General features: G+C 39.4%; 2 protein-coding genes, 1 long non-coding RNA gene and 1 pseudogene across 5 annotated transcripts in view; 1 reads left to right on the top strand and 3 right to left on the bottom strand.

Annotated features, from left to right (window-relative positions):
• Positions 1-41,974, top strand: part of KAT2B (lysine acetyltransferase 2B) — a 103,324-nt gene extending 61,350 nt beyond the window's left edge. Inside the window, exons 6-18 of one of the 2 annotated variants that reach the window (XM_082460747.1) lie at positions 2,252-2,443; positions 8,531-8,637; positions 13,529-13,654; positions 15,881-16,017; positions 18,466-18,674; positions 19,881-20,007; positions 26,044-26,154; positions 29,194-29,337; positions 34,027-34,141; positions 35,693-35,729; positions 35,971-36,034; positions 36,133-36,217; positions 39,909-41,974. In XM_082460747.1, coding sequence (XP_082316873.1) covers positions 2,252-2,443; positions 8,531-8,637; positions 13,529-13,654; positions 15,881-16,017; positions 18,466-18,674; positions 19,881-20,007; positions 26,044-26,154; positions 29,194-29,337; positions 34,027-34,141; positions 35,693-35,729; positions 35,971-36,034; positions 36,133-36,217; positions 39,909-40,102 — 1,648 coding nt within the window. In that variant the 3' untranslated portion in view covers positions 40,103-41,974. The remainder of the gene's footprint in view (positions 1-2,251; positions 2,444-8,530; positions 8,638-13,528; positions 13,655-15,880; positions 16,018-18,465; positions 18,675-19,880; positions 20,008-26,043; positions 26,155-29,193; positions 29,338-34,026; positions 34,142-35,692; positions 35,730-35,970; positions 36,035-36,132; positions 36,218-39,908) is intronic. The other variant, XM_082460748.1, reaches the window with a different exon arrangement.
• Positions 41,975-48,176: 6,202 nt separating this feature from the next.
• On the bottom strand, positions 48,177-87,239 carry LOC309660324. The gene is made up of 2 exons (XR_014263343.1): positions 67,022-87,239; positions 48,177-49,448 (listed from the first exon to the last, which is right to left on the bottom strand). It is a non-coding gene; the product is annotated as an uncharacterized lncRNA (long non-coding RNA).
• Positions 87,240-94,193: 6,954 nt separating this feature from the next.
• Positions 94,194-114,181, bottom strand: SGO1 (shugoshin 1). Its single transcript, XM_082460818.1, has 8 exons — positions 107,557-114,181; positions 104,169-104,322; positions 103,887-104,083; positions 100,220-100,296; positions 98,105-98,163; positions 96,781-97,593; positions 94,555-94,744; positions 94,194-94,348 (listed from the first exon to the last, which is right to left on the bottom strand). The coding sequence occupies exons 2-8, from the start codon at positions 104,308-104,310 to the stop codon at positions 94,243-94,245; spliced, it is 1,584 nt and encodes a 527-aa protein (XP_082316944.1). The 5' UTR covers positions 104,311-104,322; positions 107,557-114,181; the 3' UTR covers positions 94,194-94,242.
• Positions 114,182-122,504: 8,323 nt separating this feature from the next.
• Positions 122,505-124,431, bottom strand: LOC309659594 (nuclear receptor subfamily 2 group C member 2 pseudogene; annotated as a pseudogene). Its single transcript has 2 exons — positions 124,276-124,431; positions 122,505-124,171 (listed from the first exon to the last, which is right to left on the bottom strand). The product of its transcript is annotated as a nuclear receptor subfamily 2 group C member 2 pseudogene (transcript).
• Between the last annotated feature and the right edge of the window lie 19,748 nt (positions 124,432-144,179).

Here is a 144,179-nt window from a genome sequence, read left to right as displayed (position 1 = left end):
CCCGTGCGCCACAACTACTGAGCCTGCGCTCTAGAGCCCACGAGCCACAACTACTGAGCCCGTGCACCACAACTACTGAAGCCCGCGTGCCTAGAGCCTGTGCTCCACAACAAGAGAAGCCACCGCAGTGAGAAGCCCGCGCACCGCAACGAAGAGTAGCCCCCTCTCGCTGCAACTAGAGAAAGCCCGCGCGCAGCAGCGAAGACCCAACACAGCCAAAAATTAAATAAATAAATAAATTTATTTAAAAAAAAAATTAAGCTCTTCAAGAAAACAAACTTATGGTTACCAAAGGGGAAAGAGTGGGAGGGATAAATTAGGAGTTTGGGATTAACATATACATACTACAATATATAAAATAGATAAATAACAGAGTCCTACTGTATAGCACAGGGAACTATGTTCAATATTTTCTAATAACCTATAAGGGAAAAGAATCTGAAAAAGACTTATATATTCACATGTATGTATATACACATATATGTGTATATATAAAACTGAATCACTTTGCTGTGCATCTGAAACTAATATAACATTGTAACCCAACTGTACTTCAGTAAAAAAAAAAAAAAAAGAAGAAAAAAAAAAGCTCTTCATTTGTACAAGTGCTGAGTAGTTACACCTGGCTGGTGGCTATCGGCACAGGTATACAACAATCTTATCATCATAGAGGCTTTATTGGACAGTACTGGTCTAAATCCTTAAATCCTTATATATCTTCCATTGCAGCAGATTGGACATACTTTTAATATCATTAACATTTACAAACAATCTTATGATAGCCTAAGTCTCATGAAATTGAACTGATGATTATGGTTTGTGATTACATTTGTAGTTTCATAATTAGTTCCCTGGGAGCTGGCCTCCCTTCCACTGCAAGTATTTTAACTTCATTTAGTGGCCACAGGCTAACTTCCAGCAAAGATTGGCTTCGAAGGTGATGAATTTCTGTATGAAGTGCATTATGAATTACAAAATCAATGCACCTCCTAGCTTTTTCTGCTCCCAAGGTCACTGTTTCCGACTTGACAAGATACAGTGCAGCCCTTAAGATGCCCATCTGGGTATCGCGTCATAAAATGACATTTGGGTGTGAATTATTAGGACAGAAAAGTTGAGAGGAGAACAGAAATCGTAGCAGGGTTTTAAGGTTAATTTTGAATCTAGGTGGATGAACTAACACTGATGAAAGGTTTCTTCCCCAAAGATGAAACAGTCCCACCCCATACACAGAAGAACTAAGAAGTAACACAGAATAAGATAAAAAATAAGTCAAGAAGCGTAAGTGAATATTGTTCCACTCTTTATTGAGGGGCTGACAGTTCATTGGGGCGTCCTTCAGCAGTTTGGGTGCATTGGAGCACGGCCCCCCATCTTCAGCGAGATCAGGAAGGCACACAGGGAGGAGAGGGTTTTATTTGGGGAAAGCAGTCCTGTCCTGGAAGCGGATGTTTGGATCTGCTACCAAGGAGCGGGAGCTGGGCAATGAAGCCTCGACCCTTGACCCTGGTCTCTGCTGCCCTCTGGGCCCCACTGTGTGCCCATGTTGCTGGGAATTTCAGGTCTTGCATCTCCGGGAGACCCTGGAGAAGGTGGGTCCATTGTGGATGGACGCTCATTTTCTAGCTTCTCTTGGCTGAACGAGCTTTCTCAATCATATGCTCTACGTAGCCCGTGTGCCCCAGAACTGTGACCAGGTTTCAGGAAAGCCCTGGTTTCCCTCTGCGTCCCGGGAACTCCTCCAGCCGTGTGCAACGCTGAAATGCATTTTTGACTTTGAGTCTGAGTCATTGAAAACGTACCTAAGCCACAGATGGTGGAAGCTCATTACTTCCTGCGTTTTGGCTGAGTTTTGAACAGTCTTGAAGATCTTTATCTTCCCACCAAAGCTGTGGAGGTGTGTGAATGCTGCGTAGGCATTTTAAAGAAGCCTTAAATTTTACTTAGAGGATTAGATGGGGGAGTTCTTATTCTTCTGCAAAAGGGACTTCCTCGGTTTCTCCTTTAATTCCTCCTCCTATTTAAAGGATGCTGCAGAATGGACTGATTCTAGTAGAATTGGACCCAAGTGGCTATGGCAGGGTGAGCTAACCTAATTCCCACGTTTTACTAGCTGGTGGTGATACTTCTGCTGGTCACTGCAGACCTGGTTTCTCCTGCTGAGGTTGAGGATACAGAGTAGCCATCCTTGGGTGTTCCACATGGTCTGGGGCTTAAGGGATACTGATGGCGTGCTCTCCTCTGGTTGCAGGTGGCTGTGTTACTGCAACGTGCCCCAGTTCTGTGACAGTCTGCCTCGGTACGAGACCGCCCAGGTGTTCGGGAGAACCTTGCTCCGCTCTGTCTTCACCGTGATGAGACGACAGCTCCTGGAACAGGCGAGGCAGGAGAAAGACAAACTGCCACTCGAGAAACGGACTCTAATCCTCACCCATTTCCCAAAGTAAGGGAGTGCTCTTGTGGGTCTTTGTTTGATGCAAGGGCTTGAGACTGATGGATACACACAGCAAAGCCTGCCGCAGTGACACGATCAGGAGGGGTAGGAAAGCGGGACCCCATCCTTCTCAGCTCCCTCTGGGAGGCTCCGTGGGTACTTTCCAGCCCATCTGAGATGAGTTTGACTCTGTGCGACTGCTGCCTCAGCCTCGCTCATCCCACCTGAGTCTCATGAGGCAGGGGGGTGGGGGGATGCTTTGTTTTGTATATTCGGCTGCCAGGATGCTAGTGGGGGCTGGGAAAGGTAGTGCAGAAGCAATTTCCATCTTCCCAGAAGTGGTGCAGGAGAAGTCAGGTGGCTGTTTCTTCCGTCCCACGTCTCCAGCCATTTCCTTTTTTAAATTTTTTGGCCCACCATGCGGCACATGGGATGTTAGTTCCCCGACCAGGGATTGAACCCACGCCCCTTGCATTGGAAGCACGGAGTCTTAACCACTGGACCTCCAGGGAAGTCCCATCCAGCCCTTGCTAAGATTGGCGGATCAGTCCCGTCTCAGCTAGAGTGAACTAGACCCCAAGAGCGGGGCCGGCCGGGAACAGAGAGGCCTCCTGCAGAATGATCTTTGTGCCTCTGTACTCAGTTTCTTGTAGAATGTGCATGCTCTTGTGCACCTTGCTTCTCGCACCTGCCAGAACTCCAACATGTGAATAATCATTTAAATATTTTTCAAATACATGAAACGTGTCAAAGGGATAGGAAGTTGCAGTGCCACACCATTGGCCTTGGAAATGAATTTTCAGTGCGAAGAACCCAAAATTTAAGCTAAGAGGCTGGGTGCTGGTGAGAGCCTGGGGACGCAGGTGATGACTTGTCACGGAGCAGTGACAGGAAGGAGGGAGTTCATTCTGCCTGGAGTAGCACTGGTTTGCGGGGGTGGAAGGTATCATTTGAAAAGGCATTCTAGGTCTGATAGGGTTCTGCCAGGGAGAACTGCGAGATAGCAGAGTTTCAGAGAGGAGCCATTATATTATAGTCTTTGAGCAAAGACTGATGAAATCCTGTTTTATCTGAGAAACTGGATTTTTATTATTGTTACTATTTCTGGTTTACCCAATTTGTATCTCAGGAAAGATGATTTAATTTTTAAAAATAAGTGAGGCCCAAAACAACAACAAAAATGGTTTTCTGATGAAAATGGACTGAACAAATTTTTTTTTTTTTTTGCAGTTTTAACACGAATCTCAAACGTTAGGTAGAGGATAATTCTAATGAGCTTTAGCTGAACGTCCAATACTTGCACATAAGTCCTAGCCACCTGATTTTCAGTATTTCCTGAAGGCAACCAGCACACGAGACTGAGGCAGGACATGGACCCTTTGGTATCCTCCAGGGAGGAAGGTTCAGAAGCACTTAAACTGCAGTTTGAATGTTGCCCCTCAATGGGTAATGAACTCTGGGCAAGTTCATGTATTTCAGTGGCTGCCTTTTAACTGTTCTAAGCTTCTTTCCATAGAGAGTAAAGCAGTTTTCTTATTTCTCTGTTACATTTGCCACATAAGTAGCATTTCATGTGTTCAGATTATAGTTGTCATTCTGTCTCTAAGCCAAGGGGCAAAGAGAACCCCTCTCCCCTCCCCCCCCCACACCTTTTGTGGTGCTTAAAGAGAAATTTTAATTACCTTGCATAGTAGCAATTTTTTTTTTCCCATAGCAAACTCATTTTGCTTCATACAGATATTTGCTAATTATAGTGTTTTGTTCGTTCAGCCCATAGTTCTGGCATGCTTATGCTGTTCAGCTGAAAAATCAGTGTTGCTTTCTTTGTATCTCTGTTACTAATGGTAGGGTAAAACTACCACCCACTTCTCCTTTTAATCCCTTTTCATTGAATTTGACAACATTTGAGGCTGTTAGGGATTTATACGGGCAGATTTGGCGGCAGAATCTCATATTGAAGCCGGAGGTGCCATTTGGATCTTGGGCACCAGCTCAAGGCGAGGGCTGCAGACTGCTTCTCACACCTGGTGAGGTCGCCGTGATTCTCAGATGCATCTTCAGAGCTTACATCCTTATCTTCCTGCTCTTCATATGTTGCCCTTTCTTCTGCTTGGCTTTAACGTGTGCCTTTCCCCCACGCCACCCCCATCCACCTATTTACACGGTTGTTTTTAAAAACTTTAGTATGTACATTTCATTCTAAAAGTGATAAATGGACATGTTGATGAAAATTTGATTCACAGGGAACAAAGAAGCAAAAGACCACTATAACCCTACCACTGTGATATACTTTTTGTGCTTTTAGATATTTCAATATTTTCTCCATGTATAGAACCTATGATTCTATACTAAGAGAAAACACCTTTCTTCCCGTCCCCCCAAATAACTCAAAATACAAAAACAATCTTTTTAGTTTTCTGGAAATTAATTCAAAAAAGTTGAGAAGTATTTACTCATAAAAAGCTGATGAAATTTGGGCCAAAAACAGCAAAAATCTATGGCATTCTTGAATGGACATAATCCCTTCAAACACCCTAAAACCCAGGGCAGCAGGTGTGGTGGAGGTAGCAGGATTGGGAATGCCCATGAAAACCACGGTTTTAAGCTGAGGAAGCTGACTTGATTGGTAGCAACATGCTAAATACCAACACCCAGGGAAGATTTCAATGAAAAGAGCAAACTCTGTAAGAAATGAATGGGGAAATAGCAGAGTTCTGCTAGCCTAAAGCTACAGTCCAGGAGAGAGAAATTCCTCAGATTAAGTCCAAGTAAATTATTCAAAAACAAAATCCCCAACAATACAACAAACTTCAGGGGAAAAAAAAATCAGAATCCAAATTTGCTAAGATATATTTTGTAAAATGCACAGTTTTTAACAAAAGATTATATGATGTACAAAGAAAAAAGGAAGTAATACCTATACTTGGAAATTGAAACAGTCTAAAGAAACTGTCTCCGAGTGGGACCAGCTGTTAAATTCAGCAATGATTTTAAAGCAGATCCAATAAATATAATCAGATTATATTGAAAGATGCTATATTCAAAGAACTAGATGAGAACATGACAAGGCCTCAACCAATAGTGGACTGTGATAAAGAATCGATTTATTGTGTTCTTTTATTCTACATACAATTTTGTATCCTCTGTATATAAAACAAGTGTTTTCTCATAGCATTAGATGAGCCTGTTCTTTATTTTATTGAAATAACTAAATATATGTATATATATATTATATAACACATACATGATTATTTTCCTAAATTATTAATGGCATTCTTCTTTGGTGAGTCTCTTTAGGGCTTTGTGAAGTGTTCCCATTTTATAATTACTGATAAAGAAGGAGCCTGGAAAAGGAACGGAAATTTACTTCTGTGATAAAGGGCAGTTGGGGAAATCTTGAGGGCTGTGTGAGGTGAAGGCAGGGTCTGCTTAGCAAAAGGGGGAAATGCATCAAGAACCTTCCCTCTTGTCAGCAAGGTCAGAATGTGATCTTAGTAAGGATTTTACCTCCTGTTGCTGTCCGTCTTTCTGTGTCAGATAAGAAGCATACTGAAGTGTTTTAAAGCATAAGTTAACGGTGGCTTGCTTGGCAAAAGGCAACTCATGTCGTTTCTGTAAACCATGAATTACACAACTGAGTGCAGGTAGATGTTCACGCAAATGGTACCTTATTCTTAAATCTTCTGAGTATGAGCAGCAAGTCAGAAGATCCTCAGGACCTTTCCCCACCTGTCTTCACTTCCAAAAACCCAACCCCTCCCACCCAGAGACCTTCAAAAGTGTTGCCGGATTTGATTAATGAGAAGACTAGTGGCACTTTCAGTAATTGTGATGCTGATGATGATGTGAATGTATGTCCTTGATCAGTTATCCATACTTGGTATGTTTCTCAGTTCAAGTTTTAAGGTAACTTGACATCTTTATAAAGGTAACATAACACATGGACTGTACATTATCATAGCTTTAGGGGAGGGGGCAGGTCCCCCAAAGCAAATCCACTTATAATAATAAAGACTATAAGTAGTCTTACGTATGTTTTGTTGCCAAATGGATTAGGGAAAATACTTTTTTTAAGGGCTTTTGGATTTCAAAATTTGAGAGACAGGATAGTAGACGTATACAGTAGCTAACCTTTATTACATCATTGCAGTGTAAACTTCTTGAGGGCAAGACGAGGTTGTGTTCCCTCTGTCCTCCAGCACCTGGCACAGCACCTGGCATGTGGTGGGCATTCAGTGTTTGTTGAGTGAATGAATGAGCACTTCCTAAGGGGTCAGCACCATTTGAAGCATGACATTAGTGTACGTACTCCTCACTACCACCTTCTGCAGGAGTTACTGTTGATATTTCCATTTTATAAAAGTGGAACCAAGGAAGAGGAAAGTTAAGAACTTGTTCCAAGGTCACACAAATAATAAGTGGTGAGCTTGGTAATTGGATTTTAGAACCCAAGCTCTTAGCCATTATTCTATACCCCTCCATGAGAATTAATGTGCCTTAAAAAGAGGCTTTCAGGAAGACATTCCAGTAGCAGAAGTATAGATTTGTGTTGGTATTTTAATCATAGTTCTTCTATTTTGGGGCACATAAGAACTGTCCAAGGTACTTATCAAAAATCAGTTGCCCAGACCATTCTCCCAGACTCCGATTCAGTAAGCGTAGGTGGGCTTTGGGTATCTATACTCCTGCCAAGGTATTCGGGTGATTTCTGTGGGCCCCCAAAACTTGAGATCTGTTTGTTTATAACACGACAGGAAATATAACATAGTAATTAATCACACGTTCTGATCTTGGCCCTGCAATTTACTGGTTGTGGGACTTTGTACCAGTTATTGAGCCTCTCTGTGCCCTAAGTTTTTCCATCTGTAAAATGGGTACAATAATGGATCCTATCTCATAGGGTTGTTAGGAAGATCAAATGAGTTAATATACACCAACTACTTAAAGCAGTGTCTATCCTATAGTAAGAGCTATGTATGTGTGTGATAAATAAAAATAAAATACGTAACTCATTGGGTTGATGTGAAGATTCAATAAGAAGTTCTTACCCAGAGAAAACCATAATTCAAAAAGACATATGCACCCCAATGTTCATAGCAGCTCTATTTACAATAGCCAGGACATGGAAGCAACCTAAATGTCCATCAACAGAGGAATAGATAAAGAAGATGTGGTACATATATCCAATGGAATATTACTCAGCCATAAAAAGGAACGAAATTGGGTCATTTGTAGAGTCATGGATGGACCTACAGAGTGTCATACTGAGTGAAGTAAGTCAGAAAGAGAAAAACAAATACTGTATATTAACGCATATACGTGGAATCTAGAAAAATGGTATAGATGATCTTATTTGCAAAGCAGAAATAGAGACACAGAAGTAGAGGACAAATGTATGGATACCAAAGGGGAAAAGGGGGGCTGCTGGGAGGAATTGGGAGATTGGGATTGACACGTATACACTATTGATACTATGTCTAAAATAGGTAACTAATGAGAACATATACAGTATAGCACAGGGAACTCTACGTAATGCACTGTGGTGACCTAAATGGGAAGGAAATCCAAAAAAGAGGGGATATATGTATATGTATAGCTGATTCATTTTGCTGTACAGTAGAAACTAACATAACATCGTAAAGCAACTATACTCCGATAAAGGTTAATTTAAAAAAAAAAAAGAAGTTCTTAGGACAGTGCAGGCACATGGCAAGGATTCCATAAATACTATAGCGGCTTTTGTGATGGAAATGACGGTGACAGTGACCGATCCGTGGAGGGCTGGAATCTGGTTCCGAGATTCCCTGAGGGAGGCTGGGTGGACTGCATTTCCACTCATGTGATGCTCTGTGTAGTCCAGCTCGTATCCATCTGTGCAGAGCCCAAAGAGAATACATCTGTAGAAATGCATTCTGTTATTAGAATATACCAGGGCTGCCCAACTAAATCGTCACTTGAGTCATAACTGACTAGCATATTTCTAAATTGAAGATAGGATGCTGGTGTTCATGTGATTGCCGTGTGTGGTCGGGGCTTTCGTCCCTCTAGTGATGCATTAGTTTTGGATCTCATGCTTGCCTTTACTCTTGTGCCTAGGTTTCTGTCCATGTTAGAAGAAGAAGTTTATAGTCAAAACTCTCCCATCTGGGATCAGGATTTTCTCTCAGCTTCTTCCAGAACCAGCCAGCTAGGAATCCAAACAGGTAAAAAAAAAAATTTTTTTTTTTTTGCATAAATCAGAAAACAACCAGGAAGTGTTCGTTGCAGTTCACTCTGCATTTATTTGTGTTTTTCATCAAGAATTGAAGACTAGCACCAGCCAAAAAAAAAGTAAAAGCTCTGGCAAATCTTGCGTCTACATCTCTGTTGGTGAGGAGAGCAGGTGCAAACCAAACAGTTAAAATAACAACAGCTGCTGCTCCTGCTATGGGAGTTTGCTCAGCCCACGCCTCACAGCTGTACGGGAGGTTTAAACCCAGGCGGCTCAGGTCTGCAGTCAACGCTGGCTCTTTTTGAAGACACTCACAGTCTCGGTCAATGGCCACATATGCCCAGGAATCATGTCTGCGTCTGGTTTCTGAATCTGTGGGGTCTGGTTTGGGCATCAGGCTGCTCTCGTGGATAATGGTAGGATGGTGAGTCTCAGGACGTGAAGTGGGGTCAGGGCGTCAGCCGGCATTGCCTCGGGTCAGCCAGTGGCCTCAGCGAGCATTTTGTGAGAAAGGAAGATGTGTAACTTCTGGAGTCACACTGACCCTAGAAAGAGGGTCTGAATTCCTGCCTTGGATGCTCGGAAAATTTGGAGAAGTTTGGCAAGAGATGCCAAAGCAGTAATTTGTTTGTGGCCTTGGGGAAAGATAGAATGCAGAATTTTGATGTCGAGTTTTTAGTAGATCTAGTTCAATGTGTAACATGGGGGCTCTTAAGTATTGCCTCCAGCAAAGGGTAATTTTATTCTCACCGTTCCCCCACCCTGCAGTTTTTTAAATTGAATACGTACAATGAAAGGCAACCTTTTTAGTATGTGGTTCTGTGAATTTTGGCAAACACACATAGTTAGTTGTGTAACTACCACTACCATCAGAATATAGAAAAAAAAATATAGGACACCTGTATCACCCCAGAAAATTCCCTTGTACCCCTTTTGTAGTCCATTCGGTGCTCTAACCCCCAGCCTCGGCGACCACTGATTTGTTTTTTGTTCCTGTAGTTTTGCCTTTTCTAGAATGCCATATGAGTGGAATCGTAGCTTTCTGACTCTGGCTTCTTTCACTCAGCATACTGCATTTGAGAAGGTGATTAAAACTTTTTTTTTTCATCTAGAGCCCAAGTTTGGATGCATATAATTAAATCCTTCCAAGCAGTGTACTTAGGGAATGAGGTATTTTGGTTTGGATCAAACCATCTTTGTTTGGCTTCTTGTTACCAGAAACATCTTCTGTGCTGTTTTTTCCTTAGGTCATAGAATATAATTTCATGTTTCTCTGGTTCAAAGCCTGTAGCGCTCTGGGGCTCTTCTGTGCATGGACAGAACTCCAGACCAGAGTGTCAGCATTTCCTGGACGTGCTCTGTGTAGCACCTGGGCGTGTGTTCTGTATTTCTCTCTCTGTCCCCATGTTGTTCACTTTGTCTCTGTCTTTATCTTACCTAACTTTCAAATGGCACCTCTCCCACAAACCCTTTCCTAATTCTCCCCACGCCTTCTAGTAAGGGCTGGATCTCCTTTCTTCCAAACGTTCGTGGAACCTTGATAATATCCTATCGCCGGTTCTTTAACTTGGCTGCACCGTGGCATCACCCGTGTGATTTAAAATACTACTGATTTCGAATAGTGTTATTTATTTGTGGTATGATTAATTATAGAACTTTATTAATTTGGGATGCTCTCAAGGAAGGAAAGAAAATTTACATTAAAAATCTAGAAAAAATTTTTAAAAAGTTTAGAAACCACCTAAATTTATAGCCTGGCTCTTAGTGACTCAGTAAAATATGCCATATAGAGGTTCTTATTTCAATAAATAGTTAAGAATTGCTTCTATCAGTTTTTGCCAGTAGATGCCTCTGTATGTTTGAAAATAATTTCCTTCTTTCCCACAATTATCTCCTGATTTTCTACAGTATTTATGGCACTGGTTTAGATACTGAGAATAGCTATAAATAAAACAAAATGATTTATTTTAAGTAAAAAAAAAAAAATGCTACTGATTTCTGAGGCCCCTCCCAAGAGGGTGTGATGTAATTGGCCAAGGGCATGGCCTGGACGTGGCCAAGGACGTGTCCTGGACATCGAGACTTTAAAAGCTCCTCAGGTGACCTGATATACAGCATTCTGAGTCACAAAGCACTCACCTCATGCTACCCTCGCCCCCTTTTCTCTGTACGTCTCTGTCTCCTGTGAGTGTGACTCCCGCATGGTCAGAGACCCAGTTTTGCCACCAGAATAGCTGATACTTCCAGTAAGTGCTTGCCCTGAGGTTTGCTTCCTGTCTTTGAGCCTTAGCACAAACCATGAGAAGTTGGTGTGATTATCCCCTTTATGTGGATGAGAAATGAGAGCTCAGAGGGGAGCAACCAGTTGCCCAAAAGCAGAGCTCGTGAGTGATGGGACTGAGCTGCACACTGGGTCTAATTCCTGTCTCTTGCACTGCGTTAAGAGCCAGAGCTCTAACCGCTGCTCTGCACGGCCCCAGTGTGCTTTGCAAATGTGCAGGCAAGCACATGTGGAAGGAATGAGTGAAGAACATGGGCCGGGGACACCAGAGCTGTTTGGCAGGGTCAACTTAGTTCTTTTCTGGAGGGACTTCTGGAGAGGATTCCTCTCTGGGTGAAGACTTCCCTTGACCCTCACCTGCTCAAGACGCGTCCCAGTCTGTCCCACTTCCATTGTGTTGTCTGTCATCACACAAGGTGGAGAAGGCGGGTCGTCTCTGACCCTCTGGGAATTTCAGATTCATCTCTGTGTCTCAGGTTGTCACGCAGTTCAGCTGGACTGTCAGGATTACCTGCCGCCGTCGGAAGCAGGCTGTCTTCGCCTGTTCTGCAGTAATTGCAGTGTGTTCTCTGGGGGAAAAGACAAGTGTAATCGCCTACTTAATTGGCATGTCTGCACATCTATGCAACTGTGATAAATGACATTCATAATGACGGCTCTGAACTTTTGCAGGGTACTCAGATGTCTTCTGAATCACCCAGAGCTTCCTTCCCCTTTGTGTAGAATCGCTCCAGTGTACTTAGAAATTCAGAAGGCTTGTTTGCTGGGAGGAAAGCCATACAGCCTGGTGCTTTAGTATATTCTGCTCCCCCGTTTTTTTCTTTTTTTTTTCTGGGGGAGGTGTGGTTTCCTCACCTATGTTTTATTTCAAAAAATTTTTTATTGTAATGACCTATATGGGAAAAGGATCTAAAAAAGAGTGGGTATATGTAGACGTATAACTGATTCACTTTGCTGTACACCTGAAACTAACACAACGTTGTAAATCAGTGTATTCTGATTCTTTACATACCAATTGCTGTTCAGTTAGGAGTGCTGTGGGTCCGTGTCTCTCCGTGGCTCGGTTTACTTACTCCATCACTCTCTTGGCTGCGGGTCCCCCGTAGTAGACCACACTGTGGCTGCCTTGACACCAAGATGAATGTGCTCTCTGGGCATCTGTCTGCACTGGGAATGCCCGTGTCCCTCATCAGTCTCGCCTCATCAGCTACGGATCAGCAACACACTAGCAAACAACGTCCTGCTTCCTATGATGGCTTTCTTGAAAAAAGGCGAAACAAAAAGGTTTTGTTTGGAAATACTCTGGAACTTACAGAAAAGTTACGAGACTAGGACAAAGCAGTCCTGTGTGCTGCATGTTCTTTGTTAAATTGTTAACATTTGCCATACTTGCTTCATCATTTCTCCTGTTTCTCTGTCTCTGTCTCGCTCCATATATATGTGTGCATATGTGTATGTTTTTTGTCTTCTAAACTATTTGGAAGTTACAAACATCATGCCCCTTTACTGACTTCAGTGGGTATCTCCTAAGAGCAAGGACGTTTTCTTATTTAACCGCAATATAGTTATCAAAGTAAGGGATTTTAACCTTGATGCAATATTATCTAATCTATGTGCTATTTTCCATTTTGCCCCTCATCTCAGTGATGTGGTTTATAGCAATTTTTGTGTCACATCAGGAGTCACATAACATTGGCCTCTCTCATGGTTGCTGGTGTGCAGTTTGATCACTGGCTTAGGGTGGGGTTTATGAGGTTTCTCCACTGCAGTGTTATCATTTCTCCTTTTGTAATAAAAACAAAAAGTACTTTTGTGGGGAGATACTTTGAGACTACCCTGTCTTTATCAAAATTGTATTCATTGGGACTTCCCTGGTGGTGCCGTGGTTAAGAATCCACCTGCCAATGCAGGGGACATGGGTTCAAGCCCTGGTCTGGGAAGATCCCACATGCCGCGGAGCAACTAAGCCCGTGTGTCACAACTACTGAGCCTGCGCTCTGGAGCCCGTGAGCCACAACTGCTGAGCCCGTGTGCCACAACTACTGAAGCCCACGCACCTAGAGCCCGTGCTCCACAACAAGAGAAGCCACCGCAATGAGAAGCCCATGCACCTCAACGAAGAGTAGCCCCCACTTGCCACAACTAGAGAAAGCCCGCGCGCAGCAACGAAGACCCAGTGCGGCCAAAAATAAATAAAAATAAATATAAAAAAAAATTATATTCACAAGGTTTAGACTGTACAGATGATTCTTCCCTGAATCAATTATTATATACTGGCTGCTTCCCCCCGCCCCTGCCAACTTCCATCATTCCTTTCTTATTTGTTGGCATTCTCCTGTACGAAGAGTTTCACCTTCTCCCCACTTATTTATTTATGCATTTATTATTTTATCAATTTGGACTCGGATATCTTTATTCTATCCAGCGGGTTATAATCCATCCCTATCTTTCTTACCATGCCCACATTGGCCCCATAGTTTTTATTTTAAAGATGACTTCTTTGGGGTGATGGGCAGGAATGGGATGGTGTCATGTGCACTTGGTTCCTTATTGCCTAAGAAAGAAGTCATTTAATACCTTCTTTTCCTTTTCCTGGGGGCAGTTATCAATCCACCTCCTGTGGCCGGGACAGTTACCTTCAATTCAAACTCAGCTTCCCTTGAGCAACAGAATGGAGGGAGCAACAGTCCTTCCTGTAAAGGCGCTTCTGGGCTTGAGGCAAACCCAGGTAAGCTCTTCCAGGGCATCATAGAGGACTGCGATTTGCCCTAGAAGCTCTATTATCTGAGGCGTGCCAAAGGTAGACTTTAAACAGATCGTACATGTCCAGGATCTCAATGGTTGGAACTCACTTTGAGCTGTATTGGTTAGTTATTGATGTGTAACAAACCCACTCAAAGTGCAGAGTCTTAAAACTGTAATCTTTTATTATCATAGCTCACTCATCCTGTGTGTTGCCTGGGAGGTGTCTAATCCCGGCTAATCTCCTTCAGGCTGGGCTTGCGTATTTCTCATCCTCCTTCTAGGACCATTGGGTTTCTTCTCCTTCCCTTGGGGCAGAATATGTCCTTATTATGGTGGCAGAAGCACCAGAAAGCAAGAAGAAATACACTTACTTGAAGCCTAAACTCGGAACTGGTACCCCATCACACCTGCCTCATTTTGTCATCTAAAGCTAGTCACATGGTCAAACTCAGAGTAAAGGAGTGGGGAAATGTACCCTACTCCTTTTATAGGAAGAACTGCAAAATCACATGGCAGAGCGTGGATACAGGAGGGGAAAGAATTTGGCCTTGAATGTAATCTGCCATGTGGGCAAAAACATCTCTTAATCCTAAAGGCATTTCACAGTTACAGAATGTTTTGAAGGTTGCATTTCTGTCTGCAGGCTTGACCTCAGACAAATCTTGGGCATGACCAAAGTGTGACATTAAAGAAATGACATAAAAGGGGGAGAGAAGAGGATTTTGTATGAAGTACTAAGCATTTAGCTTTGGTGCCACCATTGTCTCTCCCACTTCCAAGGGAGACATCACTAATTAATCTGGAAACTCTTTGCCAGTGAGCTTGGATGCAGCCTAAGATGCTTTCTTATCACATCACTATTAGCAATCTGTCAAGCTTGGGGCATATTGGGTATAAGCCTCAGCTCCAAAATAAATAGTTCACAGTGCTAATCTTGGGAAATCTTGGAATTTGAAGGCTTCTTGGTCAAATGACTGAAAATATTCTCACTCACCTCCAGTCACAACAAGTAAAAAGTTATGAAAACAAGAACTCAACCAAAACTGTTTAGTAAGTAACATAATATTTGGAGAAGCATCTTGTATAGACGAGATACTTGACATTGCTCTGCTCCTTTTTAGCTAAAGTTGATGGGAATGCTATATGCAACATGCTTAGTGGGATTCGCACCTGAGGAATAAATTAGATTTGAACATCTAAAAATTAAAGAAGTTTTAATTGTAAAAATAAATGCATTGTGACAGAAAGAAAGAAAAGAAAGAAAGAAAAACCAAACATAATAGTAGAAGGGACAGAAAGCCACCATGTAATCTAAGGAGGAAGGTGGGAGAGAGTTCTCCTTGCCTTTGCCCGGCCTTTCCCAGCATGTGACATACTGAGAGTGTACCCACTTCAAAGGCCAGTGGCCCTGCTCACTTTCTGAGGCACCATTTTAAGGCAAAAAAGCATCGTGAGAGATAGTGAGGGTCATTTGGTGATGAAAAAATTAAATTCACCAGGAAAATAAAACAGTTCATGAGTATATTTCAAACATATAGACATATGTACATGACATGCATACGACCACATATATCTAGACATACGTACATGCAAACATATATGAAAGAGGGAGAATTAACAGAACTGCAAGGAGAAATAATCACTTCAAACCAACCAACAGTTGAAGTCTGGAAGAAACATCTCTGATTCATTGATAGATCAAGCAGACAAAACTGTCAGTAAGGACAGAAGCCCTGCAAACACGATCAACAAGATTAATCTAACGTGTGTAGAGAGCACTCAGAATCGGAAAAATACACATTCTTTCCAAGAAGACGCTTAATTTGCAAATAATTGGTCAAGTCTTAGTCCATAAAGCAAGTTTTGAAAAATTTTGACCTTTGGTATCATATGGACCATGTTCTCTGACCACTAAGTGATAACTAGACTCACCCCTTAATACGCAAGTGAAGAGACACGTGCCTTAATAACTCATGTCAAGTTAAAAAATTATCATGGAAAATAGAAACTATTTAGAATAGATCAACGGTTGGCAGTTACTGTGAGACCTCCTCCCTTCTCTCTCCCGCCTTCCACTGCGCCCCTCCCCCGGTACATGGAGGGTTGACGTCCACACCTGTCAGTGTTATTAGAAAATTAGCTGGATCAGTTGGCATGTGCTTTGTGGTTAAAATAACCCATCGTTTACCCTTTTATTTTGATCCTCAAGGAGAAAAGAGGAAAATGAATGACTCTCATGTTTTGGAGGAGGCCAAGAAAGCCCGAGTGATGGGCGATATTCCACTGGAATTAATCCACGAGGTCATGTCCACCATCACGGACCCTGCAGCGATGCTCGGGCCAGAGGTCAGCAGGGTGAACCTAGGCAGCCAGCTGGTGGGCCCCTTCTGCTCTCCGGGCCACTCCAGCTGCTGGGAATGGGGATGGTATTGCCGAGAGAGAGCATGTCATGCTACCCTGGTTTGCATTTTGCCTGGTGGTCAGGGTCGGAAAGGCAAGAAAAGCTGATGGAGAGCTGATTCCCCTTGATGACTGTCACATCACGGGGAAACATAATCTCACGCAGTTGAAGGCATTTCTCCTCCTTCAACTTTTTATCTTGAAAAATTTAAACCGTCATAAATGTTGCCAAAAACTCCATGATAAAGATCCAGAGACTCTTTATTTAGATTCACCAGTTGTTAACATGCCTCATTTACATTCCCTCTGTCTCGCTGTCTCTCCTGTGAAGCATTAGGAACCATTTCAGAATTCAATACAGATGTCATAACACTTCACCCCTAACTATATTTGCATGTGTCTCCTAAGACTGAGACTGTTCGTTCACATGACCTCGATGCACTTATCACCTCCAGCAAATTTAGCTAGGTTACAGTATAATCTAATGTCTGGGTTGGAAGTCTACAGCCTGCGGGCCAAATCCAGCCCACTTGCTGGTTTTGTAAATAAAGTTTAATTGAAGTGTATTGTCTGTGTCTGCCTTGCACTACAAGAGCAGATCTGAATTATTAAGATAGGGGAAATCTGACTGCAAAGCCTAAGATAGTTGTCCCCTGGCCCTTTATAGAAAAGTTTGCTTAGACAAAGCTATATTAGACCCTTGGCCTAATATACAGCCCATATCCAAATTTCCCGTATATCCAAATTCTGTCCATTATAACATTTGCTGCTGTTGTTGGAGGATCAGTCAGGGAGCATGCACTGCATTTAGTTCTTATCTCTTCACCTCTTTTTTTTTTTTTTTTTTGGTCACGCTGTGTGGCTTCCGGGATCTTAGTTCCCTGACCAGGGATTGAACCTGTGCCCCTGGCAGTGGAAGCATGGAGCTCTAACCACTGGACCACCAGGGACTTGCCCTCTTCACCTCTTTAGTCTCCTTTATTCTAGAACAGTTCCCCAGCCCTCTTTTGGTCTTTTGTGGCAGCACCGTTGTTGCAGAGTCTCGGTCACTGTTTTTGCATAATGTCCCTCTACCTGGATTTGTCTGTTTACCCATGATTAGATTCAAGTAAAGCAATTCTGGTAAAAGTACTGCCGTCAGTCTCATTGTGTCCTGTCCAGGGGCAAAGCAGTTTAAGACGTTCCTGACAGCTTCCAGAAAATGAAGAAATGGCTCGGAGATTATTTTGCAAAACATCTTTAAAAATTTTTTTAGTATGGCTCTGCTAGATCAAAGTACCCATTTTTAATTTGTCATGTTTCCTTAGAGGTTTATTTCATGGTAGTGAGGATAAGTCAGAGAACCAGAATGTTGTTAAGAGAGAGAGCTTCTTATAAAATTGTTCTTTCCATTTCCTTCTAGAGATCCAGTCCTGGGGACTTATGACTGTAGTACCTTTTGTGTACTTGTCTTTCGGGGATTTAGTAACGTCACGGATTAGTTTAGCTCAGTTTTTTTCAGCTATAAAATGTGGATGTAGTCACACATTTCAGGATGTGTTGGGTGGATTTAGTAGTGTCCTGGAGTTGACTTGTACTGGTGTGTGCAAGGCAACTGTTACATTTTCAGGAATTTTGTGTGTTGGTTGTTAAATACGTTGGTAGCTTGAAACTGACCACAGTGGCATCCGGGCACCTGGGCACCGGCCATAGACCAGTGAAATGAGCACGTGCCGCCAGTGGGCTTTTCTCCCTTGGGGAGCTGTTAGTTGAACACTGACCTGCACCCCACTGAGTGCTGGCACAAGGTTGTGCTGCGAGCTGTGGTTGAGAGTGGTCAACGGAGACTCCTGTGCAAAGAAAACCATCTTCCAAGAAGAGGTGCTGACAGCATAAATAAGACTGCCACTATTGGGCCTGTACTGGGATCTGTCATCCCGAGGGTGCTGTAATGCTCAGCCAGATGGAGTTCCTAAAAACCAGGGACTGGCAAACTATAGCCCTCAGGCCAGATCCAGTCTGCCTTCCCCCCTTTTAAGCAATGTTTTATTGGAATTCTGCTGCCCCAGTCATTTATGTGTTGTCTGTGGCAGCTTTCACCCTACAACAGTGTTGGCGAGTTGCCACAGAGACCTCATGACTTGCAGATCTAAAATATGAGCTCCCTGGCCCTTTACAGAAAGTCTGGTGGCTCCTGATCTACACCAAATCTCCGTGTACACGTAGAATACTCTGGTCCCTCAAAATGCTCTGCCTACCTATTTTGTTTTCATAACTTGTGTGTGTTGTTTGGGACCCTGAAAATCCACAAATGTGCATCTTATTAGAACACAGAAGAGAGGCATTGCTATGTCCTATCCCTCCTGTCTTAAGAGAAGAGCTCTGTGTAATGTTTTCCTGTCTCCTGCGTCCCAGACCAATTTTCTGTCAGCACACTCAGCCAGGGACGAAGCGGCAAGGATGGAGGAGCGCAGGGGTGTGATTGAATTTCACGTAGTGGGCAATTCCCTGAACCAGAAGCCCAACAAGAAGATACTGATTTGGCTGGTGGGGCTGCAGAATGTGTTTTCCCATCAGCTGCCCCGGATGCCAAAGGAGTACATCACACGGCTTGTCTTTGACCCGTAAGTTGTGCTCTGCTGTTCCTTCTCCCTTTTTCCCCTCTTCTTTCTTTCTTTCTTTTTTTTTTTTATTTTTTGGCCATGCCACATGGCACATGCGATCTTCGTTCCCCGACCAGGGATTGAACCTGTGCCCCTTGCAGTGGAAGCCCTGAGTCTGAACCGCTGGATCACCAGGGATCACCTGTCCCCTTTTTTCCCTTTTAAATGAAAGAGGAACTACTCAGACAGTGAAAGTCAGCCGTAGTCACCCACCGAGTCCTGCGGCCTCTCGTCACACTGTGGATGCAGAGTGGCATCACGATAATTGCCATGGCTAAAGGCATTAAGATTAATTTTTCAACAGTTCGTCAATTTTTTGTTAATGAGGCTTTATATTTTAAGTTGCGGGTGACCATCCTCTGCTTCATTCCTTATAGCAATGAAGGAATATATAAACGCTAAGCAGGCGTCCCACTTTTTCAATAGTCAAAATATTCTTGATTTTGGTATCTTAACTAGGTACCATTGTTGCCAGGGTCTGTAAGCCCTGAGAAGATTATTGGGGTATTAGGTTAACTTTGACAATCCATTACATTAAAAAAAAAAAAAAAAAGCAAGAAACAAGAAAGTAAACTTCCCTACTTGAATGTATTTTAACACCTGGAACCCAGTAGCCTACGTGCATTGTGATCCGTGCATGTGACTATTCAGAGTGACGTTTTAGACAGAAGGCCTGATAGGATTCTGGAATGCAGGTTTCAGCAAACTGTACCTGTGGATTTGGTTTTCTTTTCCATATTGTTTCCGTGCTATTTTTGAGTAAGACTAAACTCTTCAGAAACACATCCCATGTTTGTCCCTGCCTTTGTGTTCTCCCTCTGGACTCCCACTGTGGATCCGTGGGCATCAGGGGTGGCCCTGTTCCAGCACCAGTCAGCACCTCCCCACATGCTCTGTTCTTTATTTGTAACCTCAGAGCCTCCTTAGGTGGCCGGCCTTTGTCCTCACGGAAGCTCTGGTGCCATCTCAGGCAGGCAAGCTTGCTCTAAGAAGTCCACAGTAAAGAACGGTCTGGCGAGATGGTGGCCAGATAGAGGAGGTTTCCATGGAAAAATCAAGAAGAAACAACCCCCTGCTTTTCCTGGCTGGTTCATGAGGGGCACACCCCAAACAGTATATTTGTATAGCCAAGAGAAGTAAAACTTTGACATAATCTTATTCTTGCAGGAAACACAAAACCCTTGCTTTAATTAAAGACGGCCGCGTTATTGGTGGTATCTGTTTCCGAATGTTCCCATCCCAAGGATTCACAGAGATTGTCTTCTGTGCTGTAACCTCAAATGAGCAAGTCAAGGTAAGAGTGACCCAAGGTCTTAGAAGAAATGCAGAATGTGGTGCTTCTCATGAAAGCCGCAGAGCTGGGCAGGGTCTCCAGGTCCAGAGAAGGTTCCAAGTGGAGCCCAGGACTTTCCAAGGAGCACTCTCTCACTGCGGGTGGATGTGTGTGCGTGTGCGTGTGCGCGCGTGTGCGCGTGTGCGTGTGCGCGTGTGCGTGTGCGTGCGTGTGTGTGCGCGCGTGCGTGTGCGTGTGTGTGTGCGTGCGTGCGTGTGCGCGTGTGCGTGCGTGTGCGCGTGTGCGTGTGCGCGTGCGTGCGTGCGTGTGTGTGTGTGTGCGCGTGTGCGTGCGTGTGTGCGTGTGTGTGTGTGTGTGTGTGTGCGTGTGTGTGTGTGTAGCGTACACGCTGCCTTGTATCCACAGTCAGGCTCTACCGGGCTTTGTTGGACCTGGGCGCAGGGTCTGGGGACACCACACAGCCCCTGGTACAACTCAGGCAAAGTTTACAGCCAGTGAAGAGATGTTTGAAAAACACGTCTCAGTGTTACTGATCATTTCCACGTGCAGACATGTCTACACACCCCTGGGGACGCTGCACCACCAGAAGGCGTGTGGTGCGATGTGGATTAGGGAGATGATTTAGGTGGCTCACACCTCAGAAAGATTTCTTATGACCTTGTGCCTAATGGGGGACAAGGACTAAAGAAATTCTGTCGGGGAAGTCATGACATATTTGAATAAATTTATGACTGAGTTTCAGAAATATTCATGCACGTTTGGAATGTGAGTCTTTTTGGAGTGTGTGTGTGTGTGTGTGTGTGTATGCCTGTGTGTGGCTGATTTGCCTTCCCGATTGTCCTTGGCATGGGTCCCTTCCTCCCCAGGAACCAGACTGTCTTATTGATAGCGTGGTTGGCATTGCAGTCTGACTGGAATAAATCAGATTCTCAATTGTCAGAAAGATTTAGATTGTGCTGTGTCCTCCTCTGCTGCTTTTGTGAAAGTGGAACCAGAAATGTGTCTTCAGACTATAATTCATTTGGTACTTTGGGAGCCCTAAAATCATGCAAAAATATGGCAGTCGGTGGAAAGATAAGTAGCTCAGGATCTAATGGCTGCTGAGAAAAATTATTGGCAGGTCTAAGGCAACGTTGTCCAGTGATATATCATGCAACGTGCAAATGTGAGCCATGTATGTGATTTTGAATTTTCTAGTGCTACATTAAAAAAAAAAAAAGAAAATAGACAAAAATAATTCTAAAAAAATATACTTTATTTTACTCAGTATATCCAAAGTGTTGTCATTGCGACAGGTACTCAGCGTCCAAGAATTATTGAGACATTTTACATTCTTTGATCTGTACTAAGTCTCAGAAATCAAGAATGTATTCCGCACTCACACCTGTGTCAGTTTGGACTAGCCACATTTCAGGTGCTCGCTGGGCTTGGAGAGTGCGGGCCTAAGGACATTGTTGCCTTCTTCAGCTACAATGAGGCAATGCCAGTTACAGAAACCAAAAATGGATCTCTGGAAGGAGTCATGCGCTGCCTGCCGGCTGAAACCAGGGCCATGGGTGCTTTTGGCTTCATTAACGGCTCTCCTCTGTGTAATGGTCACGGTGCCAATTACAGCTGCTGTGGTTTCCTCTCACAAAGCACAAATGGGGCTTTTGTCTTTGACTCACAGCACTCAACACCCAAGGGCAGACAAAATTCATCAGTATCAAATTCATCATTCTGACTGGAGAAGGTGAGGGCCCACATTTACCTGAAACCGATCTCTGGCTCTTTTTCAAGGACCTTTGACTATATGCCTTTAGATGGTACTGTTGCTGTGCTTATCACAGGTTTATTTCCCCCTAGCCAAAGTGAGAAACAATAAGTGTCCAGAATTTAGGAACTTACTTAAAAGAAGAATTTAGTTTGGCTTTTCATAGGGAGAGGAGCTGGAAAATATGTCCTTGGTTTATAATTTCAGAAGAAGATTGCCTAATTTTTGTTTGCAAAGAAAGCTACACCAAGCAGCTTGTTTGGAAAGGTTGGTTAAGGTTGCCTTGGACACTTTTAGGATACCAGAGGGAAACTAAAGCTGTTTAATATGAATTGGATGCTTTGTCTTATTACTTCCCAGAAGGGCAGTGTATATTTTTTCCCCAAACCATATAATTTTCTAAAGACTTGAAGGAAGGTGGCCAAACATCACAAACTGAGTAGGAAAAACTAAAAGAAAAGCCACCTTTTGTAAGTGACTTAACTAGTTTTAGAAAATGAAGATTAATCTTTCAAAACTGGATAGAATGGCTGCATCTGATGGAAGTCAATTCTGGTAGCACTTATTTGTGAAAACAGAAAGTTCATAAGTGGAGGTTTAACAATTTTGATTTGAGATATTAAAAATCTTGGCTAAATGATACTTTCATTTTGGAGACTTAAGCTTATATACAAATTCCTGTGAATGCTTTAAATAAGATTTGTATATGAATTTATCTTGCTCAAAACACATGCAAGATAACATTTGAGAATTTACTTAAAGCTACTCACCTGGTTTTAGAATAGCGTATCTAAGAATTACTTGGGTTTGACATTATATGCAACTTTAAAGTTACATGGCTAATACTTATTTACCATAGGAAGTATTTAAATAAACACTGAAGTTACCAGGTGGATTTGGAAAGGAATCCTTTTGGTGATAGTTGAAAATAAAGGCATACAAAGGAGGGAAATAGTTCTGGGGTGAAAAATCTAAACATTTGCATATAATAGCTTAACACTGTCCCCCTGCCGTCCAGCCATTGTCAGCCTGGTGTGCATCCCTCTAGGTGCTTCTCTATATTATGTACATGAACATGTACCTGTGTGGTGTGTTGTTGTTTACATAACTAGAATTCATACTCTACATAATTGAAAAAAAACCTTTCCATTCTATCTTAGGGATCTTTCAACTTTAGTACATAAACGTGGTTATTTAAATTTATATTTAGATCAATTAAAATTAAATAAAATTTAAAATTCAGTTCCTTAGTCACTCAAGTCCTTGGTAGCTGCATGTGACTAATGGCTACCGTATTGGATAGCATAGATGAAGGTTATCTCCATCATTGCAGAAATCCCTGTTGTACAGTGCTAATATGGAACTACTTTATTCTTTTTATATAGATTTGCCTAATGTAGACGGACCATAATTTATGTAACTGTTCCCTATGGAAGACATTCATGTTTATTTTCTATCACTAACAGTGCTCTGTTTGGAAATGATTTCTAGACGCTGAAAAGTGGCATCGCTGTAGGAATGACTATGGCCAGAGTCTCAATTTAAAAAATTATTTCCAGATCACCCTTCTCAGTGGGTTTACCAATTTACACTTTCACCAGTGGTGCTGCAGAGTACCATTTCCCTGGGTACTGTTAACCTTAAAGAAATTTGCATAGTGCTGAGTGAAATACTGCATCTCATGATGGAGTGCTCTGATTACTATTGGGATCAAACATCTTTTTTTTTTAATTTCTTGGTTATATTTATTGCTTGTTCCTTTGATGATTTATCTTTTTTTGTATTGATCCCATCGAAGGTATTATTTATGCACTCTTGATGTTAATGTTTTATAATATCTTGTATATCTATACTGTCCCATTTTGTCATTTTGTTTATGGTATCTTAAATTGCTTATGAAATCTGTAAAAGAAGTTTTAACCTTTGAAGTAGTCTACTTAATAATCAGTCCTTTATGCTTTCGCATTTTATATTTTCTTTAAGAAGCCTTTCTGTATCCCTAGGTTATAAACCCACTTTCCTGTATCTTTTTGTAATACTTTTGTGTAGGTTTATTTTTCCTTACATTTAGATTTCCAATCTGTCTTCTTACCACTTGACAAAACTTCTTTAAGGCTTAGCTTACACATCTTCTTTTCCTTCTCCCTCTTAAATATCTTATAGCCCTTTTCTCTATTATAGGTACAAATACCTCACTCTGTACCAGTGCTGTGCAATAAAAATACATCTGTGAGCCTCAAATGCAAGCCACATGTGTAATTTAAAAATCTCCAATAGTCGTATTAAAAAAAAAAGTAAAATGAAACAGGTGAAATTAATTTTGAAATTTTCTATTTAACCTAATGTGTCCAAAATACTGCCATTTTAACATGTAATAAGTTTAAAAGTCATTACTGAGAGTTTTTTCCCCTGGGTGTATGTTACACCTGTATGTCTCATTTGGACTTGTCACATTTTGATCACTCAAAAGCTACACATGGCTAGTGCTTACCATATTGAACAGCCAGTGGTATATGTAATTATGAGTTCTATATGTCTATCTTCCCCATTTTACTATCTTCTCAAGAAGAGAGAGATTTCATTCGTCTTTTTATCCGAGTTTTATTCAAACTCACAATGTGTCAGTGTTGTGATATGTTTGGGAAAAGCTAACATGTCCATGGGTAATATCCATGGAAGAATAATTTCCACAATGGGGAGATGGTAATACTCTTCTCCTATGTACTGGACAGACTGTCCCCTGAATATTATTATGCTTGGTCTTGGGATCCATGCTTTAGAAGGGTATTGTTATACAGCTGCGGTCCCCAACCTCTTTGGCACCAGGGACCAGTTTCGTGGAAGACAAGTTTTCCACGGACTGGGAGGGGTGGGGGGAATGTTCAGGCGGTAATGCGAGCGATGGGAAGCGATGGGGCAGCGGCAGATGAAGCTTCGCTTTCTCGCCCGCCGCTCACCTCCTGCTCTGCGGCCCAGTTCCTAACAGGCCCGAATCGGTGCCGGTCCATGGCCCAGGGGTTGGAGACCCCTCTTATACAGGAGAAAAGCCTGAAAAGTGTGACTAGATTGAGAAAGGGTCTTCCGATCATGCCATATGAAGAACAACTGAAGCTTGGCTTAGGACCTGGGAGGTAGGAATGGGCATGGGTGAGGGAGGATGATTTTCAAGGGTGTGGAGAGTTGTTAAAAGCAGGGACCAGTCTTTGTTATTCTAGGAGTAGAACTAAGGTCAATAGGTAGAAGGAACGAGGGGTCAGATCTCAGGTGAACATAGGAAGAACTTCCCAACCATAACAGTGGCTGAAGATTAATTGGTCTAAGGACTGAGCAAGCACCCTAAACTGGAGGTGTTCTAGCAGCTCACCTGTCCAAGGTAGATGGCAGGAGACTTCTAGTGTCACATGGGATAGAATCAGACCGGATGACTTCCCAAGATCCTTCTCCCCTGTGGGCCTATAGTTCCATGATAACATACCTATGAGCATGTTTGAGTTCTTCAGAAAAGTGTGTCACCAAATTCTAAAATATTGATGTGAAGATATTTGTATCTGGATGCTTGGGTTTACTTTCATCTTCTTTTTATGAGATTCTAAAATCATCCCTTTAAATTTATAGATTTTTCTCTAAGCATTGTACATCACCAGAAAACCTGGAACTTACTTTTTTTTTTCATATTTCAATCATTAATTTATTTAACATTGTTCACTATTTTTAGTTACTTCCTAATGTCTTCTGGCTCACTCAGAGGTTCGGGGCTTCTCAGACTTTGCTTGGAAAGGTCTGATAAGACCAGGTTGAAAACCCTATGTACGTGATGGTGCAGTTCTTTGGAAGGACTACTGATTTGTTGTATGCAGGAAACACCTGGATTAGTTAATATTCTCGTAGAGATTAGCCCTTCTCATTTACATTGCTCTTTTCATCTCAGGTTCTTAAATACTTTAAACATAAGCAGAAATTCATAATCAGTATTTATTCCAGAAACCTCTTTATTAATATTCAGCGTGTAATCTCTAGGACTGAATGAGCAGCTTGTAGCCTTGGTGTGTTCTTTTCGAAGAGCCAGAAACTTGTATTTTCAAAAGATGATTGTATCTCCATTCAAGGATTTTGAATTTGTTTGGTTTTACAGCTCATTTTCAAAGTTCAGAAATGCAAGAAGGGTGTTGGTGTTACCTTGGCAATACATACTCCTAAATTTGCCAGTATTTCCCAGTGAAAATATGGGACTTTTCTTTTCTCCAGAACCTAACATATTTGTCTGCATACTGACTTGCCCACAGGGCTATGGAACACACCTGATGAACCATTTGAAGGAATATCACATAAAACATGACATCCTGAACTTTCTCACCTATGCAGATGAATATGCAATTGGATATTTCAAGAAGCAGGTGGGTTTTTTCACATGCAACCCTGTTCTGTCATTCCTTTTCTTAATACACACTCAGGTAGCTTTCATGCAAATAAGTACCCACCCTCCGCCCCCCATTGTTTTCTGCTTATAAGAGGGGCGTCCATTTATTTTGCAAGCCTTAAGCCAGAGGTAAGCTTCAGTCTGAACTAGAGGGTATGACCAACACATTGTAAGTACTGAATAAATGTTTGTTGAGTGAATGAATGAACGTCATCTGTAAGTGAAGTGTAATGTTACATCCCGACATTCTAAAATGTGCTATCCCCAGGCTAAGGAGAAATTCCCATTGCTGGGGGACTAGAGTTCTCCATGAATGAGAGAAATAGATTCAGTCTCTGGAAGACCTTCATTGATGACAGCAGAGAGGAAATTCAGATGTTTACAAAGGGCTCCCGACAGTCCTGGTCCAACAGCACACAGGCGGCTGGGAGCTTGGCTGCATGTCAGTTCTTTCTGTCAGAAGTTTCCGTCTCGGCACTCTGAGGATTATACTTTGCTACATATTTTTTAATAGTGCTTTGTAATTCTAAATTCCTAAACATTTTCCATTTACTTTTCTGATGACAAAAGTAACGTATAGTTACTGTAGAAATTTTGGAAAATGAAGTGAAGCACAAAGAAAAAAAGAAAAATTGCTTGTAATTCTACCACCCAGAGAAATTTACTGTTAACGTTTTGACAGATACCCTTCTAATATTTTTTCTCTGTGTGTGTTTGTCTGTATATAAATACAAAAATTGGCTCATTATTGCATGTAATTTAATCACTTACGTTTTTAACTTAATATAGTCTGATTTTTCAAATATGATTTTTGATGCTTCTCTGAAATTTTGTTGTATAAATGGAGAATAATTTATTAAACCAATACCACATTTGGGGGACATTTAGGTGTTTTTTTAAGTAAGTGTCCATGTGTGAATGTGCGCTTCCAGAAGTATTTAAGGTTTTGTTATGCACTGCCAAATAATTTCTCCTCTTGTCAGCAGTGTATAAGGGGGCTCAGGAAACAAGTTCATAATTGAAAAAAAAATATTTTTTTACCCCTTTCCTAGGTGACAAATTGTGCATGTTTGCATTTATTTGATTATTGTGAAGTTTGACTTGTTTTTCCTTGTTCATTGACCCTTTGTATTTCTTCTTTTTTTGAATTGCCAATTCATTGCATTTTGCCTCTTCTTCTATTAAAATATTTATTTTTATATTGATCTATGAGAACTCATATATATAAAGATAGTAACCTTTTATTTTATGATTTTTCTCCCATTTGTCATTTGTTTTTCCACATTGCATATGGATTTTTTTTTTAATGTACAGAATTTTAAAGATTTTATTACATAAAATCTATTAACCTCTTTTTAAAATACAAGTCCTTATATGACTAGAAAGCTTTCACTCCTCTGATGTCAGATAAGTAACCTCCTATTTATTTTCTCCTCATTTTTTTTTTTTTAATATTTATTTATTTAATTTATTTATTTGGTTGCACCAGGTCTTATTTTATTTATTTATTTTTATATTTATTTTTGGCTGTGTTGGGTCTTCGTTTCTGTGCGAGGGCTCTCCCCAGCCGCGGCAAGCGGGGGCCACTCCCCACCGCGGCGCGCGGGCCTCCTCACCATCGCGGCCTCTCTTGTTGCGGAGCACAGGCTCCAGACGCGCAGGCCCAGCAGCCGCGGCCCACGGGCCCAGCCGCTCCGCGGCACGCGGGATCCTCCCAGACCAGGGCCCGAACCCGCGCCCCCCGCATTAGCAGGCAGACTCCCAACCACTGCGCCACCAGGGAAGCCCATCTCCTCATTCTTTAGGATGCCTTTGTGACTTTCGTAATAAAACTCACTAGAGAGAACTCAGTGGGTTTGTTTTACTGGGGGGGCTTGAGTGTCAGCTTTCCTAGGCAGTAACGACATTGTAGAGCTGAAATCTCAGCCATGCTTCTTAAATGACTTGTCTGTGGTCCTCTTTGAGGCTGATGTCAATAATTGCTTGGAAAATAAGTTTTTGCTGAAAGAGGAGGCAGGAAATTTAAAGTCCAAGTAATTTTCTGCAAAAATTTGAAATAGGCACCATAAAGAAAGTCGTTATATGACTGTATGCCCTGTATAACTATATTATTACAGCTTAAAGTATGTAAATGAATATACTGCAAAGCATTAATATCACTGAAACAACAACTGTCGTGATGGTCTGGAAGTTTTTCTGTTTTTTAATAAATTTATTTATTTTATTTTTGGCTACGTTGGGTCTTCGTTGCTGCGCGTGGGCCTTCTCTACCTGTGGGGAGCAGGGGCTACTCTTTGTTGCGGTGCGCGGGCTTCTCATTGCGGTGGCTTTCCTTGTTGCGGAGCACGGGCTCTAGGCTTAGTAATTGTGGCGCACGGGCTCTAGTCACGTGGGCTCAGTAGTTGTGGCTCGCGAGCTCTAGAGCGCAGGCTCAGTAGTTGTGGTGCATGGGCTTAGTTGCTCTGTGGTATGTGGGATCTTCCCAGACCAGGGCTCGAACCTGTGTCCCCTGCATTGGCAGGCAGGTTCTTAACCACTGCGCCACCAGGGAAGCCCGTCTGGAATTTTTTTGCCTGTCAAGTAGTTGTTTCATTTCCTCAACATCAAGGTTCTTATTCTTATATTTTTGGACAAAGTTTGCTTTCAGAATTTAGATCAATGTTAGTTATTGATTTGTGGAGCATCCTAGAGGCCCCCCTCTCTACTTTGGGAGAAATTGTGCAGTTTAATGCAAAATTAAACCTTATTTTTACTTAATAGCCATTTTTGTTAAAGACTTTTTAATATTATTGGTGTTTTACTAGGTTTATTTTTTATGTTGAATTGCTTCCTGTTTCCACAGTTGATTTTTGATGTTTCTGAACTTCTTGGAAGGGTTTCCTGCTAATCCTCCCCAGGATAATAGGATGAGAGCTTGGACGTGTGCTGGGCACCAAGACAGGCCTAGCACATAGTTAGCACTCAGAGAGGATGTTTGATGCACAGCCCTGTATAAATGAAGTTATTGACTTTGCAGGGTTTCTCCAAAGAAATTAAAATCCCTAAAACCAAATATGTTGGCTACATCAAGGATTATGAAGGAGCCACTTTAATGGGATGTGAGCTAAATCCACGGATCCCGTACACGGAATTTTCTGTCATCATTAAGAAGCAGAAGGAGGTAAGTATGTGACTGACTCGGGTTCCTTCTGCGCAGACCGGTCTCTTTTGGGGTGAAGTGTGCGTCCCTGGGCTCTGTGGGTGTGGGTCTGCTGGGTACCATAACCTCGGTTTGTTCTGTTTTGTCTAGATTTCTTCTTTGAAGGTATCCTTTATCTCCTCTCTAAATCACCACTTCTAAGGGGGTCAGTACCTGTTAAATTGGTGTAAAATACAAAACTTGTAAAATATGATAGTAAATCTTAATTTCACCTTCAAGGCCTCTTACATGCTGGCCTCATGCATCCTTCTCAAACCCACCTCTTTATTTCCCTTTCTAAACTAATCTCCAAAGGCTGTTACTGATGCTTTAACCCTCTTGCTTGGTATCTTCATCCTTTACCCACTTCCTCTCCCAATGCGTGTACACACACACACACACACACACACACACACACACACACACAAGATGCGACCACTTCCTCCTGTTTTCCGTTCCTCTTTGAACTTCTTGAGCACTAGTTTGATCCACTCATTTGAATTTCAGTTAGTCATTACCTTCCATATTTATCTTAGTTTGTATTCACCTCTCCTTCTGCATTGCAAGTTCTGAAGGCTTATACTTCCGGATAGTAAGTGATTTGTTATCTGGAGAGGACTCTTTTTTTTTTGGCCGCGCTGCATGGCATGCGGGATCTTAGTTCCCCGACTAGGGATTGAACCCACTTACCCCCTGCAGTGGAAGCGTGGAGTTTTAACTACTGGACTGCCAAGGGAAGTACCAAGTGATTTGGTATCTGATGCTGGGGTGAAGTCTTTTATGCATATGAACTAAAAGAGAGGCAGTAAAGGGAAACGTTGATAGATTTGACTACATACTAGACTGACTACATACTACAGTCTCTAAGTCAGGGAAAAGAAACATACAGAGATCATAATTAGGGGAGCGCAACAGAAGCCGTCTATTAAATGAATGAACTCTGTGTGTTGAGCCCAGGATCATCCCCTTGGTCCCCCTAGTTCTTGGAGTTCAAAAACTGGGAATTTGCACCTGGGTCACCCCACATCAGTCCCACTTTATACTTCTGTTATTCGTTCGAGTGTACTTTTCTCTAGCGAGTAACAAAAAAGACCTCTGCCTTAAACCTACCTTTGTTTTCTGGTTTCTGCTCATTTCCCTGATCCCAGTTCTTAGTTACTTGTCAGATGTCACTGACGTAACAGATGTAAAGCTCCTTACGCAGTGTCTGGTGTATAGTAGGTGCTCAGTAAGTATTTTCCTTTTACTTAAAGTAGCTCAGAGTTGTTCTTATGCTTCCCGTGGAAGTGAGCAAAAGGCTTTTGTTAAATTAGAAAATAAAAACCACCTCTGTTGTTTCTTGGTCAGAGACGTCAGCCTAAGACAGAATTCCACATAGGGTGCTTGGAGAGTTAATAAAAGCACAGAAGGCTCCTCTCCCTCTTCTCCGCTGGGCTTAAGGAGCAGGTCCGAATTCGCAGCCCCTTGTGCAGCAATCAGAGGCTGCCAGCCGAGGGCAGCCGTCCTCATTGCTGTCCCCTGTCACCGTGCTCCTCCTTCTCCAGCTCATCTCCGCAGTAGAAGCCAAGAGCAGGATCCCCCCTGCGGGGTCCGCAAATTCAGAGTCCAGATCAGTGGGCCCTTCCTGCATGCAGGGGAAGCCCTCTGCGCAGAGCTGTTTTAGATGGCAGCAAAGCCTCAGCTTTTGAGAAGACAGTGCCCCGTCCCCTTCCCCTTTCTCTCCCCTTGGATTTCTCCCCCGCCACCTCCCTCTCAGCCTCCAGCCTTCCCTAACAGGCGCACCACTGAATGCATGAGAGATCGGAGTTCGCCCTAAGAAGGTATTTGGATTCACATAATATCTTCTTCCACAGAATTCAAGTGATGTTTTACAAGTGTCATTTATTCCAACTCTGGAAACCCCCTTGGGGAAGGGAGGGATGAATAGTGGGAAGGAACAAACTGTAGGGAGATGGAGGGCCTTCCCCGCCGTGGAAGCGTACAGAGCAGTCAGTTGTGGTTGTGGTTAGCGGGGGTGGAGAGAGAACCAGTGCAGCTGCACAGGCGGAGCGGCGGGTGGGAGCTGAGTGCTGTGGGGAGTGAGGACGCCAAGGCAGGGTGGGATGCAGCGGCCCTCGCATCATCTCGCGTCTTCGGAGGTGGCGTCGTGGGACACGTGCCTAGAACGGGGTGGCCTGGAAGGGAATCAAGCATGAGCAGAGATTCAGAGTCCAACATGAGTGGATTCACGGGGACCTGCACACCTGGGACCGTAGGTGTGTGGGTGATGAAGGCCACTATTTGAGAAAGTGTGAACAGGCCGTGAGCAGGCAGGACTGAGTGTGGGTGTGTCTGGGGGGCTGGGAAGCAGGGGTAATTCTTAAATCTCAGCTCACATGTGAGGCTACCTGAGACTGGGCTTGGAGGGGCCAAAGTAAGAGTGAGGAAAAGCAATGGGATCTTTGTAGGAAGACATGCTAAAACTTGGTGAAATATTAAAGATGGGGGCGTTCCCCCCAATTTTCTGTTTGGGAAGACTAACACCAACAGTGGTGGAATGAGAGATGGGTTTGAGTAGAGAAAGATGACAACATGGTGATGAAGTGAAGACATTTTCTAGGGAGGTGAAGATAAGAGACTGGAACGGAAGTGAAATGTCTTCTTTCTCCAAAGTGATCTCAGAGGCGCAGAGAGGTTGCGAAGCCCCCCGCGCCCCACCTCCATTACCAGTCACCTCAAGGTGCTACCTGAGGGTATGGAAGCCACCTGCTAGGCTGGCACATTTGAGGGCATCCCTGGTGAAGAGAAGAAACTTTCAAAATTATATTTGAAACTATATTTTCTGAAGGCCTTCATATAAGAAATTGTCATTGGGATTCTTTCTTTAAAAAATTTTTTTTACTGAAACGTAGTTGGTTTACAGTGTTGTGTTGGTTTCAGGTGTACAGCAAAGTGAGTTATACACATCTATTCTTTTTTAGATTCTTTTCCATTATAGGTTATTGCAGAATATTAAGTATAGTTCCCTGTGCTCTGCAGTAGGACCTTGCTGTTTATCTATTTTATATATAGTGGTGTGTATATGTTAACCCCAAACTCCTAGTTTATCCCTCCCCCCCTTCCCCTTTGATAACCATAAGTTTGTTTTCTGTGCCTGTGAGTCTGTTTCTGTTTTGCAAATAAGTTCCTTTGTATCATTTTTTTAGATTCCACATATAAGTGATATCATATGGTGTTTGTCTTTCTATGTCTGACTTACTTCACTTAGTATGATCATCTCTAGGTCCATCCATGTTGTTGCAAATGGCATTATTTTATGCTTTTTTATGGCTGAGTACTATTCCATTGTATGTATGTACCACATTTTCTTTATCCATTCATCTGTCAATGGACATTTAGGTTGTTTCCAGGGATTCTTTTTTAAAAACACTTGGACTTACAAATAAATGCAGAGCATCCATTTAGATCTGCTCTGTCCCAGGTGGTAGCCACTGGCCATACGTGGCTATTGGGTGCTTGCCGCATGGCCAGTCAAAACTGAGACGTGCTGTAAGTGTAAAATACACTCTGATTTTGAAGACAGTGTGTGAATAAAAACATGTAAAATATCTTATAATTTTTTTCTCTTGAACATATGCTGCAATGATAATATTTTAGATATATTGGATTAAATAAGAATATATTGTTAAAATTTCACCTGTTTCTTTTTACTTTTTTTTTCTTTTTTTTTAAAGTAGTTACTGGAAAATTTTAAATTACATGAGTGGTTTACATGATATTTCTATTGGACAGCCCTGAGTAGATTTACCAGGAATATATTTTGCCAGTCCCATTCATTTTATGGAGTCCTATGTTTAATTGTTAAGATTATGCATTCATGCTGTGGCATTTACCAGCCTTACGTCTGAGATCAAGCAGTTAGGAACTAGAATTTGTTTGTTTTCCGTTGTGAATTCAGTTAATGACTGCTACTGTTTTGTGTTTTCCAAAATTCAGTTATGATATGGTTAATCTCAAGATGGTGATTTTTGAGGGCTATTTTATTTGATTTTTTCCTTTCCTTTTTTAAAGGGAGAACTGCTCTGGAAATAGTTACCTCAGGGCATTAGGAATTATTTTATGAAACAAACGGACACCTCTCAAAATTCCCTAATCAGTTCTGGTGGCCCCCATCCTGGTTGTGTTGCCTTTGCTCCTTAGAGCTGCTTTTTGGATGCAGACAGCATAGGTTGGGGCTCAAGCCTTGAAAAATGTGAATAATAGGAAGGCCGTCCTCCCAGGCTTTGGGGACTTCGTGAGTTTGTCCTCCCCTCGAGTAGAAGGGAACAGTTCCTGGTCGTGGGATGTGAAGAGGTTCCGACGTTGCCTGGGCTGCTGCAGCCAAGGCTCCCAGGGGAGGGGGCAAAACATTTGGCGCTTATGCTAAAGAGGACAGTGGGCCCTTGGGACAGTGTGTTCTCTCAGTATTGGCTTCTTTTCAATGGCAGGGGACAAGTATTCAAAGACGGCTGGGTGAATGACATTAAAGGCATGGTATAATAGAATGCTTTCATGTCTTACTGTTTAATAGCATTCACCCTTTTGTTTCCTGAAGACTTAATTTTGTTAGGAAAATGACTCCTTAGACTGACTGACTTAAACTGTAGCCACAGACTTCTGTCACTAAACATATTTTCTTCTTGTGCTTTACAGATCATTAAAAAGCTGATAGAAAGAAAACAAGCCCAGATTCGGAAAGTCTACCCGGGACTTTCCTGTTTTAAAGATGGAGTCCGGCAGATCCCAATAGAAAGCATTCCTGGAATTCGTATGTATAGATGTTCTTCTAAAAGCAAAACCTTTTGGTAATGCCATGAGGGTGTTGGAAACAGTTGTACCAGAATGCAGTGATTTGGAAAGCTTTTTCCCCTGTCCGTCTCCATTTGTGTTATTGTAGTCTTTAAGAAGGGAGCAAATCCTTTCCTTTTACATCTTTTCTCTGTTTCCCAGTGCAAACAAATCGAAGAGAACTTAGTCGACCTCTTGTTGTAGCCGTTAATGTCCATCGTTTATGAGAGCCTGTTACTTGTGGCACCGTGCTGGACACTCCCCATATGTGACCTTGATGGCAGGGAATTCTACTCAGAGGGGAAGGTTGAGCCTCAGGATGGTTAAGCCCTTTAACCTTAAACAGCGTGTGGCCACTGACCGCCAGGAATAGCAGCAGCCCCATCCTGGCCTCTTCTAGACATCTTGCTGTTGGCACCCTGCCTCACTGCCCTCCTGGGTGCAACCTGCATAGAACTGTGCTTAGGCTGAATTAGTTTCCGCAAACCTCTAAACAAGATGATTGCAAAGCATATACTTTGTTTCAAGTTCCCTATTTTAGAGTAGTTTTCCCAAGGGTTCTTCTCTGTGAGTATATTAGAGGTGAGTTGTATTGGGTTAAAACATATAAAATAGCTGTTTTTGGAGATCAAAAGCTATGAATATCGGTACTTTCATTGGGTTCAAATCCAGGATCATCCAGTATATTGAAAATTTAATATAAACAAAACCAAAGCAAACAAACTAAAATTCTCCAGAGAAAATAAGACATTATATGGGCAAGATATATTTCTTCATTACAGAGTATACCCTACAGCAGATCTTACTTTCCTTGTCAGACCTGGAAATTTTGCTTCCATATTATTATCCTTATCAATAGCTACCCTATCACTGAATGCCTACATGTGCCAGGTATTCTTCTGTTTGTTTGTTTGTTTGTTTTGTGTGTTTTTACATATATCAACTAATCTCAAAAGGAATCACATCAGCTCAGTTTTGGAGTTCTGTTTTATAGGTTGATAAACAGAGGCAAAGGTTGACTAACTTATCTCGGGTACATTAGCTTTTAAGGAGAGAACAAGAAATCAGTCCAGCTCAGTTGGACTCCAGGCTGTGTCTTCTTTCTGCTACAGTAAACCATCTTGCATTACAAGCAGGGTCTGCCCCAAATAAACTAGAGACCAGGACAGAGTTTGTTCCAACCTCAAACAACAGCTTAACTCTTTCACAGGGTGATTAGCAACTTAGGGTTTTAAAAAAATACACACCCACAGTACCAGACATATTTGTTTTTTATGCTTTCCTCTGAAAGGTTGAAGTTCCTGCTTTAAAAAGTACTAACAGACAGAGCAGTGTCAGTCTTGGAAATGTTTTGTATTGTTAGGTGTATGAGGAAGTCAAGAATTAACTGTAGTTAAGTTCAGTCTCTTTTCAGATACAGACATTTATTGAGTCGTGGCTATAATTTATTGTATTTTTGATAACTATTAAATATGTTATTCTCTTGACCAAAAGCAGTTCTCATTCAGTGTTTAATTTTGTTGATATATAGGAGAGACAGGCTGGAAACCGAGTGGAAAAGAGAAAAGGTAAGTATGATGGGCCAGAGGATATTAATGCAAGTGTTTTTTTTTTTTCCCCTCCCAGAAACTTAGAGAAAACAGGCAAACTGACTGTAGTCACCGTCACAACACTTGTTAGCTTTCAATTTTCATAAAAAATTCTGGAATGGTTCTAATTTTAAGTTTATGTAAAAATGAGCTGGAACCACTTGGCAAGAGAAGAGAAAGCTAATCATTGTTCCTTCTTGTTTATTCTTTTCCTTTCAAGTAAAGAGCCCAGAGACCCCGACCAGCTTTATAGCACACTCAAGAGCATTCTCCAGCAGGTGAAGGTGGGTGTTTTCTTTTCCTTCACCTCATGCAAATATTTTGAAATGATTTCCCACATGGCATTTCCATATTAGATACCTTACTTTTTTCTTTACCCAAGAGCCATCAAAGCGCTTGGCCCTTCATGGAACCCGTGAAGAGAACAGAAGCTCCGGGATATTATGAAGTTATAAGGTTCCCCATGGGTAATGCCATTAACATTTTCTAAGTATAGATTTAAAACTCTCTGGATGGCGGTGTGGGGGACAGAGGGGTGCCGAGGTTGATGTGCACTCTTCCGTTGTAGGGTGGAGGGCCGGTGGAATCAGAGCAGGAGGGTAAAGGGATGGGGATGGCTGCGTTCATTAGGCTCCTGCTGCTGCCCTGTAGCGCCCACACCATCAGTGCCAGCTGCAGACAGCACTAGGGATGAGAGTCAGCTGTGTGGACATACCCTTGCTTATATTCCGTTTGGTTGCAAATGGAAAAACATCAGCTTGTCCTCTTGATATGCTTGGAGAGTCTGAGAAATTTTGAAGGTAAACAGACGAAGTTAGATCAAGCCGCTTGGCTGCTGTACTCTTAGATGGAGAAATCATCATTAATGCAGCTCTTGATTTTCCATGCTCCTGAAGGAGACTGAGTGTCACTAATTATACTCCTATTTTAAGCTTTGTCCCACATCCCAAAACAAACAAAAAAAATGCCTTTGGAAGTGTAGAATTGTGGAATTTGCTGCTGTGTCTGCACCAGGCTAAAAGGAATGATTAATTGAGTCAATTGAGAATCCCCAAATTAAACTAATTTGGCATTGTGCAGATGACAGACCACTAGCTGAATTTTTTTTTTTTTTTTTTCCAATCAGCTGTGTGGCCATTTTTCTGGAGAGAGCCTGTATCTTCTGTCCCTTTTCTACCTGGTGCTAAGAAGGTATTAAGATGTGAAAGGAAGAGTGAAAGGGACCCATTAGCTCCCCGATAACAGAGTTATTTGTAGATGTTTTCTGTGGCATTATCACACGGATGTTTTACATAGTGGTGGTAATGATTTCAGTAGTCTCTGGTCCCTAAAGTGGACACACATCCGTACGCTTTTCTTTCCATTTTCTGTCTGCCTCGCTTCTGTGTATTTCAGTACATGAAAAGCAGAGTAAAAGGGTTAAAGGAGTGTAGAATTCTGACTGGAAGGGTGACTTGGGAATCACTATCTCCCAGGATGTGAAAAATATGCTAAGACCCTTCAAGTCCATATCCAGACTTACCTGACCTTTGCATCCTCGTCACCTGGGCTGCCTCAGGTTCTTCTGTGAAATGCTCGCGGGAGGTTGCGTGAGCCTGGGGAGAACGGTCTTCGGCCCTGTCCACGTGCACTCTGAAGCCCTGCGGTGGCAGGTCCCGTGGGTCCTGTCTGTCATAGCCTACTCGCAGCCTGCTCTCTGGAATTTTTTTGCTTGGTCCAGCCAGAGGAGGGTGGGAACCTCGCCAGTTGGACACCACTTGCGTGCACAGCTGAATGCTCGTGAGGGGACAATCGCCCCCACTGAGCAAGGCCAGCGGTGGGCTGAGGTGTGTGTAAGCAGTGTTAATGAAAACAGGAAATGGTGTTCTTTGCTTGGAGCGATGCTTTTTTTTTCTTGGGATGCCCTTGCCCCTAAGATGGTCATGTCTTTGAGGACAAGACTGACAATCAGTGATTCCACTTCTTCTGCCATTGCCTCCATGGCTTTTTCAAAAAAACATTTCTTCTCTTCCCCCCCATGCCCTAAAAAAAAACCTCTTTTCTTCCATATGGATGAGATCCAACCTGTTTCGTTAAGGAAATGGCATTCAGTACAGCGTCTGAGGAGTGGCCCAAGCTATCCCACACATGGATAGCTAGGCAGGGCTTTCCTATTTACCCAGAATTGCCAACTTTTGGGGATTTAATGAATAATTTCGTGGTGTCTCCATGTTTGTTTTCACTAGTGTTCAGTCACCTTCTTTTGTAACCCAGGCCATTTGGTCAACCAGAAGCTTCTAAGAAGGCCAGAGGAAGGAAGCTGTTATCTATAACTTCAGAATGGAAAGGAAATAGAGAAAGGAAACATGCAGAGTTGGTTGTAATTATTCAGCAAGCTCCAAACACTTTCATGATTTGTTTCTGCTGTATTTGAAGCTCTCCCCATCGCTCCTTTCCTCCTGCCTTCCAAAAAATAGTGGGGAAAGCTTTTGCGTAAACTTCTTTGTGTCAAGTTTCATTCTTTTTTCCCCCTTTATTTTTTTATTGTTTATTTTTTTAAATTTTGTTCTTTTGGTCACACATCTCTTCCTTCTAAACATGGTAAACATGATATCAGGCAGCACATCCTAAGTGGTGGGCATTTAGGTGGGGGGAGGGTAAGCATACAGTTTTACCCAGAGAGGCCGGTGCCACTGCTCTTTCTTTATTCAATGAGAGCACCTCTTCAGCTGTTCAGTTACACTCAGGTGACACATTTACTGGGCTGTTTGTCAAGCCTTTGTGTAGCTCAACACTTTTCAGTTTTTCTCTCCCTCCAAACTGTTTCAGTTAGAGAAGAAAGAAAATGGAAAGTTGAATTCACAGATGTGATGACATATTTCTAACCAAGATAGGCTTTATTAAAAAAAAAAAAAAAAAAAAAAAGGCTTTAGTCAAAGGAAATAGGCGAAAGCAGATATTTCCTATTTTTCCTTTGGAGTTTTGTGGTAGATTTAGGATTTTGATGCAAATGAATTTCTCCCCATTTTGGGATGTTGCACATAAGTTTATTTATCTTATTAAATGATAATCCCAGTGTATTTGGTTGTCAGTTTCTCTCCCTCTGGAAAATTTGATAATAAAGTGGGAATTTGGGTTGTTGGTAGTCAGAAGTATTTCTTTAGTGGTTTTGACTTATTTTTTCATGCATAGTTTATATAATTTTTTCCATATTCTTTTCTATTACAGGATATCGAATACAGTTCCCTGTGCTATACAATAGGACCTTGTTTATTTCATATATAGTAGTGTGTATCTGCTAATCCAATTTAATAGTTGATATAATTTTTATTGATAGAACCAGGCTTAGAGACAACTAGGGACCTATAAATAGACAAATGTTAGCATCTTCTAATCTTCATGGAATTCCTTAAAGTGGTTCTGAGAGTGAGGACGAAAGAAGCCCCATTATATTCTTATTAAGTTTAGATGAAGCTCTGTTTTCCTTTGTAAAATAATTTAAAGCAAGTAGATATATTGGGAAAAATATTCTTTTTTGACAATTGTCTCGCAAGGCTTACTTGCTTTAGAAAATAGATTATTAAGTAAAGTTTGTCATTCTTATTTCATTGATGGAGCATGAAACTAAATTCACCGGAACCATTTTACTTGCAAGGTCGTTGGTGTATTTGCAGATGTATTTATGATCTGTTTCTCCATTTTAGTTCTACCTCTGCAGCACCAGAACAACTGTGAATTTAGAGAAACAAACTCAGTCTGATTGTTCTGATTTAAGTAATGAAATGATTCGATACTAATGTTCCACCTGCTCTGCTCCATGTATAGACAAAGCCTCTTCTGTATAATTCTGAATGAAGAGCTAACAGTACTTAGTTCATCGTACTTATTGCTGCTAATCTACTTAGCTTCCTCGTGCTGGAGAGGGGATTGGGCCAGATGACTAATAATGGTCCCTTCAATGTTAAAACACTGTGATTTTGCACAGGATACCCTCACAAAAGGAGGAACATAAGATTCAAGAACTGTTTTCCTTGATCATATGAACTTCTCTTAAAGAAAGGCATTGGGATGGTGCAAATGTGATCAAACTGATGACATAGATTTCTTTCCCGATCTCACTTTTGTCAGCTGGTGTTTAAAAGGAGTCAAAGATGGCTAATATTTTTTTTTCCTGTGCAGATCTGAAAACCATGAGCGAACGCCTCAAGAATAGGTACTACGTGTCTAAGAAATTATTCATGGCAGACTTACAGCGCGTCTTTACCAATTGCAAAGAGTACAACCCCCCTGAGAGTGAATACTACAAATGTGCCAATATTCTGGAGAAATTCTTCTTCAGTAAAATTAAGGAAGCTGGATTAATTGACAAGTGATATTTTTTTTCCTCTGCTTCTTAGAAACTCATCAAGCAGTGTGCCTAAAGCATGGTTTAGTTTTACAAAGAATTGGACATAATGTATTGAAGATACTTGTAATAATTAGCACTTTTAAAAAACAAACAGAACACCTCCTCTTAGCTTTTTAGATATGTATTTAAATTGAAGTCATAGAACATTTTTGTTTTATGGAATAGATTTTAATCTATTCACTACAATTAATGTCAACTTTCTATGTCATGTCCATTAGCTGAATATTCAGTAATAGATGATCAGGGGTTTCCTCAAAACTTGTATATGAGGAAATTGCACATAGTACCAAGATTTGGGGGAATGCAGAAAATTTTCAGACCGTGAATGTTTCCCTTTTTTTCTAATGGAATGTGAGAGTTTATTTTTATTTTATTCTGAAGGACTTTAAAGGAAGGGATGCATGATAAAAAGCCCGTAAAAGGTGAAATATGTGATGTTTGAAGTCTCATGGTAGACTTTTTATATATATTTTTAAAAAACACTCATCTAGATGAGGTGCTTTGAACAGTTCTGAAAAAATGCAGTTCCAGAAAGCAACTGCTTTGATTCCTAAGGAAGAAATTCTAAATAATGCAAACTTTTTTATAAGCATCTGGGTTTTTGATAATTCTGTCTACCTACAACAAACTTGTGAGTGCATAACCACTATTTTAATAATTACTTTCTCTACACGAGTGTGTAGTACTATATTTGACTTTGCTTATGCAGGCCATAATTTCCAAAAGGCAATTTTCTGGGCCACAAAGGCATCCATTTGAAAACACTTGAGATTGAATTAACATACTTTAATAAAAAAAGATGTATAATCTATTTAATGTATCAAATTTATTGAATCCTTGTTCTACTAAATAAGGATTTTTTTCCCTTTCTACAATACACACAACTGATATGTACTTATGAACATTTTTCCTTTTGCATCTCCAGATTATATTCATTGTCGGAGATGAATTAAATTACCACCAAGATTTGCTGTCAGTATTTTAATACCTACATTGGTATATATACCCAGGGTAATACTATCCCACTAAAATCCATCATACAACCTCATTAACCCGTCTTGGGATTCCAGCTTAGTGCTTGGATTTATTTCCTGATTAACACTACATTGAAAAGTGGGACATCCACCATCCCAACTCTGGGAGAACCAACTCATATAAAACAAACGAAGGCCACCTTGATGGTCTCGACACTAATTTTTATGATACAAATTTATAAACTGATTTTTGTAAAGGACTAGGTTTAAAGGTATATTTAACTTGATGTTTTCTATCAGCATAAAAGAATTGAAATGATTATTTGATAGACATTAAACACAGTTGCCAGAGATAATCTGCATGAAGGAAAAAACCCTGCAGATGGCTGTGAAGTTGGAAGGATTGTTTTTCATATGTAAGATATATTCAGAATGCTCACAACTGAGAAATGCCTCAACTTTTTAAAGTATAAGAAACCACCTTGAGTGGCATCTGGATTTCTAATGAAGAAGGATGATACAGTTTGGATTAAGTAACTTGGACTGGTTTTCAACAGTGCTTTGTACTGGATCTGCCGAAGCATCTGGCCAGCTTGGTATCCTGTGAAAGTTTGTTATTTTCTGGGTAGACCTCCTTATAGAGTATTGTCTTTAAAATCAGATTGTCTCTTCTATATTGAAAGCATTTTTATGTTTTCTAATTTAAAAATTAATATTTTCTTATAGATATTGTGCAATAAAGCTGAAGTAGGATGTGTGGTTTTTTGCAAATGCTTTAACAGCAGATAAAATTTTACATTTGTAAAATTAATATATTGTACTGGTACAAAATAGTTTTAAATTATATTTTAAAAAGCTCTTAATCTGGTGGTGTGTTTTCTTCTTCTGGCAGATTGAGTTTACAGGGCAAATGTACGATCTGGTTGATGACTGATTACATCCTTAGTTCTTAGGTCGTAAGCATGTTGAGGAAGGTGTTCAGAATTGTTGCACTTGTGTGAAGTTTCATAAAAATCCACAGCCCATCAGTGAGAGATTTTCGAGAGGAGAGACACTTATTGTGTCTCTGGAGTGATCCACTGCATCTTGCCCATTGTCACTCAGGAAAAAAAATCTAGCTAAAGAAGAGTGTTATGGTTTTAGAAACAGTCCCGCACTCGCCCCCAGTTTGTTTTTCTACTTTGCATCTGTGAGAAAGATGAATGAGGAGAGGGACAGACAAAAGTACAGCTGATTTTTAGACATCTCCCATATGAGCTTCTACTGTTGTTACTCAAAGTGCTGAGTGTAGGAAAGTAAACCTTATCCTGTTGGGGTGTGAGTACCCACCAAAGAGCACACCGCTTCCTTTCTGAATTCTGAACCAGCTAAGCAGTCAACAGACTAAGGCACATGATGGCCAAAACATCTTTATGAATAATAAAATGCATTTTGGAGGTTGTGACTTGTGTATCTATGGAAAATGGGCTTTCTGATATGGAACCGCAGGATGTGGTTGACTCGCCAGCTGCCAGCAGCTTTGCACCACCGCAGACGTCCCCCTACCAAGGCAGGGCCTTTTACCCTTAAGCTTAGTGCACGGCCCAGGACAATGAAGCTGTCTGAAGGCAGGTCACCTCCAGAGAGGTACAGGTGGGGAAGGAGCAGAACTAGGCCACTTCCTTCCCCTAACTCATCAATGAGGCAGGTTCCTCCCGGGGGAGGGAGGCATGAGGGGCAGAGGGAAGCCAGGGCTGAGGGACGTCCTTCTACGGAAAAGTAAACATCCGGAACGGAGACTAAGTTGCCCTCCCATCCCAGCCCATATATCCATGGTCAAAACTCTCAACTCTGGTTGTATTCATCAGAAGAAAAGAGTGAAAAGACGACTTTGTGGTTTTCATGTTACCTGGAAGTAAAATTTATAATTTTGGAACCTAAGGAGTAGAAACAGGATCAGACTGAGGTACTATGGACAGGTTAATAATGTGTCACCCCTTTAAGCTGATATTCTTCAGACCAGCCCCTTGGTGTTTATTTAAAAGCTTCTATGAGCTGCGCAAGGAAGGGTTACTGGTGGCAGCCCTTGGCCTTTTCCCTATTGTTCTGAGCTGTTCTGCTCTGGCCTTTACCTTTACTTAGCAAAGTAGAAAACCCCAAGAGAAGAGGGCAACTACTCTGGAATACCAAAGGTCATATTGGCTGCATGTTCTTATTTAAGAGGCAGTAATTAAGATGACTTTTTTTTTTTTCTTAAATCGTCTTGAAACGTATGTTTAGATTTATTGACTATTCAAACATTTTTTTCCTGGCAGAGAAGAAGGTAGAGGTGGTGTCTGTGGGTGGGGACGGTGGCAGCAGGGAGAGAAATTGGTGCTTTTACTTGAGTCTTCAGGCTCTTGGTAGGACTTTCTCCTTTGGGTGCATCGGTGCTATTAATATTAGTATTGGATGGAGATTGACAGGGGAATATAGTGTCAGTAACATCCCCGTTAGGTCAAGAGATGAACATGAAGTTAAAGAGAAAAACAAAAACAAGTGGAAGAAGGTTTTCAGGTGCACTTTGGAGGAAGACTCGACAAAGTAAGCAGAGGACTTCAGAGGTGAGAGAACAAACACCTGTAAGTATCAGGAAAAGTTTTCAGATGTAATTCATGTATATTTATGCCTTGGTTTCTGTGTGGGAGCATCTTTGCTTTTTTTGTGGAAAAAGGAATCTAACAATGTCAAAGCTGGAGATTTTCTTTGGGTTTATTAAAAGCAATAATTTCAACAAAGCAGAGAAAAGCCAGGAAAGCACAAGTCAACCTTCCTGCCCCCTCTTGTTACTGGGAAGCCCAGTACCACCTTGGCAGAGTTAGCTTAAAAAATGTTATTTGCGTGTGTGTAATTTTCTGAGCTGAAACGAAGGTTTATCAGTTTTTGTTTATCTAGGTTTGAAGTTCTTTTAAAGAAATCCCTTGGAGAATTTGTTGCACCAAAGGACCTTCTCAAAATAATGCACATGTTCACAAACTTTCTGCATACTGGCTCACTTGGTTCTTGGACCCGTCCTGAAATTCACGGGTCTCTCTTCTTTGCTCTGTTAACTTCCCATTTTTGACAGTTATTAGGTGGATATCTAATTTATGCTAAAAATATCTAGGAACAGAGAATCTGCCTTTTTGTTCGATAGGGCAGTTCAACAACAAACACAGGCAAAGGTGATAAAGTCCTTAGGTTGGGTTGACGTTGGCTGTTTTAGAGTTGAGTAGAACACACACTTGGTTCATACTGAGTTTGTGATCAAGCTCTGATTCGCATCTTTTCCCACAGAGTGCTATTAAGTAAGTCAGTGCATCAGCACCGCTTCTCCTCAACATACCCAAACACACTTGTATGGCTGTAGCTCTGTGCACAACTTAACATCCCATATATATATATAATATATGTATTTTATGTATATATTTTATATATATATTTTAAATTGAAGTATAGTTGATTTACACTGTTTATTTCTGCTGTACAGCAAAGTGATTCAGTTATATCTATATATATAGATAGATAATATGCTTTTATTTTTTTTGCTGCATTAGGTCTTCGTTGCTGTGCACGGGCTTTCTCTAATTGCAGCGAGCTGGGGCTACTCATTGTTGCGGTGCGTGGGCATCTCATTGCGGCGTCTTCTCTTGCTGTGGAGCACGGGCTCTAGGCATGTGGGCTTCAGTAGTTGCAGCACACGGGCTCGGTAGCTGCAGTGCGCGGGCTCTAGGGTGCGCAGGCTTCAGTAGTTGTGGCACACGGGCTTAGTTGCTCCACGGCATGTGGGATCTTCCTGGACCAGGGATCAAACTCGTGTCCCCTGCATTGTCAGGCAGATTCTTAACCACTGTGCCACCAGGGAAGTCCCATATACATTTTTAATACTCTTTTCCATTTTGGTTTATCATAGGATATTGAATATAGCTCCCTGTGCTATACAGTAGGACCTTGTTGTTTATCCATCCTGTATATAATAGTTTGCATCTGCTAACCCCAAACTACCACACCATCCCTCCCCCACACCCTCTTGCCCTTGGCAACCACAAATCTGTTCTCTATATCTGTGAGTCTGTTTCTGTTTCATAGATAATTTCATTTGTGTCATATTTTAGATTCCCCATATGAGTGATATATTTGTCCTCTCTTTTTGACTTACTTCACTTAGTATGATACTCTCTGGTTCCATCCATGTTGCTAAAAATGGCATTATTTCATTCTTTTTTTATGGCTGAGTAATATTTCATTGTATTGGGTTGGCCAAAAGGTTCGTTCAGTTTTTCCTGTAAGATGGCTGTAGTAGCACTTAGTTGTCTTTTTTTTTATATTAATTAATTATTTATTTAATTTTTGTCTGAGTTGGATCTTTATTGCTGCGCAGGGGCTTTCTCTAGTTGCAGCGAGCGGGGGCCACTCTTCATTGCAGTGCGTGTGCTTCTCATTGTGGTGGCTTCTCGTTGCAGAGTATGGGCTCTAGGCGCGCGGGCTTCAGTAGTTGTGGCTCACAGGCTCTAGAGCACAGGCTCAGTAGTTGTGGCGCACGGGCTTAGTTGCTCCGCGGCATGTGGGATCTTCCTGGACCAGGGTTCGAACCCGTGTCCCCTGCATTGGGAAGCGGATCCTTAACCACTGCGCCACCAGGGAAGCCCCACTTAGTTGTCTTTAACTTCATTTGAAACAGTTTTGTTAGATTGTATGTGACAGCTGTCATATCAGCGTGCATTTAAAAAAAGTCATCAGCTCTTCCCGGGTGGCACAGTGGTTAAGAATCTGCCTGCCAATGCAGGGGACATGGGTTCGAGCCCTGGTACAGGAAGATCCCACATGCCGTGGAGCAACTAAGCCCATGCGCCACAACTACTGAGCCTGTGCTCTAGAGCCCATGAGCCACAACTACTGAAGCCCACGTGCCGAGAACCCATGCTCCGCAACAACAGAAGCCCCGCTTGCTGCAACTAGAGAAAAACCCACACACAGCAACAAAGACCCAACACAGCCAAATAAATAAATAAATGAATTTAAAAAATAAATTAAAATTTTTTTAAAAATAAAAAAGTCATCAAAATTGGTGAATTTTTGTGTAGCCATTTTAATATTGAAGATGAAAGAAAAGAAACATTTTTCACATATTATGCTTTATTATTTCAAGAAAGGTAAAAACACAACCAAAACACAAAAGAAGATTTGTGCAGAAGGTGCTGTGACTGATCGAATGTGTCAAAAGTGGTTTGCAAAGTTTCGTGCTGGAGATTTCTCGCTGGACGATGTTCTACCATCAGGTAGATCAGTTGAAGTTGATAGCAATCAAATAAGGACATTAATTGAGAACAGTCAACGTTATACCATGTGGGAGATAGCCGACATACTCAAAATACCCAAATCAAGCGTTGAAAATCATTTGCACCAGCTTGGTTGTATTCATCGCTTTGATGTTTGGTTTCCACATAGGGTAAGCGAAAAAAACCTTTTTGACTGTATTTCCACATGCAATTCTCTAATTAAACGTAATGAAAATGTTCCATTTTTAAAACAAGTTGTGACAGGCAATGAAAAGTGGATACTGTACAATAATGTGGAAAGGAAGAGATCGTGGGGCAAGAGAAATGAACCACCACCAACCGCACCAAAGGCCGGTCTTCATCCAAAGAAGGTGATGTTGTGTATATGGTGGGATTGGAAGGGAGTCCTCTATGATGAGCTCCTTCTGAAAACCAAATGATTAATTCCAAGTACTGCTCCCAGTTAGACCAACTGAAAGCAGCACTTGATGAAAAGCGTCCAGAATTAGTCAACAGAAAATGCATAATCTTCCATCAGGATAACACAAGACTGCATGTTTCTTTGATGACCAGGCAAAAATTGTTATAGCTTGGCTGGGAAGTTCTGATTCATCTGCCATATTCACTGGACATTGCACCTTTGGATTTCCATTTATTTAGGTCTTTATAAAATGGTCTTAATGAAAAAAATTTCAATTCCCTGGAAGACTGTAAAAGGCACCTGTAACAGTTCTTTGCTCAAAATGGTAAAAAGTTTTGGAAAGATGGAATTATGAAGTTGCCTGAGAAATGGCAGAAGGTAGTGGAACAAAAGGGTGAATATGTTGTTCAATAAAGTTCTTGGCGAAAATGAAAAATGTGTCTTTTATTTTTACTTAAAAACAGAAGGCACTTTTTGGCCAACCCAGTATATACACTACATCTTCTTTATCTATTCATCTGTGGATGGACTTTTGTGTTGCTTCCATGTCTTGGCTATTGGAAATAGTGCTGCTATGAACATAGCATGTATCTTTTTGAATTAATAGTTTTGTCTGGATATATGCACAGCAGTGGGATTGCAGGATCATATGGTAGTTCTATTTTTAGTTTTTTGAGGACCCTCCTTGCTGTTTTCCATAGTGGCTGCAGCAACTTGCATTCCCACCAAGAGTGTAGGAGGGTTCCCTTTTCACCACACCCTCTCCAGCATTTGTTATTTGTCAACTTTTTAATGATGGCCATTCTGACTGATATGAAGTGGTACTTCATTGTTGTTTTGATTTGCGTTTCTCTAATAATTAGCAATGTTGAGCATCTTTTCATGTGCCTGTTGGCCATCTGTACGTCTTCTTTGGAGAAATGTCTCTTTAGGTTTTCGGCCCATTTTTTTCGATTGGGTTGTGTTTTTTGTTGTTCTGTTGTATGAGCTCTTTGTATATTTTGGAAATCAAGCCTTTGTAGGCCACATTGTTTGCAAATATTTTCTCCTATTCCATAGGTTATCTTTTCATTTTGTTTATGGTTTCCTTTGCTGTGCAAAAGCTTGATTAGGTCCCATTTCTTTATTTTTGCTATTATTTCTATCAACTTGGGAGACTGACCTAAGAAAACATTGGTACGATTTATGTCAGAGAATGTTTTGTCTATGTTCTCTTCTAGGAGTTTTATGGTGTCATGCCTTCCTTTTAAGTCTTTAAGCCATTTTGAGTTTATTTTTGTATATGGTGTGAGGGTGTGTTCTAAGTTCATGGATTATATGTGGCTGTTCAACTTTCCCAACACCACTTGCTGAAGAGACTTTTTCCCATTGTATAGTCTTGCTTTCTTTTTTTTTTTTTAATGTCTGAAACATTTATATTAACATATTTCCATACATATTTCCATACAAATACAAATATAAGATTTTTAGAAATTTCATGTAATGTCTGAAACATTTATATTAACATATTTCCATACAAATAAACCAATGAAAGTTTAGTATTAGTTGTTTTGTTTGTTTTTTTATACTGCAGGTTCTTATTAGGCATCAATTTTATACACATCAGTGTATACATGTCAATCCCAATCGCCCAATTCAGCACACCACCATCCCCACCCCACCGCAGTTTTCCCCCCTTGGTGTCCATATGTCCATTCTCTACATCTGCGTCTCAACTTCTGCCCTGCAAACCAGCTCATTTGTACCATTTTTCTAGGTTCCACATACATGCGTTAATATACGATATTTGTTTTTCTCTTTCTGACTTACTTCACTCTGTATGACAGTCTCTAGATCCATCCACTTCTCAACAAATGACTCAATTTCGTTCCTTTTTATGGCTGAGTAATATTCCATTGTATATATGTACCACAACTTCTTTATCCATTCGTCTGTTGATGGGCATTTAGGTTGCTTCCATGACCTGGCTATTGTAAATAGTGCTGCAATGAACATTCGGGTGCATGTGTCTTTTTGAATTACGGTTTTCTCTGGGTATATGCCCAGTAGTGGGATTGCTGGGTGATATGGTAATTCTATTTTTAGTTTTTTAAGGAACCTCCATATTGTTCTCCATAGTGGCTGTATCAATTTACATTCCCACCAACAGTGCAAGAGGGTTCCCTTTTCTCCACACCCTCTCCAGCATTTGTTGTTTGTAGATTTTCTGATGATGCCCATTCTAACAGGAGTGAGGTGATACCTCATTGTAGTTTTGATTTGCATTTCTCTAATAATTAGTGATGTTGAGCATCTTTTCATGTGCTTCATGGCCGTCTGTATGTCTTCTTTGGAGACATGTCTATTTAGGTCTTCTGCCCATTTTTGGATTGGGGTGTTTGTTTCTTTAATATTGAGCTGAATGAGCTGTTTATATATTTTGGAGATTAATCCTTTGTCCGTTGATTCGTTTGCAAATATTTTCTCCCATTCTGAGGGTTGTCTTTTCGTCTTGTTTATGGTTTCCTTTGCTGTGCAAAAGCTTTGAAGCTTCATTAGGTCCCATTTGTTTATTTTTGTCTTTATTTCCATTACTCTAGGAGGTAGATCAAAAAAGATCTTGCTGTGATTTATGTCAAAGAGTGTTCTTCCTATGTTTTCCTCTAAGAGTTTTATAGTGTCCAGTCTTATATTTAGGTCTCTAATCCATTTTGAGTTTATTTTTGTGTATGGTGTTAGGGAGTATTCTAATTTAATTCTTTTACATGTAGCTGTCCAGTTTTCCCAGCACCACTTATTGAAGAGACTGTCTTTTCTCCATTGTATATCTTTGCCTCCTTTGTCATAGATTAGTTGACCATAGGTGCGTGGGTTAATCTCTGGGCTTTCTATCTTGTTCCATTGATCTATGTTTCTGTTTTTGTGCCAGTACCACATTGTCTTGATTACTGTAGCTTTGTAGTATAGTCTGAAGTCAGGGAGTCTGATTCCTCCAGCTCCATTTTTTTCCCTCAAGGCTGCTTTGGCTATTCGGAGTCTTTTGTGTCTCCATACAAACTTTAAGATGATTTGTTCTAGCTCCGTAAAAAATGCCATTGGTAATTTGATAGGGATTGCATTGAATCTGTAGATTGCTTTGGGTAGTATAGTCATTTTCACAATGTTGATTCTTCCAATCCAAGAACATGGTATATCTCTCCATCTGTTGGTATCATCTTTAATTTCTTTCATCAGTGTCTTATAGTTTTCTGCATACAGGTCTTTTGTCTCCCTAGGTAGGTTTATTCCTAGGTATTTTATCTTTTTGTTGCAATGGTAAATGGGAGTGTTTCCATAATTTCTCTTTCAGATTTTTCATCATTAGTGTATAGGAATGCAAGAGATTTCTGTGCATTAATTTTGTATCCTGCAACGTTACTATATTCATTAATTAGCTCTAGCAGTTTTCTGGTGGGAGTTTTAGGATTCTCTATGTATAGTATCATGGCATCCGCAAACAGTGACAGTTTTACTTCTTCTTTTCCAATTTGTATTCCTTTTATTTCTTTTTCTTCTCTGGTTGCCGTGGCTAGGACTTCCAGAACTATGTTGAATAATAGTGGTGAGAGTGGACATCCTTGTCTCGTTCCTGATCTTAGAGGAAATGCTTTCAGTTTTTCACCATTGAGAATGATGTTTGCTGTGGGTTTGTCATATATGGACTTTATTATGTGGAGGTAGGTTCCCTCTATGCCCACTTTCTGGAGAGTTTTTATCATAAATGGGTGCTGAATTTTGTCAAAAGCTTTTTCTGCATCTATCGAGATGATCATATGGTTTTTATTCTTCAATTTGTTAATATGGTGTATCACATTGATTGATTTGCGTATATTGAAGAATCCTTGCATCCCTGGGATAAATCCCACTTGATCGTGGTGTATGATCCTTTTAATGTGTTGTTGGATTCTGTTTGCTAGTATTTTGTTGAGGATTTTTACATCTATATTCATCAGTGATATTGGTCTGTAATTTTCTTTTTTTGTAGTGTCTTTGTCTGGTTTTGGTATCAGGGTGATGGTGGCCTCATAGAATGAGTTTGGGAGTGTTCCTTCCTCTGCAATTTTTTGGAAGAGTTTGAGAAGGATAGGTGTTAGCTCTTCTCTAAATGTTTGATAGAATTCACCTGTGAAGCCATCTGGTCCTGGACTTTTGTTTGTTGGAAGATTTTTAATCACAGTTTCAATTTGATTACTTGTGATTGGTCTGTTCATATTTTCTGTTTCTTCCTGGTTCAGTCTTGGAAGGTTATACCTTTCTAAAAATTTGTCCATTTCTTCCAGGTTGTCCATTTTATTGGCATAGAGTTGCTTGTAGTAGTCTCTTAGGATGCTTTGTATTTCTGCGGTGTCTGTTGTAACTTCTCCTTTTTCATTTCTGATTTTATTGATTTGAGTCCTCTCCCTCTTTTTCTTGATGAGTCTGGCTAATGGCTTATCAATTTTGTTTATGTTCTCAAAGAACCAACGTTTAGTTTTATTGATCTTTGCTATTGTTTTCTTTGTTTCTATTTCATTTATTTCTGCTCTGATCTTTATGATTTCTTTCCTTCTGCTAACTTTGGGTTTTGTTTGTTCTTCTTTCTCTAGTTTCTTTAGGTGTAAGGTTAGATTGTTTACTTGAGATTTTTCTTGTTTCTTTAGGTAGGCTTGTATAGCTATAAACTTCCCTCTTAGAACTGCTTTTGCTGTATCCCATAGGTTTTGGGTCGTCGTGTTTTCATTGTCATTTGTCTCTAGGTATTGTTTGATTTCCTCTTTGATTTCTTCAGTGATCTCTTGGTTATTTAGTAACGTATTGTTTAGCCTCCATGTGTTTGTCTTTTTTACGCTTTTTTCCCTGTAATTCATTTCTAATCTCATAGTGTTGTGGTCAGAAAAGATGCTTGATATGATTTCAATTTTCTTAAATTTACTGAGGCTTGATTTGTGACCCAAGATGTGATCTATCCTGGAGAATGTTCCGTGAGCACTTGAGAAGAACGTGTAATCTGCTGTTTTTGGATGGAATGTCCTATATATATCAATTAAATCTATCTGGTCTATTGTGTCATTTAAAGCTTCTATTTCTTCATTTATTTTCATTTTGGATGATCTGTCCATTGGTGTAAGTGAGGTGTTAAAGTCCCCCACTATTATTGTGTTACAGTCGATTTCCTCTTTTATAGCTGTTAGCAGTTGCCTTATGTATTGAGGTGCTCCTATGTTGGGTGCATATATATTTATAATTGTTATATCTTCTTCTTGGACTGATCCCTTGATCATTATGTAGTGTCCTTCCTTGTCTCTTGTAACATTCTTTATTTTAAAGTCTATTTTATCTGATATGAGTATAGCTACTCCAGCTTTCTTTTGATTTCCATTTGCATGGAATATCTTTTTCCATCCCCTCACTTTCAGTCTGTATGTGTCCCTAGGTCTAAAGTGGGTCTCTTGTAGACAGCATATATATGGGTCTTGTTTTTGTATCCTTTCAGCCAGTCTATGTCTTTTGGTTGGGGCATTTAATCCATTCACGTTTAAGGTAATTATCGATATGTATGTTCCTATGACCATTTTCTTAATTGTTTTGGGTTTGTTTTTGTAGGTCCTTTTCTTCTCTTGTGTTTCCCACTTAGAGAAGTTCCTTTAACATTTATTGTAGAGCTGGTTTTGTGGTGCTGAATTCTCTTAGCTCTTGCTTGTCTGTAAAGCTTTTGATTTCTCCATCAAATCTAAATGAGATCCTTGCCAGGTAGAGTAATATTGGTTGTAGGTTCTTCCCTTTCATCACTTTAAGTATATCATGCCACTACCTTCTGGCTTGTAGAGTTTCTGCTGATAAATCAGCTGTTAACCTTATGGGAGTTCCCTTGTATGTTATTTGTCATTTTTCCCTTGCTGCTTTCAATAATTTTTCTTTGTCTTTAATTTTTGCCACTTTGATTACTATGTGTCTCAGCGTGTTTCTCCTTGCGTTTATCCTGTATGGGACTCTCTGTGCTTCCTGGACTTGGGTGGCTATTTCCTTTCCCATGTTAGGGAAGTTTTCGACTATAATCTCTTCAAATATTTTCTCTGGTCCTTTCTCTCTCTCTTCTCCTTCTGGGACCCCTATAATGCAAATGTTGTTTCGTTTAATGTTGTCCCAGAGGTCTCTTAGGCTGTCTTCATTTCTTTTCATTCTTTTTTCTTTAGTCTGTTCCGCAGCAGTGAATTCCACCATTCTGTCTTCCAGGTCACTTATCCGTTCTTCTGCCTCAGTTATTCTGCTATTGATTCCTTCTAGTGTAGTTTTCATTTCAGTTATTGTATTGGTCATCTCTGTTTGTTTGTTCTTTAATTCTTCTAGGTCTTTGTTAATCATTTCTTGCATCTTCTCAATCTTTGCCTCCATTCTTATTCCGAGGTCCTGGATCATCTTCACTATCATTATTCTGAATTCTTTTTCTGGAAGGTTGCCTATCTCCACTTCATTTAGTTGTTTTTCTGGGGTTTTTTCTTGTTCCTTCATCTGGTACATAGCCCTCTGCCTTTTCATCTTGTCTATCTTTCTGTAACTGTGGTTTTTGGTCCACAGGCTGCAGGATTGTAGTTTTTTTTGCTTCTGCTGTCTGCCCTCTGGTGGTTGAGGCTATCTAAGAGGCTTGATGGGAGGCTCTGGTGGTGGGTAGAGCTGACTGTTGCAGTGGCGGTCAGAGCTCAGTAAAACTTTAATCCACTTGACTGTTGATGGGTGGGGCTGGGTTCCCTCCCTGTTGGTTGTTTTGCCTGAGGCAACCCAACACTGGAGCCTACCTGGGCTCTTTGGTGGGGTTAATGGCAGACTGTGGGAGGGCTCACGCCAAGGAGCACTTCCCAGAACCTCCGCTGCCAGTGTCCTTGTCCCCACGGTGAAACAGAGCCACCCCCCGCCTCTGCAGGAGACCCCCCAACACCAGCAGGTAGGTCTGGTTCAGTCTCCCCCAGGGTCACTGCTCCTTCCCCTGGGTCCCGATGTGCACACTACTTTGTGTGTGCCCTCCATGAGTGGGGTGTCTGTTTCCCCCAGTCCTGTCAAAGTCCTGCAATCAATTCCCACTAGGCTTCAACGTCTCATTCTCTAGGAAATCCTCCTCCCGTTGCCGGACCCCCAGGTTGGGAAGCCTGACGTGGGGCTCAGAACCTTCACTCCAGTGGGTGGACTTCTGTGGTATAAGTGTTTGCCAGTCTGTGAGTCACCCACCCAGCAGTTATGGGATTTGATTTTACTCTGATTGCGCCCCTCCTACCATCTCACTGTGGCTTCTCCTCTGTCCTTGGACGTGGGGTATCCTCCTTGGTGAAGTCCAGGGTCTTCCTGTCAATGATTGTCCAGCAGCCAGTTGTGATTCTGGTGCTCTCGCAAGAGGGAGTGAGAGCAGGTCCTTCTACTCCGCCATCTTGGTTAATCCTCTATTCTTGCTTTCTTTGTCAAAGATTAATTGACCATAGGTGTGTGGGTTTATTTCTGGGCTCTCTATTCTGTTCCATTGATCCATATGTCTGTTTTTGTGCCAATACCATGCTGTTTGATTACTGTAGATTTGTCGTATTGTCCGAAGTCTGAGATGGTTATGCCTCCTGCTTTGTTCTTTTCCCTCAGGATTGCTTTGGAAACTCTGGGTCTTTTATAGTTCCATATAAATTTTAGGATTATTTGTTCCAGTTCTGTGAAAAATGTCATGGGTAATTTGATAGGGATCGCATTAAATGTGTAGATTGCTTTGGGTAGTATGGCTGTTTTAACAATAACAATTCCTCCAATCCGAGAGCATGGGATATCTTTCCATTTCTTTGAATCATTTTAAATTTCCTTTATTAATGTTTTATAGTTCTCAGTATATGTCTTTCACCTCCTTGGTCAGGTTTATTCCTTAGTATTTTATTTTTTGGGGTGCAATTTTAAAAGGTATTTTTCCCTTACATTCCCTTTCTGATATTTCATTGTTAATGTAAAGAAATGCAACTGATTTCTGTATGTTAATCTTGTACCCTGCTACCTTGCTTAATTTGTTTATCAGTTCTAGTAGTGTTTGTGTGGAGTTTATAGGGTTGTCTGTATATAGTATCATGTTATCTGCATATAATGACAGTTTTACCTCTTCCCTTCCAATTTGGATAAATTTTATATCTTTTTCTTGCCTGATTGCTGGGGCTAGGACTTCCAACACTATGTTGAACAGAAGTGGTGAGAGTGGGCATTCTTGTCTTGTTCCAGATTTTAGTGGGAAGGCTTTCAGCTTTTCACTCTTGAGTATTATATTGGCCGTGGGTTTGTCATAAATAGCTTTTATTATGTTGAGATATGTTCCCTCTATACCCCCTTTGGTAAGAGTTTTTATCATGAATCGATGTTGAATTTTATCAAATGCTTTTTCTGCATCTGTTGAGATGATCATTTGGTTTTTGTTTTTTCTTTTGTTAATGTGGTGTATCACATTGATTTTGCATATGTTGAACCATCCTTGTGAACTTGGGATGAATCCAACTTGGTCGTAGTGTATGGTCTTTTTTATGTGTTTGTTGGATTCGGTTTGCTAATATTTTGTTTAGAATTTTTACATCTATGTTCATCAAAGATATTGGACTGTAATTTTCTTTTTTGGTGGTATCTTTGTCTGGTTTTGTATCAGGGTGGTGGTGGCTTCATAGTATGTCTTTGGGTGTGTTCCCTCCTCTTCAGTCTTTTGGAAGAGTTTGAGAAGGATCGGTATAAGTTCTTCTTTTTATGTTTGGAAGAATTTGCCTGTGAGGCCATCTTGTCCTGGACTTTTGTTTGTAGGGAGCTTTTTTAAATTACAGATTCTATTTCACTTCTAGTGAGTGGTCTGTTCAAATTATTTTTTCTTGATTCAATTTTGGTGGGCTGTATGTTTCTAGAAACTTGTCCATTTCTTCTAGGTTAGTAAATTTGTTGGCATATAACTGTTCATAGTATTCTTTTATGGTTTTTTGTATTTCTGGAGTATTGGTTGTTATTTCACCTTTTTCATTTCTTATTTTGTTTATTTGGGTTCTTTCTCTTTTCTTCTTGGTGAGCCTGGCCAGATGTTTGTCAATATTGTTTACCCTTTCAAAAAATCACCTCTTGACTTTAATTTCTATGTATTTCCTCTCTAATCTTATTTCCTTCCTTCTGCTGACTTTAGATTTTTTTTGTTCTTCTTTTTCTAATTCTTTTAGGTGGTAGGTTAGGTTGTTTATTTGAGATTTTTCTTGTTTTGTGAGGAAGGCCTGTGTCACTATGAACTTCCCTCTAATAACTGCTTTTGCTGCATCCCATAGATTTTGTATGGTTGTCTTTTCATTGTCATTTGTCTCAAGGTATTTTTTAATTGATAATTTCCTCTTGATTTCAACACTGACCCATTGGTTTTTTTATTAGCATGTTGTTTTTGTCTCATTTCATTTTCTGTGGTTGATTTGTAGTTTCATGCTGTTGTGGTCAGAAAAGATGCTTGAAATAATTTCTATACTCTTAAATTTGTTGAGGCTTGTTTTGTGCCCTAGTATGTGATCATAGTGAGTGAGTGTTCCGTGTGCATTTGAAAAGAGTGTGTATTCTGGTTTTTTGGGGTGTAACATCCTAAAAATATCAATTAAGTCTAACCGTTCTGTCGTATCGTTTAGGATCTCTGTTGCCTTATTGATTTTCTGTCTTGAGGATCTGTCCATTGGTGTGAGTGGGGTGTTAAAATCTCCTACCATTATTGTATACCCATCAATTTCTCCCTTTATGTCTGTAGTATTTGTTTTATGTATTTGGGTGTTCCTATATTAGGTGCATATATATTGACGAGTGTAATATCCTCTTCTTGTATTGATCCTTTTATCATTATATAGTGTCCTTCTTTGTCTTTCTTTTTTTAAAAATTATTTCCTTTATTTATTTATTTTTTAAAAAATTATTTATTTATTTATTTATTTATTTATTTATTTATGGCTGTGTTGGGTCTTAGTTTCTGTGCGAGGGCTTTCTCTAGTGTGGCATGCGGGGGCCACTCTTCATTGCGGTGCGTGGGCCTCTCACTATCATGGCCTCTCTTGTTGCGGAGCACAGGCTCCAGATGTGCAGTCTCAGCAATTGTGGCTCATGGGCCTAGTCGCTCCACGGCATGTGGGATCTTCCCAGACCAGGGTTCGAACCCGTGTCCCCTGCATTGGCAGGCAGATTCTCAACCACTGCGCCACCAGGGAAGCCCCTCTTTTTCTTTCTTTATGGCCTTTGTTTTAAGTCTATTTTGTCTCATATGAGTATTGTGACCCCCTCTTTCTTGTCATTTCTGTTTTGCATGAAATATCTTTTTCCATCCCCTCAGTTTCAATTTATGTGTGTCCTTTGCCCTAAAGTGGGTCTCTTGTAGGCAGCATATTGTAGGTTCTTATTTTTTTAATCCAACCTGCCACTCTGTGTCTTTTGATTGGAGCATTTAGTCCATTGACATTTTTAAAAAAATATTCTTTTTAATTTTTATTTTACTTTTTATTTTTTGGCTGCGTTGGGTCTTTGTTGCTGTGCATGGGCTTTCTCTAGTTGCAGTGGGTGGGGGCTACTCTTTGTTGTGGTGCACAGGCTTCTCATTGCAGTGGCTTCTCTTGTTGTGGAGCATGGGCTCTAGGCACGCAGGATTCAGTAGTTGTAGCACGCAGACTCAGTAGTTGTGGCTTGCGGGCTCTAGAGTGCAGGCTCAGTAGTTGTGGCACAAGGGCTTAGTCGCTCTGTGGCATGTGGGATCTTCCCAGACCAGGGATTGACCCTGTGTCCCCTGCATTGACAGGCAGATTCTTAACCACTGTGCCACCAGGGAAGTCCCTAGTCCACTGAAATTTAAGGTAATTAGTGATAGATATATATTTATTGCCATTTTAAACCTTGTTTTCCAGTTGATTTTGTGTTTCTTTTCTTTTTTGCCTTTTGTGGTTTGATTTCCTCTTATTTTATGCTTTTATTCTCTTCTTTTTGGTTTTGTGAATCTGTTGTATGTTTCTGATTTGTGGTTACCCTGTTTTTCAAGCATGTTAACCCCTTCCTATATCTACTTGCTTTAGACTGATGGTCATATAGGCTCAAATACATTCTAAAAAAAAAAAAAAATCTACATTTTCTTACTCTCCTCCCCTACATTTTATGGTTTTTATGTCCTCTTTTACATCTTCACGTTCATCCTTTTGTTGTTCATTGTGGTTATCACTTTTACAAAATTAAAAAAAAATTTTTTTCCTTTTTAATCTGTATACTGGCTTATTTAAGTGATTTGCTTTTCAGTTGTGATTTTTCTCTTTCCTATATCTTTTTGCTTCTTTTCTATTTAGAGAAGACCTTTCAATATTTCTTTTAGGATAGGTTTAGTATTGCTGTATTCTTTTAGTTTTTGCTTGTCTGAGAAATTATTTATCTCTCCTTTTATTCTAAATGATAGTCTTGCTGGGTAGAGTATCCAAGGTTGCAGATTTTTCACCTTTCAGGATTTTGAATATATCTTGTCACTCCCTTCTGGCCTGCAACGTTTCTGTAGAGAAATCAGCTGATAGCCTTGTGGGGGTTTCCTTATAATTAATTCTGTGCTTTTCTCTTGCTGCCTTTAGAATCCTCTCTTTAACTTTTGCCATTTTAATATGTTTTAGTGTAGGTCTGTTTGGGTTCATCTTGTTTGGGAACTTCTGTGCTTCCTGTACCTGGATATCTGTTTCCTTCTTTAGGTTTGGGAAGTTTTTAGCCATAATTTCTTTCAATACCTTTTTTTTAAATACATTTTTGATCACCTTTTCTTTTTCTTCTCCTTCTGGAATCCCTGTTATGTGTAGGTTAGCATGCTTTATATTATCCCATAGGTCTCTTGTATTGCTTTCATTTTGCTTTTTTTTTGCTATTCATTGCCTTTAGCTCAGCTTTTGTCTTGGCGAATGAGTTTTCTAATTTTTCTTGGCTCCTCTTTATAGTTTCTAGTTCCTTTTTACAACAATCTGCATTTCTGTCAATAGCCTTTCTTAATCCCATCATTATTTTTATTATCTCCTTTTGAACTCTGTGTCTATTAGACTGAAGAGGTCTGTTTCTCTGTTGTTCTTTCAGGGGAATTCTCTTGGTCTTTTAACTGGGAGTGTTCCTCTGCTCCTCAGTTTTACTTTATTTTGTTTTTATATTTTTCTCCCATTCTGAGGGTTGTATTTTCGTTTTGTTTATGGTTTCCTTTCCTGTGCAAAAGCTGTTTTCTTTTTTCCTAATATATATTTTGCTGTGTTGGGTCTTAGTTGCGACACGTGGGATCTCTGTTGCAGCATGCGGGATCTTTCATTGCAGTGCATGGGCTTTTCTCTAGTTGTGGTGTGTGGGCTCTAGAGCATGCAGGCTCAGTAGTTGCAGTGTGTGGGCTCTCTAGTTGTGGTGCGTGGGCTCCAGAGCACATGGGCTCAGTAGTTGCGGCACACAAGCTCTCTAGTTGTGGTGCACGGGCTATAGAGCACACAGGCTTAGTTGCCCCATGGCATGTGGGATCTTACTTTCGCAACCAGGGATCAAACTCATGTCCCCTTCATTGGAAGATGAATTCTTAACCACTGGACCACCAGGGAAGTCCCTCTCAATTTTACTTATATTTCCCTTATTCTGTGAGTGTTGGAGAAAAAATTACCTACTGTGGTCTTGGAGGGCTATTTTTATGTGGCAGTGTCCCTGTGTAGCTTGTGTGGGTTTAGTATTTTTGGTGTGAGGACTGTTTAGTGGATGCCTGCCACTGTTACCTCAGCCTGTGCTGGCCGTTATCCCCTTGATGGGGATGTGCAGAGGTGTCTCCTGGAGCCCACAGCAGTGGTGGTGGCAGCAGTTGGTGTCTGCTCTTGGAGCCCATGGTGGTGGTGGCGGCTGGCATCAGCTCCTGGAGTCCAAGGAGGCAACAGCTGGTGGGCACTCCTGGAGCTCGTGGAGGTGGTGCCCTGTTGGCTGTGTGTGTGTGGAGAGAGAGGCTGCTGTGGTGGGCCCTGGCCCTCCCTTTGTGCACCCAACAATGGAGCCTTGCCTCTGTGGTGGGTCCCAGCTCCCTCTGTGTACCCTCCTGTTTGCGGTGGCATCACACTCCAGCCCCTTCAGGCTGTCTCTGCACAGCCAACCCCAGTCCTCTCCCCAGGTCTGTCCTCTGAAGCCTGAGCTTCAGCACCCAGACCCCACCCATCCCCGCAGATGTGCATCTCAGGCTGAGGAGTGCCAGGCAGCAGCACAGACCCTCTGTGCAGGTCTCTCTCCATTCTGCCTGCCATAAACTGGTTGCTGCACTCTCCTCTGAGCCTCTGAAACTCCCCCTCTGTCCCGGCTGATCTCCCTGCCAGTGAGGGGGCTTCCCAGGATACATGAACTTTTAGTCTTTCATAACTCCTTCCCAGGGAGGCAGGTACTCTCCTGATTCCTCTCTCTCTTGTTTTTTTCTTTTTTCCTACCCAGTTATGTGGAGATCATTATTGCCCTTTCAGAATTCTGAAGTCCTCTGCCAGCGTTCAGTAGGTATTCTATGAGAATTGTTCCACATGTAGATGTGTGTTTGATGATGTATTTGTGGAAGGAGGTGAGCTCCACATCCTTCTACTCTGCCATCTTGATCGTCCCTCCTCCTATATCTTTTTAACATTAAAAAAAATCAAAGCATAATTAACAATACAATATTATACACAGATTTTAGGTGTTCAGTTTGATGACTTTTAACAGCTGTATACAGTACTGTAATCACTACCCTAAAGAAGACACATTTCAATTCACTGAAGGAAAGTTTCCTTGTGCCCCTTTCCAGTCAATTCTCAACCCCATCTCCAGTTACCATAGGTCAGTTTCGTCTGTTCTTTGAATCACATAAATGGATTTTCAGCACACTTCCTATGTGCAGCACAATGTATAGCTCTGGGGAAGCCAATTCACCTTCCTGTGTCTATTGCCTTATTAGACACACACCTTTTTGTTCAAAGCTGTAGTGAGGATGTGTTTAAATAATGTATGTGAAGATGTTTTGAAATAAATGTGAAACATTATATAATGTTTAAACTAATAGTACAAATTTACAAATTAGAAAGACCTTTTACCTAAAACAGTTTTAAAATATTGTTAACATAATGCGAATTTTTAGAAAATCTGCATTGGTACAAAGTAGGTTTGAACTAGCAGATTGTCAATCTGTAAATACTACTTGGCTTCATATAATCAAGTAATTTCCTTACCATGTACCACTTATGAAGCACTGACTAGGTGTCGGGGACTCTTCTTAGCATTTTACTTAAGCATATTATGTCACTGAATCCTGGCAACAATTTAATAAAAACAGATACAGAGAAGCAATTTTGCTAAGAAGTAACATGCTGGGATTCTTGATCCAGAGTCAGTATTCTTAAACTCTGTGCAACACCAACCACATGTACAGCTAAAGAGTAATTATCCTAGTTTGTTGCATGAAGTATCTAGATATTATGTATCTAGATAGTAATGTAGTTCCAATTCCTTTTATACTATGAATTCTTACCATATTCCACATTTATTAAACATCATCTCTTGTGTATAAAATGACAAGGATACAAAGGTGAGTTGCCAGCTTTTTAAGACTAAAATCTATCACTGGACATGAAATGTAAGCCATGTGACAGGGATTAACATGTGTGAATTCAGAGGTGAGATTAATGTGAGGTTGGGGTGAAGGCTGATAACGTGTTGTGGGGGTCAGGTTGGATGGGTCATGAGACACCTTGCTAAGGAGGCTGGGCTTTAATAGTAGGCCCATGAGAGCTGCTGAAATAGTAGGCCCACGAGAGTGTGTGTACGTACCAAATGATCAAAGTTGCAACTACATTTTCACAGGGAGGTCAGACATTGGAAGAGAAATTATAAGTGTCAGGAGAGCTACAATGGGAGGTGGAGCTTGCAGAGGTGGCACAAAGGGTGGCTTCAATCAACATACAAGTTAACAGAGAAAGACAGATATCATATGATATTGCTTATATGCGGAATGTCAAAAAAACATGCAAATGAACTTATTTACAAAGCAGAAAGAGACTCACAGACACAGAAAACAAACTTATGGTTACCAAAGGGGAAAGGGGGGGTAGGGATAAATTAGGAGTTTGGGATTAGCAGATACAAACTACTATATATAAAATAGATAAACAAAGATGGTAGAGTAGAAGGACGTGCTCTCAGTCCCTCTTGCGAGAGTACCGGAATCACAACTAACTGCTGAACAGTCATCGATAGGAAGACACTGGGACTCACCAAAAAAGATACCCCACACCCAAAGACAAAGGAGAAGCCACAATGAGATGGTAGGAGGGGCGCAATCACAACAAAATCAAATCCCATAACTATTGGGTGGGTGACTCACAAACTGGAGAACACTTATACCACAGAAGTCCACCCACTGGAGTGAAGGTTCTGAGCCCCACGTCAGGCTTCCCAAACTGGGGGTCTGGCAACAGGAGGAGGAATTCCTAGAGAATCAGACTTTGAAGGCTAGCGAGATTTGATGGCAGGACTTCAACAGGACTGGGGGAAACAGAGACTCCACTCTTGGAGGGCACACACAAAGTAGTGTGCACATCGGGACCCAGAGGAAGGAGCAGTGACCCAATAAGAGAGTGAACTGGACCTACCTGCTAGTGTTGGAGGGTCTCCTGTGGAGGCGGGGGGTGGCTGTGTCTCACAGTGAGGACAAGGACACTGGCAGCAGAAGCTCTGGGAAGTACTCCTTGGCGTGAGCCCTCCCAGAGTCTGCCATTAGCCCCACCAAAGAGCCCTGGTAGGCTCCAGTGTTGGGTTGCCTCAGGTCAAACAACCAACAGGGAGGGAACCCAGCCCCACCCATCAGCAGACAAGCAGATTAAAGTTTTACTGAGCTCTGTCCACCGGAGCAACAGTCAGCTCTACCCACCACCAGTCCCTCCCATCAGAAGCTTACACAAGCCTCTTAGATAGCCTCATCCACCAAAGGGCAGACAGCAGAAGCAAGAAAAACTACAACCCTGCAGCCTGTGGAACAAAAACCACATTCACAGAAAGACAAGATGAAAAAGCAGAGGGCTACGTACCAGATGAAGTAACAAGATAAAACCCCAGAAAAACAACTAAATGAAGTGGAGATAGGCAACCTTCCAGAAAAAGAATTTAGAATAATGATAGTGAAGATGTTCCAGGACCTCGGAAAAAGAATGGAGGCAAAGATCAAGAAGATGCAAGAAATGATTAATAAAGACCTAGATGACTTAAAGAACAAACAAACAGAGATAAGCAATACAATAACTGAAATGAAAAATACACTAGAAGGAATCAATAGCAGAATAACTGAGGCAGAAGAACGGATAAGTGACCTGGAAGACAGAATGGTGGAATTCACTGCTGTGGAACAGAAGAAAGAAAAAAGAATGAAAAGAAATGAAGACAGCCTAAGAGACCTCCGGGACAACATTAAACACAACATTCGCATTTTAGGGGTCCCAGAAGGAGAAGAGAGAGAGAAAGGACCCGAGAAAATATATGAAGAAATTACAGTCGAATACTTCCCTAACATGGGAAAGGAAATAGCCACCCAAGTCTAGGAAGTGCAGAGTCCCATACAGGATAAACCCAAGGAGAAACATGCTGAGACACAGAGTATACAAATTGGCAAAAATAAAAGACAAAGAAAAAGTATTGAAAACAGCAAGGGAAAAACGACAAATAACATACAAGGGAACTCCCATAAGGTTAACAGCTGATATCTCAGCAGAAACTCTACAAGCCACAAGGGAGTGGCATGATAAAGTGATGAAAGGGAAGAATCTACAACCAAGATTACTCTACCCGGCAAGGATCTCATTCAGATTCGATGGAGAAATCAAAAGCTTTACAGACAAGCAAAAGCTAAGAGATTTCAGCACCACCAAACCAGCTCTACAACAAATGCTAAAGGAACTTCTCTAAGTGGGAAACACTAGAGAAGAAAAGGATCTGCAAAAACAAACCCAAAACAATTAAGAAAATGGTCATAGGAACATACATATTGATAATTACGTTAAACGTGAATGGATTAAATGCTCCCAACAAAAGACACAGGCTTGCTGAATGGATACAAAAACAAGACCCATATATATGCTGTCTACAAGAGACCCACATCAGACCTAGGGACACATACAGACTAAAAGTGAGGGGATGGAAAAAGATATTCCATGCAAATGGAAATCAAAAGAAAGCTGGAGTAGCAATACTCATATCAGATAAAATAGACTTTAAAATAAAGAATGTTACAAGACACAAGGAAGGACACTACATAATGATCAAGGGATCAATCCAAGAAGAAGATATAACAATTGTAAATATTTATGCACCCAACATAGGAGCACCTCAATACATAAAGCAACTGCTAACAGCTATAAAAGAGGAAATCGACAGTAACACAATAATAGTGGGGGACTTTAACACCACACTTACACCAATGGACAGATCATCCAAACAGAGAATTAATAAGGAAACACAAGCTTTAAATAACACAACAGACCAGAGAGATTTAATTGATATTTATAGGACATTCCATCCAAAAACAGCAGATTACACTTTCTTCTCAAGTGTGCAAGGAACATTCCCCAGGATAGATCACATCTTGGGTCACAAATCAAGCCTCAGTAAATTAAAGAAAATTGAAATCATATCAAGCATCTTTTCTGACCACAACGTTATGAGATTAGAAATCAATTACAGGGAAAAAAACGTAAAAAACACAAACACATGGAGGCTAAACAATATGTTACTAAATAACCAAGAGATCACTGAGGAAATCAACGAGGAAATCAAAAAACACCTAGAGACAAATGACAATGAAAACACGATGGTACAAAACCTATGGGATGCAGCAAAAGCAGTTCTAAGAGGAAAGTTTATAGCTATACAAGCTTACCTCAAGAAACAACAAACATCTCAAGTAAACAATCTAACCTTACACATAAAGGAACTAGAGAAAGATGAACAAACAAAACCCAAAGTTAGTAGAAGGAAAGAAATCATAAGGATCAGAGCAGAAATAAATAGAAACAAAGAAAACAATTGCAAAGATCAATAAAACTAAAAGCTGGTTCTTAGAGAAGGTAAACAAAATTGATAAACCATTAGCCAGACTCATCAAGAAAAAGAGGGAGAGGACTGAAATCAATAAAATTAGAAATGAAAAAGGAGAAGTTAAAACAGACACTGTAGGGCTTCCCTGGCGGCACAGTGGTAGAGAATCTGCCTGCCAATGCAGGGGACACGGGCTCGAGCCCTGGTCCGGGAAGATCCCACATGCCATGGAGCAACTAGGCCCGTGAGCCACAACTACTGAGCCTGCGCGTCTGGAACCTGTGCTCCGCAACAAGAGAGGCCACGATAGTGAGAGGCCCGCGCATCGCGATGAAGAGTGGTCCCCACTTGCTGCAACTAGAGAAAGCCCTCACACAGAAACGAAGACCCAACACAGCCATAAATAAATTAAAAAACAAAAACAAAAAATAAACAGACACTGCAGAAATACAAAGCATCCTAAGAGACTACTACAAGCAACTCTATGCAATAAAATGGACAACCTGGAAGAAGAGAAATTCTTAGAAAGGTATAACCTTCCAAGACTGAACCAGGAAGAAATAGAAAATATGAACAGACCAATCATAAGTAATGAAATTGAAACTGTGATTAAAAATCTTCCAACAAACAAAAGTCCAGGACCAGATGGCTTCACAGGTGAATTCTATCAAACATGTCAGGAAGAGCTAACACTCATCCTTCTCAAACTCTTCCAAAAAATTGCAGAGGAAGGAACAGTCCCAAACTCATTCTATGAGGCCACCATCACCCTGATACCAAAACCAGACAAAGATACTAAAAAAAAAGAAAATTACAGACCAATATCACTGATGAATATAGATGCAAAAATCCTCAACAAAATATTAGCAAACAGAATCCAACAACACATTAAAAGGATCATACACCACGATCAAGTGGGATTTATCCCAGGGATGCAAGGATCCTTCAATATACACAAATCAATCAATGTGATACCCCATATTAACAAACTGAAGAAGAAAAACTATATGATCATCTCAATAGATGCAGAAAAAGCTTTTGACAAAATTCAACACCAATTTATGATCAAAACTCTTCAGAAAGTGGGCAGAGAGGGAACCTACTTCAATATAATAAAGGCCATATACGACAACCCCACAGCAAACATCATTCTCAATGGTGAAAAACTGAAAGCACTTCCTCTAAGATCAGGAACAAGACAAGGATGTCCACTCTCACCACTATTATTCAACATAGTTTTGGAAGTGCTAGCCACAGCAATCAGAGAAGAAAAAGAAATAAAAGGAATACAAATTGGAAAAGAAGAAGTAAAACTGTCACTGTTTGCGAATGACATGATACTATACATAGAGAATCTTAAAGATGCCATCAGAAAACTACTAGAGCTAATCAATGAATTTGGTAAAGTTGCAGGATACAGAATTAATGCACAGAAATCTCTTGCATTCCTATACACTAATGATGAAAAATCTGAAAGAGAAATTAAGGAAACACTCCCATTTACCACTGCAACAAAAAGAATAAAATACCTAGCAATAAACCTACCTAGGGAGACAAAAGACCTATATGGAGAAAACTATAACACACTGATGAAAGAAATTAAAGATGATACAAACAGATGGAGAGATATACCATGTTCTTGGATTGGAAGAATCAACATTGTGAAAATGACTATACTACCCAAAGCAATCTACAGATTCAGTGCAATCCCTATTAAATTACCAATGGCATTTTTTACAGAAGTAGAACAAAAAGTCTTAAAATTTGTATGGAGACACAAAAGACCCCAAATAGCCAAATTGGTCTTGAGGGAAAAAAAAAGGAGCTGGAGGAATCAGACTCCTTGCCTTCCGACTATACTACAAAGCTACAGTAATCAAGACAATATGGTACTGGTACAAAAACAGAAATATAGATCAATGAAACAGGATAGAAAGCCCAGAGATAAACGCAACTATGGACAACTAATCTATGACAAAGGAGGCAAGGATATACAATGGAGAAAAGACAGTCTCTTCAATCGGTGGTGCTGAGAAAACTGGACAACTACATGTAAAAGAATGAAATTAGAACACTCCCTAAAACCATACACAAAAATAAACTCAAAATGGATTAGAGACCTAAATGTAAGACCAGACACTATAAACCTTTTAGATGAAAACATAGGAAGAACACTCTTTGACATAAATCACAGCAAGATCTTTTTTGATCCACCTCCTAGAGTAATGGAAATAAAAACAAAAATAAACAAATGGGACCTAATGAAACAAAAGTTTTTGCATAGCAAAAGAAACTACAAAGAAGACAAAAAGACAACCCTCAGAATGGGAGAAAATATTTGCAATACAAATCAACGGAGAAAGGATTAATCTCCAAAATATATAAACAGCTCATGCAGCTCAATATTAAAAAAGCAAACAACCGAATCCCAAAATAGGCAGAAGACCTAAATAGACATTTCTCCAAAGAAGACATACAGATGGCTAAGAAGCACATGAAAAGCTGCTCAACATTACTAATTATTAGAGAAATGCAAATCAAAACTACAATGAGGGGGCTTCCCTGGTGGCGCAGTGGTTGAGAATCTGCCTGCCAATGCAGGGGACATGGGTTCGAGCCCTGGTCTGGGAAGATCCCACATGCCGCGGAGCAACTGGGCCCGTGAGCCACAACTACTGAGCCTGCACATCTGGAGCCTGTGCTCCCCAACGAGAGAGGCCGTGACAGTGAGAGGCCCGTGCACTGCGATGAAGAGTGGCCCCCGCTCACCGCAACTAGAGAAAGCCCTCGCACAGAAATAAAGACCCAACACAGCCAAATAAATAAATAAATAAAATTAAAAAACAAAAACAAAAAAACAAAAAAACTACAATGAGGTATCACCTCACACCAGTTAGAATGGGCATCATCAGAAAATCTACAAACAACAAATGCTGGAGAGGATGTGGAGAAAAGGGAACCGTCTTGCATTGCTGGTGGGAATGTAAATTGATACAGCCACTGTGGAGAACAGTATGGAGGTTCCTTAAAAAACTAAAAATAGAATTACCATATGACCCAGCAATCCCACTCCTGGACATATACCCAGAGAAAACCAAAATTCAAAAAGACACATGCACCCCAATGTTCATTGCAGCACTATTTACAATAGCCAGGACATAGAAGCAACCTAAATGTCCATCGACAGACGAATGGATAAAGAAGATGTGGTACATATGTACAATGCAATATTACTCAGACATAAAAAAGGAACGAAATTGGGTCATGTGTAGAGACGTGGATGGATCTAGAGACTGTCATACAGAGTGAAGTAAGTCAGAAAGAGAAAAACAAATATCATATATTAACGCATATATGTGGAACTTAAGAAATGGTACAGATGAACCAGTTTACAAGGCAGAAATTGAGACACAGATGTAGAGAACAAATGTATGGACACCAAGGGGGGAACGTCATGGAGGGTGGTTGTGTGATGAATTGGGAGATTGGGATTTTCATATATACACTAATATGTATAAAATGGATAACTAATAAGAACCTACTTTATAAAAAAATAACTAAAATAAAATTCAAAAATTCAAAAATAATAGATAAAGAACAAGGACCTACTGTACAGCACAGGGAACTATATTCAGTATTTTGATAAACCTTAATGGAAAAGAATCTGAAAAAGAATCTATACATATTCATAAAATGGAATCACTTTGCTGTACACCTAAAACTAACACAACAATAAAAAATATATATACAAGTTAAAAAGATACCTGTAAAGCAAATGTGACTTCACCCCCAACCTCACAAAACCATCACCTCTGGGCCCCATCTACAGAGAAATTCTGGAGCTTCCACTAGTATAGTGCTATGCGGCTATGGAAAGGAAGGCACAGTCTGCTAAGAGGGAATTAAGGGAGAGCTTCCCAGAGGATGTGTCTTTTAAGTTGTGTGCTGAGGTGAATGGGGAGTGACTGAGGCACAATCTGGAGGAAGGCAGGTGGAAACAATACAGGGTGAGAAATCCTCGAGGGAGTCAAAAATCAACTGAGAAAATCCAACAGGACAGGAATGTGAGGAGCAAAGAGGTGTGGTGTGGGATGGTATAGGACCATGATAGGCCATGGGAAGAAGATGGGATTTAATTTCACAGGAAATAGGAAATGGCTGTTAAAATAATCAAATTTTGTGATTAAAAAAAAATCTTCACATTGGATCAGAGACTTCTGATTGCAAGAGAGCAAAGAATAACTTAAAACCCTTGCTCTTACACAGACAAGATGGTTGAGTAGAAGGACCTTGAGCTCACCTCCTCACACAAGAAACACCCAACTTACATCTGACTGCTGAACAACCATCAAAAGAAAGACTGGAACCTACCAAAAAAGGTATTCTACATCCAAGACATAAACAAGAAACCTATGAGACTGTAGTAGGGGCACACTCATGATATAATCAAATCCCATAATCCCCCTCCCCACACCAGATGGGCAACCCACAAACTGGAGAACAATTATATCACAGAAGTTCTCACACAGGAGTGAGAGTTCTGAGCCCCATGTCAGGCTCCCAAGCCTAGGGGTCCAGCATCAGGAGGAGGAGCCCTAGAGCATTCAGCTTTGAAGGCCAGCAGGGATTGAGTGCAGGAACTCCACATGACTGGGGGAAACAGAAACACCACTTTTGGAGGGCACACAGAAGGTCTCATGTGCACCAGGACCCAAGGCAAAAGCAGTGATTTCATAGAAGCCTGGGCCAGACTTACTTGCTGGTATTGGAGGGTCTCCTGGGGAGGCAGGGGTAGCTGTGATGACCTGTGGGGACAAGGAAATTAGTGGCAGAAGTAATTGGCAATATTCATCAGTGTTAGATCTCCTGGATGCCACCATTTTGGCACCAAGGCCTGGCCCCATCAAATAGCCTGTAGGCTCAAGTGCTGGCATGCCTCAGACCAAACAAGGAACAGGGTGGGAACACAGCCCAATCCATCAGCAGACAGGCTGCCTAAAGACTTCCTGAGCCCACAGCCAATTCTAGGCATGGCCCTGGCCACCACAGGGCCAAGAACCAGCTACGCCAGTGGACAGGCACCAAGCCCTCCCACCTGTAAACCTTGCACAAGCCTGTAGCCCAGCATCACCCACCAGGGGCCAGACACCAGAAGCAAGAAAACTACATTCCAGTTGCCTGCAGAACTGAGTCTGCAACACAGATCAGAACCTACTGTGAGACCAGCTGGGACAGACATGTGGAGGCTAAATGATATTTTACTAAACAACCAATGGATCACTGAAGAAATCAATCAAAGAAGAAAAGGAAATAAAAGGAATCCAAATTGGAAAAGAAGAAGTAAAACTGTCACTGTTTGCAAATGTCAAGATACTGTACATAGAAAATTCTAAAGACGTGACCAGAAAACTATTAGAGCTCTTCAATGAACTTGGTAGAGTCACAGGATAAAAAATATACAGAAATCTATTGCATTTCTGTAAACTAACAATGAGCTATCAGAAAGAGAAATTAAGGAAACAATTCCATTTACCATCACATAAAAAAGAATAAAACACCTAGGAATAAACCTACCTAAGGAGGCAAAAATTGGTATTCTGAAAACTATAAGATGCGGATGAAAGAAATCAAAGATGACACAAACAGATGGAAAGATATACCTTGTTCTTGGATTGGAAGAATCAATATTGTCAAAATGACTATAATACCCAAGGCAATCTACAAATTCAATGCAATCCCTATCAAATTACCAATGGCATTCTTTACAAAACTAGAACAATTTTTAAAAAAAATTTGTATGGAAACACAAAAGACCCTGAATAACGAAAGCAATCTTGAGAAAGAAAAACAGAGCTTGAGGAATCAGGCTCCCTGTCTTCAGACTATACTACAAAGCTACAGTAATCAAAACAGTATGGTACTGGCGCAACAACAGAAATATAGATCAATGGAACAGGATAGAAAGCCCAGAAATAAACCCATTCACTTATGGTCAATTAATCGACAGTAAAGTAGGTAAGAATATACAATAGAGAAAAGACAGTCTCTTCCATAAGTGGTGCTGGGAAAACTGGATCACTACACATAAAAGAATGAAATTAGAACATTCTCTAACACCACACAAAAAAATAAACTCAAAATGGATTAAAGACCAAAATGTAAGACCAGATACTATAAAATTCCTAGAGGAAAACATAGGCAGAACACACTTTGACATAAACCACAGCAGTATCTTTTAAGATCTGTCTCCTAGAGTAATGGAAATAAAAACAAAGATAAACAAATGGGACCCAGTTAAACTTAAAAGCTTTTGCACAGCAAAGAAAACCATAAACAAAATGAAAAGACAACCCACAGAATTGGAGAAAATATTTTCAAATGATGTGACCAACAAGGGATTAATTTCCAAAATATACAAACAACTCATACAGCTCAATATCAAAAAACAAAAAACAAAAAAACCAAACTCAAACAACCCAATCAAAAAATGGGAGAAGACCTAAATAGACATTTCTCAAAGAAGACATACAGATGGCCAACAGACACATGAGAAGTGTTCAAATGGCTAATTGTTAGAAAAATGGAAATCAAAACTACAAGGAGATACCACCTCACACTGGTCAGAATGGCCATCATTAAAAAGTCTATAAATAATAAATGCTGGAGAGGGTGTGGAGAAAAGGGAATCCTCCCATGCCATTGATGGGAATGTAAATTGGTGCAGCCACTATGGCGAACAGTATGGAGTTTCCTTAAAAAACTAAAAATAGAGCTACAATATGATCCAGCAAACACACTCCTGGGAATATATCTGGAGAAAACTCTAACTCAAAAAGACACATGTACCCCAATGTTCATATCAGTATATTTACAATAGCCAAGACATGGAAGCAACCTAAATGTCCATTGACAGATGAATGGATAAAGAAGATGTAGTATATATGTACAATGGAATATGACAAATCCATTAAAAAGAATGAAATAATGCCATTTGCAGTAACATGGATGGACCTAGAGATGATCATACAAAGTGAAGTAAGGTAGACAGATAAGGAGAAATATGATATCACTTATATGTAGAATCCCACCCCTCCAAAATTAATGATACACATGAACTTATATACAAAACGGAAACAGACCCACAGACATAGAAAACAAACTTATGGTTACCAAAGTGGAAAGTGAGGGGTATAAATTAGGAGTTTGGGATTAACGTATACACACTACTATGTATAAAATAAGTAATCAACAAGGACCTATTGTATAGCACAGGGAATTCTACTCAATATTCTGTAATAACCTATATGGGGAAAGAGTCTATAAATAAATGACTACATGTATATGTATAACTGAATCACTTTGCTGTACACCTGAAACTAACACAACACTGTAAATCAACTATACTTCAAAAACGAAAGCCCTTGCCCCCTAAAAATACCTGGAAATACTGGATAAAAATGAAATAAATTTAAGGACATAGCTGAGTTTACAAGGAGGAAAAGGCAATCATGAAGTGACATAACTAATAGGAAATTAAAAACAGGGGCATCAACACTGGTACTAATTCTTTGGTCACTCTGGGAAAATTGATATCTCTGTAATTAAGGGTCTTAGGTTTTAATATGTCTGTGAACTGATCAAAACAAGCTATTACCACCACTACCACCCCAGACACATAAAGACAGAATCTATAAAGGTCTGCACATACTAGTGAAAGCATGGGCTAAAAAGTTTCCTAAGGATTTGAAGCCCTAAGACTGTACCTCAGCCAGTCTTGGGCTTCAAGTTTACTTTTCCTACCTGATCTAGGAATCCCTAAAAAATCCCCAAGCATAACATAAAGTAAAAATTAGTTATTGGGCAGATGATATCTCTAAGGGCTCCTGGTAAAACACAAACTCAATCTACAGGGATGTTTCCACAACCTAGTCCACAAATTTTCCTCAGAACGAAAAAATAAGTCCCTTGAAAGATGAGCTCACAAAAAATTGGGAAACATGTGCAAACAAATCATAATCAAAAGTCAGAAGATCAAACAAATACCAGGTTTAGACACCTAAAGTGAGAAAACACACCAATGCGCTGAAAGAAAATAAGTGTTTATAATTGTTAAAACGAGAAGAAAACATTAAGGGACTGGTTAAATAGACTATGTTGCAGCCAAGAATACAGTGAGTGAATTAGAATGCAGAGCTGATAAAATATTACAGAAAGAACACAGCTAAAGTGATGAAAATAGGAAAAAGGAGTTAAGGGGCAGGATAGGCTGTAAACAATGTGAATTCCATTAGAGCAGAGTATGTGCTTTGCTCACTGAAGTATCCTGAATGCCTAGAACAGTGTCTGGCACAGTTGGTGCTGAATATTAGTTAAATCAAAGTCTAGTAATTATCAGAGGTAAGGAGAGAATGGGGAAAAGGCAATATTTAATGAACTAAGAATTTTTTTTACAATCAATAAAAGGCATGAATATTTATAATCAGTTGAATCCATTATATCATTACGAAGACATAATGACTATAGGACTTCTTTACCCACTATAAATGAGAAAATTGGGCTTAGTATATTAATCAATTGTTTTTATAAATTGGGCAATAGGTATTACAGGATTATGATCCTAGAGAGATGGAAAATAAGGAGGGCAAGCCCTATGAATTTCTTCCCAAAGCAATTTCCCAAATTGTAGCAAAGGAGGGGGAGTCCAAATAGTCCAGTAGTATCGCTGGGTTGAGGAGACAGAGACTGAAGTTTCAAGGAAGCTAGAATTTGCTAGCAAATTATTGGAGAGGAAGGAGCCATGCAGAGAAAGAGCTCCAGAGTTCTACTCAGGGGTCTTTGAGTCTTAGTTGAATACCAGTCTGCATATGTGTAGGATGAAACTTCATGAAGCTAGAGAAAGAACAGCTGTGGAGTAAAGAACAATTACATAAGCTGAATCACTCTAAGAGCTCACACAGGCCTGGGAGTCATTCATGCATTCAGCAGACAGCGGGGACAGATCTTGTTGGATACATGGCACATTCAGTGGAGACCTTAGATGCTTCAAAGCTTAGTACTGGGGCTAAAGGAACCCTAGAGTAAAAGCTACCCTAGACTTGCCCCCCAAAGCCTAAAACCAAGCCTACAAAGATCAGGCTGATCTTCGAGTAACTTAATTGCTCAACAAAACAAAGTTCAAAACTCTTTAAAGGTCTATAATAAAATACAGCTTATAAGGATGTTTAATTCCCAATGTACAGTATCCAATAAAAAAAAATTACAAGATAGAAGCAGGAAACTGTGATACATAACTAAAAGAGAAATTGACCAATAAAAACTGATCCAGTAATGACAGAGATAATTGAATTAGCAGAGAAGGATGTTTAAACAGCTTTTATAAACATTATAAATATGCTCAAGGATATAAAGACATGAATATAATGAGGAGGAAAATAGAATATATATATAAAGACCCATATGGAGTTTCTAGAGGTGAAAAAATATGGTGTCAAACATAAAAAATTTATTGGGTGGGATCAATGGAAGATTTGACAAAGCAGAAAATACAGGTAAACTTGAAGATGCAGCAATAGAAGGTATACAAAATGAAGCATAGAGGGAAAAATGACTAAAAGTCATAAACAAAATTAGAAAATATCTTGAACTAAATGAAAGTGAAAACACAACATATCAACTTTGTGGGATGCAGCTAATATAGTGCTTAAAAGAAAAATCACAGAATTAAAATACTCACTAAAATAAGAGAGGTCTTAATTCTGCCTACTTTAAGGTAGGAAAAAAGCGAATTAAACCCAAAGAAGAAGGAAGAATAATGAAAGAGTACAAGTCAATGAAATAGGAAATGAATGAACAAAAAAGAGATTAATCAATGAAATTAATAACTAGTTCTTTGAAAAATTGATAAACTTCTCATTAGACTGATGATGAAAAAAAGCACAAATTACCAATATCAGGAATGAAAGAGGATATTACTAGGGTCTTTCATGCAAGATGTTAAAAGGATAAGGAAATACTGTCAACAACATCATGCCAGTCTATTTGATAACTTAGATGAAGCGAACAAATACCTTGTGTGACACAAATTAGCAAAACTGATTAAAGAAGAAATTAAAACCTAAAAATCCCTATATCAATTAAAGAAACTGAATTCATAATGAAAAACTTTTCTTCAAAGATAACTTAAGGCACAGATGGCTTCACTAGTCTGCGAAACAGTTAAGGAAAAAGTAATATCAATCCTACACAAAAGCTTTCAGAAAACAGAGGTGGAAAGACTTCTGAACTTATTTTATGAAGCCAGTATTATTACCCTGGTACAAAAGCCAGAAAAAAAGAAATTATAAGAAAACAATACAACAATAACCATCACAAACATAGGTGAGAAGATCTTTTAACAAATATTAGCAAATGGAACTCAGCAATATACAAAAAGGATAATAGACTGTGAGCAAGTGAGGTTCATCACATTAAATGAAGGTTGGTTTACCAGTGGAAATCCATTAATGTAATTAACTATATGAATGAATTAAGGAGAAATAAACATATTCATCTCAATAGATGCAGATTAATTAATTAAATAAGCATCGACAAAATTCAATCCATTCATGATTTAGAAGAAAGAAGAAAAAAACTCTCCCGGTAAACAACGAATAAAAGGAAACTTCCTCAATATGATAAAGATTATGAATAAAAACTTACAGCCAATGTCATAGTAATGCTGAAGGACCAAATGTTTCCATGGTGGAGATCAAGACAAAGATGTCCACTCTCATCACTTCTATTCAACATTATAGCAGAGGGTCTAGTCAACACAATAAGGCAAGAAAAGGCATAAACTTAAAAATACAGAAATGAACTATATTTGTAGACTATAAAATCAGGTACATAAAAACAATTACAAGGAATCTACAAAAAGAAGTACTAGAACAAGTGAGTAAATTTAGCAAGTTCTATAAATAAAAATCAATTGCATTTCTACAAACTAGCAGCAAACAAGTGAAAGCAAACTTTAAAAATACTTTTATAGTAAGTCAAGAACATGAAACACTCAGGATAAATTGACAAAATCTAAGCAAAGATAAGACTGACAAAAACTTCTCAACCAGAAAATTAAGACCATAAGAAAATTAAATACTGGGGGAGGTAATGGTCAACCTACACTCAACAATCAAGACTGAGGGCAAAGGACTGAGGCCAAGATGGCAGAGTAAAAAGACCCTGAACTCACCTCTCACAAGCACACCAAAATCACAACTCTCAGCAGAACAACGATTGAAGAAAAAGACTGGAACCTACCAAAAAAGGTATTCTACATCCAAGACATAAACAAGAAACCTGAGACTGTAGTAGGGGCACACTCAGGATATAATCAAATCCCATACCCCCTGCCCCCACCCCCAGATGGGCAACCCACAAACTGGAGAACAATTATATCACAGAATTTCTCGCATAGGAGTGAGAGTTCTGAGCCCCATGTCAGGCTCCCAAGCCTGGGGGTTCAGCAACAGGAGGAGGAGCCCTAGAGCATTTAGCTTTGAAGGCCAGAGGGGACTTAGTGCAGGAGCTCCACAGGACTGGGGGAAACAGAAACTGGGGTCCCAGAAAGAGAAGAGAGAAAGGGTCGAGAAAATATTTGAAGAGAAAAAAGCTGAAAACTTCCCTAACATGGGAAAGGAAACAGTGAACCACATCTAGGAAGTGCAGAGTCCCATACAGGATCAAACTAAAGAGGAACACACCAAGACACATTGTAATAAAAATGATAAGAATTAAAGATAAAGGTAGAATACTAAATGCAGCAAGGGAAAAGCAACAAATAACATACAAAGGAATCCCCAGAAGACTATCAGCTGATTTTTCAGGTGAAACCCAGCAGGCCAGAAGGGAATGGCACAATATATTTGATGAAAGGAAAAACCTACAACCAAGAATACTCTATCCATAAGGCTCTCATTGAGATTTGACAGAGAAATCAAAAGCGTTATAGAAAAACAAAAGCTGAAAGAATTCAGCACCATCAAACCAGCTTTATAACGAATGTTAAAGGAAATTCTCTAGGCAAAAAAGAAAAGGCCACGACTAGAAACAAGAAAATCATGGAATGAAAAAGCTCACTGGTAAAGCAAACATACAGTAAAAGTAGGAATCATCCACAAAGAAAGCTAGTATGGAGGTTAAAAGATAAAAGCAGTAAAATCATCTGTATCCACAATAAGCAGTTAAGGGATACAGAAAACAATTAGATGTAAAATATGATATAGAAAACAATAATTGTGAGTGGAGGAGAGTACAAATGCAAGGTATTTAAATGCATTTGAAATAAAGGGATCAGCAATTTAAAACAAAAACGTATATATACAGAGAGAGACTTCTATACAAAAACCTCAAGGTAAACAAAAACCAAAAATCTAAAATAGATATACACACAAAAAAGAAAAAGAAATCCAAACACAACACTAAAGAGAGTCATCAAATCGCGAGAAGAGACCAAAGTAAGAAAGGCAAAAAAAGACCTACAAAAACAAATTCAAAACAATTAACAAACTGAAAATAAGAACACAAATATGGATAATTACCTTAAATGTAAATGGATTAAATGGTCCAAACAAAAGACACAGACTGGGTGAATGGATATAAAAACTAGATCTGTGTATATGCTGCCTACAAGAGACTCATTTTAGATTTAGAGACACAAACAGATCAAAAGTGAGGGGATGGAAAAGGTATTCCATGCTAATCGAAATCAAAAGAAAATTGGAGTAGCAATACTTATTATATCAGACAAAATAGACTTTAAAATAGACTGTTACAAGAGACAAAGAAAGACCCTATACACTGGTGAAGAAAAAGCAGGACACTACATAATAATAAATTAAGAAGATATAATAATTGTAAACACAGACGCACATCAATATATAAGGCAAATGTTAACAGACATAAAAAAAGAAATTGACAATAACACGATAATAGTGAGGGCTTTAAAACCCTACTCACATCAATGGCCAGATCATCCAGACAGAAAATCAATACAGAAACAAAGGCCTTAAATAACACATCAGAACAAATGAACTTAACTGATATTTATAGAGAATTCCACTTGAAAGCAGCAGAATACACATTCTTCTCAAGTGCACATGGAACATTCTCCAGGATAGATCACATGCTAGACCACAAAACAAGCCTCAGGAAATTTAGGAAGCCTGAAATCATATCAAGCATCTTTTCTGATGAAAACACTATGAGATTAGAAATCAACTACAAAAAAACCCTGCAAAAACCATAAACACAAGTAGGCTAAAAAACATGCTAATAAACCACCAATGGGTCACAGAAGAAATCAAAAAGAGAATAAAAAAAAAATACCTAGAGACAAATGAAAACGAAAACACGATGATCCGAAACCTATGGGATGCAGCAAAAGCAGTTCCCAGAGGGAAGTATTTAGAGATACAAGCTTACCCCAAGCAACAAGAGAAACCTCAAATAAACAACCTAAACTTACACCTAAAGCAACTACAGAAAGAAGAACAAACAAAACTCAAAGTTAGTAGAAGGAAATATATAAAAACAGAGCAGAAATAAATGAAAGAGAGATGAAGAAAACAATAAAAAGGATCAATGAAACTAAAAGCTGGAGCCTTCTAAAGATAAACAAAATTGATAAACCTTTAGCTAGATTCATCAAGAAAAAAAGGGACGTGGGCCCAAATCAATAAAAGGAGAAATGAAAAGGAGGAGTTACAACCAACACCACAGAAATACAAAGAATCTTAAGAGACTACCTAGAGCGACCACATGCCAATTAAATGGATAACCTAGAAGAAATGGACAAATTCTTAGAAAGGTACAATCTTCAAGACTGAACCATAAAGAAATAGAAAATATGAACAGACAAATTACCAGTACTGCTATTGAGTAAATAATTTTAAAACTCCCAATAAACAAAAGTCCAGAACCAGGGAGTTACTTGGTGGTCTAGTGGTCAGGATTTGGTGCTTTCACTGCCATGGCCCGGGTTCAATCCCTGGTCTGGGAACTGAGATCCTGCAAGCTGCGCAGTGCAGCCAAAAATAAAACCAAAACAAACAAACAAAAAAACCCAAAAAAACTCCAGGACCAGATGGCTTCACAAGTGAATTCTATGAAACATTTAGAGAAGAGTTAACACTTATCCTTCTGAAACTATTCCAATAAATTAGAGGAAGGAACACTTCTGAACTCATTTTATGAGGCTACCATCATGCTGATACCAAAACCAAACAAAGATACTACAAAAAAAGAAAATTATAGGCCAATATGTTCAATGATGAACATAGATGCAAAAATCCTCAACAAAATACTAGCAAACTGACTCCAACAATACATTAAAAGGATCATATACCATGACCAACTGGGATTTATCCCAGGGATGCAAGGGTTTTTCATATCCGCAAATCAATGAATGGGATACACCACATTAACAAATTGAAAAATAAAAACCATATGATCATCTCAATAGATGTAGAAAAGCTTTTGATAAAATTCAACATCCATTTATGATAAAAACTCTCCACAACGTGAGCACAGAGGGAACAATCCCAACATAATAAAGGCCATATATGACAAACCCACAGCTAATAACATCATACTCAGTGGTGAAAAGCTGAAAGAATTTTCTCTAAGATTAGGAAAAAGACAAGGATGTGCACTCTCACCACTTTTATTCAATATAGTTTTGGAAGTACTAGCCACAGCAACCAGAGAGGAAAAGGAAATAAAAGGAATCCAAATGGGAAAGAAGTAAAACTGTCATTGTTTACAGATGACACAATATTATATATACATAGAAAATTCTAGACATGCCACCAGAAAAGTGCTAGAGCTCATCAATAAATCTGGTAACTTTGCAAGATACAAAATTATACAGAAACCTGTTGCATTTCTATGCACTAACAACAAAATACAGAAAGAGAAATTTAAAAAAACAATCCCATTTATGATTGCATCAAAAAGAATAAAATACCTAGGAATAAACCTACCTAAGGAGGCAAAAGAGCTGTACTCTGAAAACTATAAAATGCTGATGAAAGAAACTAAAGACAACACAAACAGATGGAAAGATATACCGTGTTCTTGCATGGGAAGAATAAATACTGTTAAAATGACCATACTCCCAAGGCAACCTACAGATTCATTACAATTCCTAACAAATTAGAAATGGCATTTTTCACAAAACTGGAACAAAAATTTTAAAAAGCTGTATAGAAACACAAAAGACCACAAACAGGCGAAACAATCTTGAGAACAAAGAATGGAGAAGGAGATATCATGCTCCCTGACTATACTACAAAGCTACAGTCATCAAAACAGTATGGTACTGGCATAAAAACAGACATACAGATCAATGGAACAGGATAGAAAGCCCAGAAATAATCCCATGAACTTATGATCAATTAATCAACAGTAAAGGAAGTAAGAATATACAAAAGAGAAAAGACAGTCTCTTCAATAAATGGTGCTGGGAAAACTGGACAGTGACATGTAAAAAAAATGAAATTAGAATATTCTCTAATAGCATATACAAAAATAAACTCAAAATGAATTAAAGATATAAATGTAAGACCAGATATTATAAAACTCCTAGAGGGAAATACAGGCAGAACATATATTTACATAAACCACAGCAATATTTTCTTGGATCTGTCTCCTAGAGTAATGGAAAGAAAATCAAAACTAAACAAATAGGACCCAGTTAAATTTAAGTTTTTTCACAGCAAAGAGAACCATAAACAAAACAAAAAGACAACCTACAGAATTGGAGAAAATATTTGCAAATGATGTGAGAACAAGGGATTAATTTCCAAAATATACAAACAGCTCATACAGCTCAATAGAAAAAACAAACAAACAAACAAAAAACTGAACAACCCAATCAAAAAAGGGGAGAAGACCTAAATAGATATTTCTCCAAAGAAGACAGATGGCCAAAAGGCACAGGAGAAGATTCTCAAAATTGTTAATTGTTAGAGAAATGGAAAGCAAAACTACAAGGAGGTATCACCTCACACCGGTCAGAATGTCCAGAGTGGGTGTGGAGAAAAGGAAACCCTCCTACACTGTTGGTGGGAATGTAAATTGGTGAAGCCACTATGGAGAACACTCACCACAACTACTGAAGCCCGTGTGCCTAGAGCCTGTGCTCTGCAACAAGAGAAGCCACCGCAATTAGAACCTTGCACACCGTAATGAAGAGTAGCCCCTGCTCTCTGCAACTAGAGAAAGCCCACACAGCAATGAAGACACAATGCAGGCCAAAAAAATACCCCAAAAAACAAAAACTAGTTCTAGTAAGGAAGGCTAGACATTATCAATGGGCTAGGTTATAAGTTATAAAAATAACAATGTAGGCACAAAGAATGTGAACAAAGAAAACTAACAATGGCAGAAAGTAATAAAGTAGGAAATTAAGAAAAAACTGAGGATCAACAAAAGCTAGTCCTTTGAAAAGATTAAGAAAACAGAAAAGATTAAGAATGATTAACAACAATGAAAAAAATGGATCAAATACAAGAGAAAGCAGGCACAGGCAATTTTTAAAAGTGACATAATTACAGAGTATAGAGATTAGAAAATATTTAAGTACGATAAATAACTTATACCATTAAATAGAACAGATGGAATACATAATTCCTGATAAAATTAATTTAATTAAAATAAAAAAAGAATTAGAGAAACTGTAAGACTTATAATTTTAAAAATGAGGCAAAAATTTTCTCACAAAAGCTACAGGATAAAATAATTTTAGTGGTAGGTTTTACCAAATCTTCAATAAGTCCCATTTGTTCCATAAAGCAAAAAGAAAAGATTCTCAACTAATTTTATGAGGCTAGTAGTCTTGCTACCAGAAATACAAGATATATATGGGAAAGGATATGGGCAAATTTTACTTATGATCATACATACAAAAAATTCTAAACAAAATACTAGCAAACCAACTCCATCTATGTATTTTTTTAAAAATGTGACTTACGAGAAAACATAGGTGAAAAGCTTCATGATATTGGATTTGGCAATGATTTCTTGGGTATGACAAGCAAAAGCACAGGTGACAAAAGGAAAAATAGATAAATTTCAGTTAATTAAAATTAAAAACTTTTGTGCATCAAAGGAAAACAGAGTAAAAAGGCAACCCATATAGTGGGGGAAACATTTGTAAATCATACATCTGATAAGGGATTAATATCCAAAATATATAAGGAACTCCTAAGACTTAAGAACAAAAATAAACAACCTAATTCAAAAATGGGCATAGGGCTTGAATAGACATTTCTCCAAAGAAGGTATACAAATAGACAATGAGCACAGGAAAAGATGCTCAACATCATTAATCACTAGGGAAATGCAAGTCAACCACAATGAGACACCACTTCACACACATTAGAATAATTATTATTAAAAAAACAGAAAACAACAAGTATTAGGAAGAATGTGGAGAAAATGGAACACTTGTGCATTGCTGGTGGAAATACAAAATGGTACAGCTGCTCTGAAAAACAGTATGGTGGTTCATCAAATATTAAACAGAATTAACATATGATATAGCAATTGTACTTCGAGGTATATATCCAAAAGAATTGAAGGCAGGGACTCAGATATTTGTACATCCATGTTCATTGCAACATTATTTCCAATAGCAAAAATGGGGAAACAACCCAAATACCCATTGATGGATGAATGAATAAACAAAATGTGATATATACATACAATGAAATATTATTCAGCCTTAAAAAGTAACGAAATTGTGATACATTCTATGACATGGATGAACCTTGAAGATGCCATGTTAAGTAAAATAAGCCAGACACAAAAGGACAAACATTGTCTAATTCCATTTATGTGAGGCATCTGGAATAAATAGTCAAATGCATAGAAACAGAAAGTAGCATAGTGGTTACCAGGGAATGGGGAAAGGAGAGAGGGGTGAATGGGGAGTTATTGTTTAATGGGTACAGAGTTTCAGTTTGGGATGATGAAAAAGTTTTAGAGATGGGTAATGATGATTACACAACAATGTGAGTGTACTTAATGTCACTGAACTGTACACTTAAACAGGATCCAAATAATAAAATAGATTTTAAGTTAGTTATCTATGACTGCCAAAAAAAAAAAAAAATTGTCACCATACAGTACCCAACCCAAAGGTAAACAAACCAATGGAAAGAAACTTGGTATATGACAAAGGTGGCAATATTCTTGAGTGGGGAAAGGATAGATTAGTCAATGGATAGGGCTGGGACAACTGGCTATTCCCATGTGTGGAAAAAAAACTAGATCCTTACTCCTCAAAACGCCATGTGGTTTAAAGACCCAACTGAAAAGCAAAACAATACATATTTTAGACAAAAACCTTAATGAAAAAGGTGATAGAGGATATTAATATTTAAAATTCCTGGGACTTCCCTGGTGGCGCAGTGGTTAAGAATCTGCCTGCCAATGCAGGGGACATGGGTTCTATACCTGGTCTGGGAAGATCCCACATGCTGCAGAGCAACTAAGCCCACTCGCTACAACTACTGAAGCCTGCATGCCCTAGAGCCCGTGTGCTGAAAATACTGAAGCCCATGTGCCTAGAGCCTTTGCTCTGCAACAAGAGAAGCCACCACAATAAGAAGCCCGAGCGCTGCAATGAAGAGTAGCCCCCACTCACTGCAACTAGTGAAAGCCCACATGCAGCAACGAAGACCCAACACAGCCAAAAACAAATTAAATAAATAAAACTCCTGAACATCAAAAGACATTATAAACAAGGTAAAAAAAAAAAAGGTAAAAACTGAGGAAAGACAGTTATAACTCATGTAAACAAAGACAAGGAACAGTACCTAGAATATATAAAGAAAGCATACAATTTATTAAGAAAAATACATTCTAGTAGAATAGTAGGCAAGAGTTATAATAAGCAATTCATAGAAGGAATGAAAATGACCATTGACACTTGAGTTGTCACAACTAACTCAATGAGATAAAAATCTCATAAGTAATTAATGAGAAATCATTTCACACTCACTGGCTTGGCTAATTTTATTGTTCAATAATACCAAGTGATCGTGCCTGGGGGAAACTGGAACTTATAAATTGCTATTAGGGACGGTGGCCAAGATGGTGGAGTAAAGACCCTGATCTCATCTCCTCTCACAAGCAAGCCAAAATCACAAGTATCAGCAGAACAACCATCGATGAAAAAGACTGCAACCTACAAGAAAACATCTTCTACAGCTAAAGACATAAACAAGGAACCACAACAAGACAGGTAGGAGGGGCACACTCACGATACAATCAAATCCAATACCCCCTGGGTGGGTGACCCACAAACTAGAGAACAATTATATCACAAGTTTTCCCACAGGACTGAGAGTTCTGAGCCCCATGTCAGGCTCCCCAGCCTCGGGGTCTGGCACCAGGAAGACAAGCCCCCAGAACATTTGGTTTTGAAGGCCAGCAGGACGTGATAGCAGGAACTCCAAAAGACTGGGAAAAACAGAGACTCCATTCTTGGAGGGTGCACACAAGATCTCACGCACACCAGGACCCAGGGCAAAAGCAGTGACTTAATAAGAGCCTGGGACAGATCTACCTGCTGGTCTTGGGAGAGTCTCCTGGCAAGGCAGGGGCTGCCACGACTCACCCTGGGGACATAGACACTGGTGGCAGATACATTTAGGAACGTTCAACCACATGAACTCTCCTGGTGGCTGACATCTTGGCTCATTAGTGCCAAGACCTGGCCCCACCCAAGTAGGTGTCAGTGCTGGGATACCTCAGGCCAAATTACTAACATAGACGCACCCATAAGCAGAAAGGCTGCATAAAGACTTCCTAAACACACAGCCTCCTCTAGAAACATCCCTAGACATGGCCTGGCCCACCAGAGGGCCAGGACCCAGCTCCACCCACCAATGGGCAGGCACTGGCTCTTCCTGCCAGGAAGCCTACTCAAGCCTCTATTTCAGCCTCAACCGTGAGGGGGTAGAACCAGAAGAAAGAAAAGTATGATCCTGCAGCCTGTGCAACCAGTCTGCCAATTCAGGCCAGACCCTTCCCTGGGACCAGCTGGGCCGTGGCTCTGCCCACTAGCAGGTCAAAGCAACCTTCAGGATACCCCGGACTTCATACCCAAGTGTCAGGAGCTGTTCCCTCCCCCAACGATCTGAAATGAGTTTTGGGACCCTAGGGCCCTGCAGCCAGACTCCAGGAACTAGCCTTGACTGCCAGTAGTCCGGCACTAGCCCCAGGGTGTGGCTTCCACTGCCAGTGTGTGGGCAAAAGTCCCAGAGTCTTTGGGACCCTAACTCTGCCCACCAGTGGACCAGTACTAGGCCTGGGGTGCCCTAGTGTTCCACAACCAGCCTCCCTGTAACCAGGCCCCTAAACAGCAGCCAGTAGCATCCTCACAAGGCAAGGCCTGGCAACCAGAGTGGGGGCCAACCAAGCCTACCAGACCACCCGCATAGTCAGCCCGCTGCAACATAAGGACCCAGGCAGCCCTCTTAGAGGGACCCCTAGAGCTTATCGCTTGGGGGATGAGAGGGGAGTGCCCTGCTGGGACGCATAGGATGCCTCCTATAGAGGGCCACTTCTCCAAGGTTGAGAATGATAATCAACCTACCACATACATAAAAATAGAAATAGCAACTTAAACAAAATGAGGTGGGTGAGGAATATGTTCCAGATAAAGGAGTGAGATAAAACTCCAGAAGAACTAAGCAAGGTGGAGATAGGCAATTTACTGGAGAAAGAGTTCAGAGTAATGATCATAAAGATGATTAAAGAACTCAGGAGGAGGATGGATGCACAGAGTGAGAAGTTAGAAGTTTTTAACAAAGAGTTAGAAATCATAAAGAACAACCAGAGATGAAGAATAAAATCACTGAAATGAAACATACACTAGAAGGAATCAATAGTAGACTAAATGACACAGAAGAACAGATCAGTGAGTCGGAAGACAGAATAGTGGAATTCAATGCTGCTGTACATAAAAAAGAGAAAAGAATGAAAAGAAATGAGGACAGTTTGAGAGAATCCTGGCACAACATCAAGCACATTAATATTCACATTATAGGGGTCCCAGAAAGAGAAGAGAGAAAGGGTTGAGAAGATATTTGAAGAGATAAAGCCGAAAACTTCCCTAACCAGGGAAAGGAAAGTCAGCCAAGTCCAGGAAGCACAGAGTCCCATACTGGATTAACCCAAAGAGGAGCACACTAAGACAAATGGTAATCAAAATGACAAAAATTAAAGATAAAGGGAGAATAGTAAAAGCAACAAGGAAAAAAAAGCAACAAATAACACACAAGGGAATCCTCATAAGGCTATCAGCTGATTTTTCAGCAGAAACTCTGCAGGCCAGAAGTGGGTAGCATGATATATTTACAGTGATGAAGGAGAAAAACCTATAAACAAGAATACTCTACTCAGCAAGGCTCTCATTCAGATTTGATAGAGAAATCAAAAGCTTTACAGACAAGCAAAAGCTGAAAGAATTCAGCACCACCAAACCAGCTTTATAAAAATGTTAAAGGAACTTCTCTAGGAAAAAAGAAAAGGCCACAAATAGAAACAGGAAAATTACCCAACGAAAACGCTCATTGGTAAAGGCAAACATAAAGGTAGGAAATCATCCACATACAAAGCTAGTAGGGAGGTTAAAGACAAAAGCAGTAAAATCATCTGTATCCACAATAAGCAGTTAAGGGATACAGAAAACAATTAGATGTAAAATATGATATCAAAAACAGTAATCGTGAGGGGAGGTGAGTACAAATGCAGGATTTTAAAATGCATTTGAAATTAAGAGAACAGCAACTTAAAACAAAAACCTCACAGTACAGACAAAACATAAATCTATAATAGATATACACAGAAAAAACAGAAAGGAATCCAAAGGTAAAGACAGTCATCAAATCGCAAGAGAATAAAAGGGTGAAAAAAAGCCTACAAAAAGAAATCTAAAACAATTAAAAAATGGCAATAAGAACATATATATCAATAATTACCTTAAATGTAAATGGACTAAATGTTCCAACCAAAAGACATAGACTACCAGAACGGATACAAAAATAAGACCCATATATATGCTGCTTACAAGAGACTCACTTCAGATCTAGAGACACATACAGACTGAAAGTTGAGGGGATGGAAAAAGATATTAGATGCAAATGGAAATCAAAAGAAAGTATATAAAAGTACTTACATCAGACAAAATAGACTTCAAAATAAAGACTGTTACAAGAGACAAAGAAGGACATTACATAATGACCAAGAGATCAATTCAAGAAGATATAACAACTGTAAATATATATGCACCCAAAATAGGAGCACCTTAATATATAAGGTAGAGGGGCTTCCCTGGTGGCGCAGTGGTTGAGAATCTGCCTGCTAATGCAGGGGACATGGGTTCGAGCCCTGGTCTGGGAAGATCCCACATGCCGCGGAGCGGCTAGGCCCGTGAGCCACAACTACTGAGCCTGCGTGTCTGGAGCCTGTGCTCCGCAACAAGAGAGGCCGCGATAGTGAGAGGCCCGCGCACCGCGATGAAGAGTGGCTCCCGCTTGCCACAACTAGAGAAAGCCCTCGCACAGAAACGAAGACCCAACACAGCCAAAAATAAATAAATTAATTTAAAAAATATATATTTAAAAAATATATATATAAGGTAGATATTAACAGACATAAAAGGAGAAATCAACAGTAACATAATAATAGTAGGGGACTTTAACACCCCACTTACATCAATGGACAGAACTTCCAGACAGAAAGTCAATAAGGAAAAACAGGCCTTTACTGACATATTAGATCAAATGTATTTAATTGCTATTTATAGGGCACTCCACCTGAAAGCAGCAGAATATGCATTCTTTTCAAGTGCACATGGAACACTCTCCAGGACAGATCACAGGCTAGGCCACAAAACAGTCTTTGGTAAATTTAGGAAAATTTAAAGCATATCAAGCATCTTTTCCGACTGCAACACTAGGAGACTAGAAAACAACTACAAGAAAAAAAAACTGCAGAAAACACAAACACATATAGGCTAAACAATATGCTACTAAACAACCAATGTATCACTGAAGAAATTAAAAAGGAAATCAAAAAATACCTAGAGACAAATGAAAATGAAAACACGACAATACAAAACCTATGGGATAGAGCAAAAGCAGTTCTAAGAGGGAAATTTACAGAGATACAATCTCAAACAAACAACCTAACCTTACACCCAAAGCAACTACAGAAAGAACAAACAAAACCCAAAGTTAGTAGAAGGAACAACATCACAAAGACATCAGAGCAGAAATAAACGAAATAGAGACTAAAAAAACAATTACAAAAATCAATGAAACTAAAAGCTGGTTCTTTGAAAAGATAAACAAAATTGATAAGCCTTTAGCCAGAATCATCAAGAAAAAAAGGGATAGGGCCCAAATCAGTAAAATCATAAATGAAAACGTAGGAGTTACAACCAACACCAGAGAAATACAAAGGACCATAAGAGAGTACTACAAGCAACTATATGCCAATAAAATGGACAACCTAGAAAAAATGGACAAATTCTTAGAAAGGTACAATCTCCCAAGACTACACTGGGAAGAAATAAAAAATCTGAACAGACAATTTACCAGTACTGAAATTGACTCAGTAATTTAAAAACTCCCAAGAAAGAAAAGTCCAGGACTAGAAGGCTTCACAGGTGACTCCTACCAAACATTTAGAGTTAACGCCTATCCTTCTGAAACTATTCCAAAAAGTTGCAGAGGAAGGAACATTTCCAAACTCATTCTATGACGCTACCAAAACCAGACAAAGATATCACAAGAAAAGAAAATTACAGGCCAATATCACTCATGAACACAGATGCAAAAATCCTCAACAAAATACTAGCAAACTGAATCCAACAATACATTAAAAGAATCATACACCATAGTCAAGTGGGATTTATCCCAGGAATGCAAGGATTTTTCAATATCTGGAAATCAATCAATGCAATACACCACATTAAGAAAAGCCATATGATCATCTCAATAGATGCAGAAAGAGCTTTTGATGAAATTCAACATCCACTTATGATAAAAACTCTCCAGAAAGTGGGCATAGAGGGAAACAACCTCAACATAACAAAGGCCAGATAAGACAAAGCCACACACCTAACAACATACTCAAATGGTGAAGAGTTGAAAGCATTCCCTCTAAGATCAGAAACAAGGCAAGGATGCCCACTCTCACCACCTTTTTTTTTTTTTTTTTTGGCTGCACCAGGTGACATGCGAAACTTCCCTGACCAGGGATCGAACCCGTGCCCCCTACAGTGGAAGCATGGAGTCTTAACCACTGGACCACCACGGAAGTCCCTCTTGCCACTTTTATTCAACATAATTTTGGAAGCCCTAGCCACACCAATCAGAGAAAAAAAGAAAAAGAATTCAACTGGGAAAGGAAGAGGTAAAACTGTCACTGTTTGCAGATGACATGATACTATACATAGAAAATCCTAACATGCCACCAGAAAACTACTAGAGCTCATCAATGAATTTGGTAAAGTTGCAGGATACAAAAATTAATATACAGAAATCTGTTGCATTTCTATAAACTAAGAAGGAACTATCAGAAAGAGAAATTAAGGAAACAATCCCATTTAGAATGGCATGAAAAAGAATACAGTACCTAGGAATAAACCTACTTAAGGAGGCAAAAGACCCATACTTTGAAAACTATAAGACGCTGATGAAAGCAACTGAAGATGACACAAACAGATGGAATGATATACCGTGTTCTTGGACTGGAACAATCAATATTGTTAAAATGACATACTGCCTAAGGCAATACACAGATTCAATGCAATCTCTATCAAATTACCAATGGCATTTTTCACAGAACTAGAACAAAAAATTTAAAAGTTTTTGTGGAAACAAAAAAGACTCCAAATAGCCAAAACAATCTTGAGACAGAAAAATGAAGCTGGAGGAATCAGGCTCCCTATCTTCAGAGCAAACTACAATGCTACAGTAATCAAAACCGTATGGTACTGGCACAGAAACATATACATAGATCAAAGAAACAGGATAGAAAGCCCACATATAAACCCATGCACTTATGGTCAATTAATCTATGACAAAGGAAGCAATAATATACAATGGAGAAAAGACAGGCTCTTCAATAAGTGGTGCTGGGAAAACTGGACAGTTACATGTACAAGAATGAAATTAGAACATTCTCTAACACCACACACAAAAATAAACACAAAGTGGATTAAAGACCTAAATGTAAGACTGGAAACTATAAAACTCCTAGAGGAAAACATAGGCAGAACACTCTCTGATATAAACTGCAGCAATTTTTTTTTGGATCAGTCTCCTAGAGCAGCGGTCCCCAACCTTTTTGGCACCAGGGACCAGTTTCATAGAAGACAATTTTTCCACAGACTGGGACGGGGTGCGTGGAGATAGTTCAGGCGGTAATGTGAGCAATGGGGAGTGGCAGATGAAGCTCTGCTCGCTCACTGCTCACCTCCTGATGTGCAGCCCGGGGGTTGGGGACCCCTGTCCTAGAGTAATGGAAACAAAAGCAAAAATAAACAAATGGGCCCTAATTAAACTTAAAAACCTTTTGTACAGCACAGGAAACCATAAACAAAATGAAAAGACGACCTATGGAATGGGAGAAAATATTTGCAAAGGATGCCTCAGACAAGGTCTTAATTTCCAAAATATAGAAACAGCTCATGCAGCTAAATATCAAAAAGAACAAACAACCCAATCAAAAAATGGGAAGACAACCTAAATAGACATTTCTCCAAAGAAGACATACAGATGGCCAAAAGGCACATGAAAAGATGCTCAACATTGCTAAGTACAAGAAAAATGCAAATCAAAACTACAATGGGGTATCATCTCACACCTGTCAGAATGGCCATCATCAAAAAGTCTACAAATAATAAATGCTTGGGAGGCTATGGAGAAAAAGGAACCCTCGTACACTGTTGGTGGGAATGTAAATTGGTGCAGCCACTATAGAGAACAGTATGGAGATTCCTTAAAAAACTAAAAATAGAATTACCATATGATCTAGCAATTCCACTCTTGGGCATATATCCAGACAAAAGTCTAACTCAAAAAGACATGCACCCCAACGTTCATAGCAGCACTATTTTGTAACAGCCAAGACATGGAAGCAATGTAAATGTCCATTGACAGATAAATGGATAAAGAAGATGTGGTACATATACATATATACAATGGAGTATTACTCAGCCATAAAAAAGAACAAAATAATGCCATTTGCAGCAACATGGATGGACCTAGAGATTATCATACTGAGTGAAGTCAGACAGAGAAACACAAATACCATATGGTATCACTTACATGTGGAATCTAAAAAGTGATACAAATGAACTTATTTACAAAATAGAAATAGACTCACGGTCAAAAAAAACAAACTTATGGTTACCAAAAGGGAAAGGTGGGGGAGGGAGGGTTAAATTAGGAGTTTGGGATTAACAGATACACACTATATATAAAATAAACAAGAAGGACCTACTGTATAGCACTGGGAACTATATTCAATATCTTGTAATAACCTATAAGAAGAATCTCCATTTTAGGTTATATATAACTGAATCACTTTGCTGTACACCTGAAACTAACACAACATTGTAAATCAAGTATACTGCAAAAAAAAAAAGTAAATACATATTTAAATTAAAAAAAATTTGCTGTTTGGAAAATGATATACTCCTTGTGTCTGGAGAATTGGTACAACCATTTAGAAAGCAACCCTACTTCTAGGTACTAACTCCACGGAAACTTATTTACACACATACAAAATGTAGAATATTCAGTGCAGCACTAATTTATGATAATGAAAAAGTGGAAGCAAAATGTTTATCAAAAGAAGAATAAGTCTGGTTTATTTATATAATAAAATTCTGTACACCGATGAAAATAATCTGTATCTGCCAATGTGGACAAATCTAAAACCACAATGTTGAGCTAAAAGTAGTTGCAAAAAGATATATACAATATAACATTCATGTAAAATGTTAAAACACAAAACAATCTTAATAGTCTATGGATAAATGCTACAATAAGAATAAAGAAATATTAAAATACGAAAACTCTAAAAGTATAAAACCACCAAATTTAGAAAAATAATTGATTTTGGAGATGAAGGGAAGGTGAGGATCAAAGATAGATGAAAAAACACCAGGAGAGAAAGATCTATAAAGTAATAGGAAAGGCAGTCAAAGGTGCAGAGCAGGAGTTGGCAAGCTTTTGGGGTAAAGGGCTCGAGAGTAAATATTTTAGACTTTGCAAGCCTTTGCAAGAGGCAAAATGAAGGATATTATGTAAGTACTAATAGGGGTTCAAAGTTAGTGTTTTCTATCATCAGAATCGATAGCAAGTTTTTGATTTAAAGTCATAAAAAACATTTTCAGACCATATGAAAGCAGGCAGAGGGCTGAATTCGGTCCATAGTCTGCAGTTTGCACACTGCTGGCCTAGAGCAACATCATGCAATAGAACTTTCTGGGGTGACGGGAATGTGGTACATCTGCATTGTCCCCAGTATGGTAACCACTAGAGCCACATGTGACTACTGAGCACTTGAAATGCAGCAACTGTGACTGAGAAATTAAACTTTACATTGTATTCAATCTTAATTAAGATAGCCATTCTAGAGTTCCTATGAATTCAAAGAACAGGTGTAAGGGCAGTGGCTGAACAAACAAACTAGAAAAATAAGAGACTGTGATGGGAGAGTAGGGCATACGAACCAGTGATTCCTTCAGGGACAGGAAAACTTGGGCTGATGGAAAGGATTTTGGGTGTGACTGGCATGGAATGCAGGAAGATGTGGAGACGCAGTCAAGAAAACTTGAGGTCAGGGTTAGAAGAGTCACCTAGTAAAACAGATATTGTTCATCATGGACAGGGCAGTTCCACAACGAGAAGCTGAAAGAGAAGAGACGTATGGGGGCGAGGACTACAGAGAAAACCAAGGTTTGGGAGAGAAATGTCCAACAAGGGCGAGAGTGGTGAAGGCTGGAGAGAAAGACGACCAGGGAGATATGCTACCTCTGATACTTAAAGAACGGAAGAAAAACACAAGCACTATCTTATACAAACTTTATTGCTCTTTAAAAATGAATAACTTTAAATTTTACAGAGGTATATACAAATGTAGGCTTCAAACTCTCAGAAATGAACTAATTCCCTCTCACTGAATTAATTTTTTTTTAAACTAGTTAAAATTTTACTCTTTAATTAGGAACCTTGGGGAAAAGAAGTCGCATCACGATTTAAAGGCAAAGGCAGAGACCCAAAACCAGCTGGCTTTTCCTTGTTAGGCTGGAGCAGAGTTTAAGCCAGGCCAGACCCACTCCAGGTCTGGCCCCAGTCTGCTCTCTACAGCCTGGTCCCAGGTTTGTTTGGTTGCAAACTGGCTTCACTTTGTCTGAAGACCTAGCTTGAGCAAATTCATGGCTTCCGCAAGTTCGAGCATCCCTCACTTCTGTCACTTGGCGGTGCCACCGGCCATGGCCTTAGGAACTGATCAAAAATACAGAAAAGCCCTTGGCATTCACACATTTAACATTTGGCATTTTTGACTGAACAAGTAACTATACTGAAAGGCCATGACACAATAATTTGTGATTTTGCTGAGGTATTCCTTTGAACAATGTACACCTGGAGCTGGGGGTTCAGAGCTAGTCACTTATCTGGTCCCTGAGCCTAAGCACCATCAATTCTCTAATCATGATCTAATACACATTTTACCTGAAAAACCAAATACAACAATAGTATAAGGGATCCACAAACAGCTTAGGGTACACCCTACTGTGAATGACAAGGATTTATCTTGTTCAAATATTGTACAAAGAGTTTCAAAAGATCCTCAGCCTGTCTTCAAAAATCATTCATTCAAAATCATTCATTCAAAATCATTCATTCAATCATAGTATTACCTACATAAGGGAAAAATAAAGATGCCTTATAATTAAAACATCTTAATCTGAAGAAACATTAATTTCCAAATATTGGTATAAGATACATTTTGACTAAAATTAGGCAGTATAAAAAAATCTAAACTATTATAGTGCTTAAGTCCAATTATTTATACCTAAAAGAAAAAATAAACCAAATGTATCAAAGGTTTAAGAAAAACCATCACATTTGAAGCATAGTTTTGAAGAAATGTTCACAATCTAGAGTACTGTCAAGAGAATATTCTATGGCAGTAGTTCAACCCACTTGAACACTATCTTACAGATTCTCTCGGCACCACAGAAGAGGGTGTAGGATGAATTTAAACAACATCCAACAAACACTTCATTGTACTTGCTTCATGCTTTTTTTTTTTTAGAACTGCGTCTGGAATCCTTTTTCTGCTTAAAAATAGGCGAATTCAAGAAACACAAATCTGTAAAAGGGTCCCCTCTTCTCAGTTTCCTGTAAGAGTAAAGAGAACTCGTAGGCATAATTATAAGCATCCCAATACTAACTTACTCTTCAGTATAAATTTACTGTAGAGTATGCCATTTTTAATATTCCTGGTTCAGATTTTCATCAAAATGGTGTATTTCAAATAAGGCTCCATAACCTTAATCCCCCCATGTGTATCATTAAAAGTTAGTTCCCACAAGCCAAATACTTACGAAGCGAGCGTGGGTTCCTTATAGTTCACGCTGGCTGTGCACCTACGTTTACGCAAAGACACTGGTGGGCTTTCTACATTCTTTTTTGGAGAAAGAGAAAGTTTTCTGGTTTTCACTACAGGATACAAGGGGACATTTGTGATATCCTTCAGGCGAAAATGAGGTGACTGGTGGGTTTCAGGTAGTGCACCTACAGAAAACAAGTTTTATTGAATATGGTTCCAAAAAACAAACAAGCAAACACAGGAACTAAAACTGTATGCAATTACACATCTTGAAAGTATACAAAATCCAGCATTTTATAACACAGATTTTTAAAAACTTGTTCACCAATTTTTCCTCCCAGATAACACTGAAATATTAATTATTGTAGCCGTGAAGAACTGACTAAAACAATAGTATACTAAAACTTAAAATTCTTAAAAATTAAAGAAAAAATTAAAATTCTTCTAGGATAGCTTGGGCACAATGAATTAGTTTAAACTATGCAATTTCATTTAGTCACACCTTGCTCTTCAGAATCAACCAGGCCTCAATCTCTTTCAATTCCTAAGTTTATCATCAAGTGACTGCTTATTGTCTTATAAAGCCACTCAAACTCATTCTATTAAATAAGTGAGAATTCTAAATCGTACTCTCTGGGTAAACCAGGAGAAAAGGTGTTCCCGCTAGTAAAGTTAGTCAGTTAAAAAGTTACCCAATGTTTTTCCTGTCATAAACATCCAAGTTATTCTACTTGGAGCTACATCTATATTGGGAGACAGCTACCCAGCACACAGGTTAAGAACACTATGAGACAAACAAGCTCTTAAAATAGTTTTAAAAAGCAAATCGTTTCCCAAGAAAAACTGAATTGTAACTATAAAGTGACTTTATACTCATTAACCATTGTCCAGGGTTACTTGGGATTCAAATGTTCTGTCTTTCTTGTCCCTACATAAGCATCTTGTCCTATACTAATTATTCCAACTTTTGGTTTGGAAAATATGGTTAAACAACAACATCAGATCAGTTGCTATATTCTGGAATAAAGCTTCTAAAACTTCAAAGCATATACAGATCTTCTGGGGATTTTGTTAGAGAGATACAGATTCTGATTCAAGGATGTGGGGTATGGCCTGAGATTCTGCTTTTCTAAGAAGTTTCCAGGTAATGCTGATGCTGATGGTCTGGGGACCAAATTCTGAGTAACAATATTTTAGAGTGTACTTTTTTTTCTTTTAAAAACTTATTATGAAATATTTCAAGTATACACAAAGACGGGGACAACAGTATAATAAGCCCCCAGTTACCCAGCTTCAATAATTATCAACATTTTGCCAATCTTGTTTGATTTACTCTAAAATCATTACAGCATATTTTTTTTAAAAGATGTTTGCATGCTACCACCACCTAACTGGTTGACCTTGGAAAGTCATTTAGCTTTTTTAGGCTTTAGTTTCCTTATAAACAAAACAAGCATGATCACACCTACATGTCAGAGTTGTTCTGAGGATCAAATGAACTAGCATGACAATATTTTGAGAATAAAACCTGCCTGTTTATGTTACTTTCCCCAGACTAAAATTCCCAGATGAGAATCTCTGTGGGCAGGTGCAGGCTGTATCATCAACATTTGAACCATGCCTACTTTTTGATCTAACCAATAAAAGCAAGATTTTTCTAAGCCACAGTTTTTAGATGTTTTACAAATGTCTTACAAAAGAATACTAAGCCCATCAATTGAGGAAAAGGTTTTCTTGGCCTAATTTCTAGGCCACCTTCACTAAATAGAAAATTATTTTAAATTGTGGTTCCTGTCAAGTTGACTATATAAAGCAAAGCCATTAAAATTACAGGTCACTGGATTCAAGTTTGATTTCATTTTCAATGGGATGTTTCAGGGGAGTGTGTAATAGGCATTTTAATTCAACTTAACTCCACAAAAGTTTTTTCCTCGCCTTGGAAGCTTTCATTTACTGGAAGTAAAATTGCTTTCTGCATAACAAGTAGTATTTGTTCTTAAAGAGGATTTAAATTAGCTTAAAGCATGTCGAAGCAACACAACTGTGATTTCCAGCCCACAGCCCCCCCACTATTTAATCTGACTGTAACTTTCCCCAAAGAGACAGATGGTAAGTCTGTAACCTCCTCCAGAGAAACAGATGGTAAGTATAGTATATAAGCACCAGGAGTGATCATTTAACATAAACATTAAAAATGCAGGCAAACAAGTAAATCACTTACTAGGAGTTTTTGTTGGCTCAGAACCCTCTGTCTCCTTTTCACCCCTATGTTTCAGTGCTCTTTTAGATCGAGGCCTGGTGACTGGACTCCTATCTGATTCACTGGTGAGATCTTGACTGTACTTGCACGTGGGCAGATAGAGGTCATCAGAATCATCTCCTGAACCACTTGATTCACAGATGCTCACTTCAGATTCATTGTTGTTTTCTTCTCTTTTAGGATCATTGCTCACTTTTTGTCGGAAAGGAGTGAGATGAACACGCTCTTCCAAATTAAAATTGTAAGCATCGCTGGAGGTGACAGATTTATCCAACTTTTTTTGGGAAACAGTTTTTTTATATTCACTTTTGCTCCCTTTATACTTTGAGACAGATTTTGATTTTCTCCTTTTGTTAGCTTTTCTTTTCTCTTCTCTTTTTCTTCCTTGGGCAGCTCTGTGCTTACTTTTAGTTTGGTCTAATTTATACTCTAAAATGTCTTCTTTTGTTTTAGTAGATTGTCCTGGGTGAATTAGCCTTGTTGATAAGTAAATTTGATCCTTGTTCCATTGATAAAAATTTTGTTCTACATTTTCAGGTATGTGCGTGTTTACTGGTGAGTCTACAAATCTAATTCTTTCCAATCCCAAAGACTGCTCTGACATATGACTGATTCCAAAATCATCCAAGGCATTGAACTGACATGGATTGTTGACATGTTTCTTTAAACTGCGACGGAGAGATACAGTTCTAGGTAAGACATTATCAGTTGACTTATCTTCACCTGAATCCAAATCGAATCCCAGTCTGTCTTGAGAAATAGTAGGTGTTGGCTCTGAGAATTTAAAAAAATAAATGAGAAAGATAGTTTTACTTTATGGAAATTTAAATTTCAAGAATCTTAGAATTCAAAGTTAAAAATGGAACTAATGAAAATTCATCCTGTAGTTTCCCCACATTTACTATAAATAAATAAAAATCTGGGGAGCATAATATTTACTTCCTTCCGACTGTCTGTACCTATATATTCCAACGTTGTTATGAGGGTTAACTACGGTAACATATGTTAAATGCCTAACACAGAGCGTAACACACAGTAGGCTCAGTAAACTGCAGCCACAGTTATAGCCAAAGTTTCTGACTACAGATTTGGAAAAATAAATGGACGTATTTTAAAACTCTTGTTATTCTGTGTAAAATAAACAGATATTTGCTTTGAGCAGAGTACCAGACGAGAAGATTTCAAAAGGTAAACAAATAAAAATTAGAGAAATTTAATTATGTTACTTGTTCCCAAAGATTTCATCTTGCCTTTAGCAGTATTTTTAGATTTTCATTTGTATTACCTTCTATTTGGAACAATTCTTCTTGTCCTGGAAAGTCAGCGTCCTGAAGAGGAACTTGCCTTAGAAAGTACCAATAAAAAACAAAAATTTATTTAACAATTATGTAATAAAAACAAATTTTAAGATTTTCTACAACGTAAGTTTTTTTCTTTAGTATCATTTCATAATTCCACTCTAAATCAGTACATCTGTTCTATATCAAAGGAAACCAAAAAACACTTATGCTGATTACGTGGAGGCTGATTTGTTACGACTGGCATTCAACTGCCACTGGAGGAACTAACATATCAAATTGGACAGTTCCTCCTGAAAACATTCCGTAACTCACCATTTCATTTAACTGGAGAAACAGCCAATCAGATCGACTTATAAAATACATTAAAGAAATTCAGTTAGATCCTTCTTCAGGAGCCTGCGTTATCACTAGCTGAGCTGTGATTTGCGGACAGTGCACACTTCTACGGTGCTTACCTACTGACTCCTCTGAAGTTAATACTGTTCATTTTCTTTAAAAATTTTGTCCCCCTTTGGTTCATGGAACAAGAAATTTCCATTCTTGGGGCTTCCCTGGTGGCGCAGTGGTTGAGAATCTGCCTGCCAATGCAGGGGACACGGGTTCGAGCCCTGGTCTGGGAAGATCCCACATGCCACGGAGCAACTAGGCCCGTGCGCCACAACTACTGAGCCTGCGCGTCTGGAGCCTGTGCTCCGCAACAAGAGAAGCCGTGACAGTGAGAGGCCCGCGCACGCGATGAAGAGTGGCCCCCGCTCGCTGCAACTAGAGAAAGCCCTCGCACAGAAACGAAGACCCAACACAGCCAGCAATCAATCAATCAATCAACCAATCAATACAAAAAAAAAAAAGAAAAAAAAAAGAACGCGTGCTTGAGCTACGAACCGACCTAGTCACAAAAAAAAAAAAAAAAGAAAGAAATTTCCATTCTTTATGCTTTAATATGGCCGTTTCATTCTAATTATAATTTTATTCTCTATTTTCTGTAGAGAATTTCCCCCTCTGGACATCAAAACTTAAGTACAAGTTTAGGTAACAGAGTTATGGCAACCAACTAATAACAATTTTAGAAACCTTATAAAAACTCAATTACCTCATCCTGCTTTTTGATCATCACATAAATATTTCGTCACATCTTGACATTCAACAGTTTAAAAACTATTCATGATTAAAATTAATATGGGGATAGGAATCATATTAGTGATTACTTCTGCAAGGAGGGGGCACAGACTCGAAAGGGACATGAGGGAATGGCTTATGGCAGTAGCTCTCACCTGGGGACAGTTAACCTCCCCCTCCCCCCAACGCCCCCGGGATATCTGGCAATGTTGAGAGACATTTTGGTTCTTGTAACTGTTCGAGGGGGGCTGCTATTGGCCTCTAGTGGGTGGAGGTCAGGGATGCTGCTAAACATCCCACATGTTTGGGGCAGCCCCACAAGCAAGGATGATGTAGCCCAAAATGTCAGAGGCGCGTAGACTGAGAAACCCCGGGGCAGAGTGACAGCAACGCTCCGCATCTTAACTCAGGTTTTGGTTCACGGGGGTATACATTAGTCCAATTCACTGAACTGTGTAATTAAGATCTGTGCATTTTACTGTATCTAATTATAGCTCAGTAATTCATAAGCAAACAAATAAAGTACCCTTAATCCAAGAGAAGAAGAAGGTATATGAGGTCTGATGGTATTTAAGAATGAATTGGATTAGCAAGACAGTGTGAAAGCTGTGTTAAATATGATATTTTATTAGATTTCTTTTCTAAGCCAGACTATTTGTAGTACTGGCAAAATACCATCATTTGAATAACCAATCCTTAGAATAAAAACACGATACAAGAAAAATATAACTGAAGGGAATAGTTTAAAAATTCAGGAGAAGCTTTTCATTCCTAGACATCAAAAAAGTAACTAAATAGAAGAAAGCTTTGGCTTGGCTATATAGCACAGAATTTCAACATATAAAGTTTCTTAAATACATTCTTAGAGAGAACATCAGACCCAAATACAAGAGTCAATATAATGTTAATTTCCTTTCATAAATGGATCACAGAATTAAATACTTCTTGGCATTAATAATCATAATAATGAATTTGATACTAACGGTAAATCCTCCACGAGTAAATTCCTGGAGTTGCTGTCGCTACTGGAGTCCATTCCAGAGGGACATACTTCCCGGTCCTGTCAATGTATTAAAACAAAGAAAACACTGGTACAATGGAAATATTCATAACAAAGCATTCATTTATTCAACAGTACTTACTGACAGTCTGCTATGGTGCCAGGGACTGTTCTAGGAACTGAATCTATAGCTACAAAATAGATTAAGTACTACTCTCTTAAAGCTTACATGCTAGTGTAGGGAGATGAAGTGTAAAAAAGCTGACGGTGATAAATGCAACTCAGGTTGAAATGACAGAGAGTAACTGATGTTGGAGGTCTCCTTTAGATGGGATGACTTTCATCTGAAACCTGAAGAACGCAAAGAGCCAGCCATTGAAGGAGGAAGAAGTGGAAACAGCAGATACAAAAGTCATGATGTAGGAAAACCTTGCTGTGCTCAGAAAAGAAAGGCCACTGGGGCTGGAACATAGTCACTGAGAAGACCAGTGAGAGGTGGGCACACAGAGGCCAGACAATGTAGGGCCTTGAGAACCATGAGTTTGGATTTTAGTCTATGTGTGATGGGAAGTCACTTGAATATTAAGCAGGGAAGTAAAATGATCTGAGTTTTAAAGAGATCAGTCTGGCCACTGTGTGAAACATGGATTGAAAAGGGCCAAGGGCACAGGCTGTAAGGAAGTCATCGTAATAAATCAAGCAAGACATATCAGCTTGGACAGGAATCCTGTGGCTGTGGAGGTGAAGCCCAGGGGAAGGCTTTGCGATAACAGTGCACTCACATTGAATAGGGGTGGAGGTAGGGACACAGAGTGAGAAGGAAGCTTCTTATGCTTCTGACTTGAGCAAACGGGTGGGTTGCCTTACTGAGCTGAGTAAGACTTACAGAGGGAGGCAGAAGTCCAATGTCTTGGGAGGGGGGAAATAAAGAGTTGTGCTTTGTACAAAATATATTTGAGATCCTTTATAAATATTTAAGTGAATATATCAAGTAGTAACTGTGTGTGTGTTTGTGTAGGTCTTGAGCTACAAATTTGGAAGCCACCAGCAGGCAGACAATATTTAAAGCTATAGGAGCGGATGAGATGGGCCTAGGACAACTGATGCTTAAAAGTAAAGAAGCCAGCAGAAGAGATGGACAAAGAACAGTCAGAAAGATAAACAAGGAGAGTATGATGGTAAGAAAGCTAAGAGATCAAAGTGTTTCCAGTAAAGAGTCATCCCTGTACTATGTATTACTTCAAGGCCAACAAAAAAGAGAAGTGACCCCTGAATTTGGTAACACGGAGGTTTTGGTAACCTTGACACACAGTGACAACAAAACGGTGGGGATGAAAGCCTGATAAGAGTGAGTTCGAATGTGAGGGGACGCTGAGCAAGGGAAGACAGTAAGTGCTGTTCTCTCTGGAAAAGTTCTGCTGTGAATGGAAGCAGAGAGATGAGGAGATGGAGGAATGAGATCAGGAGAGGTTCCATTTATTTTCTTTTCCTCTTAAGATGAGAGATACTGAAGCACATTTGTATGTAGCTAGAACGATTCAGTAGAGGGAGATAAATGTTGGAGGAGGGTACAAACTTTCAGGAGCAAAGTCCTAGAGGAGATGAAAAGAAGGGAATCTGATGCACAAGGGGAGGGACTGGCCTTGGATAGGAGCAGAGACACTTCTGCCAGTGGCACAGGAAGGAAGAAGGAGAACACAGTGTAGATACAGGAAGGTGTGTAGATCTCTGTTAGGAAGACGAGTGGCCCAGTCTGATTCCTTAAAAGTCACTCCAATTCAGTGCAGTTGTTTTATGAAATTTGATGTACATATAACATGAAGACATTATAATGAACAGGTTAAAACTGTTCATCAGAAACAACTAGAAATTTAATCCTGTTAAAAGTTTTAAATTTATTATCAATTTAGCTAATGTTCTAAAGCTAGTATTATTACTGAAGATAAGTAAAGGAGGATATTTAACTGCAGAGTGATATAAAAATTATTTAAAAGATCCATGATAAAACTTAGGGAACAAAATGCTATTAGAAATTACTTTCTGATTAATCCTTACAAGGTAAGTTAATTATTGGTAGGCAAGAAAAACATTCTTATTAAAGCATTTTAAGTTCTCCAGCACTGCAAAATTGACTTGATAAACAAGGATGCACATGTATACAACGATGGTTGAGAATGAGTGATACCTACAGCGAGTACGTGGCAGAAAACAAACTCTGATGTTTTAAATGCTAGGAATACTTTCACCCAGCAACTAACAATACCTTTTAATAAATATTCAAAAATCACTGATAAATGTCAAAAGGCCTACAATAACAGAATTTTTTCACCACTGTTTTTGTGATTATCTCATTGAGTGCTCACTTGACACTAATCTGTGTGATTTCAGCAAAAATCTGGAAAGGGAAAAGGAAGATTCAAATGTCTTTGGAGAAATATTTTTCCTCACTAGTTGACCAAACAAGGAAAAGAAAAAAATTAGGAAAGATTACATTCTGAAGGAAAAATATTTTAAATAACCCTCACATGAAGGTAAAAAAAAAAAAATTGTATCTAATCTTTATAGACAATTTTCTACTACATTATGTATGTATATGTTGCTATATGTGTACATATGTATGTGTATACACACACAGGTTCTATATATATCTACACAGAAAAAATATGGAATCACCTTAGTTGCAGGGAAGCAAGAACTCTTTCACTGACTCTTCCTCTCAATGGAGAGGTGACTTAATTCCTTTCTCGAGTCCAGACCCCTACCCTAGTCACTAGGCTCTGGCTTCTTCTCCTGCCCTAGGTGCCAACACAACTGTCTTCACTGGCGCGGCAAACAGATGGACACCCAAGTGTTAACACCTGACACTCACCACTGCTCTTTTCTTTCTCTACTCCATGCAGTTTCCCTGGCAGTGGTCTCTGGGAAAAGGAGAGGTGAAACTGGCTCGTCCTCTCTCTTCTAGGGATTAATGTGTGACGAGACCCAGATAAGATCCTAAATCAAAATTTCTCCACGTCTGTTATGTTTCGGCTGGCCTTTCTATACATTCCTGGACACAAACAGGATCAGACTGAAAAGCAGACAGCAAAATGTTCAGGATATTTCTTGTTTGGGAGTTAATATATAGTTGTCCTTATTTAGCCAACTAGTAGGTAAAAATGATTCTCCATAAAGCACTTAAATACTTCCCATCTCCCCAGTCAAGGTAGTCCTTTCGAAACCCCACTGGTGTAGCAAAACTACATAGAAAAGCTAAGATTAATAGCACTGATTAAAACTTTTGGACTAGTCTGCTTCCACAACCACTTTTAGACCTTTGGCTTGGCTGCCCCTACCTTTGACTCACATCGCTGCCATTCAAAGGGTCTGGCCGTGCAAGAGGCTAAACTATTTCTTTTATACGTTGTCTTGCTACCTGCTTTCAGAAGCAAGTTATATGAGTATAAGCCTCAATCAGCTACAGGTATATGCTTGAAGCTTTCTTAACTGGCCCACACACAACTGGGCTGCAGCACTGAAGAAAGATGTTCTCATCACTTCACTAATAACAGAGCTATCAGTAATTAATTTTAAAAACATAATTGATCTAAACTACTAATTCATGGCTTTAACATTTTTCCCAAGAAATCGAGCCTTTGTGATCAAAATACCTGAGCAGGTTCTTCTGTCTGTTGTGAAGTAAGTTTTTCTTTCAGTGTGTACAGCTGACACATGAGGTAGTAACATTCTTTCCTCAGCTGTAAGATGATATCCTGGGCTTCTCTCACCTTGGACTTTTCATTTTCCAAAGCTAAGACTAACATTCTGTTGTTGTCTTGGTAGTTTTTTAGCAGTGTAGAAGTGTTGGCTAAAAGAGAACAAAAAGTTTTTTTTATCAGTTATTAAATCTAATCTTAAACAGTGATGTAAAGGACAACATGAAAATCTCTTACTGATTATTTGGCATGGAGCAGCTATCAAAGACTTTCGTTTGCCAATCTCTGCCAAGTTTTTACTCCTTTTCTCTTTCATTCGTTTCTTTATGTCTTCAAGACTATCTTGAAAGGACTTTTTGAGGCATCGTTCCTTGGCCATCTTCTGCTAGGACTTTAAAACAATAGAAAATATTTAATTTTTCAAGGGGTGATATCAAATATAAAACAAAACTGAAAACACAGGCTATTCATAAAAAACGGATTAAATAGAGACTCTGTAACTGTAGAATTAGCCCAAAGTAGATAGCCAATCTGGTAATAACCTACATTTGCAGCTTTTAAATTACATTAATATTTGTGGCATAATTTTATCCTCCTTGGGTACTTTATAGGGAAGGCTTAATAAATATGGATTTCCAACACAAAGGCTCTATAATATGCCACTTATTTATTCTTTAACAAATACTCATTGGGGGCTTACTATACATTGGGTTGGCCAAAAGGTTCATTCAGTTTTTCCATAAGATGGCTCTAGTAGCACTTAGTTGTCTTTAACTTCATTCGAAACAATTTTGTTAGATCGTATGTGACAACTGTCATATCAGCATGCATTTAAAAAAATACATCAAAATTGGTGAATTTTTATGTAGCTATCTTAATACTGAAGATGGAAGAAAAAAAGCAACATTTTCAGCATATTATGCTTTATTATTTCAAGAAAGGTAAAAATGCAACCGAAACTCAAAAAAAGATTTGTGCAGTGTATGGAGAAGGTGCTGTGACTGATCGAACGTGTCAAAAGTGGTTTGCAAAGTTTCCTGCTGGAGATTTCTCGCTGGACGATGCTTCACAGTCGGTAGACCAGTTGAAGTTGATAACGATTAAATCGAAACAATAGTTGAGAACAATCAACGTTATACCACACAGGAGATAGCCTACATACTCAAAATATCCAAAACAAACGTTGAAAATCATTTGCACCGGCCTGGTTATGTGAATCACTTTGATTTTTGGGTTCCACATAAGTTAAGTGAAAAAAACCTTCTTGACCATATTTCCACATGTGATTCTCTACTTAAACGTCATGAAAACGTTCCATTTTTAAAACAAATTGTGACGGGCAGTGAAAACTGGATACTGTACAATAATGTGGAAAGGAAGGGATCATGGGGCAAGTGAAATGAACCACCACCAACCACACCAAAGGCCAGTCTTCATCCAAAGAAGGTGATGTTGTGTATATGGTGGGATTGGAAGGGAGTCCTCTATTATGAGCTCCTTCCGGAAAACCATGATTAATTCCAACAAGTACTGCTCCCAATTAGACCAACTGAAAGCAGCACTCGACGAAAAGTGTCCAGAATTAGTGAACAGAAAATGCATAATCTTCCATCAGAATAACGTAAGATCTCATGTTTCTTTGGTGACCAGGCAAAAACTGTTACAGCTTGGCTGGGAAGTTCTGATTCATCCGCTAAATTCACCGGACATTGCACCTTTGGATTTCCATTTATTTCAGTCTTTACAGAATTCTCTTAATGGAAAAAATTTCAATTCCCTGGAAGACTGTAAAAGGCACTTGGAACAGTTCTTTGCTCAAAAAGATAAAAAGTTTTGGGAAGATGGAATTATGAAGTTGCCTGAAAAATGGCAGAAGGTAGTGGAACAAAAGGGTGAATACATTGTTCAATAAAGTTCTTGGTGAAAATGAAAAACGTGTCTTTTATTTTTACTTAAAAAACCGAAGGCACTTTTTGGCCAACCCAATACTAGGCATTAAGGGAAATGCTTAATATATTTTGATGTTATTATTATTTATGTTTCCTATGACAATATTTATGACCAACTTTTAATGTTTATTAGGCTTACAGCATTAGTTCAGAGGCAAACACGTATCTGGGCTTTGCTTTCCAGTTACTTAAGATTTGCACACATGCTCAAGAAAGTCAGGCGATCTTGAGAGGTTTAGTCATACTATGTAACACTATATGCAATTTCACTAGGCTGTTATAACAATCACAGAGCTAGAAAAAGCAGGAACTGGGGTGGAGGAACATGCCAATTTTCTCATAGTTATTTTTAAAACTCAGATCATGCATACAGCAGACATTATATAATTATTGTTCTACATACAGTTGAAAGTAGCAAAACATGCACTGCCAGGAGACCATGCCATTGAGTGTATTAGTACATAAGTATATGTAAATCTTTCAATGCTGCAAATCAGATGGCTTTAGTATTTTGCTACTAAGCATGTCAAACTACTTTTCATGAACCTCTTTTGCCCTAGACTGTATTTTGCAGCTCTTAAAATTGCAAAAAATAATTCCTGATTCCTACCACAATCTACGTATACAATTTTCACTACAAAAGGACACCTTCGTCTCCTCTTAGTCAAATATTTTCCTGAATCTTACATTTTCTTGAACGTTTTCTCCAGGCCTTCCTTATTTTCCTCTGGGGTCTTAAATATAGATATTGTAGATTTCATTAAATATTTTCTTTCTGCCAGTACAGATACAATAAATACTGTGATGTTTCCAGTAGAGCAAGCACAACTATTATTTTTAAACACTAACGTTAAGTGGGTTGTATAAAATACCCTACCACAATGGAGTTTTTGGAGTTCAAACCTGGAGATGTTTGAGAGCCAGGCAGATTAGGTAACTGAGCAAGTTGGTTTGGTTACTTGAAAAGCAGAGTTTATGTAAAAAACTTTCGTTCTTACATTTAATCAACTTAAAATTACAAAAGAAATATGCCCTATCAGGAGTTTCATTCCCGTCTAGGCTGATGGTCTTAAAAGGGGGTGTGGTGGAGAGAAGGAATGAAAACAGTCACAGCGCGGACGGCAGTCTCAATCTGTACAGTACTCGGGTAAGGGGCCTGGGTTCAAAAGAACCTAGAATATTTGATCTCCATCATAATTCTTTCATCACTCTTGCTGTAGGACACTGGCCAATGCCGGCTTTTCCAGGGTAAGAGAAGCAGCAAAAGAAAAGGACGTCAAAGGCATCGCGCCACACAAAAAATATCTGCCAGTTAGTGTGCCCTCACGTTGAGCCTGGCTTTTAACTACTGTAAACGCTTTACTTTCACATCACTTAAGTCACACAGTTCCGCGAGGCACGAGGTTACGGGCCCACTGAACAGAAGAGGAAATAAGAGCATCGCAAAGCGCAGGTCGGGGGGCTGAGCAGAGAGAGGCAGCCGGTCAGGCAGACGCCACAGCCTGAGCTTTTGGCCACCGAACTCAGAACAGAGAGACCCAGAGAGAAGGGGGACAAGATGCCCCTGTGTCACACCCGAAAAACCTGCAGCCTTCTCTTGAGAAAGCGGGACGGGGGTGGGGGCTCCCGGAAGAGGCCCGGAGACCCGCCTCCCGCAGGGACGTCCACCACGGTACCTTGGCAACGGCTTCTGCCACAGCTGTCGCCCTCCTCCTCACATTCCAAGGCTCCGCGAGGTTGTCCGGCCGTGCGCGTCCCGAGCTCCGAGACCCCTTAGTCTCAGGGACCCTCTCTCAACGCCGCTGACCGCTTCAACCACATTCGAAATTCTCCGCCGCGCTCACCCATTGGCTGGCTGGACGCGGTCACGTGATGCTGCGCCGCAGCCCACGGCGCAGGCAGAGCCCCGCCCCGCCGTGCGGCCTCATGTGACGCAATCCCGCCGAGAATCCGCATCCGGGCATCCGTCGCCCCCTCCCGCGGGGGCGGAGCCAGTTGCCCGGCGCTTTTCGGCTTGGAGTTGTTGGTTTTTAGGGATGGAACCTCTCCGACACCTTTCAGGGCGGGTATTTTAGGGAGTTCAAAAGCTTCCTGTTTGTCTAGTCTTACAGCTGCCCGTCTTCGAGGTTATGCGCGAGGGCTCCCTCTTGTGAGACGAATCTTCTCGGTTGTTTGCCCGCCCAAGCAGTCAACCTGCCGCACGGAGGCGGTTAAAGGGATAGTCAAACCAAAATAGGGAGCAGCTTTTGGATTAACGGGATTTTGTTAGGGAGGTTGCACATATCTGAAATATTCAGATCCAGGTTCTTTCTCTTTGCCCGACTACCTCTGGCTCTTTTCCCCTCAGGCAGTGACACCAGTATCCATGCAGTTACCTGCCCAGAAGACTGGGGAATCTTCCTGATTTTTTATTCTCCCATAGCTTCTCCACGTCCAGTCAGTTACCCAGTCCAGTCACTTCTACTTTCTAAGTATTATTCAGGTCCAGACTCCACTAATTTCCATCTTCTAATCCAGGCACCTACCTAATCCCTTTCTACGAAGTGCGTTAGTACCTGCTCTGACTGCAGAGTCCATCCCGTTATGTTGTCAGAGTGATTTCCCCAAAATGCTGGCTCTGACCTTAAAGAAAATTTAAGCTTTCTTCATGTTAGTGTGACCTTACCACTAACATGTTAATGTTAGTGACTGGTTTGTAGCCCATCAGCTACAAACTAGTAAGTTTAATAATTCTACTACTCTAAAAAAATGGAAGTTTTTAGTAACTAATCACATTTTAAAAAGTTAACTCCTTCATTCATGCTTTATGAACTGAGCTGTAACTGCTGAAAGCTGAGATTCTAACCACTTCTAGTTTGAAGTCTCCTGACTCGCAGTTTGATTCGCCTAATAAAATGTTCACATCAAGTAATGATCTCTGAATTTAGTTTTTTTTTTTTAAACATCTTTATTGGAGTATAATTACTTTACAATGGTGTGTTAGTTTCTGCTGTATAACAAAGTGAATCAGCTATACATATACATATGTTCCCATATCTCCTCCCTCTTGCATCTCCCTCCCTCCCACCCTCCCTATCCCACCCCTCTAGGTGGTCACAAAGCACCGAGCTGATCTCCCTGTGCTATGCGGCTGCTTCCCAGTAGCTATCTTTTTTACATTTGGTAGTGTATATATGTCTATGCCACTCTCTCACCCTGTCACATCTTACCCCTCCCCCTCCCCATATCCTCAAGTCCATTCTCTAGTAGGTCTGTGTCTTTATTCCCGTCTTGCCACTAGGTTCTTCATGACCTTTATTTTCCCTTAGATTCCATATATATGTGTTAGCATACTGTGTTTGTTTTTCTCTTTCTGACTTACTTCACTCTGTATGACAGACTCTAACTCCATCCACCTCACTACAAATAATTCAATTTTGTTCCCTTTTATGGCTGAATAATATTCCATTGTATATATGTGCCACATCTTCTTTATCCATTCATCCGATGATGGACACTTAGGTTGCTTCCATGTCCTGGCTATTGTAAATAGAGCTGCAATGAACATTTTGGTACATGACTCTTTTTGAATTATGGTTTTCTCAGGGTATATGCCCAGTAGTGGGATTGCTGGGTCATATGGTAGTTCTATTTTTAGTTTTTTAAGGAACCTCCTGAATTTACTTTTGAGAATGCTCTGTGGGTCCACTGGAGTTCTGTGAGCAGGTTCCATATGAGTACCTCTATAACTGGGGACACAGGGGTGCTGACAGCGCTGAGAGGCCTTTCTGGTTCCTTTTGAGCCAGAACTTGCTTTGGACCTAGAATGGCAATGGTGTTCTATGAAATATGAATAGCTGAGGAACGTTATTATTTTCTAACTGTACTTTCTAACCACTCACTCTAAAAAGGATGACATAGAAGGAAAATGAATGATAGGACAATTCATAATTTCTTTTCAGTCCATCTCATTAGTAAGCTGAAGGTAAAGTGTTGGTAGAATGTGTACATATAAAGAAATATAAACAGTACAGTTAGTCTTGTGCAGCATTTCTACTGTTCTGGTAAGGATGAAATACATATGCATGTAAGAGCTACGAAATATGAATTATGTGATTTTGGTGATTCTGCACATGCAAGTTAAATGCTCTTATATTTGCATTTAAAACTAGCATTGACCAATATAAAGATGAATGGTAAAATTCATGCTAATGCTTGAAATTTAAAATTTTCCTTCACTTAGAATGACATTAAATGTCAAATGAAAATACACATTGACAAGTTGAGACGGATACTATGGAAGAAAGGCAAAATCTATAATTTTCTTTTTGCAAGTTATGTATGTATGTATATGTAATGCTACAATGATCCTAGGGGTTCATATATCTTTTTTAATTAGTGTTTTTTCCTCAAAAAATTACCCAGAAGTGGAATTGCTGGATCATACGGTAGTTATATTTTTAATTTTTTGAGGAATCTCCATGCTGTTTTCCATAGTGGCTGCACCAATTTACATTCCCACCAGCAGTGTACTAAGGTTCCCTTTTTTCCACATCCTCACTAACACTTGTTATTTGTTGTCTTTTTGATGATAGCCATTCTGACAGGTATAAGGTGCTATCACATTGCAGTTTTGATTTGCATTTCCCTGATGATTAGTGGTGTTGGTCATCTTTTCATGTGTCTGTTGACCATCTGTATGTCTTCTTTGATAAAATGTCTATTCAGGTCTTCTGCCCATTTTTAAAATTGGGTTGTTTGTTTTTTTGATATTGAGTTGTCTGAGTTCTTTGTATGTTTTGGATATTTATTCCTTATGAGATATATTGTTTGCAAATATCTTCTCCCATTCAGTAGGCTGCCTTTTCATTTTGTTTAGTTTCCTTTGCTATGCAAAAGCTTTTTAGTTTGATGTAGTCCCATTTGTTTATTTTTGCTTTTGTTTTCCTTGCCTGAGGGGACATATTAAAAAAATATTGCTAAGACTGATGTCAAAGAGTGCACTGCCTATGTTTTCTTCTAGGAGTTTTATGGTTTCAGTTCTTACATTTAAGTCTTTAAACCATTTTGAGTTTATTCTTGTATATGGTGTGAAAAAGTCCTCTTTGTCTTTTGTTACAGTTTTTGCTTAAAGTTTATTTTGTCTGATATAAGTATAGCTATCCTGACTTTCTTTTGGCTTTCATTTGCATGGAATATCTTTTTCCATCCCTTTACTTTGTCATGTATTCAAATTTCACCCTCTTAAAATATGTTTAATTGGAATTATGTTTGGCTAGATTTAACTAGAGCTTCCTGATTCTTTTCAGCAATGCTGATATACTTTTTTTTTAGGTTTTTAACATGTCTATGTATTGCTAATTTTTTAAAAATTTTAATTGAAGTATAGTTGATTTATAATGTTCTGTTAATTTCTTCTGTACAGCAAAATAACTCAGTTATACATATATATATATATATATATTCTTTTTCATATTCTTTTCCATTATGGTTTGTCACAGGATACTGAATATAGTTCCCTGTGCTATACAGTAGGACCTTGTTGTTTATCCATTCTGTATATAATAGTTTGCATCTGCTAATACCAAACTCCCAATCCATCCCTCCCCTACCCCCCGCCCTCTTGGCAGCCACAAGTCTGTTCTCTATGTCTGTGAATCTGGTTTTTTTTTTCCTAGATATGTTGATTTGTATCATATTTTAGATTCCACATGTAAATGATATCATATGATATTTGTCTTTGTCTGACTTACTTCACTGAGTATGATAATCTCTAGGTCCATCCATGTTGCTGCAAAAGGCATTATCTCGTTCTTTTTTTTTTAACCATATTTTAATTGAAGTATAGTTGATTTACAATGTTGTGTTAGTTTCATGTGTACAACAAAGTGATTCAGTTATACATCTATATTATATATAATCTATTCTTTTGCAGATTCTTTTCCATTATAGGGTATTACAAGATATTGAATATAGTTTCCTGAGCTATACAGGAGGTCCTTGTTTCCCATCATTTTTATTTTTTTAAATTAATTTTTATTGGAGTATTGTTGATTTACAATGTTGTGTTAGTTTCTGCTGTACAGCAAAGCGAATCAGTTATACATATACGTATACCCACTCTTTTTTAGATTCTTTTCCCATATAGGTCATTACAGGGTATTGAGTAGAGTTCCCTGTGCTATACAGTAGGTTCTTATTAGTTATCTAATTTATATATAGTGGTGTGTATATGTCAATCCCAATCTCCCAATTTATCTCTCTCCCCTTCCCCCCTTGGTAACCATCAGTTTGTTTTCTACATCTGTGACTCTATTTCTGTTTTGTAAATAAGTTCATTTGTACCATTTTTTTTAGATTCCACATATAAGCAATATCATATGATATTTGTCTTTCTCTGTCTGACTTACTTCACTCAGTATGACAATCTCTAGGTCCATCCATGTTGCTGCAAATGGTATGATTTCATTATTTTTTATGGCTGAGTAATGTTCCATTGTATATATACACCACATTTTCTTTATGCATTCATCTCTCGATGGACATGTATGTTGCTTCCATGTCTTGGCTATTGTAAATAGCGCTGCTATGAACATGGGGGTGCATATATCTTTTCAAATTAGAGTTTTGTCTAGGTATATACCCAGGAGTGGGATTTCTGGATCATATGGCAATTCTATTTTTAGTTTTTTGAGGAACCTCCGTACTGTTCTCCATAGTGACTGCACCAATTTACATTCCCAGCAACAGTGTAAGAGCGTTCCCTGTTCTCCACACCCTCTCCAATGCTGATATACTTTAAAAAGTCCACAGTAGGCGCACCCTTAAAAACAACTCGAGTCATGCAGTAATTAATCATCATACTAGAAAGTGGTTATTTCCCTTATCTCTTTTCTAAAGTATATTATTCCTTCACATATCGGGAATTACTTATTGCTATGGTGTTCCCCCCAAATTCATAGTTGAAATCCCAATGCCCAATGTGATGGTATTAGGAGGTGGGGGTCTTTGGGAGGTGCTTAGGTCAAGAAGACGGAGCCCTTATGAGATTAATGAGCTTCCAAAAGAGACCCCACAGAGATCCCTAGCCCTTTCCACCATGTGAGGACACAGCGAGAAGTCTCTGTCTATGAACCAGGAAGCTCTCACTAAACACTGAATCTGCCATGATCCTGGGCTTCCCAGCCTCCAGAACTATAAAAAATAAATTTCTGTTGTTTATAAGCCCCCAAGAACATGATATTTTGTTATAGCAGCTTGATTGGACTAACACACTTATTAAGTGAAATAATTTATGGTACACTGATAGTATTCTATAAATAAAAAGGAAAAGGTGTATATAGGATTTAATCTAGTTGGGAAAAAGATACAGAATCCTGTGGAAAATTAGGTAACAGTTATTTCATAACTAAGAAAGCTAATGAACTTATAAGATGATAAGGAACTGAATATTGCCAGGTGAGAATTAGAAAATGAATGTTATTAGTTGAGGAAATGGAAGCAATGTAATGACTCTAATTGATTTCATTCATTCCCAGAACAAATGTAATTTTAAACACAAAGGCAGAGAGTGCTCTTGCCTACCTGATATTCTTTCTTGTCTTCTCTCTTAATGGTAGAACCTCAGCATCGTTGAAGCAGCAACGCGACCAGCTATAAAGAGCATTTCAAAGTTCCCTGTCACAGAAATACCTAGTGTGAATGGAAGTCCTTATATGGGAAACTATGTAAATTCTGTGACCTATTTATTTTCTTAAGCTTCTGTCTTAAGAAGAGTCTAAATCCTAAACCAGGTAGAGCAAAAAAGGTTTCATCTCTCATGCCACATGTCATCATGCTGTAATTACTTGTTTCAGTGTCTGTCCTAAAATGTGTAAGCTCTCTGAGGCCAGGGGCTGTGTACAGTGGACCTCAGAAGAGGCACAGAATAAATATTTGTTGCATGAATAAATGAATGAATGTGAATGAATGAATGAAGCAATGGCCATCTGAACTTTGTGTTGGGAAGGATTCTGAGTTATTATTTTACTCAGGGGAAATAATGCCATTGCCAATTTGTTATGACTGTCATAGGCATGCCATAGGGGAGGTGACACACATATATTGGAGAAGTGTCATTTTCATTTCAGCTTTATGTTATAAACACAAATCACTAACTTTATACTCTTTTATTGTGAAGTTTGATTTTGTGTTATGTGTTGATGTAATAAGCATTAAACGAGTAATCAGAACATTAAAGTGGGAATGAAACCAGTTTGTTTAGTTCAATCTCCTTCAAGTTATAGATTTTGCAAGTTAAGTGCTTTATGGAAAGTCTCACAGTTTCTTTTTTTTTTTTTTTTTCTCACAGTTTCTTGAAGTGATTTCTTGTATTTTTTTCCCCCACATGCTCCTGCCTCACCTTATTAACCACTTCATCTCCCCTAATTTAACCACCCATTACAGAGTGGTATGGCAATTATTCTAGCACAAGGAGAAGCGGAAAAAACAGTGTCAGAGATTATTTTGAAATTTCATGAAAAGTCCTGAAACACTGAAACTCTGAAATTTTTGTTGCTCTCCTCTTTCCAATACCCTCTCAATCCAATTTTTGTAAAGATAAATTAATAGTAAGTGCACAACGATGGAAACTGATAGTTTTTCTTTTCAGTTTTTTAAAACTTTCTGAATCACACACCCTTAATTCTATCCACTTTTGATGAGAAGCATGTTTATTCAACATTCATTGCTGTTATACAAAATATTATAAAGTATCTACATTGTGGTTTATCCTTAGAAATCTTAATTTCATTTAATGTTATTTTATAATTTCTTTTGGAAGACCTTTCTTCCAGTAAACAGGATCTTTCTTTGCCCTACAAACTGCTGAAAGACTAGAAAGGCAATGTGGGCTGAGAGAAGATCAGGTTTGTTTTTTTTTCTTTTCTTTTTTTTTTGGAAGTATAGTTGATTGACAATGTTGTGTTAGTTTCAGGTGTACAGCAAAGTGATTCAGTTATACATATATCTATTCCTTTTCAGATTCTTTTCCCATTTAGGTTATTGCAGAATACTGAGTAGAGTTCCCTGTGCTATATAATAGGTCCTTGTTGTTTATCTATTTTATATATAGTAGTGTGTATGTTAATGCCAATCTCCTAACTTAACACCCCCCCCCACCGCCAGAAAAGGTCAGTTTTACCTAAGATGGCACCATGTGTCAATGAGGGAGGGGCTGACAATGAGAAAGAGGCAAACGGCAAAGGAGGCATGGCAACAAGAATATGGTTTCTAGAATAGGCAAGAGATGCCCACACACTTGCAAAACCCCACACTATTTCTTAGATTACCTATGGCACTGCTATTATATGAGCATGGCTAGCTACACGTGAAATGTCTCAGCTTCATGTGCAATGTGAAACAACAGGAAAAAATGCTAACACTATTTTCCAGCATTTTTGTGTTTTAGATATTATTTTGTTCAAATAGAAATGCAGTGTTCATTCATAGCCTCAGACTTTGGTTATGACTTAGTATAGAGTTATAATAAAAATAAAATATGGTTGACTTGAGACACTTGTGGATTATCCTATTAAATTGCCTCAGTGGCAGGACATTCAATAGTGGATTATTCCTTTTAACAGTGGTTAGTGAACTCTGTCAGACTGGGACAATGCACTGAGGGAAGGTAAGTTTTGCCTTATCTAAGAGACAGACTGGGACAGTCAAGTATTGAAACTCTTTCACTGGGGAACTTGGTAAAAACACAGAGGCATGGGCCTTATTCTACCTTCGTGACTCTGGGCCTTTCTCTTCTTTATGAGTTCTCCAGATATATATTCATCAGATTTTTGTGTGCACATAAATCACTAGGGGATCTTGTTAAAATGCAGCTTCTGATTCAGTAGACTTGAGGTTGCGCCTGAGAGTCTGTATTTCTAACAAGTTCCCAGGTGTTGCTGATGCTGCCAGTCTATGGAGCACATTTTGAGGAGCAAAACTAAGACAGTGGGCTTCCCTGGTGGCGCAGTGGTTGAGAATCTGCCTGCTAATGCAGGGGACACGGGTTCGAGCCCTGGTCTGGGAAGATCCCACATGCTGCGGAGCAATTAGGCCCGTGAGCCACAACTGCTGAGCCTGCGCGTCTGGAGCCTGTGCTCCGCAACAAGAGAGACCACGACAGTGAGAGGCCCGCGCACCTCGATGAAGAGTGGCCCCCGCTCGCCGCAACTAGAGAAAGGCCTAGCACAGAAACTAAGACCCAACATAGCAATCAATCAATCAATAAATCTTTAAAAAATAAAACAAAAAAACTAAGAGCGTGATTCTCAAACACCGCACTGGAATCACCTGGGGATAGTAAAAATTACCATCTAGTGCCCACCCCCAGATATCTTGATTTGGTGACTAGAGAGATGGAGAGATGCTAAGGCACTAAGGGTTCTTAAAATCTTCCAGAGGATTCAGCCAAATCTGAGAACCACTGTGGTAAGTGACAAACTCTAGGGCACCTGGTGTCTTTGGCTACCCACCCTCTTGACACTTAGGTTCTAAACCCCTTTTTGGAGAGTGATCTATGTTCCTGTCTCCACCTGGAAACAGATCTATTCCATTTGAAAGCAAGTTGGAGACACGGTTCCGCCATTTTGAAAAACCTTATTATGATCCCACTCCTGGGCATATACCCAGACAAAACTATAATTCAAAGAGATACATGCACCCCTGTGTTCATAGCAGCACTATTCACAATAGCCAGGACATGGAAACAACCTAAATGTCCATTGATAGATGAATGGATAAAGAAGATGTGGTACATATATGCAATGGAATACTACTCAGCCATAAAAAAGGACAAAATAATGCCATTTACAGCAACATGGATGGACCTAGAGATTAACATACTAAGTGAAGTAAGTCAGAAAGAGAAAGACAAATACCATATGATATCACTTATATGTGGAATCTAAAATACAACACAAATGAACATATCTATGAAACAGAAACAGACTCACAGACACAGACTTGTTGCCAAGGGGAAGGGGGTGGTGGAGGAGGGAAGGATTGGGAGTTTGAGATTAGCAGATGCAAACTATTATATACAGAATGGATAAACAACATGGTCCTACTGTATAGCACAGGGAACTATATTCAGTATCCTGTGATCAACCATAATGGAAAAGAATGTGAAGAAGAATATATATATGTATAACTGTCAATTTGCTGTACAGTAGAAATTAACAACATTGTAAATGTTGCAATGCAACAACATTGTAAATCAACTATACTTTAATAAAATTAAAAAAAAAACCTTATCATGCTAGGAAAAAAAGACATTCCTAGGAAAAAAAGACATTCTCTTACACAGCCTCCTAGGAAAAAAAGACATTCTCCTAGGAAAAAAAGACATTCTCTTACACAGCCTCAGCACAATGATCAAAATCAGAAAATTTTACATTGATACAATGCTATTACTTCATCTACAATTTATATTCAAATTTTGATTAGTACAATAATGTTTTTTATAGCTATATTTTTTCTCAGGTTCATAATCAATCTAGAATTACTCTGTTAGTTTGTTCCTCAGGATTCAGTTTGATTCTAATCCTTTGCTACTATAATGCCAGGGCAGGATGGCTGAGTTCACTTCCCAAAGTTGCAAAAGACAAAGTTAACTTTTTTTTTTTTTTTTTGCCTTTTAAAATATAGCTTTATCTGTGTTATTCTGTCCACTTGCTATCAAGGCCTTCACACATTACAGAGGGCACAAATAAATTTTCTTTAACTTCTATTGCAGCCCACATTTCCTCCTGTAATGACTGTTTTGGGTTGCAGACATGACTCTTCAGCCAGTGCTGAAATAGACGGGTCTCACTTATTTGCTTCTCAAATAGCCCGTCTTAAAAAATGTAATCCACTGGATGCCAAAAGCACGATCCATAAGAGGAAATATTGATAAAGTGTACCTCATCGAAATAAAAACTTTTGCCCTGTGAAAGATCCTGTTAAAAAGATAAAAAGACAAGCTACTGCCTGGGAGAAAAATGTTTGCAAACCACTCGTAATAGGGTGAATAACGGCTGCTTAAAACTATCAAGTCCTGATCCCTGGGACTTGTAAATGTTATTTTTATTTGGAAAAAGGGTCTTTGTAGATGTAATTAAGCTAAGGATTTTGAGATAAGATTATTTGAGGTTATCCAAGTGGGCCTTAAATGCTATCACAAGTGTCCTTGTAAGGAAAAGGCAGAGGGAAATTGGACAAGTACACAGAGAAGAGAAGTCAGTGCGATGGAGGCAGAGACTGGAGTGATGCAGTTACCAGGCAAACAGACAGAGGAGAAGGTGATGTGAAGACAGAGCAGAGAGAGGGCAGTGGCCACAAGCCCAGGAATGCTGACAGCCACTAGAAGCTGCAAGAGGCAAAGGACGGCTTTTCTTCCAGAGGAAGTGCAACCCTGCTGATACCTTTATTTTGAACTTCTAGTCTCTAGAATGGTGAGAGAATAAATTTCCATTGTTTTGAGACACACAGTTTGTGGTAATTTGTTCCAGCAGCGCTGGGAAACTAATACAACACCTATCCAAAAAGGACTAGTATTTTAAACAAATAAAGAACATCACAAACTCAACAGTAAAACACAATCCAGTTAGAAAATGAACAAAAAGCAGGCACAGACATTTCACTGAAGAGGATAAACAGATGGCAGAGAAGCACAGAAAAAAATGTTTAACAGGACTAGCCATCAAGGAAATGCAAATTAAAACCACAATGAGATCTCACTACACACCTATCAGAATGACTAACACAATAAATACTAACACCAAATTCTGATGAGGATGTGGAAAAACTGGGTCACTCATATATAGCTGGTGGGAATGTAAAATGATACAGCTACTCTGGAAAACAGGCAGTTTCTTAAAAAACTGTATACCAGATTACCACATAATCCAGCTATTGCCCTATTGGGCATTCCCCCACCAACACCCCACCCCACTCCACGGAGAAATAAAAACTTATTTTGATGCAAAAACTTGTACATGAATGTTCCTAGAAGCTATATTTCTAACAGCCCCAAACAGGAACCATCCCAGATGTCTTTCAACAGGTGAATGGTTAAACAAGTTATGGTGCATCCAAACCAAGGGTAACAAATAGAAAGAAACGAACTATTGATACATGCAACAATTTGGATGAATCTCCAAGAAATTTTGTTGAACAAAAAAAGTCAATCCCAAAAGGTTACACTGTGTATAATTTCATTTATGTAACATTTTCTAAATAACAAACTATTAGAAATAGAGGGCAGATTAATAATTGCCCCTGAATAGAAATGAGGATAGGAAGGGGTGGGAAAAGATGGGTATGGTTATAAAAGCACAACATGAAGGGCCCTCATGATTTGCCTTTTTTCTAACATTAAAAAAATAAATAATAACTTTATTGAGTTATAATTCACATACCATACAATTCACCCATTTGAAGTGAATACAAATCAATGGTTTTTAGTATATTCACAAATATTTGCAACCATCCTCACAATCAGTTTTAGAGCATTTTCATCACTCTAAAAAGAATCCCCATAACTACTAGAAGTCATTCCCTACTTCTCTCCAACTCCCCCCAACAGCCCTAGGCAAACACTAATCGATTTTCTGTCTCTATAGATTTGCTAATTTTGTATATTTCGTATAAGCGAAATCATGCAATATGTGATTTTTTGTGACTAGCTTCTTCCACTTAGTATAGTAATTTCAAGGTTCATCTATGATGTAGCATATGTATACATAACTTATTTCTTTTTACTGCCAAATAATATGTCATTGTACGGATATGCCACATTTTATTTATCCATCCATATGTTGGTAGACATTTAGATTCTTTCTGATTTTTGGCCATTATGAATAATTCTGCTATAAATATTTGTATAAATTTTTTTGTGTGTGAGCATATGTTTTCATTTCTCTTGGATATATCCCTAAGAGTAGAATTGCTAAGTCATATGGTAACTCCACATATAACCCTTTGAGAACTGCCAGAGTGCTTTTCAAAGCAGCTGCATGATTTTACATTCCTATTAGCAGAATGTGAGGGTTCAAATGGTTCTACATTTTCACCAACACTTACTATCCTTCTTTTTTTTTTTTTTTTTAAATTTATTTATTTATTTATTTATTTATGGCTCTGTTGGGTCTTAGTTTCTGTGCGAGGGCCCTCTCCAGTCGCAGCAAGCTGGGGCCACTCTGCATCGCGGTGCACGCGCCATGCCTCTCACTATCGCGGCCTCTCTTGTTGCGGAGCACAGGCCCAGATGCGCAGGTTCAGTAATTGTGGCTCACGGGCCCAGTTGCTCCGCGGCATGTGGGATCTTCCCAGACCAGGGCTCGAACCCGTGTCCCCCGCACCGGCAGGCAGACTCCCAACCACTGCGCCACCAGGGAAGCCCTATCCTTCTTTTTGATTCTAGCCATCCTATGGGTGTAAAGTGGTGTCTCACTCTAGTTTTGATATGCATTTCTCTGATGTGCTAATGATACTGAGCAATTTTTCAGGTTTTTGGGCCATTTGTATCTCTTCCTTGGAAAAATGTCTATTGAGATAATTTGCCCATTTAAAAAAATTGGGTTTTTTTTCCTCTATTATTTAGTTATAAGAGTTCTTTAAGGTCTTTATATATTTTAGACAAAAAATTCTTATCACTGTTGTTGGGAATGTAAATTGATACAGCCACTATGGAGAACAGTATGGAGTTTCCTTAAAAAACTAAAAATAGAACTACCATGTGACCCAGCAAACCCACTACTGGACATGTACCCTGAGAAAATCATACTTCAAAAAGAGTCATGTACCACAATGTTCATTGCAGCTCTATTTACAATAACCAGGACATGGAAGCAACCTAAGTGTCCATCGACAGATGAATGGATAAAGAAGATGTGGCACATATATACAACGGAATATTACTCAGCCATAAAAAGAAATGAAATTGAGTTATTTGTAGTGAGGTGGATGGACCTAGAGTCTGTCATACAGAGTGAAGTTAAGTCAGAAAGATAAAAACAAATACCGAAAAAAAAAAAACCAAATACCATATGCTAACACATATATGTGGAATCTAAAAAAAAAAAGAAATAGTTTGAAGAACCTAGGAGCAGAACAGGAATAAAGACACAGACGTAGAAAATGGACTTGAGGACACAGAGAGGGGGAAGGGTAAGCTGGGATGAAGTGAGAGAGTGGCATGGACATATATACACTACCAAATGTAAAATAGATAGCCAGTGGGAAGCAGCCGCATAGCACAGGGAGATCAACTCCGTGCTTTGTGACCACCTAGAGGGGTGGGATAGGGAGGGTGGGAGGGAGATGCAAGAGGGAGGGGATATGGGGATATATGTATACGTATAGCTGACTCACTTTGTTATACAGCAGAAACTAACACACCATTGCAAAGCAATGGTAAATAACTAAATAAAAAACTCTTATCAGATATATGATTTGTAAAAATTTTCTCCCATTCAGTAAGTTGTCTTTTCACTTTCTTAATGGTGTACACTGAAGCACAAAAGTTTTTAATTTTGTTAAAGTCTTATTTATTTCTTTATTGCTATTGCCTACGCTTTTGGTGTCATATCTAAGAAACCATTGCTTAGTCCAAGGTCACAAAGATTTACACCTTTGTTTTCTTCTAAGAGTTCTATAGTTTTAGCTTTTATGATTTATCTTGAATGTGGTGGTGGATATGTAAACCTACACAGGTAATAATATAGAACTTCATACATACACACACTCAACAGACGAGTAGTACAAGAAAAATGAGGAAATCTTATTAAGATTGGTGGATTGTATCAATGTCAATATTCTGGATGTGATATTATACTACAGTTTTGCAAAATGTTATCATTGGGGTAAACTGTCCAAAGTGTACAAGGTATCTCCGTATAATTTCTTACGACTACATGTGAATCTAAAATTACCTCAATAAAATTTCAATTAAAAATGATAATCCATAGAAGTTGCTACTTTTTCATTTCTTGCCCAGTTAATGGTAGTCAACTTTTAATTTTCTTTTCTTTTTGCATCTAAAAGAAGGGCAACATAATAGCAATTATTGCCAGGTGAATTAACAGCATTTATGTGGGTATAGTTAATTCTTGTCTTTAAAAATAAGCAGTAGGCATGTAAGAATTTTAGTGTAATTTTACATACATTCCTTATTTCAACATGTAGTATTGATTTTGATTTACACCGAATGCTTAATCATAAGGGCATAGGTAAGTGAAAATTCGGTGAGTAGGAATAATTTTAGGAGGGCAATACTTTTAAAAATGTGTCTATCTACACTTTGGAATATAGTCTACTTAACACATAATAAGTCAATAAAAGCACAGGTTATCTAACCACTTCTTGAAATTTTAAAATCAGATCTTGTCTAAACAATTTTATTTTTGCTAAGCTTTAATCTCTTTTTCTTTTAAAAGGACAACTGTTGTTCATAGGCAATTAGCTGCTTTCTTGAATATAATGAGAAAACCATGACAAACCATATTAATGCAAATTACTATAATAAGTACAAGGCAAAAGGGCATAGTAATCCTTTGTGGCTTTATTCTTCTTTGGAAGAGGTCAGGAGAATATTGGCTTGAATTCTGTCATCCTACCTACTTACTTTACTGTGTTCTTAAAAACACTATCCATAAAACTTCTTAGGTGACAAGTTAAGTTGAGCATTCAGTGGAATGTTAATGGCAAATTGTTTGCAAATGTCTAGCTTAAGGTTTTTTTAAATGAATTAGAATTTACCATGGAATATAAGGCTTCTTTGTTTTTCAAGAGTTTTCTCTTAGTTTTCTTTAATACTAGTCTCTGACATTATAAAACATTGCTTTTGTTTTTTGCGTTTTGACAATTTCTAAATACAGATTGAGTTAAAAGATTGTTCCAAAATCTGCTGCTTCATCAAAAGGCATTAAAACATTTCTTATGGCAGGAAAAGAGCCTATTAGTCTTTTAGTTGCTTGTGTCTGATATTAACAGGTAAGAAGAAACCAGGTAGGAAATGACTAACATACTGGAAATATTTGCACATACCAAAATACCACGACTTCATTTTCTTTGCATCTGAGCGGTCCTGGGAGGATCCTTGTGCTTCTCAGCAGGTGTGTGGTGTGCTCTATAGTTTGGCATCAGTGTTCTGGCCATTATACTCTGCCATCTTCTTCTTGAGGAGGTAGGGGATTATGCTGTCTATGGAAACATTGCCAATGAGATCAGTAAAAACAAGTTCTTTGGTTATGTTAGAGCTCATCAGCCTGAGGGCCAGCAGGCAGTTGAGAATCTGGACCAATCAGTAGGTGTCTTCTGAGTAGGTTTTCTGAAAATAATCCTGTAACTCCATCTGTGCCTTTCTTGGAATTTTAAAATCTGACTTGTGCTGGCCAAACCTGGATGATGGGGGGTAAAGAAAACTATAGCTTTAAGGTATGCAGACTCATAGATGTCTTCTATACCCAGCTTTGCCACACTTTTACACAACTCCTGAAGCTTCCAGATGTGTTCCATGACTTGCTTTATCTGCTTGCCAGAAAGTTTATCTTCCTGGATATCTTCTGCAGCTGATTGACTATGGCCACAAGGTAATGGAAAGACTTATGATCTGAGCCAGTCCAAGGGTGAAGAGCTCATTTCAGCAGGCTTGCAACAGGCTGGTTTTGCAGTCCTGCCCAAGTGCCTGAAGGGCTGGGATTGACCTGGCCCATTGCATGGAGAGGAAAAGCAGGCAGAACGTGGACTTGCAGAGGTAGTACAGGTTGAGGTACTCTAGAATTGGGCTAGTCATGTGATGTGAGTGTTTAAAAGGAGGAGGGCTTGGACCTGAATGATGAGTGTGGACTGGTCTCTAATGATGACATAGATGTTCCCTCCTCCACTGGTGTCTATCCCACCTGCCATGCTTGGAGGCGCGGAGCTGTCTGTCGTATTAAGTGCTTTAGCGAAGGTATCACATGTCTGAGTAATCTCACTTGCAGATTGGTCCTCCTGCTGTATTTCTGAAGCATCACCACTGTTAAGGGATTCACTTAGGTTGACAAAGGAATCCGGAATCCGTGGTCAGGAGAAGGGTACCATCCTCATGTACGAAAGACTGCATCCAGTTCACAAGCATCCCGGAAAGACCTATTTGTCTTGATCTACTTTATCTGCCACAAATGTGGGAGTGGCTATCAGAGGATTTCTGGATCCTTCTGGATAAAGATTTTTCTCAGTTGAAGCAGCACAATTGCTTGGTTTTTCCCTTTGCACATCAATAGGCTTCTGTTCACTAATCCCAAATTCCTAATTTATCCCTCCCCCCACCCTTCCCCTTTTGGTAAGTTTGTTTTCTATGTCTGTGAGTCTGGGAACTTTGATCTTGAACATCTGTGGAGGAGTGTTCACACCTGTACATGGGCAGACTGCTGAAGTGTGATTTCTTGCACATGGCTCTCTTCTTCGTCAAATTCCACGTGTAGAACAGAGTACCCAGTAATGTTGTGTACACAGTAGATTTGTGACAGAGTTTTTGGGGCACTTGGGCTGTTGGTAGGTACCTTCATTAAATGGCTCTTAGTGTTTGAGGGCCGTTGCTCTGGGGAGACATGCCACAATGTTATTCAAGAACTTTATTTCAGAATTACACAAACCCTCACTATAACTTGTATTACAGGCTAATGAAATACAAATACTCAAATAAAAAGTAATCTATGTTGATAATGCATTTTGCGGTCTGTTTGTGTAATTAAAGCGATTGTGCGTTAATCCCTCACATGCTATTCTGAAGTCAGTGCACAGTCTCCATCCCTCTGAATTTTGGGATGGCAGGCTTTCCTTTTCATGAGTCAGCCGGTCAAGAAAGGTCAAAAGAGCTGAAGTAAGGAGACAGCGAGGGATTATTCTATGACACTAATAACTCGACTGTATCATTTTTTTAAATTTACTTTTTAGTTATTAATTTTTGGCTGCATTGGGTCTTTGTTGCTGTGCGCGGGCTTTCTCTAGTTGTGGCAAGCAGGGGCTACTCTTCGTTGCGGTGCACGGGCTTCTCATTGCCGTGGTTTCCCTTGTTGCACAGCATGAGCTCTAGGTGAGCAGGCTTCAGTAGTTGTGGCTCGTGGGCTCAGTAGTTGTGGCGCATGGGCTTAGCTGCTCTGCGGCATGTGGGATCTTCCCGGACCAGGGCTTGAACCGGTGTCCCCTGCATTGGCAGGCGGATTCTTAACTACTGCGCCACCAGGGAAGCCCTCGACTGTATCATTTTACCATTCTTTGGGGATCCGAAAGAGGAGGGGGTAGAGGGGAAGGTCTCAGGAAGAACAACTTTTTGCAGTTAAAACTATTACCACTTCCTCCTACATGATATTCCAAATCCTGACTACTCTGAGGATGTCACCCTATTTTGAAACTAACAGGGAAGAGAGAACCAGAAATGTGGAAAAGGATTAGAACATGACTTTAAGTGTCTTATAGGAAATCATTTCTATTTTATTTCTTGAGAAAATATAAACATTACCTTAAATAAAATAATTTAAACCTTTCAAACAGTTGGAAATAGATGTTAAATATATTTGTTAAATTGCTTATGATTCATTAATTTTCAAATATTAAATGTTAACCCATAAAAAGTTACTTTTAAATGACTAAATCTAATGTTTTAAGAGAGGGGTTGGTTTTATGATCTGGAAATTTCATTTAATTTTTTATGAATGAAAAGTTCACTGAAGGTTTTCCTCTGGAACAGTTTCATAAAGAAGAGGACAGGACAAATATCTATAACTATTAACAGACTCATACTGAAAAAGTTATTAGTATTTTAATAAAATCGATACATTGTTTTGTGCTAATAATAACTAGAACACTTTAAAATTAGTTAAAGTTATTAGTAATTTAATAAAATCAATACATTGTATTGTACTAATAATAACTGGAAACTTTAAAACTAGTTTCTATTTTTTGTGTCATCTTTTCAAAGGATTTTTTGTTTGGTTTGGTTTGTATTAAATTTTTAACCTTTCTTGCTTTGAAACAATTTCAGATTTACAGAAAAGTTGCAAAAGTAGTACAAAGATCTATAGAGTTCTGTATATCCTTCAGCCAGATTTTCAAAATGTTGATGTTGTTCATATTTGTGTTCTTTTATTCTCTGTCTCTCTACATGCACACAAACACACACACACATACACACACACACACACACACACGAATACATACACATATATTGACTGTGGGTTTTATTTTTTCCTGAACTACTTGAAAATAAGTTGCATACATAATGCCCTGTAACCTTTAATATTTAGAGTGTATTTACAATGCAAAAATCAAAACTATGAAATTGACATTCATCTAACATGACCATATAATCCACAGATCCCACTCAAAGTTTGCCTATTTTCTCCAAAATTTCCTTTATGAGTTCAAGATCCAACCCTGGATCACACATTGCATTTAGTTGTCACTCCAACTTGGAACAGTTTCTAAATCTTTGTCTTTCATGACTATGACATTTTAAAAAAATTTTTAATTTTCTATTTTGTTATTATAAAAAGTACTTTTTCCCATATTGTTTGTCCAAAATATAATTGTTTTCATATCTTTATTGGAGTATAAATGCGTTACAATGTTGTGTTAGTTTCTGCTGTACAACAAAGTGAATCAGCTATACATATACATATATCCCCATATCCCCTCCCTCTTGTGTCTCCCTCCCACCCTCCCTATCCCACCCCTCTAAGTGGTCACAAAGCACCTAGCTGATCTCCCTGTGCTATGCAGCAGCTTCCCACTAGCCATCCATTTTACATTTTGTAGTGTATATACATCAATGCTACTCTCTTACTTCATCCCAGCTTTCCCTCCCCCCCCACCCCCGTGCCCTCAAGTCTATTCTCTACGTCTGTGTCTTTATTCCTGCCCTGCCACTAGGTTCAACAATACTGCTTTTTTAAATTCCATACATATGCATTAGCATATGGTATTTGTTTTTCTCTTTCTGACTTACTTCACTCTGTATGACAGACTCTAGGTCCATCAAACTCACTACAAATAACTCAATTTTGTTCCTTTTTATGGCTGAGTAATATTCCATTGCATATATGTGGCACATCTTCTTTATCCAATCATCTGTTGATGGACATTTAGGTTGCTTCCATGTCTTGGCTATTGTAAATAGTGTTGCAGTGAACACTGTGGTACATGGCTCTTTTTGAATTAGGGTTTTCTCAGGGTATATGCCCAGTAGTGAGATTGCTGCATCATATGGTAATTCTATTTTTACTTTTTTAAGGAACCTCCATACTGTTCTCCATAGTGGCTGTATCAATTTACATTCCCACCAACAGTGCAGGAGGGTTCCTTTTTCTCCACACCTTCTCCTGCATTTATTGTTTGTAGATTTTTTGATGATAGCCATTCTGACCGGTGTGAGGCGATACCTTATTGTGGTTTTGATTTGCATGTCTCTGATGATTTGTGATGTTGAGCATCTTTTCACGCATTTGTTGGCCATCTGTGTGTCTTCTTTGGAGAAACGTCTATTTAGGTCTTCTGCCTATTTTTGGACTGGGTTGTTTGTTTTTGTGATATTGAGCTGCATGAGCTGCTTGTATATTTTAGAGATTAATCCTCTGTCAGTTGCTTCATTTGCAAATATTTTTTTCTATTCTGAGGGTTGTCTTTTTGTCTTGTTTATGGTTTCCTTTGCTGTGCAAAAGCTTTTAAGTTTCATTAGGTCCCATTTGTTTATTTTTGTTTTTATTTCCCTTACTCTAGGAGGTGGGTCAAAAAGGATCTTGCTGTGATTTACGTCATAGAGTGTTCTGCCTATGTTTTCCTCTAAGAATTTTATAGGGTCTGGCCTTACATTTAGGTCTTTAATCTATTTTGAGTTTATTTTTGTGTATGGTGTTAGGAAGTGTTCTAATTTCATTCTTTTACGTGTAGCTGGACCATGACATTTTTGAAGAGTAAATACCAGTTACATTAGAGACTCTTTCTTCATTTGGAGTTGCTTGATGTTTCTTCATAATTTATGCATTTTGGACAAGAACTGTCTTATCTGTTTAAATTTCTATTTTTGTATATGTTACATAAGATAGATAATTTGTCAGTAGTGTAGAACATGTGTATAATTTATGAACAAATAAAAGGAGCTACATGCTTAAACATTTTTTTACTGATGGTGATACATGGAGATAAAGGATTGGAGGCTGCTATACTAAGTGTTAAGGGGGATAACCAGACCCAGTCTAGGAGCTGGAGCCTAGAAAGAAGAGAATGGGCATTTCAGCTGGGGAACTGTGGGAGCCCAGGAGCTTTGAGCTGCTGAATTATCCTGGTTCTGAATAAGTATGCAATTTAAGCCTCGCATCATTGAGTGATCAGATACTTCAATTAAAAAACCTGGTTTAACATTTTGTGATGTAGAAATTCAAAAGCCTATGTTTTCAATTTATTTAGATACTTGATTTTATTGGCTGTCATGGTTGAAAAAGTTCTTCCAACAATATGTTAATCCAAATGGAAAAAGCATATCTTTGACTATGCTTTCCAAATTGTAATTGTCATTGTTTAAAGCTAATTCAAAATTACTTAAATATTATTGTTAAAATATAACTAGGAAATTTTTATCTAGTGAAGGTTTATAATTTTAAAAGTTTTAACATCTAGGTCTTTTTTTCTTTTTTAAAACAATTGAAATGTAGTTGCTGTACAATATTATATGTTATAAGTGTACAATATAGTGATTCACAATTTTTAAAGGTTATACTCTATTTACAGTTATTATAAAATATTGGCTATATGCTTTGTGTTGTACAATAAGTCCTTGTAGCTTATTTTATACCTAATAGTTTGCACCTATTAATCTCCTGCCCTTATATTGCCCCTCCCCCTTCCCTCTCCCCACTGATAACCACTGGTTTGGTCTCTATATCTGTGAGTCTGTTTCTTTTCTGTTATATTTACTAGTTTGTTGTATTTTTTAGATTCCACATATGTGTGATATCATACAGTATTTGTCTTTCTCTGTCTGACTTATTTCATTTAGCATAATGCCCTCCAAGTCCATCCATGTTGCTGCAAATCGCAAAAATTCATTCTTTTTTAATGGCTGAGTAGTATTCCACGATATATATATATAGAGAGATATATATCTATATATATATCTATATATATATATATATATATATATATATATCACATTATCTTTATCCATTCATCTGTTGATGGACACTTAGGTTGCTTCCATACCTTGTCAACTGTAAATAATGCTGCTATGAGCACTGAGGTGCATGTATCTTTTCGAAATAGTTTAACATCTAGGTTTAACATGCACCAAAACTATTGAAGCTTTTTCACAAGTTAAAACAATTTTCCAGGTTTCTTAAGTGTGCATGCATTAGAGTTTTTTAGGCTACATAATTTTTGGAAACAACATGTAAAAAAAAATGGTTCAGATGAACCTAGGGGCAGGACAGGAATAAAGACACAGATGTAGAGAATGGACTTGAGGACACGGGGAGGGGGAAGGGTAAGCTGGGATGAAGTGAGAGAGTAGCATGGACATATATACACTACCAAATGTAAAACTGATAGCTAGTGGGAAGCAGCTGCACAGCATAGAGAGATCAGCTCGGTGCTTTGTGGCCACCTAGAGGGGTGGGATAGGGAGGGTGGGAGGGAGATACAAGAGGGAGGGGATATAGGGATATATGTATACGTATAGCTGATTCACTTTGTTATACAGCAGAAACTAACACACCATTGTAAAGCAATTATACTCCAATAAAGATGTTAAAAAAAAAAGTAGTTATGTTTTTGTCTATTGTTAGACTGAATTTTTTGTGGTGTGTCACATCCTTGTGTCTTCTAGTTGTCACTATAGCCAAGGTCAGCACATTTGGATCACTTGATTTCTTTGTAAGAGGCAAATGAAGAACTCGTCTTTCAGTTGGCCAGTGCTTTCAGGCACTTTGCCACAGTCTCTCCTTCAATCCTCTGCGTGGTGGCTTTGGTGGACGCTGTAGGGCACTTCTCCCAGCCCTTCAGGTCATGTTGGTGGCTGGCAGGTCATCCTCTAGGTACAGCTCTCAGTGGAAGAAAGACGCCTCACCCAAGGTCACATCCCCTCCCAGGGGCAGCTCTCATTCAATAACTGGTCGGGTCTGGATTAAGGGCTGGGCCAGCTTGCGCCGAGATGGGACCACATTGAGGGGCCATCCCAGCTCCAGAGCTACGCAGGGGATGGGTTGAGGACCTTGTGGGAACTGCATCTCAGTTCAATTTCTCCTTCTGCCTAATCCTGCCTCCTTCACTTCCCCACAGTTGGTCCCAAGGGCATTCTCCAATAAAATTTCTATGTGATACTCTTTCTCAGAATCTGCTTCCCAGGGAACCTGATCTAAGAAAGTTACCCTCTCTACAAGAATGCAAAGAGTCCCCTACATTTTAAAATGTCTTGTTTTTATAAGTCTAACCTCACCCACGACATCCTGTAGCACTTTGCTGTCTTACGGCTTCACCATCTTTGCTGCCAACAGCTAGCCTGTGAATGATAGAGGGAATGCAGTTCATGTGGGGTACTTTATCTGTACCTTTGCTTGGGAATTTCTAAAATTCCAATTCAAGTAGTTTCCTGCTCTTTTCCATGTATTGTAATCTTTCTAAAAGAAGTTATTTATAACTGAGGGAAAATATTATTTCGTCGTCTATTGTCGTGGCTCACAAAAAATAGTTCTTCGTGTATTTTGTTATTGGAAACAGAATCCAGAAAATACCATAAGCTGAAATGTGTTAGAAACATCAATGCTTCATCCAAATATATAGCAAACCTTCAACACTATGTAATTTGTTCCAACATTTGTTTCTTTACTCTTCTGTAATGCTTTCCATGTATCATCCAACAATATTTGGCTGACAGAGACATACATTTTGGGTTTCACCATATGCTTTTTTTGGTATTATTTCAGCCTTTAACTGTGACAGAACAAGTGTTTCCCCAATGAATGTGGCTCTGATTTGTAAAATACCTTTGCTTTAAAATGAGAAACCTCAAAAGAAACTTCTAAATATTTATTACCACATTTCATGACACTTTGTAAAATTCCATATGTAGTGTTGCATGATTTTATAAATCCCTGAAAAATCGTAATGGTTTTTCTTCAGGTTTGAGATGCTTCATTTTAACATAGCCCATTAATGTTTATGGCATCATGCTACCACTTGCTATGTCTATTTCTGGCAATACGGCAAACTAGATTACCCAGAAAGCTTCCTGCTAGAAAACACTTGCACATGTTAGAGGAAATATAAAAAGATATCATTTTAAAATGTGTAACCGAGCCAGAAAGCATGTAAGGACATTTTCAATGGGCTAAAAATGAAGTATAAACTGAAATCCAGAGCCAAACCACACTGCAAGCCTGGGAATGGGATCAGGAGAGGGTAACATGGAATCCTTGTTTCAGTCACATAGAGGTTCATCTCAGGACCTACACAAGCATAGGTGATAATGACTTGGGATTCTATGAATTTAAAGGTTGCATTTGAGACCCCCATAGAAAGCTGGGGCCTTTGAAGATGCACACTAGAAAACTTATCCAGTGGTGCAGAATGGTGTCTGAAGGACATTTGTATGTCTTCATTTAGATTTTAGATAGAAAAAGTCTTTCCTGAAAATTCACAACTATATCCCTATCCTCACCCGAGTTGGGATCGAATTCTTTCTAGCTGTATGGTTCTGGAAACTCCAAGTCAATAAATTAACATAAAAGAGGTCCGAGCCTGTGAAAAAGGTAGGCTTTTGGCAAAGTAAATGTAAAGCCTCTCAGGAGGAGTACCCTCAATCCAGATAGCACGAGATACCCACCAAGAGATTCCCAAAGAGTGCTGAAGCGCTCACAATACAAAATTACAAAGCACATAAGGAAAGCCTGTACCACCATTGTGAGTCAGCGTGCTTAATAAAGCAGCAGTAGTGTACTCTCAAGAGCTTCAGGTAAGAGAACTACTGAATAGTAAGGATTAAATAAGGATGCCTAAAATAGTGAGTTTCAAGGATGGCTCCTAGAGCTTTAGGAAGGATGGAGCTGAGACTTACTGAGATGGGAAAGACTTAAGTAGGAAAGGAGACTTTTTTGGTAGGGGTGGGGGTAGAAATCAGGAGTTTGGATTTTTACATCATAGTTTTGAGATATCTATTAGCTATTCAAGAAATGAGACTTTTACAGGCAGCTAGATCTATCTATCTATCTATCTATCTATCTATCTATCTATCTATCTATCTATCATCTATCTCTTTACCTATCTATCCATCCATCCATTTACCTATCAGCTATCTCTAACTCTTTCTATATCTATCTATGTATATATATCCAGACTTCCTAGTATGGAAATTTGGCATATAATTGGCATCTGTTGACTCCTCCCATTACATTTCCTTCCAATTTCCCACAGGCAAAGGGCCCTCTTTTGGCCCTTCGAATGCCAGGGACTCTCAATTATTGTTGCATATAAAACTACCTGGGGGAGATTTAAAAAATCCTGATGCCTGGTTTGCATCCTATTATATTTATCAGCATATCTGGGGGGTGGAGCCAGGCATCAATACTTTAAAAAACTTGTTTGTTTTCCAGTTTTATTGAGAAATAATTGACACATATCGCTGCATAAGTTTAAGGTGTACAGCATGATGGCTTGATTTACATATGTTGTAAAATGATTATTGCAATACGTTCATCTAACATCCATCATTTCATATAGATACACTATAAAGAAAAGAAAGAAGAAAAGAAAAAGGGAAAGAAAATTCTTGTGGTGAGAATTCCTAGGATTTACTCTCAACAAATATCATGTATATCATACAGCAGTGTTAACCAGAGTCATCATGTGGTACATTGCCTCCTAGTACTTATTTATCTTATAACTGGAAATTTGTACATTTTGACCACCTTCCTCCAATCCTTCCCCCTCCTCCCTCTGCCTCAGGTAACCACATGTCTGATTTTTTTCTGTGAGTTTTTTTTTGTTGTTGTTTGTTTTGCTCTGTTTTTCTTTCTTTTGTTTTTAGATTCCACATATAAATGAGATCATACAGTATTTGTCTTTCTCTGACTTACTTCACCTACAATAACAACTTCAAGTTTCAAACATGTTGTCACAAATGATAGGATTTCCTCATTTTTTTTATGGCTGAATAACATTCCATTATATATATACCACAACTTCTTTATCCATTCATCCATTGATGGACACTTAGGTTGCTTCCTAAGTATTTTAGCTATTGTAAATAATGCTGCTATGAATATGGGGGTGCATATATCTTTTTGATTTAGTGTTTTCATTTCCTTTGGATATATTCCCAGAAGTGAAACTGCCAGATCGTATGGTAGTCCAATTTTTAATTTTTTGAGGAAACACTATACTGTTTTCCACAGTGGCTGCACCAATTTACATTCCCACCAACAGTGCACAAGGGTTCCCTTTTCTCCACATCCACACCAGCATTTGTTATTTCTTGCCTTTTTGATGATATCTCATTGTGGTTTTAATTTGCATTTCCCAAATGACTAGTGATGTTAAGCATCTTTTTATGTACCTGTTGGCCTTTTATATAACTTTGGAAAAATGTCTGTTTAGGTTCTTTGCCCATTTTTAATTGGGTTATTTTTTTTAAACTGTTGAGTTGTATGAGTTCTTTATATATTTTCGATATTAACCCCTTATCAGATATATATCTTTTCCTTCTTTTCCTAATTGTGAAACCAGTACACAAAGAAGCATAATTGGAGGAAGGTGGTTCAAAAGGTACAGACTTCCAGTTATAAGATAAATAAGCGCTAGGATGTCATGTACAGCGTGACGACTATGGTTAACACTACTATATAATATACAGTTGACCCTTGAACAATGCAGGGGTTAGGGGCGCCTACCCCCCACACACAGTGGAAAATCTAAATGTAACTTTTGACTCCTTAAAAACTTAACTACAGGACTTCCCTGGTGGTGCAGTGGTTAAGAATCCTCCTGCCAATGCAGGGGACACGGGTTCGATCCCTGGTCTGGGAAGATCCCACATGCTGTGGAGCAACTAAGCTCATGCACCACAGCTGTAGAGCCTGTGCTCTAGAGCCTGCACACCACAACTACTGAGCCTGCAAGCCACAGCTACTGAAGCCCGCACACTTAGAGCCTGTGCTCCACAACAAGAGAGGCCACTGCAATGAGAAGCCTGCGCACCACAACGAAGAGTAGCTCCCGCTCGCCGCTGCTAGAGAAAGCCCATGAGCAGCAACGAAGACCCAACACAGCCAAAAATAAATAAATAAATCAATACATAAATTTAAAAAAAAAACTTAACTACTAATAGCCTACTATTCACCTGAAGCTTAACCAATCACATAAGCAGTCGATTAACACATATTTTGTATGTTATATGTATTATCCTGTATTCTTATAATAAGGTAAGCTAGAGAAAAGAAAATGTTATTAAGAAAATCATAAGGTAGACAAAATACATTTACAGTACTGCACTGTGTTTATCGATACTGTTAGATTTGTGTCTGTCTACAAGATAGATCATCTGTCTGTCAGTACCTACAGCAATATTGTCTTATGTGATGCAATACACTGTAGATGTTATGCTTATGACTAACACTAAACTTCAAAGTGAAAAGATAATGTGAAAGAGAAATTTATGTTTATTTACAGGTATATCAATTCATGCATTGATATTGAAGCAGTAGCAACATGATTGCTTTATGGTAGCCTAGTGTAATCAGTTGTTTCACAGTAGCCTCGCTTGTACACTAATGAATGAATCGTTATAAAATTTTTATGGCGTACAGTATTATAGTCATATTCATAATATAGTAATGGAAACATTGTTACATTAAAAAAAACCACTTACCTGTGATGATAGGCTGATAATGCAATATCTCCAATTACAAGAGAGAGACATATTGTACGGTAATGTAATTCTTTGAAAACAAAGTTATAAAACAGTAAGAAAACTAACACATTATTCATTTTATATTAAATATCACTCACCTTATATTTATCACTTACATAAATATGCCTATGTAAGACAGGCTATTCACTTCAAGTCTTGTGCATGATATTCTACATGTTTATTTTTGTATATTTATTGAAAAATATCTGCTTATAAGTGGACCATACAGTTCAAACCCATGTCGTTCACGGGTCAACTGTTCAGGGAAGTTAAATGAGTAGATCCGAAGAGTTCTCATCACAAGGAAAAAATCTTTCTTGTCTTTTTTTTTTTTATTAATTAATTTATTTATTTTTGGCTGTGTTGGGTCTTTGTTTCTGTGCCAGGGCTTTCTCCAGTTGTGGCAAGCGGGGGCCACTCTTCATCGCGGTGCGCGGGCCTCTCACTGTCGTGGCCTCTCTTGTTGCGGAGCACAGGCTCCAGACGCGCAGGCTCAGTAATTGTGGCTCACGGGCCCAGTTGCTCTGCGGCATGTGGGATCTTCCCAGACCAGGGCTCGAACCCGTGTCCCCTGTATTGGCAGGCGGATTCTCAACCACTGCACCACCAGGGAAGCCCCTTCTTGTCTTTTTTTGCTTTCCCTTAAAAAAATTTTTTTTTTATTAGAGTATAGCTGGTTTACAATGTTCTGTTAGTTTCTGCTGTACAGCAAAGTGAATCAGTTATACATGTAGACGTATCCACTCTTATTTAGATTCTTTTCCCATATAGGTCATTACAGAGTATTGAGTAGAGTGCCCTGTGCTATACAGTAGGTCTTTATTAGTTATCTATTTTATATACAGTAGTGTGTATATGTCAATCCCACTGGGCATATTCCAGAGAAAACCATAATTCAAAAAGATACATGCACCCCAATGGTCATAGCAGCATTATTTACAGTAGCCAGGACATGGAAGCAACCTAAATGTCTGTTGACAGAGGAATGGATAAAGAAGATATGGTACATATATACCGTGGAATACTACTCAGCCATAAAAAAGAATGAAATAATGCCATTTGCAGCAACATGGATGAACCTAGAGATTATCACACTAAGTGAAGTAAGTCAGACAGAGAAAGACAAATATCATATTATATTGCTTATATGTGGAATCTAAAAAAAATAGTACAAATGAATTTATTTGCTTTCCCTTTTTATTGTATCAGTATGAGATGATGCATGCTAACTAAATTTGTTGTGGTAATTATTTTACAATATGTGTAAGTCAAACCTTTATGCTGTACACCTTAAACTTATACAGTGATGTATATCAATGATATTTCAGTATAGCTGGAAAGCAAAGTATGTAGAAAGTATGAAGTATTTGTCATCCTGTCACTCAGAAAAAAAAATCAACCTTTTTGGCTTACACTTTTCTAGTGTTTATATGGAGATAATAATACTACACAGTGTCTTATAAAAGTCCCAGGATCTGCCCTCCCCATCCATTTCTGACATGTTTTCTGCTCTTGGTTCTTCCAGCATGAGCGCCCCCTGGCCCCATTGCTGTCACTTATGCACTCCAGGCACACTGTATCTTCAGGCCCTTGTCCTGGCTCTTTCCCAAGTAGGACTGATTTCTGAGAGACCCCAGTGAGTAGCAGCTGGAAGCGAGACCTTAGTTCCCTGACCCGGGATTGAACCCTGGTCGTGGCAGCGAGGGTGCCGAATCCTAACCACTGGACCACGAGGGCCAGTGGCTAGAGTCTGGGCTCCTGCCCTTGTCTGCCTTGAAAAAAAGAATTCTGACAAGGAGACGGAAGGTAGAGAGGAACGGAAGGTGTTTATTACAAAAGCAGAGAACCTGCCGACAGATGCACAGGTGAGCTCGGAGAAAAGTCGTGCCTTTGGGAAGTTTAAATCGTTTATAGAGGGGTAGTCTTCCCGGTCTTTGTTTCCATCTGGATAATCGTCTTGCTTTGTTCTTTGACTCAGGGCCCCCCGCTTTTGACCCCCGAGGAGCCTTTCTGTGCATGTGCAGTCAAGGCCTCCGTGGCCCCAAGGATGAGAAATACGTGACCTCTTGATCTTTTACCCAAGCAGGGTTTAGCTCCTCTCTGCCCCTGCCATGACCGTTATTTTAAAGTGTCCACTGGAGACAAAGTCCAGCTATTTACCTTGTTCCTGTTGTTATTTCTATCTGGAAGTGTAAACAGGGGGCTGGTTGTAAACGTCTAGCCTGGAGCCCATCTATCTCCTGCCTCAGGACCAACTCCTTAAATACCCCTCACCTTCTAGTCTTTGCTCAGATCTCACATTCTCAAAAGAGCCCAGCCTGACAACCCTATTTAAATCCAAAACCCACTCCACACTTCCATAAACCCACCACTTCTGGGCCTCCTTAGTCTGCCCCACTCTGCTTTCCTTCACAGAATTCAGGATTTTCTAACATACTGGAGAACATACTTATTTAATTCCATCTATTGTTTATTGCCAGGCTTGCTTCCCCCAGACCCCCTTCTAGAATGTAACTCTTCAAGGCCAAAGGACCTTTGTGAGTATAACAGTGATTGGCTGCTGGTAGATGGGCAATACACAGTTGTTGAAGGGATGAATGAATAGATAACTGTAACTAAAAGTCACACACTGTGACATGCTGTTTTGTAGCCTTAGTGATAAACTGTTGTTTTAAACTTAGCCATATACTGTGTCCATCTCGTCCCATAAATCAATATTCTTTGACATGGCTATATCCCTGAAAGTTTTCATGATTTATTTCAAACTGTTTCTGTTTGCTTTGTGAAGCACAAACATCAGTAAAGATTTGAAGCAAGACTAGGGAAGAGCTGACCACACCCCATTCATTACATGTATTCATATTTATTTGTTGAATAAATGAATATACATTTTATTGTATAAATATGAAATATTTTAATAAATATTATACTTTATATGCTTCAAATCATAGGCCATACCTATTCATTATTATATATGTTGGTATATATATATCTTATGAAAAACTGGTAGTGGAGAAGCTGAGGGAATAAAGAATTGAATTATATATTGAAATAATATTCTTGCAGGTAGGAGACATATGGGACTTAACTTTTTTCTCACCAGTCATTGGCTATAGCAGAAGCTCTCTCCAGCTCTGATTGGGGTCATCCCTTTCTCACTGAAGTGGAGGTGTCTGTGACAGCAGCTGCCCCTCTCCCGTAGGAGAGCAAACCCAGCAGCTTCCCTTCCCCCTGCCTCTGCCCCCGTTTCCATGGGTGGCCGGTCCTCTGGTGGAAGACAAAATGACTCCAGACTAAAATGCACATTTTATTCTTAGATATCATTTTCAGATTTGGGGGGGAATGGTGTGTCACGGGGAAGAAAGAAGCAAAGACTCTTGTGATTAATGGAAGGAATTCCATTTTGCCTCTGGTCCCTTCCTTTGTTCCTTGGTTAGGCTTATTCTCCCCTCTCCATTGTTCTGCTGACTGTTGTGATTGTGTGACCTCCTATGGCTTTTTCATCTATTTGCCAGTGTGGTCCACACATTCCAAACAACAGCAGGGACATAAGGAACTGTACCTCAGACTGGGAAAATGGCCAGCCTTTCTTATTGTTCTTCTTTGGCATTTGTGTTGTTTTTAATTACTCTTTCTTGCTATTTATCCTGGTGACATTCGTCCGAAGCTACAAAAACTTGCCATGGGGCCCCAAACCCCTCTCAACCTTCTGCTGCTTTTTTTTTTTTTTGGCCGCACCGTGCAGTTTGTGGGATCTTAGTTCCCTGACCAGGGATCAAACCCGTGCCCCCTGCAGTGGAAGCGAAGAGTCCTAACCACTGGACTGCCAGGGAAGTCCTTCAACCTTCTCATTGACAGTGATAGTATGCTCTCAAAGGGAGAGCAGGCAGGCTCAAGTGAGTAGCTGCGCTGAGTTTCTTTGGCAAGCTGGTTATGTGGGGGGCAGAAATGAAGGGACAGAACATTCATTGGGGAGGGAGGAGTTTGGGGGTCGTATTCCCTGATTTTCATGCCAGCTCCACCTTCCCGAGGGGAGGAGGGATTTGTGTCCTTATTTAGCCTTGATGGGAAGTGTCATAGCAGTGGTGCATGATGGGAACTTCTTATCTGCAAGGCTGATTTTATTGTAATGAGGGCACAGTGAGCAAAAGGTTACATTCAGATGCTGGAGATTCCCGCCTTTTCCCACCTTCCTTTGCCTCCAGGACACTTATCACCCCCAAATGTGTGGTTTCCTGTCAGTCTGGAGGTTCCTGCTTTCCTTTGTCTGCCCAAGGAACCCCGTTGTTTACAAGATATGTGGTTTCCTGACACCTGGCCCATTCCCCCTTTCTCTGCTTGTATCTAGCTACCTGCCTGCTGTAACATTCCCCCCCCGCCCAAGGAGTCTGGACCCTTAAAATCTTTTAAGGGTCAAGGGTCCATAGTCCCTCTTCTGTAACTGCTTCCAGCTGAGCATGGGCATTTTCCTTACCTGAGGGTCCAGATCTCTTTGCTTTTCTGTCAGAGAGAGGGTTCTCGGGGTTGTTTATAGTGGTGGAGATGGTTAGTGGGGAGTAGAAGGAAGCAGCAACCTTGTCCAGTGGGTGTTGATGGTCCCCATCTTCAGGTGGGATGTGTTGAAATCCTGACGCATCATCATTTAAAGTTGGAGATTTTTGAAGCTGTGGTGTTTTTTTTTTTCTCCCTTGGCACCTCAACTTTTGATACAGCAGCTGTAACAGGGAGAAATTGGAGTACATCTGAATATAGTTATTAGTTATATTAAACATTAGTTTGGAATATTGTCTACTCCCTGTGTTGGCTTTCTCTTGTGTATTGTTAACCATTATCATGTTTTTATTGTGAGTTTTAGTTTTGTTTATTCCAGTCACTAGGTTCTTCCACCAGATAGTGACATCCCCCACATGTTGGATATTGGCAGTCTAGTTGGTGTCTGTCACCCACCTGTGATTACTAAAAATTAGAGTGTGATTGTAGTATGTTTCATTAAGCCATCTTAATTTTTGTCTCTGGAGGCTAATACCAGAAAAACAGAGGCTAGCTTTGCCTAAAAGCTGAAATACCCTTTCCTCTGATTTGGAGGCAGGTGTCTGTTCCAGAAAATTTGGCCCCCAGTTGGTTCCTGCCCCAGTCCTTCCTTCCTTACTGGGTGGTAAATGAGAACACAGCATATTTTGCTGTTAGCGCATCAGGTCGCCCAAGGAGGCGGGGAGTCCGAAAAGATGTAGGTCCTCTGGGGAGGTGTGGTTGCCGGGGCAGATCCAACAGTCAGATGACTTAGTAACTTTAGCAATGGCATTCATGGAGTTGGACAGAGCAGCGGTCCCCAACCTTTTTGGCACCAGGGACCGGTTTTGTGGAAGACAATTTTTTCACGGACTGGGGGGTGGGGGGATGGTTTGGGGATGGTTCAAGCACATTACATTTATTGTGCACTTTATTTCTATTATTATTACATTGTAAAATATAATGAAATAATTATACAACTCACCATAATTCTGACAGGAGGCGGAGCTCAGGCGGTACTGTGAGCGATGGGGAGCGGCTGTAAATACAGATGAAGCTTCGCTCGTTCGTCCGCTGCTCACCTTCTGCTGTTGGGGACCCCTGGCATAGTGGATGTTTGTCAACTGGAGCTGTGCTGATGTGAACAACAAGGAGGACCCTTAGGATGGGTGTGGTTAAAGGAGACGTGACTTCACGAGAAGCAAAAGAGCAGAGAAATAGAGAGTTTACTGGAAATAGAGGGTATTGATGCCTGGAAGGGAGGTTATTAGCCTCTTTTAAGTGATTTTTATAGGAGTGACAAACTTTGTTTTCCTGGGATTCCCTGATCCCAGACCTGTGGATCTATAAGTTTTTTTAATTTCTGGGGGAATATTTTGTGTCCTGTATAATACATAGAGCAGACAAAAATATTCCTTGGTTTTGGTTTTCAGGGAGAGTAAGAGTTGCCCCCCAAGGCTGGGAGAAAATCCCTTTCCAATAATGGGCTGGGGCATTAGGCACGACAAGAAACTCGTGAGTTATAAGTGTCTTTCCCCAGGTGCAGGTTAGAGGGGTGGTGAAATGTTTTAGCTTTCGTTTTCCTTCTACCCCAACAACAGAGGTTTCAGGGGCAAGGGGCCCAGCGTGAGAAGTCAGGACAGAGTAAGTGGCTCCCATGTCCACTAGAAACTGGACAAGTTTACCTGCCATGTCAATGGTCAGCCGTGGTTCCTCCTGTGTGATGATGACTGTCTTCTCGGGAGCCTTGGGACGTCTCAGGTCCCCCAGTCAACCATTGCCATGACTGGCGTTGGGGAGCTTCCTCACTCCCTTCGGAGCTGGGGGCAGTCCCTCCTTCAGTGGCCCATCTTCTTGCAGAGTGGGCATGGCGTCTTGGGTGTAGGCTTGTTGCAGGAAGGGGGACCCTTCCATGGCCCGAGAGTGGGCTCTTGTCTAACACTCGGAAATGAATTGTCTGAGGAGACACATGTGCTGACAAAGCAGGAGAGGTTATTGGGAAGGGGCGCCCAAGCAGAGAGCAGTAGGGTAAGGGAAGGCAGGAGAACTGCTCTGCCACGTGGCTCACAGTCTCAGGTTTTATGGTGATGGGGTTAGTTTCCAGGTTGTCTATGGCCAATCATTCAGACTCAGGGTCCTTCCTGGTGGCGTGCGCATTGCTCAGCCAAGATGGATTCCAGCGAGGAGGATTCTGGTAGGTTGGTAGGACATATGGACTTATGGACTGGGGTCTCCTCTCTCCTTTTGACCTTTGCCGGATTCTTCCTGTTGGTGGTGGCTTGTTAGTTATGTGTTCTTTACCAGGATTTCCTGTCATAAAATAACTCATGCAGAGGATTACTGTGGTGCCTGGCCAGGGTGGTCGGTTTCAGTCAGTGGTTTCCCTAACAGGTTGGGACCTGCTTCCTGAGCATTCCTTGCTCCAGTGTTTGGGGCTCTCACAGCTAAAACAGGCTCCCTTTCCTGGCGGGGGTCTTCAGGGTGTACTTTTGGGGTGACCAGGAGGTGTTTTTTTTTAAACGTCTTTATTGGAGTATAATTGCTTTACAATGGTGTGTTAGTTTCTGCTTTATAACAAAGTGAATCAGTTATACATATACATATATCCCCATATCTCTTCGCTCTTGTGTCTCCCTCCTTATCCCACCCCTCTAGGTGGTCACAAAGCATCGAGTTGATCTCCCTGTGCTATGTGGCTACTTCCCACTAGCTCTCTATTTTACATATGGAAGTGTATATATGTCCATGTCACTCTCTCACTTTGTCCCAGCTTACCCTTCCCCCTCCCCGTATCCTCAAGTCCATTCTCTAGTAGGTCTGCGTCTTTATTCCCGTCTTGCCCCAGGTTCTTCATGACAATTTTTTTCTTTTTTTTAGATTCCATATATAGGTGTTAGCATACAATATTTGTTTTTCTCTTTCTGACTTACTTCACTCTGTATGACAGACTCTAGGTCCATCCACCTCACTACAAATAACTCAGTTTCGTTTCTTTTTATGGCTGAATAATATTCCATTGTATATATGTGTCACATATTATTTATCCATTCATCTGTTGATGGACACTTAGATTGCTTCCATGTCCTGGCTATTGTAAATAGAGCTGCAATGAACATTTTGGTACATGACTCTTTTTGAATTATGGTTTTCTCAGGGTATATGCCCAGTAGTGGGATTGCTGGGTCACATGGTAGTACTATTTTTAGTTTTTTAAGGAACCTTCATACTGTTCTTCATAGTGGCTGTATCAATTTACATTCCCACCAACAGTGAAAGAGGGTTCCCTTTTCTCCACACCCTCTCCAGCATTTACTGTTTGTAGATTTTTTGATGATGGCCATTCTGAGTGGTGTGAGATGATATCTCATTGTAGTTTTGATTTGCATTTCTATAATGATTAATGATGTTGAGCATTCTTTCATGTATTTGTTGGCAATCTGTATATCTTCTCTGGAGAAATGTCTATTTAGGTCTTCTGCCCGTTTTTGGATTGGGTTGTTTGTTTTTTTGATATTGAGTTGCATGAGCTGCTTGTAAATTTTGGACATTAATCCTTTGTCAGTTGCTTCATTTGCAAATATTTTCTCCCATTCTGAGGGTTGTCTTTTTGTCTTATTTATGGTTTCCTTTGTTGTGCAAAAGCTTTTAAGTTTCATTAGGTCCCATTTGTTTATTTTTGTTTTTATTTCCATTCCTCTAGGAGGTGGGTCAAAAAGGATCTTGCTGTGATTTATGTCATAGAATGTTCTGCCTATGTTTTCCTCTAAGAGTTTGATGGTCCCTGGCCTTACATTTAGGTCTTTAATCCATTTTGAGTTTGTTTTTGTGTATGGTGTTAGGGATTGTTCTAATTTCATTCTTTACATGTAGCTGTCCAGTTTTCCCAACACCACTTATTGAAGAGGCTGTCTTTTCTCCACTGTATATTCTTGCCTCCTTTATCAAAGATAAGGTGACCATATGTGTGTGGGTTTATCTCTGGGCTTTCTATCCTGTTCCATTGATCTATATTTCTGTTTTTGTGCCAGTACCATACTGTCTTGATTACTGTAGCTTTGTAGTATAGCCTGAGGTCAGGGAGCCTGATTCCTCCAGCTCTGTTTTTCTTTCTCAAGATTGCTTTGGCTATTCAGGGTCTTTTGTGTTTCCATACAAATTGTGAAATTTTTTGTCCTAGTTCTGTGAAAAATGCCAGTGGTAGTTTGATAGGGATTGCATTCAATCTGTAGATTGCTTTGGGTACTAAAGCCATTTTCACAATGTTGATTCTTCCAATCCAAGAACATGGTATATCTCTCCATCTATTTGTATCATCTTTAATTTCTTTCATCAGTGTCTTATAATTTTCTGCATACAGGTCTTTTGTCTGCTTAGGTAGGTTTATTCCTAGATATTTTATTCTTTTTGTTGCAATGGTAAATGGGAGTGTTTTCTTAATTTCACTTTCAGAGTTTTCATCATTAGTGTATAGGAATGCAAGAGATTTCTGTGCATTAATTTTGTATCCTGCTACTTTACCAAATTCATTGATTAGCTCTAGTAGTTTTCTGGTAGTATCTTTAGGATTCTCTATGTATAGTATCATGTCATTTGCGAACAGTGACAGCTTTACTCCTTTTCCGATTTGGATTCCTTTTAATTCTTTTTCTTCTCTGATGGCTGTGGTTAAAACTTCCAAAACTATGTTGAATAATAGTGGTGAGAGTGGGCAACCTTGTCTTGTTCCTGATCTTAGTGGAAATGGTTTCAGTTATTCACCATTGAGGACGATGTTGGCTGTGGGTTTGTCATATATGGCCTTTATTATGTTGAGGAAAGTTCCCTCTATGCCTACTTTCTGGAGAGTTTTTATCA

The sequence above is a fragment of the Balaenoptera physalus genome, assembly GCF_965194825.1.
Source record: "Balaenoptera physalus genome assembly, chromosome: 4".
Lineage (NCBI taxonomy): Eukaryota > Metazoa > Chordata > Mammalia > Artiodactyla > Balaenopteridae > Balaenoptera > Balaenoptera physalus.
This window is presented reverse-complemented; position numbering and strand designations above follow the sequence as displayed.

Bases quoted from the DNA above. Each gene is read 5' to 3' on its own strand.
- SGO1 (XM_082460818.1), bottom strand. From the start codon at position 104,310: ATGGCCAAGGAACGATGCCTCAAAAAGTCCTTTCAAGATAGTCTTGAA. The intron at 104,084-104,168 runs GTAAGAGATTTT...GTTCTCTTTTAG, and splicing joins TGCTCCATGCCAAATAATCA to CCAACACTTCTACACTGCTA. The intron at 97,594-98,104 runs GTAATACAAATG...TTAAATTCTCAG, and splicing joins AGAATTGTTCCAAATAGAAG to AGCCAACACCTACTATTTCT.